The sequence below is a fragment of the Salmo salar genome, chromosome ssa04, assembly GCF_905237065.1.
Source record: "Salmo salar chromosome ssa04, Ssal_v3.1, whole genome shotgun sequence".
Classification (NCBI taxonomy): Eukaryota; Metazoa; Chordata; class Actinopteri; order Salmoniformes; family Salmonidae; genus Salmo; species Salmo salar.
Genome location: NC_059445.1, coordinates 8245364 through 8389542, shown reverse-complemented (window position 1 = coordinate 8389542; position 144179 = coordinate 8245364). Strand labels below are relative to the sequence as shown.

The 144179-nt window shown below is 42.3% G+C and overlaps 3 protein-coding genes, 1 long non-coding RNA gene, 1 other non-coding gene and 2 pseudogenes across 6 annotated transcripts; 2 read left to right on the top strand and 5 right to left on the bottom strand.

The window, feature by feature from the left end:
* The first annotated feature begins 16361 nt into the window (after nucleotides 1-16361).
* Nucleotides 16362-18895, top strand: LOC106602213 (GTPase IMAP family member 9-like; annotated as a pseudogene).
* A 33249-nt stretch (nucleotides 18896-52144) lies between these two features.
* On the bottom strand, nucleotides 52145-54018 carry LOC106602224 (uncharacterized). The gene is made up of 3 exons (XR_001328185.2): nucleotides 53886-54018; nucleotides 53677-53744; nucleotides 52145-53384 (listed from the first exon to the last, which is right to left on the bottom strand). It is a non-coding gene; the product is annotated as an uncharacterized lncRNA (long non-coding RNA).
* Nucleotides 54019-56287: 2269 nt separating this feature from the next.
* LOC106602168 (GTPase IMAP family member 9-like) lies at nucleotides 56288-68649 on the top strand (annotated as a pseudogene).
* A 3481-nt stretch (nucleotides 68650-72130) lies between these two features.
* Nucleotides 72131-72213, bottom strand: trnal-cag (transfer RNA leucine (anticodon CAG)). The gene has a single exon. It is a non-coding gene; the product is annotated as a tRNA-Leu (tRNA).
* Nucleotides 72214-73483: 1270 nt separating this feature from the next.
* LOC106602206 (sterile alpha motif domain-containing protein 9) lies at nucleotides 73484-83258 on the bottom strand. The gene is made up of 6 exons (XM_014194705.2): nucleotides 82983-83258; nucleotides 81542-81828; nucleotides 80617-80718; nucleotides 79922-79993; nucleotides 79690-79744; nucleotides 73484-79475 (listed from the first exon to the last, which is right to left on the bottom strand). The coding sequence occupies exons 2-6, from the start codon at nucleotides 81799-81801 to the stop codon at nucleotides 74550-74552; spliced, it is 5415 nt and encodes a 1804-aa protein (XP_014050180.1). The 5' UTR covers nucleotides 81802-81828; nucleotides 82983-83258; the 3' UTR covers nucleotides 73484-74549.
* A 496-nt stretch (nucleotides 83259-83754) lies between these two features.
* LOC106602222 (UPF0687 protein C20orf27 homolog) lies at nucleotides 83755-94965 on the bottom strand. The gene is made up of 6 exons (XM_014194738.2): nucleotides 94754-94965; nucleotides 89937-90024; nucleotides 89388-89524; nucleotides 88925-89078; nucleotides 85365-85490; nucleotides 83755-84979 (listed from the first exon to the last, which is right to left on the bottom strand). Exons 2-6 carry the CDS (start codon nucleotides 89953-89955, stop codon nucleotides 84906-84908), a joined length of 510 nt encoding a protein of 169 aa, XP_014050213.1. The 5' UTR covers nucleotides 89956-90024; nucleotides 94754-94965; the 3' UTR covers nucleotides 83755-84905.
* A 283-nt stretch (nucleotides 94966-95248) lies between these two features.
* Nucleotides 95249-115167, bottom strand: LOC106602208 (E3 ubiquitin-protein ligase TRIM58). Of its 2 annotated transcripts, XM_014194711.2 has the most exons (16): nucleotides 114954-115167; nucleotides 107303-107531; nucleotides 103099-103682; nucleotides 102506-102601; nucleotides 101666-101821; nucleotides 100975-101052; nucleotides 100624-100762; nucleotides 99675-99725; nucleotides 99518-99568; nucleotides 99362-99406; nucleotides 99214-99258; nucleotides 99061-99111; nucleotides 97995-98048; nucleotides 97845-97871; nucleotides 97434-97609; nucleotides 95249-97182 (listed from the first exon to the last, which is right to left on the bottom strand). In XM_014194711.2, the coding sequence occupies exons 2-16, from the start codon at nucleotides 107439-107441 to the stop codon at nucleotides 96808-96810; spliced, it is 2067 nt and encodes a 688-aa protein (XP_014050186.2). In that variant the 5' UTR covers nucleotides 107442-107531; nucleotides 114954-115167; the 3' UTR covers nucleotides 95249-96807. The 2 variants fall into 2 exon arrangements, with proteins under 2 accessions (XP_014050186.2, XP_014050187.2); XM_014194712.2 differs by lacking the exon at nucleotides 99061-99111.
* Nucleotides 115168-144179: the final 29012 nt, after the last annotated feature.

Below are 144179 nucleotides of genomic sequence, written 5' to 3'. Positions count from 1 at the left end.
CAAGCTCTGAATTCATTAGATTATTGCTGACTGTTTTAAATACAGTGGATTTGACCTTTAATTGTACAACAAAGCTTAATTAGAGAACATTTAAAACACCCAAAAGTAAAAAATAAATAATATCTAAGTATGAGTTTTAAGCCATTTCGTCCACACCTGCCCTCATTGCTGAATCATATCCTCATGAAATCATGTGATATTACATCTCCCGTCCTTGCCACCTCCCCTCGTATCACCCTTCCCCCTGTCCCTCCTTTCTCTGCTGTCACCCTTCCTGTGTCTCCCATCACCCTTTTGAGTGCTCCCGAGTGACGCAGCAGTCTAAGCCACTGCATCTCAGTACAAGATGTGTCACTGTACTTCCTGGTTCGGATCCAGGGTGTATCACATCCGGCCGTGATTGGGAGTCCCATAGGGAAGCGCACAATTGGCCCAGTGTTGTCCAGGTTCGGCCAGGGTAGGCCGTCATTGTAAATAAGAATTTGTTCTTCAAAAAGAAAGGAGGACCAAGGCACTCTTCATATAATTGATTAAACTGCCTTTATTAGTATGGCATGTTCAATAGAAACAATGTTTATAAAAATCCGACGCGTTTCGGCTGCATGGCCTTCGTCAGGGAGTACAAAGAAATAATACAATGTTCTCTTTTTAACAGCTTTTCCAATTAACCCTAATTTGAAGAGGGAGTGGTTAAAATTGATTGGACACACCTAGTAAGCAATAGTATACACACTTTAAAGTGAAATACTGTAGCTATGTTATCATAAAAATTTAACTCCAAGCTAGAAGTATCAGAACAGTTAGAAAGGTAGTTCTAACCTTAAATATGTCTGGGAGAAGTGTCAAGAATAAGAAAGCAATATATTCCATAGTACACTAGAACACAGCAAAACATGAACAACAAGAGTCTAAACATAGCTGAGGGCAATTGAGCAAAATATCCACTAGATGACAGCAAATGTACCCATCACAACCCTACAGGAAGGGTGAGAAATCCATATCTTCATTTAAACCCGGGTATTTAGTGGCCTGTAGTTTGTAAATCCAAAAACTTTCCATTTGGTTTAACTGTTTAAGACGGTCCCCTTTTCTAATAGAGGCCGGGATATGATCAATACCCATAGCTTGTAGGGAGGCAGGGTTGCCATGGTGTAAGGACTTGTAGTGCCTTGCCATGGGGTAGTCTTCATTGCCTACCCGTATGGCATACTTGTGTTCCACTAGGCGATCTTGAAGGCGTCTCTTTGTCCGTCCAATGTAGAACACCTTGCACTGTGGACATACCAATCTATAGATGACATGAGTGGTTTTGCAGTTAATGAAATGCTTGACGTAATACTCCATTTTGGAAGCTGTATCAACAAAATACTTTTTCTGTGCAATATTTCTGCAATGGTTGCACTGGTTACATTTAAAAGAGCCCTTGAGTTTGTGGCCAAGCCAAGTTTTTTTCAGAGTCACCCGGAAGATAACTGTGGACTAATTTGTCCCTAAGGGTAGGACATCTCTTAAAGCGTATGACTGGTGGCTCAGGAAAGACTTGGTGTAGTAGCGTATCACTTTGGATGATTCCCCAAGTATTTTTTATGATTCTTTTAATGTTCTCTGCTTCAGTGCTGTATTTTGTAACAAAATACACTCTCTCTGATGCATCACGAGGCACTCCCCTTCGCAACAAGTTCTCTCTGTCAAGTAATCCAGCCCTTATACCTGCATCTTTCAGGACCTGGACGCTGTAGCCCCGATTCAAGAAACGATTCTCCAATTCAGCAGATTTGACACTATAGTCTGTTTCCTGATCGCAAATTCTGCAGACTCTTTGTAATTGGATTTATGGAAAATTCTCTTTTAGCCTTTTGGGGTGAAAGCTGTCTGCCCTCAGAATGGTATTCCCATCTGTAGGCTTCCTAAAGATTGATGTGTGCAAACAACCTTTGTCATTTTTACTGATGTCGAGGTCCAAAAAATGAATGTTATCCTTGCTGTACTCCATAGTTAGTTTGATGTTAGGGTTAATGCTGTTAAGGTATTGGTGGAAGGAAATAAGTCCATCTTCTGAGCCGGACCAAAAAAGGCAAACATCATCAATATAGCGTCCCCACCATATAATCCGGTCAAAGAAATGGTTATTAGAAGGATCCAAAATGAAGTCATTTTCCCATTTACCCAAGTACAAACCAGCGTAGGAAGGGCTGTAGCAAGCTCCCATGGCACATCCTTTGACCTGTTTAAAAATACGGTCCTGAAAGATAAAGATCTTATGATTAAGAGTCCATTCAGTCAGTGAGACAATGAATTCTGTAGGAGGCATCTCAGTTTCAGGTCGGGTACTCAAGAAATGGTGCATAGCTGCCAAACCTTGTTCATGTTCAATGGTGGTGTAAAGAGACTCCACATCCATGGTGACTAAAAAGGAAGCTGTACCTATATTATTCAATTCCTTAATTTTGTTCAACACATCTGTGGTATCTTGAAGATAGGCTGGGAGTGACGTCAGAAAAGGCTTAATGAAGTAATCAATGTACTTAGAGATGGGTTCTGTCAGACTTTCATTACCACTAATGACTGGCCTGCCTGGGGGATTTTCAAGATTTTTGTGGACTTTTGGAAGAAGGTAAAAAGAAGCCATACGTGGACTGCCATTGAAAAGAAATTTGAACTCATTGTCTGAAATGTAGCCATTCTCCTTAGCTTCTGTGAGGATCCCTTTCAACTCAATTTTTAGGTCCTCTGTAGGGTTGAAGCTAAGTAGGTAGGCTTCTGTCACATATTTGTCTTTACTCCACACTACTGTAGCGCCACCTTTGTCTGCTTTTTTAACCACAACCCGTTCATTTTTGGTCAATGATTCAACTGCATCCCTCTCTATCTTAGAAAGATTACGTCGTGATTGGTTGGAGTCAATTTTACCCTTAAACAGATTCTCCACATCAAAATTCACCTTCTTGGCAAATGTATTTAGTGTGGCATTCTGGACAATGGGACAAAGGTGGACTTGGGCTTAAAAGGTGTTTTTGAGGGAACAGAAACTGCCTGACCTGAGACATTGGCGTCTGTAGTTGGAGAGATGTTTTGCTTATACCAGGCCTTCAGATGTAGATTCCTGTAGAAACGAAATAGGTCAATCTTTGTATTAAATTCATTAGTTGAGTATGTGGGGGCAAAGGACAGTCCTTTAGACAATACCCTTACGCAATCATCAGAAAGGGGTTCTCCAGAAATGTTGATCACAGCCTTGTTCTGGTCCTGCTCTGTGTGGTTGGATAGTCTTGATTTCTTCCTCCCCCTCCGTGTTGGCCTCTTCCGCGTCCTCTCCCTCCCTTGTTGAGATACCTGCGTGACTCCTCTTCCTGATCTAAAAAATCTTGGGAGGAGCTGGCCTCTGAATGTATGGGGTGATCCTCCTCGTCACTGCTTGTAAGGTTGAAAGAGACAGATCTAGGCTTCCTCCTCTGCAGATGTGATCCTGAATTCTTGCGCGTTGGTTTTCTCCAGGCAAAGACCTTGCCATCTCTATAGTCTACTTCATCTCTTCTAAATTTTCTTAGCTTATCTTGCTTCAATGTCAAAGTGAATGTGTCTACTTTCTCTTTCAAGATCTCATCACATTGTGCTTTGTTGGAATTGTCACTGTGTTCTGTGATTTTCTTTTTTACTTCTTTTATTTCTGTTTGGACTACTTGTCTGTCCTTTTTAGATTCTTCTATTAGAAGTAGCATTAGGTAAAAATAACACTTGTTGAGAATAGCCTCCCATTTATCTCTAAATTCAGTTGTACCTTGTGCTCCAGTAGCTGGAAACTTCATAATACAGAGTCCTCTGGGGATTAGGCCTTTCCTCCAATAGTCAGACAAGGTAATAGAATTGAGGTCAAGTTTGGTATCTTTCTCCATAAGCTGTTGCAAGTCTCTGTAAGCCTTGTTTAAGTCCATTCCAGTATTCTCTGTGGCTGTCATCTCATCTAGCAATGAGGTAGTGGTAATAATCCTTTGGCCCTCTTCATGGGAATAGGAAAATCTTGTAGCCTCTTGGGTAAAATCCATAGTTTGAGTTGAAAAATGTCCCCAAAAACACAGAAAAAATTACTGTGGAGCTGCTTCCTCTAAGCACCACCCAAGTGCTATGCTTAACTAGTAGAAAGAGGAGGGAGGGAAGCGCTACTAAGGTACACAATAGTAAATGTTGGTAGACAGAAGGTGCTCTTTGGTAAAAGGGGTGAGTTGGTCATCAAAAAGAAAGGAGGACCAAGCCACTCTTCATATAATTGATTAAACTGCCTTTATTAGTATGGCATGTTCAATAGAAACAATGTTTTTAAAAATCTGACACGTTTCGGCTGCATGGCCTTCGTCAGGGAGTACAAAGAAATAATAGAATTTGTTCTTAACTGATTTGCCTAGATAAATAAAGGTTAAAAAAATAAAAATACCTTCCTGTCTCTATCAGCCTTCCTGTCTCTCCCATCACCCCTCTTGTCTCTCCTATCACCCCCCTCGTCTATCACCCCTCCTGTCTCTCATACCACATCTCCTACTCCTCCTGTCACTCCAGTCACCCCTCCTGTCTCTCCTACCACATCTCCTACTCCTCCTGTCACTCCAGTCACCCCTCCTGTCTCTCCTATTGCCCTTCCTGTCTCTCCTATCACCCCTCCCTTCTCTCCTATCACCCCTCCCATCTCTCTTATCATCCCACTAATTTCTCCTTCCACCCCTCCTGTCCCTGCCATAGGGGAACATTCCTGAAAACAATAGCAGTTTACCTTGATCAAACCACTGCCAGTTCATGTCCTTAAAGATTGGTGTTCCAATGTGGTTAGCCAAAAAGATTACGAGATAATTCACAGTGTCATCATATGATCAATAGGCTAAACATATCGTAGATCAGCACTTCTACTCTGAGATGTGATGAATACGTGCCCAGACTTTAAGTCTGCTATTGCAGCACATTCTTTAGAATGTAGGTATGTCTGCATATTTATTCTACAACAACAGGGAAAGAGAAAGATGAAAAGAGGAACGTATTGTGAAAGGAAAGGAGAAGTGGAAGAGTGGTCAGGATTATAAGACATCCCCCTAACAGTCCACTGTGGTACCATGTGACTCATTTTAAGTCCTATACCATTTATTGTAAAACTATCTTTCTTGACCTTCAGTAGGCCCTACAAGGCCTTACAATAAACAAGCCATTGACCCTACAATAGGCTAGCTAGCAACTCTACAATAGGCTAGGTATCAACCCTACAACAGACTAGCCATATGGGGGCTTTTTTTCTATCTATGGTCTTTGTCTGTGACAATGTGAATAGTTATTCAGGGTCTTGTGTGGGAAATGTAGGTCTCAATCTTTTTCAATAACTTTCTTCACACCATGTAAACTCTGCCAGTCAACTTTTTTTGGGGGGGTGAACTTCACACGTGTGCTTTTACTTGATCTTTGGTGTCAAGGCCAAGTTACTGTAAAAGCAGCTCATCCTCTAAAAAGGGCTCAGTCTCAATAAGTATTTCTGGGATTACTCGCATCCTATCTCCTCTCCTCCTTCTCAACCCTATTAAATGAGAAGGTCTAAGGTCCCTACCCTTGGACTGTATTCTCCAATGAGTTTTGTGAAGGGGCGAGGAGAGAGGATGTGAGGACTGGAGGAAAGTTGAATTGAGACAGAACCAAGATCTCTACAGTTTCAGAGATTTAAGGGAAAGTAAATTAAAATATAACATGATCGAATATGAAGGGGGAAGAAAAACTTCCACACAGTGTATTATGAAAAGAATATATGTTATCTTTAAAGTCTCTTAGTACAACAGAATATACATATACATGCCAGTATCTATAGTCACTAACTCTCATTATCTTAGTTAGTTATGAGATAGCACAACTGATTGCGCATGACATCAACCTACATGAACTAATATACAACTCTATAGCTCTACTCTATTCCACAGGACGAGAGAAAGCATCACACAGATCCAGGGACAGAGTCAAAGGTGGCCCTCTGGTGGATGAAGTACTAACTACAGGTACAGCTGTAGTGTTGATGACAGAGACCTGGGTGGATGTAGTACTGACTACTGTAGCTCAGTTGGGAGAGCACGGTGCTTGCAACGCCAGGGTTGTGGGTTCGATTCCCACGGGGGGCCAGTATTTAAAAAAAACGTAATAAAATATATGCAGTCTACTGTAAGTCGCTCTGGATAAGAGCGTCTGCTAAATGACTAAAATGTAAAATCATGGTATTTGTAGTTCTTTATGATAGCCACATTAGCAGACAATAGGCATCACATTTTTCAAGGGGTTAATACAGGTGAATATATTGATAAGTCACTTTGTCCTAGAGAGATTTACACAGTTATCAAAATGTCACTCCAGGGTAACATGAAACACATGTTTGTTGTTGTCACAATACACTATTTTGAAGTTTTTCTTCCCCCTTCAAATTCGATCATATTATGTTTTAATTTAATTTCCCTTAAATCTCTGAAACTGTGGAGATCTTAGCTCCGTCTCAATTTCCTCCAGTCCTCGCATCCTCTCACCTCGCCGCCTTCACAAAACTCATTGGAGAATATACTTTTTTTTTATTTAACTAGGCATTCCAAGGGGAGGGAACTTGGACCTTCTCCTCATATAGGGTTGAGAAGGAGAGGAGATAGGATGCAAGGAATCTCAGAAATACAAATTGAGACTGAGCCCTTTTCAGAGGATTGGCTGCACACAGTGCTTTCACAGTAACTTGGCCTTGTCCTGAAAGAACAAGCAAAAGAACACGTGTGAGGTTCCTCCTAAAAAAAAGTTGACTGGCATAGTTTACATGGTGTGAAGAACATTATTGAAAAACCTATTGAGAAAGACTGAGACCTACATTTCCCACACAAGACCCTGAATAACTATTCTCACTAGCTAGCCTATTGTAGGGTTGCTAACTAGCTTATTGTACGTGTTGCTAGCTAGCCTATTGTAGGGATGCTAGTTAACTGTTTTTAGGGTCAATACCTAGCTTATTGTAAGGCCTTGTATGGCCTACTGTAGGTCAAGAAAGATCAGCCTGTTTTACAAGAAATGGTATAGTACTTAAAATAAGTCACATGGTACCACAGTGTAGTGTTAGTGGTATTCCTTATTATCCTGACAGCTCCTCCACTTCTCATTTTTTTCACCATACTTTCCTCTTTTCATCTTTCTCTTCCCCTGTTGTTGTTGTAGAAAATACAGACATATCTAAAGAATGTGCTGCGTTAGCAGACTCAAGTCAGGGCCCGTATTTATCACGTCTCAGAGTAGAAGTGCTGATCTAGGATCTGTTTAGCCTTTTGATCATATGAAGACACTGAATTATCTTGTCATCTTTTTGGCTAACCACATTGGAACACTGATCTTTAAGGACATGAACTGGCAGTGGATTGATCATAGTATACTGCCATTGTTTTCAGGAATGTTCCCCTATGGCAGGGACAGGAGGGTGATGAGAGGTGTGATAGGAGAGACAGGAAGGCTGATTAGCAGTGGCAGGGACGGGAGATGTGAAATCACATGATTTCATGAGAATATGTTTCGGCAGTGAGGGTGTGTAATGCTCCTGAGTGGCGCAGCGGTGTAAGGCACTGCATCTCAGTGCAAGAGGGGTCACTGCAGTCCCTGGTTTGAATCCAGGCTGCATCACATCCGGCCGTGATTGGGAGTCCCATAGGGCAGTGCACAATTGGTCCAGCGTCGTCTAGGTTTGGCCGGGGTAGGCCATCATTGTAAATAAGAATTTGTTCTTAACTGACTTGCATAGCTAAATAAAGGTTAAATAAAATAAACAAAAAAATAAATAATGTGAGGTGTCCTACGATGAATGTCAACAAGATGTATAACCAGCGTTGTTAAAAGACCCACACATCTAACTGAAGTGTCTGTAGGCTGAGAGACAGTGATGGCCTAAACAATGGGGTGACTGACTATTGGCTCTTTGCCACCTGGAACACAACAATGGTTTCTGTTCCGCACCCTCCTCATAATCCCCATGAAACAATGTTTTGATTAAATCTGAACATACCAGTTCATGCCTTTGAGAAACAATAAAAAAAAAGCACTCGCCACGCTTGTTTTGGTAAAGAGAAACGGGCCTGGAGAAATATAACCACTCTCAAATTCATAGACAGAGCTATGGCTGCAAGGACTGTAGTTTAACCATGTCTTAAGGCTTTACAGAGTTAGTTACATTGAAATAAATACTATTTTATTTGTCACATGCGCTGAATACAACAGCGTGAAAGGCTTACTTACAAGACCTTAACCAACAATGCAGTCCAATAAATAAATAATCTAAAGTAAAACATTAAATAAAAAGTAACACAATAAAATAACAATAATGAGGCTATATATAGGGGTTGGTACCAAGTCAATGTGCAGGCGTACAGGTTAGTCGAGGTAATTTGCACACGTAGGTAGGGGTGACTATGCATTTATAATAAACAGCGAGTAGCAGCAGTGTAAAAACAAAGGGGGGGTTCAATGTAAAATGTCCGGGTGGCCATTGATTTATTGTTCAGCAGTCTTATGGCTTGGGTGTAGAAGCTGTTAAGGGGCTTTTTGGACCTAGACTTGGCGCTCCGGTATGTAGCAGAGAGAACATTCTATGACTTGGGTGACTGGAGTCTTTGACAATGTTTTGGGCCTTCCTCTGACACCGTCTAATACAGTGGGGGAAAAAAGTATTTGATCCCCTGTTGATTTTATACGTTTGCCCACTGACAAAGAAATTATCAGTCTATAATTTTAAGTGTAGGTTTATTTGAACAGTGAGAGACAGAATAACAACAAAGGAATCCAGAAAAACGCATGTCAAAAATGTTATAAAATGATTTACATTTTCATGAGGGAAATAAGCATTTGACCCCCCTGCAAAACATGACTTAGTACTTGGTGGCAAAACCCTTGTTGGCAATCACAGAGGTCAGACGTTTCTTGTAGTTGGCCACCAGGTTTGCACACATCTCAGGAGGGATTTTGTCCCACTCCTCTTTGCAGATCTTCTCCAAGTCATTAAGGTTTCGAGGCTGACGTTTGGCAACTCGAACCTTCAGCTCCCTCCACAGATGTTCTATGGGATTAAGGTCTGGAGACTGGCTAGGCCACTCCAGGACCTTAATGTGCTTCTTCTTGAGCCACTCCTTTGTTGCCTTGGCCGTGTGTTTTGGGTCATTGTCATGCTGGAATTCCCATCCACGACCCATTTTCAATGCCCTGGCTGAGGGAAGGAGGTTCTCACCCAAGATTTGACGGTACATGGCCCTGTCCATCGTCCCTTTGATGCGGTGAAGTTGTCCTGTCCCCTTAGCAGAAAAACACCCCCAAAGCATAATGTTTCCATCTCCATGTTTGACGGTGGAGATGGTGTTCTTGGGGTCATTGGCAGCATTCCTCCTCCTCCAAACACGGCGAGTTGAGTTGATGTCAAAGAGCTCCATTTTGGTCTCATCTGACCACAACACTTTCACCAGTTGTCCTCTGAGTCATTCAGATGTGCATTGGCAAACTTCAGACGGGCAGGTATATGTATTCTTGAGCAGGGGGACCTTGCGGGTGCTGCTGGATTTCAGTCCTTCACGGCGTAGTGTGTTACCAATTGTTTTCTTGGTGACTATGGTCCCATCTGCCTTGAGATCATTGACAAGATCCTCCCGTGTAGTTCTGGGCTGATTCCTCACCGTTCTCATGATCATTGCAACTCCACGAGGTGAGATCTTGCATGGAGCCCCAGGCCGAGGGACATTGACAGTTCTTTTGTGTTTCTTCTATTTGCGAATAATCGCACCAAATGTTGTCACCTTCTCACCAAGCTGCTTGGCGATGGTCTTGTAGCCCATTCCAGCCTTGTGTAGGTCTTTAATCTTGTCCCTGACATCCTTGGAGAGCTCTTTGGTCTTGGCCATGGTGGAGAGTTTGTAATCTGATTGATTGCTTCTGTGGACAGGTGTCTTTTTTTACAGGTAACAAGCTGCGGTTAGGAGCACTCCCTTTAAGATTGTGCTCCTAATCTCAGCTCGTTACCTGTATAAAAGACACCTGGGAGCCAGAAATCTTTCTGATTGAGAGGGGGTCAAATACTTATTTCCCTCATTAAAATGCAAATCAATTTATAACATTTCTGGCATGCGTTTTTCTGGATTTATTTGTTGTTATTCTGTCTCTCACTGTTCAAATAAACCTACCATTAAAATTATAGACTGATCCTTTCTTTGTCAGTGGGCAAACGTACAAAATCAGCAGGGGATCAAATCCTTTTTTCCCCCACTGTATATAGGTCCTGAATGGCAGGAAGCTTGGCCCCCTGGTGATGTACTGGGCCGTACGCACTACCCTCTGTAGTGCCTTACGGTCTGATGCCGAGCAGTTGCCATACCAGGCGGTGATGCAACCGGTCGGGATGCTCTCGGTGGTGCAGCTGTAGGACTATTTGAGGATCTGAGGACCCATGCAAAATCTTTTCAGTCTTTAGAGGGGGAAAAGGTGTTGTCGTGCCCTCCTCATGACTGTCTTTGTGTGTTTGGACCATGATAGTTTGTTGGTGATGTGGACACCAAGGAACATGAAACTCTTGATCCGCTCCACTACAGCCCATCGATCTTAATGGGGGCCTGTTTGTTTGTTGTCATGGTACCACACTGCCAAGTCCTTGACCTCCTCCCTATAGGCTGTCTCATCGTTGTCGGTGATCAGGCCTACCACTGTTGTGTCATCAGCAAACGTAATGATGGTGTTGGAGTCGTGCTTAGCCACGCAGTTGTGGGTGAACAGGGAGTACAGGAGTGGGCTGAGATGTGTTGTTGCCTACCCTTACTACCTGGGGGCGGCCGTCAGGAAGTCCAGGATCCAGTTGCAGAGGGAGGTGTTTATTCCCAGGGTCCTTAGCTTAGTAATGAGCTTTGAGGGCACTATGGTGTTGAATGCTGAGCTGTAGTCAGTGAACAGCATTCTCACATAGGTGTTCCTTTTGTCCAGGTGGAAAAGGGCAGTGTAGAGTGTGATTGTACCATATGTGGATCTGTTGGGGTGGTATATACGAATTGGAGTGGGTCTATGGATTCCGGGATGATAGTGTTGATGTGAGTCATGGCCAGCCTTTCAAAGCACTTCATGGCTACCAACGTGAGTGCTACGGGGATGTAGTCATTTAGGCAGGTTACCTTCGCTTTCTTGGGCACAGGGACTATGGTGGTCTGCTTGAAACATGTAGGTATCACATACTCGGTCAGGGAGAGGTTGAATATGTCAGCAAAGACACCTGACAGTTGGTCCACACATGCTCTGAGTACACGTCCTGGAAATCCATCTGGCCCTGCGGCTTTGTGAATGTTGACCTGTTTAAAGGTCTTGCTCACATTGGCTACAGAGAGCGTGATCACACAGTCGTCCGGAACAGCTGGTGCTCTCATGCATGCTTCAATGTTGCTTGTGTTGCATGTGTTACATGTGTGTTAGTTTACATTTACATGTGTGATGTGCATGTCTTAATTAACCCAGGTGTATGTATCTGTCTCCAGGTGCAACTCATTGCAATTAGGGACGGTGCTTGGCTGATTTAAATCTTGCGTTTGGGTCAGTCTCATGCATGCTTCGATGTTGCTTGTGTTACATGTGTGGTTCAGTCTACAGATCCCCATGATGTATGAAGGTTGGTGTACCCTGGGAGGATAGAAGCTGAGATGGTGTCGTTTTTTTATTAAATTCCAGTGTGGCTGACTGGAGTTTGATGTGTAGCGGTGTGAGGGTACAATCACTGGGGAAGCAATAACAATAAGAAGACACAGTGGCAGAATAAATTAAACCACACCGCTGTTTCATCACAAAACCGGATAATAACCTCTGTCCAGTGAAGTCCACAAACCATATTGCATGTAACAAACAGTTTCATGACCTACAGCATGGTCAAGCAAGTTAATGTTTTCAACATTTTTGGACCACTCAACATCTATTGATTTAGAACCACAGAGAGTTACTGCTTGTCACCAAGAAAACAGGAGCTGCCTCCACTATTCCGGCACCATTTCAACTTCAACATTTAAACATAATCAAATCACCTCTGCTTAGTCTAGTGACAACTAAAAGATACCAAAAACTATTTAGTCCAATCAACATAAGCTAAAAATTATGTGGCTGTCCACGGTTCTGATTTCTGTGTGCGTGTGTGTGTGTGCGTTCGTGCAAGTAGAAAAACATGTTGACTCACCCTACTTGTAGAAAAATGCCAATGCCGTCTTCCTCTCTTTCATGTGAACGAAACGGTCAATCACTCTGTTATACAGTACACGCTTTTTATTTTTTGTTGTCTTAGGCTACCTGGTTAAAATGCTTGCTCGCAAGCCTAACTTCCATTAATGGACAACATTAGCTAGTTAACATTAGCCTTCTACATCTAGCTACATATTGAACTTCCATCCTCCTAGGCCAGGGGCACAATGGTTGGATCAGAATCGCCATTATAATCATTGGCCAGTAAGGAGAACTAAGTAAAAAAAAAAGTCAAAATCCCGATCTCCATCCATGGCTAATTTAGGAACGGGAAAACTAGACACTGGAGGACAACAACACAACGAGATGCAACAATTCAAGTTTGTCTGTCACGGACACATGCTCTCAATAGGATTTGATAGGAGTGACGCCAAATCCAAGCTGGCTTCCCCCTTCCCCTTCCCTTGAATGTGCACCATAATTTACAGAAATACTCATCATAAACGTTGACAAAAATATAACAATTAATTAAAGAAGTATAGATTAACTATTCCTTTATGCAACCGCTTTGTCAGATTTCAAAATAACTTTACGGAGAAAGCACATTGTTCAATATTCTGAGTACTGAACACCATGCTATTCAGTTAGCCGTCCAGCCACGGCATCCCCAAAACGCTGAAATATGGTAAAAATATTATCGTACCTTTGCTGATCTTTGGCTGAATGCACTCAGAAGGTCTCCCACTTCCACAAGAAATGTTAATTTGTTCGATAAAGTCCATCATTTATGTCGAAATAAATCCGTTTTGATGGCGCGTCCAGATCACCATTCCAAAATGCATCTTTCCACAGTCGACGAAAAGTTATAAAGTTCCCTCAGCGTTTGTAGTAACATGTCAAACCATGTTCACAATCAATCTTTAGGGTGTTTTAATGGTAGAATTGCGATAATATTCCAACCGGACAATAGCAGATTCATTACAAAAGAAAAAGAAAAATGGCTAATCCTTCGTGAGCGCGCACGAGGTAAAGCAATGACACCAGGTCGAATACTTACTGTTCCGAGTCTTATTCAATCAAATTGTATTGTAGAAACCTCAAACGAGGTTCTAATGAGTGTTGACATCTAGTGGAAGCCTTAGGAAGTGCAAAATGACATCACAGACACTGTAGTTTAGATAGAACATCATTTGAAATGACCACAGCCATCTGAGGTCAAACTTCCCGTTTGGATTTTTCTCAGGTTTTTGCCTGCCATATGAGTTCTGTTATACTCACATACATCATTCAAACAGTTTTAGAAACTTCTGAGTGTTTCTATCCAAATCTACTAATAATATGCATATGCACCCTACCTTCTGAGTCTGAGGCCATTTAATTTGGGTACGTTTTTCATCCGGCCGTGAAAATAATGCCCCCTAGCCCAAACAGGTTAATGGTCGATTATTCTGTCACATTGGTATAAAGGGATCGGGAGACAGGCGCAGGAATGCGTAATAGGGGTTTTATTTACCCAAATTACAGCATGTCATGTAAAGGTACAGGGACGAAGACCAAACAAACACGTATTCAAAACGCAGGGTTGAAACCCAAACAAAAGAGCAAGTTGCATGGCTTTGGAACATTGTCAGCACATTTTAAGGAACTTGACAAAAAAAAACATTGTTTTCTTCGTATTTCATTACATTAACAGAACGTTTCCTAAAAGTTCAAACTTGGTTATATTTAATTTCAATTTTGGTTATGTTCTAGGAATGTTCTCCAACTGGTTTGACATTGGTAATGTTCTCACATTGTTCAGGGAACATTAAGAAACAACGTTCTTCTGTGCGAATTTGGTGCTTCTCCATAATGTTTCCTACAGGTTATTTTCTCTCTCTCAGTCTTGTGCGTCCATGTTGACAGTGTTGTGTGGCATCAGTTTCTAGGAAATGTCATAAATTGCCTCCGCAGTCTAATCTTGCTTCGTCTTTAAAAAAATGACAAAAGTGAATGACATTTTGGAGAGATGGAACAAAGATACCCTGGGAGCAGACTGGGGAATTCTTTCATTTCACCTTTGGTTTCAGTTGGCCCCAAGCTAATAAAATACCACACCTGACCAACGGAAACCTACAGACACTATTTTGAGTCAACACAAACATGTCTAGAGGCTACGGAGTTCTAATGCAGACACATTTTCTATGAAATCATGTGACTTAGGCTGCTACACACTCAAAGAGATGGCAGCATAATGCAAAGTATAGGTCTAAAAGGGAGGTAACATTGTTGCAGAAGAGGTATATGGTGTATAAACTGTAATTTCCTCTTCTAGTTTCTGTGCTTTGAGTTGTAGTTTTCTCTTCACCCTTTCACATTAGCAATTGTGGGCCTCTCATGATGACAGGGGCAGGGAGTTGAAATGTGAAATCATGTGAGTTAAGCTGCACTTATGGTGGCATGTCATATTATCAAAATATATTGTTAGTGTTCACCCACATTTTGGATTCAATTGTTTAACCAACCAAACAATCAATAAACCACTGACTGCTGTAAACAGGCAACACGATCCTGACCCAAACTGATCAACACAATACCCATTTACTGTACTGTACACAACTCAATCAGCTTGAGTTGAGTTGACACACGTGGACACAGTCAATACAGAATAACGGTGAATGAGACCTTACTCTTTGAAGTCTTCTTAATAGCGCTAAAACCTCAAATAAAGAGAGATCTTCTCTGAGGATGAGCCAGGAACAGCATAACTGCTGTTTGCAGGTAAAAATAACAACATCACAGATATTGATGCTAAGTTGTATGTTCCATGTTTGTATTGTGATTATTGTTACATTTAGAAAAATACTAAATAAATATTGTTGCACGGTGTAATAAAGTGGTTATGAGTATTTTCCATTTAGAAAAGGAAGATAATATCAAGGTGTGGGTGTGTCTTTGGGGCTGAGCACCAGAGTGATACAATACAACTAGCAGTTCTCTAGACAGACCACAGCTGACAGCACACCAAACATGACTGGTGAGTAGTCTTCACTTCACTCTATGTACAAGACACTTTTACATTTTTATAGATCAGTTTTCTTGATATTTGTTTATTTATTACTATTATTATTATTATTATTATATTACTATTATTTAATTTCAATGTAGACCTACATGTAGGTAGCTTAATAATTGATATACAGTATAATGTATTTGTTAATTACTTACAGTTTATATGCTATAGATCATTGGACGAATTCACATAGTTCTGAGCAATAGTTCGAATCAGAGTTTGATTATTTGTTACATTGTATTTTTTTAAATAATTTGCTCCGGTTGGTTTTACATTGCCAAATTAACTAAAATGCTTAAACAAAGCCATGTGTTCATGCAAGTCATTTGTTTATTGGAGAAAAATGCTGAAGTTAAATTCATCTATGATTATCAAGAAGCATAACTTGTGTGTACCAAACTTTATATTACTTACACTTTTACACTTTTGGTACAACAACAAATCAAATGTTATTAGTCACATGCACCGAAATGCTTACTTATGAGCCCCTAACCAACAATGAAGTTTAAAAAAAAATAGAGATAAGAATAAGAAAGTGAGGAAACAGCGCAATAGATGCAATAGATGCTCCAACTGCGATGGAAATAGGCTATAGCCTATTCAGTGTCTATATCCCCAGTATAGCCCCAGTCTCCCCTAATCTGCATCGGATGAGATACTACTAACACAATGTTTCAGAGATATCACGTTATGGTACTGCTTGCATTTGATCAAATTCTCACAGTAAAATACCTAATAATACTGCGTGCCTCTGGTTCTTTTCCTGTGCTTGGTCCGGACTGCGTTCTCACCGGCAACCAACCGCAGCACGATACGAATTGAATCAGACCAAGACCACCCTTTGAGCGAATCACGTGAATTGTTTAATGCGCTCCCGAGTGCGGGTAGAATGTTCACACTAGTCCAAACAAACGAAAATAATGGGGAAAGGTGCCAGATTTCAGAAAAACCAAATCCAAATCAATTTGGTGTGAAAGCCCCCTAAGAAACAATGCGAGGCTGAAAATATAGCTGTTCTGCAAGATGCCCCCCAGAAAAAGAATGTCAACATCAGACTTCTCTCTACAGTAACACATATCCTTTTTATCCAACAGAGACACACAATAATGAGGCCCGGATGGTTCTGGTGGGGAAGACTGGAGCTGGGAAAAGTGCAGCAGGAAACACCATTGTTGGGAAAAAAAACTTTCTCATCAAAGTTTTCCTCCAATTCTCTGACAAAAGACTGTGATAAGGCCAGAGGGGAGGTGACTGGGCAAAGTGTAGCTGTTATCGACACCCCAGGTTTGTTTGATACTACAATGTCCAATGAGGAGGCACTGAAAAAGATCGCTCTGTGCATCTCTCTCTCTGCTCCTGGTCCCCATGTGTTCCTGATTGTGATCAAGCTGGGAAAATTCACTGAAGAGGAGCAGAACACTGTGGAGTTGATTCATAGATTCTTTGGTGATGAAGCATTGAAATACACCATGGTTCTCTTCACACATGGAGACCTTCTTGATGATGATGATGATGATGATGATGTAAGAATTGAAGACTTCCTGCTTGAAAATCCAGGTCTGCAAAGTTTAGTTGACCAATGCAAGGGGGGATATCATGTCTTCAACAACAAAGATAAGAATCGCTCCCAGGTCACTGAGCTGCTTGAGAAGATAAACAAGATGGTCATGAGGAATGGAGGAAACTATTACACATCTGAGATGTTCCAGAAGGTTGAGAGAGCGATTGAAGAGGAGAAGAACAGGATCCTGAGAGAGAATAAAGAGAAGATATGCAGAGAGATGGAGGAACTGAATAAAATATGGGAAGGAGAACATCTATATGAAGAGCAAGAGAAGCTGAGGAAAATGCATGAACGAAAAGCTAGAGAGGAAGCTGAAAGATCGAACAGCTTTGTAAGGGAAGTTGCGGTTGCAGTAACGATCGGTGTTGGAATCGGGTCGGTTTTGGGAATAGTTGGAGGCCCAGTTGGTGTGTTATTGGGGGCAGCAGTGGGGGCAGCAATAGGTAATGCAGTAGGAACTGCTAAAGGTTGTGAGAGAATAGGGATACCACTAGGAACACAATTTGAGAGGAGGTTGGCAGAGAATAAGTGCTGTATACAATGAAAATCTGAAACGATGCTGTTCCATCTAACAATGCTGTGCCATCTAACAATGCTGTACCATCTAACAATGCTGTACCATCTAACAATGCTGTGCCATCTAACAATGCTGTGCCATCTAACAATGCTGTACCATCTAACAATGCTGTACCATCTAACAATGCTGTGCCATCTAACAATGCTGTGCCATCTAACAATGCTGTGCCATCTAACAATGCTGTACCATCTAACAATGCTGTGCCATCTAACAATGCTGTACCATCTAACAATGCTGTGCCATCTAACAATGCTGTGCCATCTAACAATGCTGTGCCATCTAACAATGCTGTACCATCTAACAATGCTGTTCCATGTAAATACGAAAGGGAGGCCAGAGAGGAAGCTGAAGGAGAAAACGGCTTTATAGATATATTTTTTTTAAAGGAGTGATGAAAGCAGTGGGGAAAGCAGTGGGTGAAGGAGCGGTGACAGTGGGGAATGGAGTGGTGAAAGCAGTGGGGAAAGCAGTGGGTGAAGGAGCGGTGACAGTGGGGAATGGAGTGGTGAAAGCATTGGGGAAAGCAGTGGGTGAAGGAGCGGTGACAGTGGGGAAAACAGTGAAACCTTGAATAATACTACAGTACACAATGACAATCTGAAACAATGCTGTTCTAGAGTCCAAAGCTTAGTCATATTGAATTTAATTGTAATTACAACTGAATTGCATTGCATTGAATACTGGCATATACAGCTTACACTGTTGTCATTCTAATGTTATAGTCTAACTGTGGACCCATTGACTTCTATAGATGTATATTATATAGCTTACATAAAGCTCTAAGACATTTAACCTGGCTCTGTTTATGTCACCAGTAAACATGATGGAATGATCAATTAACACAAATGCCAGATAAAAACATTTAATGACTATGTTATTTGTATTCAATGAGGACGTTTTCTTTAAATAACATGAATAATTATTATGTCTGTTTATTAAAACTGGTAATTCCCAATGATGATACTTACAGTAACAATGCCAATCAGAAGTGAAAAATTGGCTAATCGGGAGCCTGTAGGTCAGGCTGAATACGTGTAGTGTCTGCCCGGCTTTAGTTTCACAAAGTCACACCTCAAGTGACCCCATTTGCTATAGTCTATAGTTTGGGTATTGAAAGCCCTATAATGTGAATAATAATAGTTATAATGACAATACTGAAAATAACGCATTTATTTGTAAGGCAATTGTCCTACACTTCAATATGCAACGCACAAAGCAAAGAATAACAAAATGAAAGATAAGTAGGTCTAAATCTATGCCACCATTAGTGTAATGAAACTACAGCAGCATGGTCTGAATTGGCTGCTTCCTCTAAGTCACGTGATTGTATAGAAAACGTGTCTTTGCATTACAACTTCCTGATCCCTGACACAAAGCGTTTGAATTGAGTCGTACTAAATTATCTTTACTGATGAGGTCTACTGATATACCCTCCACTATATGTTTTTGTACAGTGACGCTAAAATAAAGAATGTGGCTCTATACTTTAGCATTTTGGATTAGAGTTCAAATGTTTCATATGAGGTGACAGTACAGAATGTCACCTTTTATTTAAAAGGTACACTGTACATTATTTATTTTAAAAAAAAATTGTAGGGGTGGATCAGCTTTAATATTGCAGATAGATTGTAACTTCCATCAATGTAATTGTCTGTATCATTTCCAATCCCTCATATATGTTTTTGCAAATAAATAAATAATATATATATATATATATATATATATATATATATATATATATATATATATATATATATATTCCAATTAAGGGAGGGGAGGTAGGGTAAGAAAGAAATAAAGAAAACATAATTTAAAAAAGGATATGTATATTTTTTGTATGAATATGTATGTATGTATGTATGTATGTATGTATGTATGTATGTATGTATGTATGTATGTATGTACAGTTGAAGTCGGATTTTTACATACACCTTAGCCAAATACATTTAAACTCAGTTTTTCACAATTCCTGACATTTAACCCTAGGCAAATTCCCTGTTTTAGGTCAGTTAGGATCACCACTTTATTTTAAGAATGTGAAATGTCAGAATAATAGTAGAGAGAATGATTTATTTCATATTTTACTACTTTCATCACATTCCCAGTGGGTCAGAAGTTTACATACACTCAATTATTATTTGGTAGCATTGCCTTTAAATTGGTTAACTTGGGTCAAACGTTTTGGGTAGCCTTCCACAAACTTCCCACAATAAGTTAGGTGAATTTTGGCCCATTCCTCCTGACAGAGCTGGTGTAACTGAGTCAGGTTTGTAGACCTTGCTCGCACACGCCTTTTCAGTTCTGCCCACAAATGTTCTATCGGATTGAGGTCAGGGATTGCAAACTATTACAGACAACAAAGGGAAGCACAGCCGCGAGCTGCCAAGTGACACAAGCCTACCAGACAAGCTAAATCACTTCTATGCTCGCTTCGAGGTAAGCAACACTGAGGCATGCATGAGAGCATCAGCTGTTCCGGACGACTGTGTGATCACGCTCTCCGTAGCCGACGTGAGTAAGACCTTTAAACAGGTCAACATACACAAGGGTGCAGGGCCAGACGGATTACCAGGACGTGTGCTCCGGGCATGTGCTGACCAACTGGCAGGTGTCTTCACTGACATTTTCAACATGTCCCTGATTGTGTCTGTAATACCAACATGTTTCAAGCAGACCACCAAAGTCCCTGTGCCCAAGAGCACAAAGGCAACCTGCCTAAATGACTACAGACCCATAGCACTCATGTCTGTAGCCATGAAGTGCTTTGAAAGGCTGGTAATGGCTCACATCAACACCATTATCTCAGAAACCCTAGACCCACTCCAATTTGCATACCGCCCAAACAGATACACAGATGATGCAATCTCTATTGCACTTCACACTGCCCTTTCCCAACTGGACAAAAGGAACACCTATGTGAGAATGCTATTCATTGACTACAGCTCAGCGTTCAACACCATAGTACCCTCAAAGCTCATCATTAAGCTAAGGAACCTGGGACTAAACACCTCCCTCTGCAACTGGATCCTGGACTTTCTGACGGGCCGCTCCCAGGTGATAAGGGTAGGTAGCAACATATCTGCCACGCTGATCCTCAACACTGGAGCTCCCCAGGGGTGCGTGCTCAGTCCCCTCCTGTACTCCATGTTCACCCACGACTGCATGGCCAGGCACGACTCCACAATCATTAAGTTTGGAGACGACACAACAGTGGTAGTCCTGATCACCTACAACGACGAGACAGCCTATAGGGAGGAGGTCAGAGACCTGGCCGGGTGGTGCCAGAATAACAACCTATCCCTCAACGTAACCTAGACTAAGGAGATGATTGTGGACTACAGGAAAAGGAGCACCGAGCATGCCCCATTCTCATCGACGGGGCTGTAGTGGAGCAGGTTGAGAGCTTCAAGTTCCTTGGTGTTCACATCAACAACAAACTAGAATGGTCCAAACACACCAAGGCAGTCGTGAAGAGGGCACGACAAAGCCTATTCCCCCTCAGGAAACTAAAAAGATTTGTCATGGGTCCTGAGATCCTGAAAAGGTTCTACAGCTGCAACATCGCGAGCATCCTGACCGGTTGCATCACTGCCTGGTACGGCAATTGCTCGACCTCCGATCGCAAGGCACTTCAGAGGGTAGTGCGTACGGCCCAGTACATCACTGGGGCAAAGCTGCCTGCCATCCAGGACCTCTACACCAGGTGGTGTCAGAGGAAGGCCCTAAAAATTGGCAAAGACCCCAGCAACCCCAGTCATAGACTTATCTCTACTACCGCATGGCAAATGGTACCGTAGTGCCAAGTCTAGGACAAAAAGGCTTCTCAACAGTTTCTACCCCCAAGCCATAAGACTTCTGAGCAGGTATCCAAATGGTTACCCGGACTATTTGCATCGTGTGCACCCCTCCCCCAACCCCTCTTTTACGCTGCTGCTACTCTGTTTATCATATATGCATAGTCACTTTAACTATACATTCATGTACATACAACCTCAATTTTGCACCCCAGTATCTCTACTTGCACATCTACCTTTCCAGTGTTTAATTGCTATATTGTAATTACTTCGCCACCATGGCCTATTTATTGCCTTAACTTACCTCATTTGCACTCACTGTATATAGACTTTGTTTTCTTTTGTTCTACTGTATTATTGACTGTATGTTTTGTTTATTCCATGTCTAACTCTATGTTGTTGTATGTGTCGAATTGCTATGCTTTATCTTGGCAAGGTCGCAGTTGCAAATGAGAACTTGTTCTCAACTAGCCTACCTGGTTAAATAAAGGTGAAATAAAATAGAAAATGTAAAAATTGGCCCGACCAACCAGTGCTCCTGCACATTGGCTAACCGGGCTATCTGCATTGTGTCCCAGCACCCGCCAACCCCTCTTTTTACGCTACTGCTACTCTCTGTTCATCATATATGCATAGTCACTTTAACCATACCTACATGTACATACTACCTTAATAAACCTGACTAACCAGTGTCTGTATATAGCCTTGCTACTGTTATTTTTCAAATGTCTTTTTACTGTTGTTTTATTTCTTTACTTACCTACACACACACACACACACACACACACACACACACACACCTTTTTTTCGCACTATTGGTTAGAGCCTGTAAGTAAGCATTTCACTGTAAGTTCTACACCTGTTGTATTCGGCGCACGTGACAAATAAACTTTGATTTGATTTATGTATGTATACATATATTTCTTTCTAACCCTACGTCCCCTCCCTTAATTGGAGTAAACAACATCGCTTAGGCCTATATTCCTAGCTTATACATACTATATACATTTTATGGACTCAATTTTACAATAGTTTGTTAATAATTTTGTTTGTTTTTACTCCTGTATTTGAAGGTATTTTGATACATATCTGATTTACCGTTTGGAAAATGAATGCACCTTAGAGATCTAGTCCCCCCATTTGAAGATGTCATAAGTATTTCGACACATTTCACTTACAGTGCACCAAAATAGTAATGGTCCAATATTCCTAGCACGCAATGACTACATCAAGCTTGTGACTCTACAAACTCGTTGGATGCATTTACAGTTTGTTTTAGTTGTGTTTGGGTTAAGTTTTTGCCAAATAGGAACATAATGGCAAAAATGCAACATTGGGCTTCAGGAAAAATGTGTATTAAGAAAATTGTGAAATTCTACAAAAATCTGATCAAAATGGATCAAAAGCATTTACATGTGATGGAAGATATTGTCTAATGGTATAAAAATCTGAAATGAAGTTGTATTTTGTCTGAAATATACATATCGATCAACTCGATCCAATATTTTGTATTTCACTATCAAAAACATATATTTTTGTAAGAGTAAACCATTTTGTGGGTTTTATTTTGTTGTCCTTTCTGGCTTAATTTGGAGATAGCCTCCTGTCATACTTCTTCACCATACCATTAATGGTCGGCAATGGCCGAATTCCGACCTCAAAAAGCACACATATGTTGTTTTTATGTGTTGAGGGAACATCAAAGTACTCTTGAAGAATGTGGTTGTCCATATTTGCTGAATTTGGAAGGGAAACAGTCTCTCTAGCTTGTCTATCAATATGTGAATGTGGCCTTCTGTCTCAGTTTGGGAACCCTTTCAGCCTAATTGTGTTTTTTGCAACACTTACAAAACTAGCTATTGCTCAGAGTTTTTGTTTCTCAATTTCCTTTTTTTATACACAATTAATACATATTAGAGAAGACAGGAACAAATATTTCAAGTAATGTTCTTGCATGGAAGGACTACAACATATGCGTGTGTAGGGGGACCCGTGTCGTGTCAGATGAGTAGACAGGCTTTTAATGTTTCAGTGACTACGATTCCACAATAATCATACTTGCACAACACCTTTTCCAGAATGACAGGGAAGGCAAGGCCAACTTTCACTCTTATTCTTTGTCATTCAGGCTTGGGGTCAATTCCATTTCCATTCAATTCAGGAAGTACACTGAAATCCAATTCCAATTATCTTCAATGCTTTTCAATTAGGAAAATTTGGAATTTGGTGTACTTTCTGTATCAACTGGAATTGAATTGGAAGTAATCCCAACCATGCTATCAGTACTTCAAAACCTCAAGAAAGATTCAAAACACCATGATCGTGTAATGAAACCATACTTTTCATTGGAACTTTACACACTGAACCACACAGGCACACTGTAAAAAATGATTCTGTAGTGAATTTCACAAATAAAAAAAACATACTTACTTAGCAGCATGAAGAAGGGGTGCAGAAAAAGAAAATCAGAATAAAACATTTTTTCTCCACAAAAGTAGTGCACTGGGCCTTTAAAACTTCTTCCGGATTGATGGGTCCCCTGCGGGATGATGAGCTAACATATGCTAATTGCATTAGCCTGAGGTTGTATGTAACAAGAAAATTTCCCAGGACATAGACATATATGATATTGGCAGATAGCTTAAATTCTTGTTAATTGTGTTGTATTAGCGGACAGATAATGTGTCTGTTGTGCAGGCAAAATATATTTTCAGCACCCCCACCCCCCACTACTTCCTGTGGCTATATATACACACACTTGAAAATACCCCCTTGAAAATAATTATACCAAATAATACAAAAGAAAAACGCAGCACCACCAATGTTCTTCCTATATACTTAATAACAATGAATACAAGTAGTTTCAATGATTTACCCCAAACATGTCAGGATAAATCCAACTTAATATGTTGCTCAAAATATAAGTATATTTTATGAGGATAACCAAATATAGAGAAAATGTAGTGATTGAACTAATTGGAATTCTGGTTTTAATCTGTCAGTGTTATCTGGAATCCTTGGGACATCTCTATCCTAAATCCTAGCCCCTACCTCTCCCTAACCTTAACCATAGCCATTTCATAACCCTAACCTTAACCATTTTCAATGTAAACTTCAGTGGGGTAGGGAAGTCTCAAAGATTATTGATAGCACAGACCGTTTAATCTTCTTGCACTTCCTATCTTGCCACAATGGCTTTTTTTCAAAGAATTGTGGGAAATTCAAAATATTTAGACTTACTTATTTTAAACAATGTATGCATGCTTGAAGAATGAAAATTATAATATCTATTAGTATTAAGCAGTGTGTTGTGCCATGAGGTGTAGGCCTAATGTATGATGAACAGATATCGAAACCGTCTGATAAAATGACATTCAATGATGAGACGACCCATTCCCACATCTCTGACGTTTAATGGTAGAGGCAAATGCAGCGTCATACAACAATTGCTGTAAAACCTGCAGTCACTGGTGGGTTAAGCACTATGCCTGCAAAAATGGGTTAAACTGGTAAATGATCAGATACATTAACCAATGTTTAACCTTAAAATACTCCAGAAGAAGTGGTCTAGTTTTATGTTTTATGTGAATAAATTGACTGTGGTGCATAGTGGACAATGAGGCTTTCTTGCAATTATGAGAACCATCGTTCTGAGAGGTCCTAAGAATAACACAATACAGAATTATTACATGGATGAAGTAATTAATTACATTTTGTCCCTTAGGGAAATTTACTTGACAAATGCTTGATGGCTGAAATGTGTCCATTGTGAGTATTAATAATAAATCTAAGTAATACTTTATTTGTGAGTTTCTCCCATATTTTTCAGGAGTCTGTTACTCCTGATAAAATGTAACTCAATACAACAACCTTTTCCAGTGATCACCAAAAAATAATAACAAAAACAGCTGAATATTTGTTAATCAACACCCTAAGTATCATTCTTAATGTAGGATACAATAACAGTAGACTATATTTATTTGTATTTATTACGTTTATTTGAACAGGGACAATGTACAACAAAACATAAGTCTCAGAAGTCCCTTTACATTTGTTCTGTGTAGATTATGTATGTGTTTGATGTATTCCCAGCAAGACTAAAGAACACACAACTTTTAATATTTAGAGAGGTGAGTTATTCTTGTAGATATTATTAAGCACAATCATGGAGAAAATATATTTTTCACTACCACAAGGATAAAAAGTCATATATTGTACATGTGGAAATCAGTAACACAATTATGTATAGAAATATTCCGGTTTCTATACAACTTTGAATGTGAGTGAATCACTGATTGTATATGTTATAGGAATCCATTGCCCGACAGCACAGTCGTGGCAGGCAACCATTGGTTGATGCATGTAACATCTGAGAAGGGGAAAGTGACCTAATTCTGCATTCATAACCAAGTTGGAAGGTGGTAATTACCAGTTGTGATGTCGTGAATACCAGATGGATACATTCACATGCTTTGAACTCGTTGAGAAACGCTGATTGACTAATAGCCAACAAGCTGCATCGACTGTAAACAAAAAGTACAGCTATCAATTTTATAAACAAATTATTAATAGATTTATTTGTATAAATAATGTGTTGTTGTTGCATGTAACTGCCAAATGCTAAAGTAAGTGTTGTTGAGGTAAATTTCTTAGTAGGTGATGTCAGAGGTCAGCTACTACTGCACAGTCGATAAAGTGGCACGCAATGTTAGTTGATTCATGCATCATCTGAGCAGGGGAACAACTTCCTGCCCCTGTCACCATTAGACACCCACAATTACTACCGTTAGGGGGTGGAGAAAGACTAAGACTCAAAGCACAGAGACCAGAAGAGGAAATTACTGTTTATCTCCCCACTTCCTCCTGTTGAAGCCAGCCATCATTGTGGAAAAGTCCCATGATTTTATCAAACATGTGTCTTTGCGTTATAACTCCCTGCCCTCTAGACACACAACTTCATTTTTTAACTCATAATACATACATGATAGCATTCACTGTGCAACAATGTTACTTCCCCTTTAGGTCTATCCTTCCTATTATGCTGCCCTCTCTTTCAGTGTGTAGCAGCCTAAGTCACATGATTTCATAGAAAATCTGTCTTTGCATTAGAACTCCCTGCCCTCTAGACACGTTTGTGTTGACTTCCAAGTGTCCATAATGTATCAAGTTTCTACACTGATACAACATGAGGGAATAAATTAACTGGGGTGCATAGTGGTTAATGAAGCTTTCTTTCAATTATGAGAATCATGGTTCTGTGAGGTCCTAAAAATAAGACAATACAGAATTAGCACATGGATGAAGTCATTCATTACATTATGTCCCTTGACAAATTGCTTGACATATGCATGATGGCTGAAATGTGTATAGTGAAAATGCTTACTTACAAGCCCTTAACCAACAATGCAGTTGTATGAAAAAAATCAGTGTTATGTAAAAAATTTAAATAACAAATAATTAAAGAGCAGCAGTAAAATAGTCAATGTGAGGGGGCACCGGTTAGTCGAGGTAATATGTATGTGTAGGTAGAGTTAAAGTGACTATGCATAGATAATAAACAGAGAGTAGCAGCAGCGTTAAGGGGGGGGGGGACGACGACGACGACAACGCAAATAATCTTGGTAGCCATCTGATTAGCTGTTCAGGAGTCTTATGACTTGGGGGTAGAAGCTGTTAAGAAGGCTTTTGGACCAAGATTTGGCGCACCAGCACCGCTTGCCGTGTAATAGCAGAGAGCACAATCTATGACTAGGGTGGATGGAGTCTTTGACAATTTTTAGGGCCTTCCTCTGACAGAGATGGCAAGAAGCTTAACCCTAACCCTGTCTTGGTGTGTTTGGACCATGATAGTTTGTTGGTGATGTGGACACCACAGCCCCGTCGATGAGAATGGGGGCGTGCTCGGTCCTCCTTTTCCTGTCGTCCACAATCATCTCCTTTGTCTTGATCACATTGAGGGAGAGGTTGTTATCCTGCCACCACACGGCCAGGTCTCTGACTTCCTCCTTATAGGCTGTCTCGTCATTGTTGGTGATCAGGCCTACCACTGTTGTGTCGTCGGCAAACTTCATGATGGTGTTGGAGTCTTGCCTGGCCATACAGTCATGGGTGAACAGGGAGTACAGGAAGGGACTGAGCATGCAGCCCTGAGGGGCCCCGTGTTGAGGATCAGCATAGCAGATGTGTTGTTACCTACCCTTACCATGTGGGGGCGGCCCATCAGGAAGTCCAGGACCCACTCGCTGAGGGAGGTGTATAGTCCCAGGGTCATTATCTTAGTAATGAGCTTTGAGGGCACTATGGTGTTGAACGCTGAGCTTTAGCCAATAAATAGCATTCTCACATAGGTGTTGCTTTTGTCCAGGTGGGAAAGGGCAGTGTGGAGTGCAATAGAGATCGCATCATCTGTGGATCTGTTGGGGCGGTATGCACTTTGGAGTGTGTCTAGGGTTTCTGGGATAATGGTGTTGATGTTGTCACAGTATCTAACGAAGGTGGCGCCCCTCCTCGGTCGGGCGGCGCTCGGCGGTCGTCGTCGCCGGCCTATTAGCTGCCACCGATCGTTGTTTCTGTGTCTTTTGGTTTTGTCTGTCTGTCTATCTCGCACCTGTTTTGTGTTTGTCATTAGTGGGGGGTTATTTAGTGTGTATTTTCAGTTGGGGTTCTCGTGCGGGATTGTTTATTGTCCACTCAGGACAGTTGTGATTGTAAATTGTTATTGTCGATTATTATTGCCGGGCTGCGCCCCGTGCGCTTTTTGTTTCCAGTGCGCTTATTTTGGGAAGGTGTTTTTCCCCTGGCAGACTTCGCCACGCGCCTGGTGCCCTACGGCTATTGCGTGTTACTAATATTATTAAAACACAGTTGCTCCGGCCCTCTGTCTCCTGCTCCTGATTCCACATCTCCACTGGTCCTAGACAGCCGTGACAGATGTGAGCCATGACCAGCCTTTCAAAGCAATTCATGGCTACAGACATTATTGCGATGGGTCGGAGGTCATTTAGGCAGGTTTCTATATTGTTCTTGGGCACAAGGACTATGGTGGTCTGCTTGAAACATGTTGGTATTACAGACTCAGTCAGGAACATGTTGAAAATGTCAGTGAAAACACTTGCCAGTTGGTCAGCGCATGCTCGGAGTACATGTCCTGGTAATGAGTCTGGCCCTGCGGCCTTGTGAATGTTGACCTGTTTAAAGCTCTTACTTACATCGGTTACAGAGAGCGCGATCACACAGTCATCTGGAACAGCTGATGCTCTCATGCATGCTTCAGTGTTGCTGGCCTCGAAGCGAGCATAGAAGTCATTTAGCTCGTCTGGCAGGCTTGTGTCACTGGGCATCTCGCGGCTGTGCTTCCCTTTGTTGTCTGTAATAGTTTGCAAGCCCTGCCACATCCGACCAGCGTCGGAGCCGGTGTAGTACGAGTCAATCTTTGTCCTGCATTGACACTTTGCCTGTTTGATGGTTCGTCGGATGGTATAGAGGGTTAGAGTCCCGCTCCTAGAAAGCGGCAGCTCTACCCTTTAGCTCAGTGCGGATGTTGCCTGTAATCCATGGCTTCTGGTTGGGGTATGTACGCGCGGTCACTGTGAGGATGACGTCATCAATGCACTTATTTATGAAGCCAGTGACTGTTGTGGTGTACTCCTCAATGCCATCGGAAGAATCCCGGGAACATATTCCAGTCTGTGCTAGCAAAACAGTCTTGTAGCTTAGCATCTGCGTCGTCTGACCACTTCTGTATTGAGCGAGTCACAGGTGCTTCCTGCTTTAGTTTTTGCTTGTAAGCAGGAATCAGGAGGATAGAATTATGGTGAGATTTGCCAAATGGAGGGTGAGGGAGAACTTTGTACGCATCTCTGTGGAGTAAAGGTGGTCTAGAGTTTTTTTTTCTTTTGGTTGCACATTTAACATGCTGGTAGAAATGAGGTAAAACGGATTTAAGTTTCCCTGCATTAAAGTCCCCGGCCACTAGGAGTGCCCCTTCTGGATGAGCATTTTCCTGTTTGCTTTTGGCCTTATACAGCTCATTGAGTGTGGTCTTAGTACCAGCATCGGTTTGTGGTGGTAAATAGACAGCTACGAAAAATATAGATGAAAACTCTCTTGGTAAATAGTGTGGTTTACAGCTTATCATGAGATACTCTACCTCAGGTGAGCAAAACCTCGAGACTTCCTTAATTTTAGATTTTGTGCACCAGGAGTTGTTTACAAATATACACAGACCGCCACCCCTTGTCTTACCGGAGGCAGCTGTTCTGTCTTGCTGATGCAGCGTAAACCCCGCTAGCTGTATGTTATCCATGTCATCGCTCAGGCACGACTCGGTGAAATATAAGATAATACAGTTAATGTCCCTTTGTTAGGATATTTGTGATCGTAGCTCTTCTATTTTATTATCCAATGATTGTACGTTGGCTAATAGTACTAATGGTAGAGGCAGATTATCCACTCGCAGTCAGATCCTTACAAGGCACCCCGACCTACGTCCCCGATATCTCTGTCTCATGTGAATGACAGGGATTTGGGCCTTGTCAGGTGTCTGAAGTAAATCCTTTGCGTCCGACTAGTTTAAGAAAAAAATCTTCGTCCAGTCTGAGGTGAGTAATCGCTGTCCTGATATCCAGAAGCTCTTTTCAATCATAAGAGACAGTGGCAGAAATATTATGTACAAAATAAGTAACAAATAACGCAAAAAAAACACACACAATAGCACAATTGGTTAGGTGCCCATAAAACAGCAGCCATCTCCTCTGGCGCCATGAGTTAGTAGTCCATTGTGAGTGTTAATAATACATCTAAGTAATACTTTATTAGCGAGTGTTAATAATACATCTAAGTAATACTTTATTAGTGAGTGTTAATACATCTAAGTAATACTTTATTAGCGAGTGTTAATAATACATCTAAGTAATACTTTATTAGTGATTGTTAATAATACATCTAAGTAATACTTTATTAGTGAGTGCTTCCCATCTTTTTCAGGAGTCTGTTACACCTGATAAAATGTAACTCAATATAACCACCTTTTCCAGTGATTACTACAACATAATAACAAAAACAGCTAAATATTTCCTAATAAACTCCAAGTGTCATACTTATTGTAGGCTACAATAACAGTATAATATATTTATTAAGTTTATTTGAGCAGGAACAATGTACAGTATGGCTAAGCATGAGTCTCAGAAGTGAGAAGTGTAACATCTACTTTACATCTGCAGTCTTCCTGTAAACGTGCCTTGTGGTAACCACATTACTTTCCATCTCTCATTACTTGTCTCTACAGTAAGACGACCATTTAGATGTCTTTCTCCAAGTGTTCAGTGTAGATAATCCAGTGAGGTTCTATCCAGCAAAATACGGTCTATTGTCCAATGTTCCCTTTGCATACCTTATATCTCCATCTCCCTATACTGTCACGTCCTGACCGGTAATAGGGGTTATTTGTTATTGTAGTTTGGTCAGGACGTGGCAGAGGGTATTTGTTTTATGTGGTTCGGGGTGGTTGGTTGTTTAGAAGGGTGTTTGATTTATTATTTCCGGGTTTTTGGCTATGTTCATTCTAGTATTAGTATTTCTTTGTTTAGGTCATTGGGTGTTGGACTCTCAATTGGAGGCAGGTGTTTCCTAGTTGCCTCTGATTGAGAGTCCTATATATAGGTATGTGTTTGTGTTGGTAGTTTGTGGGAGATTGTGCTAGGTATAGCCTTTATGCCTTACCGGCCTGTTATTCGTCATTGTGTTTTGTGTACGTGTTTATTTTGTTTTTTCCTTCTTTGCCAATTTAATAAAAGAAGATGAGTGCATATAACCCCGCTGCGTTTTGGTCCGACAATGATTTTTCTTTATCATCTGACGAAGAAGAATGTGACATATACCCTGTACTAGTTAGATGATAGCACGGAAAGGAAGAAGTTAAGGAGATAGTCCTTTGCTTTTTTATTTCGGAATTGGCAATAAAAACAATGGGTATAAAAATAGGGAGGTATTTTCAGTGGACCTTGATTTTATAGTGCCATGAAATAACTATGAAATGAATAGTAATGGTTTGTGCTTAAATATTGAATCTCCATTCATCATGATTCTGAGGCAGCAATGGGAGCTGTGACTGTGACTGCAACTGTAAATTCATTTTACAGTAGCATATAGCTTATACCACCTGACAGGCAGAAAAACGTTTAACTTTCACCTTTACTCAGGGGGAAATAAAATTCTGCGCTGTCAAATGTGCAATACCCAGATCTATCTTTATGTTCATCCTCTAAGTACTGATGACAGACATTTCCAAGGATTCTATCCTGTAAACGATGAGAGTTAATGTCTGGTGTTCTCTGTCTTGGCTGAAGAGCTTGGCTGCCCTGACGTGTTCCAGTTAAAATGTCTTTAGGCCTGTTTCCAGGCTGATAGGAAGGGCAAGGCCCACTTTCACTCTCTTAATCGCTATCAGTTCTTCAAGAAGTCCACCTAGGTTTTTTTCTGCCGCTTTCTAGTGCCCTCTAGTGGCTATGCTAGTTACATTTGTTCCGTGTAGATTGTATGTGTCTGATCCCTTCACACACATACCTCCCCTTAAACAATTTTACCACAGTATTACTATGGTGCTTTCATTCATACCATGGTATAGTCTTAATCATGGAAATGTAGCATGGTTTTAACCTTGAAGTATGATAATACTACAATAGTACTAACATTATACCTAAATATGACCATGGTCTTGCATCATTTATACCATGGTATAGATCTGAATGACCCTGAAGAAGGAACAGTGATGCCAAAACATTGGTGGTGTTTTACCGAATAAATTACTGGGAGGTTATACATATGGAGTGAGCGACTCTTTGTTTTTATAGCTTACAGTCAATCAATTGTATTTATAAAGCCCTTCTTACATCAGCTGATGTCACAAAGTGCTGTACAGAAACTCAGCCTAAAACCCCAAATAGCAAGCAATGCAGGTGTAGAAGCACAGTTTATTCTCCGTTAGTCAGCACCTTTACACTAAATACTTTTCTCTGGGTGTGCGCCAGCTCATGCTTTTTAATAGATGATTTTAGCTTTGAAGTATGATGGAACTGCCATGCACCTAAATAATACCATGGTATTGCCTCATTTATACCATAGTATAGATATGGAAATAACATGGTTTGAAATTAGCAATGTGGGTCGACACAAGTTAACTTGACAATCTATGAATACACAGACAAGCTTTCATGTTTAATTGAAGTGACGTTTATTGTACTTATCAATGTTATGGATGAGCGCCATGTTTGTTTCTGTAAATGTGTTATATTGTTCTATATTGTATTACGATAAACCGATTGCAAAGGTTCAATTAATATAATTCCTGAGATGTTTAGCTGAGTGGCTTTGATGTTTGCAATGGCTTAAATAATGAAGGAGTTTGGTATGTTCTGATGGGAGGGGCTTCCCCTAGAAAATGAGCCTCTCTTTCAGTTCAAGGGAGGGACCGTTTTGATTGAGCTGTTGATGGGGCAGCACTGTTTTAGCTGTCCCACAATGTATACTTTAATGGCAGTACTGTTTTTCTTCCAGAATCACATACTTTTGCGGCTCTGCCATCGTTTTATTTGATAGAGGTTAGGTTCTTCAGTTTAGCCTTCTGGCCTACTCTACGCGACAATGATAAATGGTACCAAAAATTATCATATGGTACCATCTTTTGGAATTGTGCATTACCATAGTACAATGGCAGTATAATGCATTAAATAAATAAACCCCAAGGTCAAGAGGTTGGTTTGTAGTATACTGATGAATTTATATACCAGTATGGACAAGTTTCTGATCAAGTCTGAGGCAGGCTACTATTGTTGGTCCTAGTTTGTCTGTAACATCAAATAAAAAGAGTCAGTTGCTGTGAGAAAAGGGTACTACTTTATGTATTAGTAGTTTTTTGCTCATGTTTGGGCGCGTGCTTTGAGTGGGTGTTGCTATGGTGACCAGTGAGCTGAGAAAAGGCGAAGCTTTACCTAGCAAAGACTTATAGATGACCTGGAGCCAGTGGGTTTGGCAACAAATATGTAGTGAGGACCAGCCAATGAGAGCATACAGGTCGCAGTGGTGGGTAGTATATGGGGCTTTGGTTACAAAACGGATGTCACTGTGATAGACTGCATACAATTTGCTGAGTAGACTGTTGGAGGCTATTTTGTAAATGACATCGCCGAAGTCAAGGATCGGTAGGATAGTCAGTTTTACGACAGTATGTTTGGCAGTGTGAGTGAAGGAGGCTGTGTTGCGAAATAGGAAGCCGATTCTAGATTTAAATTTGGATTTGAGATGCTTAATATGAGTCTGGAAGGAGAGTTGACAATCTAACCAGACACCTAGGTATTTGTAGTTGTCCACATATTCTAAGTCAGAACCATCCAGAGTAGTGATGCTAGTCGGGCGTGCAGGTGCGGGCAGCGATCGGTTGAAGAGCATGCATTTCATTTTACTAGCATTTAAGAGCAGTTGGAGGCCACGAAAGGAGTGTTGTATGGCATTGAAACTCATTTGGAGGTTTGTTAACACAGTGTCCAAAGAAGGGACCGATGTATACCGAATGGTGTAGTCTGCGTAGAGGTGGATCAAAGAATCACCTGCAGCAAGAGCGACATCATTGATGTATACAGAGAAAAGCGTCGGCCCGAGAATTGAACCCTGTGGCACCCCCATAGAGACTGGCAGAGGTCCAGACAACAGGCCCTCCGACTTGATACACTGAACTCTGTCTGAGAAGTAGTTGGTGAACCAGGCGAGGCAGTCACTTGAGAAACCAAGGCTGTTGAATCTGCCAATAAGAATGTGGTGATTGACAGAGTCGAAAGCCTTGGCCAGGTCGATGAGTACAGCTGCACAGTATTGTCTTTTATCGATGGCGGTTATGATATCGTTTAGGACCTTGAGCGTGGCTGAGGTGCACCCATGACCAGCTCGGAAACCAGATTGCATAGTGGAGAAGGTACGGTGGGATTCGAAATGGTCGGTGATCTGTTTGTTAACTTGGCTTTCGAAGATCTTCGAAAGTCAGGGTAGGATAGATATAGGTCTGTAACAGTTTGGGTCTAGTGTGTCTCCCCTTTGATGATTGTAGATCTTTGGGGATCTCAGACGATACGAAAGAGGTTGAACAGGCTTGTAATAGAGGTTGCAACAATTGCGGCGGATAATTTTTGAAAAAGAGGGTCCAGATTGAAGCTTGTCATCGTCACTGACCTTTATTGCCACATGGGTCCCATCCACAGCACCACGGACATTGGGGAAGTTAGCCACCTCAAACTTTTGTTTAGCGCTTATTTGTTCAGCTGATGGGAACTTGGTGAATCTTTGCACATGACGACACAGTGCATCACACACTGCACTAACAACCCGACTCACAGAGGACTGACTAACTCCCACTGTCCCTGCAAGCAAGGCTTTAAAGGATCCCGATGCTAGGAATCTCAGGGCTATCATTATTTGTAGAATGATTGGAAGAGGGCATGATCTCATGGTCTTTCTTTTTATGTTTTAATTTATAAGGTCAGCCAAGTACATGATAGAGTGTCGTGGTAGTCGATATTGCCTCAGTAGAACATGGTCAGGGACATGTAGGAAATCCATCCGATTTCTGAGAGGCCGCTGTGGGTTCTCCCTCTCTCTAGCAGCTACCCAAAGAACTTCCATCTTTTAATGTACAGTATCATAGTAAGCTTTGAATCACTAAATATTCCTGGTTGATTTTTCAGTCTTTGGACTATTGTTTTTTTAATAACTTTTCTAATCAATACAGTTATAATGTATTTTTAAAATGCTCACCTCCTGGGCCCAGTCTGCACAATCTAAGGGTTTAGCTGTCCTAAAGTTAAGGACATTTCCAAGAAGAAATCCTAAAGCTTTTTTTTCAAGAATCCCATTTCTTCTTAACTTTTTTCTTAGGAAGAAACTTAAACCTTAAGAACATTTCCAATAACTTTATTAAGGAATAGCAACTTTGCTTAACTTTCATCTTAAGTCTGTAGTTAAGGAAAAAAATGGCAGTTAAGACATTTCTTCTTAAGAAGGTTTTGTGAATCTGGCCCCAGGTCCTTGCTGTTACTATAGTATGCTTCACCACTACTACTGCTCCTTCTGTTGCTGTCCCTACAGCGACTGCCGTGAGAATAGCTATTGCATAGACTGTCTCCTGTTCCTGATCTCCTATTGCTTTTGTGGTTCACTGATAGATCTAGGACTGAATCTTTCACATACTCCCTACCTGTCTGCCATGGTTTTCTAGCCACCAACATCTCCAATGACATCCTATGTTCTGCTACAGTCGGTATCTGTGGATAAAACTTCCCTGTGCTCAGGTTAGATACACTACTCTCATTTGTCATGACTGTCCTGTGAGGATCCAAATAGGTCAGATCAGGTTTGCAAGAATAACTTCAACCAGACCCCCTCTCACCCGCAGAGGGGGGAGGAGGGAACTGGTGGGGGTTAACAACTCACACCCTGTTGTAAATCAAGGAGAAAATGTTCACCAGAGGAATGGGTCTTTGTTTCACAGACTTTTCCCAACTAAACTCTAACACATTCTAAAGTGAACTACTGGAACAATATTTCTAACATAGAATGTGAGGAACAGTCAACGGCGAGCTAAAGAACACTAATGACATTTTGTTGGTTTTTTTTTTTATTGAACCTTTATTTTAACAGGTAAGCGGCAGGTAGCCTAGTGGTTAGAGCGTTGGGTCAGTAACCGAAAGGTTGGTGGATCGAATCCCTGAGCTGACAAAGTAAAAATCTGTCCTTTTGCCCATGAAGAAGGCAGTTAACCCACTGTTCCTAGGCTGTCATTGTAAATAAGAATGTGTTCTTAACTGACTTGCCTAGTTAAATAGAAAAATAAAATAAAAAAGTTGACTGAGAACACATTCTAATTTACAGCAATGACCTGGGGAATAGTTACAGGGGAGAGGAGGGGGGATGAATGAGCCAATTGTAAGCTGGGGATGATTAGGTGACTGTGATGGTATGAGGGCCAGATTGGGAATTTAGCCAGGACACTGGGTTAACACCGCTACACTTATGATGATGAGTGCCATGGTATATCAAATCAAAGTTTATTTGTCACGTGCGCCGAATACAACAGGTGTAGACCTTAGAGTGAAATGCTTACTTACAGGCTCTAACCAACAGTGGAGTTAAGTAAAATAATAGATAAGTAAAGGAAAACAATAGATAAGTAAATAGGTAAACAATAGATAAGTAAAGAAAAAAAAGTGTAAAATGACAGAGTCAATGTACAGAGTCAATGTGCGAGGGAATCGGTTAGTCAGTCTAATTGAGGTAATATGTACATGTAGGTATATTTAAAGTGACTATGCATAGATGGTAAACAGAGAGTAGCAGCAGCGTAAAAGAGGGGTTAGCGGGAAACACAATGCAAATAGTCCGGGTAGCCATTTTATTACCTGTTTGGGAGTCTTATGGCTTGGGGTTACAAGCTGTTGAGAAGCCTTTAGGTCCTAGACTTGGCACTCTGGTACCGCTTGCCATGAGGTAGCAGAGAGAACAGTCTATGACTGGGGTGGCTGGGGTCTTTGACAATTTTTAGGGCTTTCCTATGACACCTCCTGGTATAGAGGTCCTGGATGGCAGGAAGCTTGGCCCCAATGATGTACTGGGCCGTGCGCGCGCACTACCCTCTGTAGTGCCTTGCGGTGTTGGGCCGAGCAGTTCCGTACCAGGCAGTGATGCAACCAGTCAGGATGCTCTCGATGTTGCAGCTATACTATGGGGCTCTCTGTGTTCACCGTTCGTGGTGAATTACTCTGCCTCGATTTGTTTTGTCTGAATGTCTGCCTGGCAACAGCGTGAACAGTATCAACGTCGGTGCGTGGGGTTTCGATTTCCATTGCTCTCATTCTCATGTCAGTGACTTCAGCATTGCGGCACATTTCAATGGCAGTTGCTAATGTTAACCTTCTCTCTCATAGTAGACGCAGGCGCGTATCCTCATTTGCAATTCCCAGTACTATTTTGTCACAAATCAATTCATCTTTCAATCCCCCGTATTCACAAGTAGCGGATTTTTCTCTCAAAACGAGTTACAAAGTTGTGTACTGACTCACCCTCTTCCTGTTTGCAGTTTCCGAAAACTGAACCGCTCGAAAATTAAGTTCCTGACAGGTTTGAAGTAATTCTCCAATGCGTCCAATATAGCCTTTGCATCACACTGTTGTCGTGCTGTGAGGTTGAAATTGTGCCGGTAGATATGCCTGCATTCGCTGCCCATTAAACTCCTCAGTTGCCCCTTGGATCTCGTTGGGTTTCTCATGTAGACCAGTCGCCAGTGTATAGTCCTCAAATTCATCCCTGAAGTTGTCCCAATTAGCATTCCAGTGCGCTGTGAGAACCATGGGATTTGGTGGCGGAATGTTTGCTGCCATAGCGATGGAATAAGAGATCTCTTTGCCTTCAGCCATCGAGGTAAGAGGTGATGCCAGCTAACAACGAGTTGATCAGTGTTGTGAGTAGGAAATGGCGTGTGTTCGCATATGGAACGTAACTGCGCCTATACTGTACTTAGCTACAAAAATAACAAACTTGTGGTTTTCGAGCCACTGTACTGTTATTTTGGGTTGCACTATCAAAAACTTAGCCTGTGTGTGTACTGTTATTCATCTGTGTGATGTGATCAATCAGTTTTTTCGGGTTAAAAAAAAAGGATGTCTTGTATTTAACAGCAACAGTTACAACCTAGACAGATGTGTGTTTTTAATGTGGAAAAATAAACATTAATAGCTATTTATATGGGTATTTAATTGTTATTTTGTTTATATTGTATTTGTTTTAGGCATAAGGGCTATGAAATATACCAATATTTACACATAGTTGTATATTTTCATAACCTTGGGTCCAAAATAACAGAATTTCTAATTTGGGTCCCAGGCTGAAACAGTTTTAAGAACCCATACTTAGATAGGGGGACAGAGTCAAAGATGGCCGTCTGGTGGATGTAGTACTAACTACAGGTACAGCTGTAGTGTTGGTGACAGAGACCTGGGTGGATGTAGTACTAACTACAGGTACAGCTGTAGTGTTGGTGACAGAGACCTGGGTGGATGTAGTACTAAATACAGGTACAGCTGTAGTGTTGGTGACAGAGACCTGGGTGGATGTAGTACTAACTACAGGTACAGCTGTAGTGTTGGTGACAGAGACCTGGGTGGATGTAGTACTAACTACAGGTACAGCTGTAGTGTTGGTGACAGAGACCTGGGTGGATGTAGTACTAACTACAGGTACAGCTGTAGTGTTTGTGACAGAGACCTGGGTGGATGTAGTACTAACTACAGGTACAGCTATAGTGTTGGTGTCAGAGACCTGGGTGGATGTAGTATAGACTACAGGTAAAGCTGTTTTGAACAGATAATTATCACACTCAACTTACAAATGCTGGTAAACACTAAAATACATTCAAATACAGTCAGCTACTACTTGGGCTACAATACCTATTTTTGCCAACTGGCTTGGACCCCCGCTGACTCATCACGACTGGACCACCGACGTGATCTGTCCGATGGGATTTTTCTCAACTGGCTCCGCTGTCGCTTCATCCCCTGAAATCCCATCCGCTAGCATGCTAGCTGCGGCCTGCTAGCTGTCCAGAGCACATCGGACTGTTAGCTTAAGAGGCCCACCGGACAAATTATTTGGCCACTATACCTATTCTGCCAATTGGCCTGGTTTACCACACGGAGCCCTGCTGATCCATCTGCCGATGTAATAGCACGAGGGGGCCACAACAGACTTTCTTCCGTCGCGACATCCCTCCAAGGCCCTTCTGTTAGCTTGCTAGCCCCGGCACGCAAGCTGCCTGAAGCCACTCACTGGACTCCTATGATCACTCGGCTACGCATGCCTCTCGCTAACGTCAATATGCCTTGTCCATCGCTGTTTTGGTTAGTATTTATTGCCTTATTTCACTGTAGAGCATCTAGCCCTGCTCAATACGCCTTATTTAACACTTTAGTTCCACCTACCACACATGCGGTGACATCACCTGGTTTAAATTATATTTCTAGGGACAAGATCTCTTTCATCGTCACTCTAGGCACAGGTTTACCCTCACTGTATCCACATTCTACCATACCTTTGTCTGTACATTATGCCTTGAATCTATTCTACCGTGCCCAGAAATCTGCTCCTTTTACTCAGAAATCCTACCTCATACTAAACGACCAGTTATTTTTGCCTTTAGCAGTACCCTTAACCTACTCCTCCTATGTTCCTCTGGTGATGTGGAGGTTAATCCAGGCCCTGCAGTGCCTAGCTCCACTCCCATTCTCCAGGCGCTACCATCTTAAATAAGTATGCCCCTTTCAAAAAATGTAGAACCAGGAACAGATATAGCCCTTGGTTCTCTCCAGACCTGACTGCCCTTGACCAGCACAAAAACATCCTGTGGCGTTCATCATTAGCATCGAATAGCCCCCGTGATATGCAACTTTTCAGGGAAGTCAGGAACAAATATACACAGGCAGTTAGGAAAGCTAGGGCTAGCTTTTTCAAGTAGAAATTTGCATCCTGTAGCACAAGCTCAAAAGGTTCTGGGACACTGTAAAGTCCATGGAGAATAAGAGCACCTCCTCCCAGCTGCCCACTGCAATGAGGCTAGGAAACACTGTCACCACCGATAAATCCTCTATAATTGAGAATTTCAATAAGCATTTTTCTACTGCTGGCCATGCTTTCCACCTGGCAACCCCTTCCCCGGTCAACAGCCCTGCACTCCCCACATCAACTCGCCCAAGCCTCCCCTATTTCTCCTTCACCCAAATCCAGATAGCTGATGTTCTTAAAGAACTGCAAAACCTGGATCCCTACAAATCAGCCGGGCTAGACAATCTGGACCCTCTCTTTTTAAAATTATCTGCTGAAATTGTTGCAACCCCTATTACTATCCTGTTCAAACTCTCTTTCGTATCATCTGAGATTCCCAAAGATTGGAAAGCTGCTGCGGTCATCCCCCTCTTCAAAGGGGGAGACACTCTAGACCTAAATTGCTAAAGACCTATATCTATCCTATCCTGCCTTTCTAAGGTCTTCGAAAGCCAAGTCAACAAACAGATTACCGACCACTTCGAATCCCACCGTACCTTTTCCGCTATGCAATCTGGTTTCAGAGCTGGTCATAGGTGCACCTCAGCCACACTCAAGGTCCTAAACGATATCATAACCACCATTGATAAGAGACATTACTGTGCAGCCGTATTCATCGACGTGGCCAAGGCTATCGACTCTATCACCACATTCTTATTGGCAGACTCATTAGACTTGGTTTTTCAAATGATTGCCTCGCCTGGTTCACCAACTACTTCTCTGATAGAGTTCAGTGTGTCAAATCGGAGGGCCTGTTGTCCAGACCTCTTGCAGTCTCTATTGGGGTGCCACAGGGTTCAATTCTCGGGCCGACTCTCTTCTCTGTATACATCAATGATGTCGCTCTCGCTGCTGGTGATTCTCTGATCCACCTCTACGCAGACGACACCATTCTGTATACTTCTGGCCCTTCCTTGGACACTGTGTTAACTAACCTCCAAACGAGCTTCAATGCCATACAACTCTCCTTCCGTGGCCTCCAACTGCTCTTAAATGCAAGTAAAACTAAGTGCATGCTCTTCAACCGATCACTGCCTGCAACTGCTCGCCCGTCCAGCATCACTACTCTGGACGGTTCTGACTTAGAATATGTTGACAACTACAAATACCTAGGTGTCTGGCTAGACTGTAAACTCTCCTTCCAGAGCATCTCCAATCCCAAATTAAATCTAGAATCGGCTTCCTATTTCGCAACAAAGCATCCAACAAAGCCAAACAAACGCTCGTAAAACTCACCATCCTACCGATCCTCGACTTCGGCGATGTCATCTATGAAATAGCCTCCAACACTCTACTCAACAAATTGGATGCAGTCTATCACAGTGCCATCCGTTTTGTCACCAAAGCCCCATTTATTACCCACCACCACGACCTGTACGTTCTCAGTGGCTGGCCATCGCTTCATACTCGTCGCCAAACCCACTGGCTCCTGGTCATCTACAAGTCTCTGCTAGGTAAAGCCCTGCCTTATCTCAGCTCACTGGTCACCATAGCAGCACCCACCCGTAGCACGCGCTCCAGCAGGTATACCTCACTGGTCACCCCCAAAGCCAATTCCTCCTTTGGCCGCCTCTCCTTCCAGTTCTCTGCTGCCAATGACTGGAACGAACTGCAAAAATCTCTGAAGCTGGAGACTCTTACCTCCCTCACTAGCTTTAAGCACCAGCTGTCAGAGCAGCTCACAGATCACTGCACCTGTACATAGCTCATCTGTAATTAGCCCATCCAATCTACCTCATCCCCATACTGTATGTATGTATTTATCTTGCTCCTTTGCACCCCAGTATCTCTACTTCCACATTCATCTTCTGTACATCCTACCATTCCAGTGTTTAATTGCTATATTGTAATTACTTCGCCACCATGGCCTATTTATTGCTTTACCTCTCTTATCCTACCCCATTTGCGCATGCTGTATGTGGATTTTTCTACTGTTTTGTTGATTGTATGTTTGTTTATCCCATGTGTAACTCTGTGTTATTGTATGTGTCGAACTGCTTTGCTTTATCTTGGCCAGGTCGGAGTTGCAAATGAGAACTTGTTCTCAACTAGCCTACCTGATTAAATAAAGGTGAAAAAAAATCTATAGGATTGAGGTCAGGGCTTTGTGATGGCCACTCCAATACTTTAATTTTGTTGTCCTTAAGACATTTGCCACAACTTTGGAAGTACAGTATGCTTGGGGTCATTGTCCATTTGGAAGACCCATTTGCGACCAAGCTTTAACTTCCTGACCGATGTCTTGAGATGTTGCTTCAATATATCCACATACTTTTCTTTCCTTGTGATGCCATCTATTTTGTGAAGTACACCAGTCCCTCTTGCAGCAAATCACCCCCACTACATGATGCTGCCACCCCCGTGCTTCACGGTTGGGATGGTGTTCTTCGGCTTGCAAGCCTCCCCCTTTTTCCTCCAAACATAATGATGGTCATTATGGCCAAACAGTTCAATTTTTGTTCCATCAGACCAGAGGACATTTCTCCAAAAAGTATAATCTTTGTCCCCATGTGCAGTTGCAAACCGTAGTCTGGCTTTTTTATGGAGGTTTTGGAGCAGTGGCTTCTTCCTTGCTGAGCGGGCTTTCAGGTTATGTCGATATAGGACTTGTTTTACTGTGGATATAGATACTTTTGTTCCTGTTTCCTCCAGCATCTTCACATGGTCCTTTGCTGTTGTTCTGGGATTGATTTGCAGTTTTCGCACCAAAGTAAGTTCATCTCCAGGGGACAGAACGCATCTCCTTGTGGAGGTCTACTATTTTTTTTCAGAGGTCTTGGCTGATTTCTTTTGATTTTCCCATGATGTCAAGCAAAGAGGCACTGAGTTTGAAGGTAGGCCTTGAAATACATCCACAGGTACACCTCCAATTGACTCAAACAATGTCAATTAGCCTATCAGTAGCTTCTAAAGCCATGACATCATTTTCTGGAATTTTCCAAGCTGTTTAAAGGCACAGTCAACTTAGTGTATGTAAACTTCTGACCCACTGGAATTGTGATACCGTGAATCATGAGTGAAATAATCTATCTGTAAACAATTGTTGGAAAAAATACTTGTGTCACATAGTATATGTCCTAACCAACTTGCCAAAACTCTTGTTTGTTAAGTGTATGTAACTTACTTAACTTAAGTGTATGTAAACTTCCGACTTCAACTGTATATATAATATATATATTATATTTTTTCCTTTTGTTATTTTCCCCTAACCCTTCCACCCCTCCCCTAATTGGAGTAAACTAATGGACAACAACACTTAGGCTTCTACTTACAACACTTAGGCTTCCAAGCTTATACATACTATATACATTTTATGGACACAGTATATTTGACAATCTTGTTATTTTTAGACCCACCCTTTAGCTCCACTCAACCCCTCCCATCTATCTCTGAACATCATCCAGCTTTGATTTCTATTTGCATATATTTTTCAACTGTGCTCTGATGTTTCACAAAAGTTCAGAATCATTCTATTCCCATAGTTTTTACAGATTGTAAATGAAAGATACATGTTTAGATTTAGTTAAAGCCTTAGTTTCATGGTGGATAAGAGGGGGGTGTGGTACTGAAACCATTGTTGGGTTCCAGGTGGCAAAGAGCCAAAAGTCATTCACCCAATGTTTGTTTAGGTATGTGTGTTTATTTTACAACGTCGGTCATGCATCTTGTTGACATTCATCCAAGGACATCTCGACTTGCATTACACACCCTCACTATAGAAACCTTATCTAAAAAAAATAATGTGACTTATAGTTAGAGAGAACATTCCTTTAAACGCGTCCTGCTACAAGCAGGAAACAAGTTGTGGTCGAACCTGAAACATTTTAAGACGTATCACCTTCCTCACTTTCCCCTCCTCTCATCTCTCCCATCCTTGTTATTGTCTCACAAATCCCTCCTCTCTCTCCTATCACCCCTCTTGTCTCTCGTATCACCCCTCTTTTCTCTCTCCTATCACCCTTCCAGTCCCTCCTATCACCCCTCCTGTCTCTCTTATCTCTGAACATCAAACAGTCCATTGTCCAATGTTCCCTTTGCATACCTTATATCTCCATCTCCCTATACACTGTAGTAGTTAGACTATAGCAAGGAAAGGAAGCAGTTAAGGAGATAGAGAGGACTTTTCAGTGGACCTTTATTTTATAGTATGATGAAATAACTATGACATTAATAGTAATGGTTAAATAGTAAATCTCCATTCATTATGCTTCTTAGGCAGCAATGTGAGCTGTGACTGCAACTGTAAATTAATCTTATAGTAGCATGTAGCTTTTTAGCTTGACAGGCTGAAATACACTTAACTTTCATCCTTACTTAGGGAAATTCTGCGCTTTCAAATGTGCAAATGTTTTTCTCCACGGCATGTAGGTCCAGGTTGCAGACTTTACTGTTTTCTATACTGAGTATTGTATTTCCTGAGACATTGTAACATATATTAATGTATTGTTTAGTGTTATGTTGAAAACTGGTTGAGTTTGCCCCACCAAGATGTACATGCTAAAATCACCACTTCAAAGCTTGCAGAACATTCCTGATGATTGGCTGCAAAAGTGAACCCCGCTGTTCTCTGAAGTATCGATGCCAGGATGCTGGATTGTCATGCACTCAGGGTCGGGGTTATCGGCAGGCCTTAGGGGTCTGACCCACCCTACCTCCTTGACCATCCAAAGGAAATATTTAAATATTGGTAATTTATTTGACTGAGACACATGGCAACATAATGATGCATCACACTCAGATAAATCACCCGAGCAAGCAAAACAGCGCCCCTCTGTCTCAGTATGTACGTATAGTCCATGTATCTGACACTGGCATGCCATACATACTCTTTTAGGCCAGACAGCATCAGATACAAGTACATTGGCTATATATAGTAAAACAAAGGGGGGTACTGGTTCACTCGCTCTAATGCTTTCTCAGGTGAGCCAGTTTCAGCCACTTGTGAATTGAAAAGTTGGCAGTTTACAGTTTACTGTTCGGATGGAACTATTTTGGACGAACGTGTGAAGGTAACCTACTTTTGAAGTGATTTGTTTGACAATCAGATGAAAACATGTCTGGTTATACTCATGCCACATTAAAAAGGTAATACATTTTAAAGTTAAATTACATGTCTTTACTATGTCGTTCTGCCCTTGAGCAAGACAGTTAACCCACTGTTCCCTGGGCGCCGAAGACATGAATGTCGATTAAGGCAACCCTCCACACCTCTCTGATTCAGAGGGGTTGGGTTAAATACGGAAGACACATAATTAATCAGAGATGTGTTGCACCGCTTCATTTTCAACCTGGATGAGATAATCTAAGGTTAAATAACTAAACTATGATTAGTCACGTGTCATAATTGATTCACCATTGCAATATGTTCAAATTCTATTTCGATTAAAATAAACCAGCACCAGTCATAATTGCTAGCTTATTAGCAAAAGGCTAAATTATTAAATTAATTAACTTTTTGGTGAAATTTGTTAGCTGGCTAGTTGACATTGCATGAGGCCACATGAGCAAAAAAAAATATTGCACCAAAAATACAACACTTACACTGAGATTTGATTAACTTCAACCTCCTCCAGTAGCAGTTTAGATTTAATCCCTAAACTAAATTTTAATTTGATTTTTTTTTTTAAATGGAGCAACAAGACTAAATGTGATCTTAGTTTAAAGTAAACATTAAACTTAGTTTAGAAGAAGGATTACATTTGGGATAAATTTAAAACTAGGTTTAAAGTTTGGTGCAACAAGATTAATAGATAAACCTTGATTTAACTCAGTTTAAGAGTTAATCCATGTTGATGCAACCCACCCTAAGTCTATCAGTCCATCCATAGCTCTGTCCATGAATTTGAGAGTGCTTACATTTCTCCAGCCCCAGCCCCAGCCCTTAGCTTTTTAGCGTAATGGGAGGGGAGGACGCTTTGTTATTGTTTCAAATAAGGATTCTAGCTTTAAAAGGGTAAGAGAGCTTTTATAGTGCATGCTGCAAAATTATAGAATCAATTGCCAGAAATCACTAGAAGTGCAGAATGTGTAATATACATTAGTCCCGTTTTAGGAATGTGCATAACGTCTACATCATAACGCCTACATCATAACGCCTACATCATAACGTCTACATCATAACGTCTACATCATAACGCCTACATCATAACGCCTACATCATAACGCCTACATCATAATGCATTTATTTACAAATGAGATTTACATTTACATTACATTTAAGTCATTTAGCAGACGCTCTTATCCAGAGCGACTTACAAAATGGTGCATTCACCTTATGATATCCAGTGGAACAACCACTTTACAATGTGCATCTAAATATTTTAAGGGGGGGGCGTTAGAAGGATTACTTTATCCTATCCTAGGTATTCCTTAAAGAGGTGGGGTTTCAGGTGTCTCCGGAAGGTGGTGATTGACTCTGCTGTCCTGGCGTCGTGAGGGAGCTTGTTCCACCATTGGGGTGCCAGAGCAGCGAACAGTTTTGACTGGGCTGAGCGGGAACTGTGCTTCCTCAGAGGTAGGGGGGCCAGCAGGCCAGTGGTGGATGAACGCAGTGCCCTTGTTTGGGTGTAGGGCCTGATCAGAGCCTGAAGGTATGGAGGTGCCGTTCCCTTCACAGCTCCGTAGGCAATCACCATGGTCTTGTAGCGGATGCGAGCTTCAACTGGAAGCCAGTGGAGAGAGCGGAGGAGCGGGGTGACGTGAGAGAACTTGGGAAGGTTGAACACCAGACGGGCTGCGGCGTTCTGGATGAGTTGTAGGGGTTTAATGGCACAGGCAGGGAGCCCAGCCAACAGCGAGTTGCAGTAATCCAGACGGGAGATGACAAGTGCCTGGATTAGGACCTGCGCCGCTTCCTGTGTGAGGTAGGGTCGTACTCTGCGAATGTTGTAGAGCATGAACCTACAGGATCGGGTCACCGCCTTGATGTTAGTGGAGAACGACAGGGTGTTGTCCAGGATCACGCCAAGGTTCTTAGCACTCTGGGAGGAGGACACAAGGGAGTTGTCAACCGTGATGGCGAGATCATGGAACGGGCAGTCCTTCCCCGGGAGGAAGAGCAGCTCCGTCTTGCCGAGGTTCAGCTTGAGCTGGTGATCCGTCATCCACACTGATATGTCTGACAGACATGCAGAGATGCGATTCGCCGCCTGGTTATCAGAAGGGGGAAAGGAGAAGATTAATTGTGTGTCGTCTGCATAGCAATGATAGGAGAGACCATGTGAGGATATGACAGAGCCAAGTGACTTGGTGTATAGCGAGAATAGGAGAGGGCCTAGAACAGAGCCCTGGGGGACACCAGTGGTGAGAGCGCATGGTGCGGAGACAGATTCTCGCCACGCCACCTGGTAGGAGCGACCTGTCAGGTAGGACGCAATCCAAGCGTGGGCCGCGCCGGAGATGCCCAACTCGGAGAGGGTGGAGAGGAGGATCTGATGGTTCACAGTATCAAAGGCAGCAGATAGGTCTAGAAGTATGAGAGCAGAGGAGAGAGAGTTAGCTTTAGCAGTGCGGAGAGCCTCCGTGACACAGAGAAGAGCAGTCTCAGTTGAATGCCCAGTCTTGAAACCTGACTGATTAGGATCAAGAAGGTCATTCTGAGAGAGATAGCAGGAGAGCTGGCCAAGGACGGCACGTTCAAGAGTTTTGGAGAGAAAAGAAAGAAGGGATACTGGTCTGTAGTTGTTGACATCGGAGGGATCCAGTGTAGGTTTTTTCAGAAGGGGTGCAACTCTCGCTCTCTTGAAGACGGAAGGGACGTATGATGTTTTCATTACATTTACATTTACATTTAAGTCATTTAGCAGACGCTCTTATCCAGAGCGACTTACAAATTGGTGCATTCACCTTATGATATCCAGTGGAACAACCACTTTACAATAGTGCATCTAAATCTTTTTTCATTAGTTACTCTCCTTACAATAAACATATTATAGAAGACTTTGTATAAAATAAATTGCATATGCTTACTGACAGTTGTGGCTGCTTTGGGTGATGTATTGTTGTCTCTACCTTCTTGCCCTTTGTGCTGTTGTCTGTGCCCAATAATGTTTGTACCATGTTTTGTTTGTACCATGTTGTGTTGCTACCATGCAGCCCAACCTCACATTTAATTTGTGCATATATGTACATAATGTATTTTAGCAGATTTTGTGCGTTTTTGTGCATTTTGTGTGGTTTAATTTGTGAGAAAAGACACAAATTTATGTGATACTTAATTTGTGCGAAAGACACATTTAACCAGTAGTCTTTGCAACAACAATAGACGCGATAGCCTATATTTGTTTTGTTTATTTTATACGTTATGAATATGTAAGTTAGATATTTTGTCTTTATTTAATCCCTATTAAAACACTGTAGTTGTATGCGTATATGTACTGTTTTCTATTTTTCTGAACAGACCTTTCTGAACAGAATGAATTTAAGCAATGCATGATGGCTAATGGTGGGTAGGTCCATGTATTTCTTACAAAAAAACAAAAGTGTAAACCATTTTATTGACCAGAATGTAACTGAAAATACAATAGCAGCCTTGCCATTGTCCATCAATACCACTTTCTTTTTTTTTGTATAACATTCTAGGAAATGTATGCAGTCATTGCAGTCTTATAATATTGTTGGCCAACCAAAATGACCAAAACGTTAACCAGTAATAAAGCTAGGGTGAAATTGTAGTTTGAGCTGGCTGAGTGTCAATACATGTCTCTGAGTGTAAGCACCTTTTAACTAGAAACGTTCACTCCAATATATTGGTATCACTCCGCGGCGGAGGGATACATCCGAGGTGAGGATTTACAGTTTTACTCCCATGTACTGTCACGGCTGGGGTCCGCCCCTATATATAGACCCCATGGCCGCGACACAGGTTCTCTTTCATTTTCTCGGCAGATGTCCATATGGTTTGAGGTACAAACTTTCTGAAGTTCGCTTAGTAAGTCACTTGTAAGTGTAATATCTTGCTTAGAAGTATTTTCACTGGCTGTTTGCACCCTGGAGCAGCTGTCCACATGACCAGCCCATCCTCGTGAGTGCTCCACTCGCTACGCGCGGTTGATCTGTATCTTCCGCCAGGGTTTGTCGTGCTTGTGTTTCGTTAGCGTTACACTATGACTCTGTGTGCATCCATTAATATATTGGTGGCTCTTGCTGCCACAAACTGTATATACCTTACACAACTTGCCAACTGGTTTTATGTGTGTTGTGAATTGCTTGTCCCCACGCCATATTTTTTTATTTTACCTTTATTTAACTAGGCAAGTCAATTAAGAACAAATTCTTATTTTCAATGACAGCCTAGGAACAGTGGGTTAACTGCCTTGTTCAGGGGCAGAACGACATATTTTTACCTTGTCAGCTCGGGGATTCAATCTTGCAACATTTCGGTGACTAGTCCAACGCTCTAACCACTAGGCTACCTGCGCGGGTTCTCTGCTAATTCCCATACAGGGTTTTCTTGTTCTTTCTCCTGCAGAATGTAAAAGTATGGTGGTGGGCTGCCACTAAGTTGAGACATTAACTTTGGAGTTCCTTAACGGAGTTACTCCATCATACGGTGCTGTTTTTTGTTTTCTGCTTGGATATTAAACCCGCTAGGTAATATCGCAGTTGGCATAAAACAACAAAACACATAAATCAAATCCATTACCTGGTTGTTGTTATTTTTTTGTCTGCCTGTTATTCCCACAGGGTTCTTCCCCTGTGTTTGAAGAGGTACTGGGTAATTTGTCCCTCACCGGGTTCCTATTTCTCCAAGTGGGTCACGACATGGCTCTCCCAGGACGTCGGACCCCTGCTCCATGGCCTTGATGCCTTGGCTGAGCTTATGGCTTCCCTTTGTGACAAGTGTGATGATGGCATCCCCTGGGGATTCGCATACCTTGTGTATGCACTGCCTGGGTTTGAGCCAGGCGGAGAGGAGCCACTGCAGCTAGAGCCCATCTGCTGGATGGGGGCATGAGTCGGACCACTGAGACCACCTTGAATGGAGGGCACATGCCCTGCGTCAGGAGGTTGATAGCTTCGATGGCAAGGACAGCTGTTCCCAGTTGGCCAGTGAGAGGCTGTTCCTGGGGGATAATGCTGGCACTGTTCACCACGTGAGCGGGGCTACCAGGCGGACAGGCCATCAGCGGGGCTTCATCGCCCCAGCGGCTCGAGAGGCTATGAGAGGCCTACTCACTTGGGTAGCCACTGCACTGGACATCAACTGGTGGACAGTGAGGACTCTCCATCTGTCGCCATCTCTGCTGAGTTCCGTGAGGCCTTACAGGAGAGCTGAACCTCTGCCAGGGCGGAACCCGTGACTGAAGACGGGACCCCCGCAGAGTCTTTGATGCGGACTTGGGAGCCACATATGGGTCCCTCTGCTCTCTTGGCCATCTTACCAGCTCAGCCACGCTGCTGCAGGCCAACCTGCAGACTCTGTTTTCCTGGCTACAGGAGGGCACATAGGAGCTCCTCCGGGAAGTGATGGCGGTGTCTCGCCTGCTTCCCCTGCTCCAGAGGGATGTGGCTCGTGCCAATGGACGGGCCATGGTGCAGGTGGTTATCTTCTGGCACATTTGCCCCTCAACTCATCACCCCAGGGCTGAAGTTGGCCCAGGGGTTGATGACATTCTAGAGCAGACTGATAAGGTTCGTAGGGACCGGGGGACCCTGAGACGGTTCATGCCGCCACCTCAGGCCTCCGGGTCCAAGGCAGACAGACTGTTGCCACCCACCTGCACCCGAACGACGGTGGGGTCCCTCTCCTGCCCCATTGCCTCGTGCTAAGGGATGACAGCGGGGAGGGGCACAGTGTGAGGTGAAGCAACAGCCTGTTTTTCCCACATGGGTCTTCCCTGGTTTTTGCAGAGGTACTGGTTAATTTATCCCTCACCGGGTTCCTATTCCTCCAAGCGGGTCACGACATAAGCTCTACCAGGGCTTCGGACCCCTGAACTGTGGCCTTGTTGGCTTGGCTGAGCTTATGGCTTCCCTTTGTGACAGGTGTGATGGTTTCAACCGTCACCGTCATAGGGACGTGCTTGGGGGACCCATGCGCTCGAGGTGCCAGAGGAGAGGCGGGCCCCGGCAGGTCTCCTGACACACCCTTCCCCGGCCTCGGCCGCTTCTCTCAATCTCAAAGGGCCTCCCCGATCTCAAAGCCCCCCCACCACCCACCCCCTCCCAATGAATTGAGACATCAGAATGGCTAGGTGGGTTCTACTCCACTTATTTTGTAGTCCCAAATAGAGACGGAGAGTTTCGACCGATTCTGGACCTGCACAACCTCAATGGGTACTTGAAGGTACTGAGGTTCCACATGCTGTCCCCAGCCCGCGTGTTGCAGGCCGTGTCCAGGGACCTGATGGATGCGTACTTCCATGTTTCTGTTCACCCAGCTCATTGGCAGTACCTCCGATTTGCTTTCGAAGGGAGGGCTTACGAATTCATGGTTCTTCCCTTCGGCCTCTCCTTGGCATCCCGCACTTTCACAAAGTGCATGGATGCTATCCTGGCACCTCTCACATCCCGAGGATTGTTGATCCTCAATTACCTGGACGATTGGCTGATTTGTGCCCCAACCAGGACCCAGGTCCTGTCAGACAGAGACATGCTCCTGACCCACACCGGTAGGCTGGGCATTACTGTAAACGACAAGAAGAGTCATCTGACACCCACCCAGAGGGTGGCCTTCATTGGCATGAAACTGGACTCAGTCCTCATGAGAGCACGCCTGCCCACCACATTCGGCAGGGGCGGGGTGGTATCCGCCCTAACCTGCCAACACCTGTTGGGCTTTCTGACGGTGGCCTCGTTGTTGATTCCCCTGGGCCTGCTCCATCTCCAGCCTCTTCAACAGTGGTTCAACTCCCACTGGCCGCACCCAAAGCGCCACCGTCACCACCAGCTGCGGGTGACTGTACAGAGCCCCAGGGCATTGAGGTGGCACTGTCACTCCTTTCTCGCAGATGGGGTGGAGATGCTGAGGATGTGCCGCCGTGACCTGGTCAGCACAGACGCCTCCCAGATCGGCTGGGGGCAGGTCGGCCAGTGGTTCTTGGCTACCCCCTTGGAGCTGCAGGCATGTAAATACACTACAGCTCTTGGGCAGTCATTTTACTGTAACTGACTAAACATGGACTCCGCAAGTCCAACAGCAGCAAAAAATAAATAAATTGACACCAGCTTTTTAATTTTGTTTGTAGTTCTTTTAGTTGGGGGATTACAGGTCAGGTACAGTATTCAGACGCAAAATAAATACAGGTTTATTCATATAATAATCATATTTGTGAAGTATGGTATGAAAAATATGAAACTAAATGCAGGTATATTCATATTATTTGGTCAGCTTTAATGACACTTTACATTGTACAGTCTACAATACAGCAAGCTTAAAATATGTAAATATGGAAGTCCTGCTTAGAGATGAAAGTCTGTTTCAGTGTGGTTTAGATATAAATCAAACCTAAAGCAGTCAAACGTTGAGTTCTCTCCATCATCAGAACTCCTGTAAAACTATCTACATTGCTATTTGATTGTCTGACCCTGGTATTGTTGTATCAGGTTCCTACCACAGAGTGACAGTGTTTTCATTCGTAACCAACTAAATGCATATCTCCAGTATGATCTCATATGCTCTGCTTTTAGTAAAATAACAAAACACCCACCAATAGTAGTCACACTGCTTCTCTAGTCACAAAACCAGCCAATATTGGTCCATTATTTAATGATACAGTATGTTTTGTTTCTTTCTTGTATCTTACAACCCAACACCCATTATCTAAAACAAGAGAGAAAGAGAAAAAGAATAACATCCTATGTGTATAATTATAACATTACTCCAATGTTTGTAAACAATGTGAACATAAACAAACACTGCATAGCCTCAAAACATGGTTAAAACTATAATGTTGATATCATGGATGGTCAGTCCTTGTAGGCATAGATCTATGAATCTGAGAATGGTTATCTTTCTTCAGGCCCGTTTCCCAGCTCTTTACCTAAACAGAGGGGTGACGGCTTTGTTATTGTTTCGATTAAGGATTCTATCCTTAAGGCATGAACTGATATGTTCAGATTTCATTAAAACATAGTTAAATGTGAGTTATGAGGAGGATGTAAAACTGAAACCATTGTGTTCCAGGTGGCAAAGAGCCAAAAGTCATACACTCAATGTTTGTAAAGGCATGGACTCACTGTCTCTCAGCATACAGACACTTCAGTTAGATTGAACCAATACAAAGAATTACAGAAACATTTATAATACATAGTATTTATGCAATAACAAATCAAGGTAGAAGCCATATAAAGGTTATCTGGTATGATAGTTTAACAACTGATTCATTCATTCTGGACATTTATTTTTCTCATAGTAAGATTGGCGGTATGCAGAATCAACTGCAGATCCCACAGCTCCTCCTACTATTCCTCCCAATACTCCTCCAACTGTTCGTCCTGCGATCGCGCCAACAGTAGAGCCGACACCCGAAAAGGGACCGATAGGTTCCAGTGGCTTCTCAGCGAGACAGGTGATGCCTCCTGCTGCACTCTTCCCAACTCCATTCTGCCCTGGTAGAGAATTTCACAAGCACACTATGGTTAGTTTTGAAAGGTCTCATGTTGATGTGGACAATTCTCCTAATTGCTTTTTTTCCGGATTCACTCTGCTCTTGAAAAGAGAGCGCAATTTTATGGTGTCTAGAAAAGAAACCCCAAACGGCAATGATTTGTAACATAAATAACAAAACATGAAAATGTCAATTTTGGGGAGGACCTAAGACACACAATGGCTTAAATCAAATACTTAAAATTAGTTCTAATGTCTGTCTTGTCCCTACAGTGTATAGCCTATGCTACTCACCAGGCTGAGAAGCGTTGTTGTTCATGTTTGGAGTGTAGATCTGTCAAGATTTGTAAGGTTAGAGAAATCTGTGTGAGAGTTTCCAGAAAGAGGGAAGAACATAGCAATAACATTTTTCAGTGCACATAGAATTAATAAAATCATGGTTGCAGTCCATTTTGAGTACAAATACCCTATTCCTACAGAAACTGTTGGTAGTGCATACATACCCTGTATCTAGTAGAACGGACCTAGTAGTTCCTGTTTCTATGTTCCTGTGTGACTAGGACAAATTATAGCGTTGTGCGAGAGTAATGCTGCCTTACCACCTTTCCCCTTGGTTATGAAAGCAGCACATCTTTCTGGTTTTATAGGATCTCACTGGACCCACCCACAGATAGACCTATAGGCATTATCTTGGCAATCTATCAGTAAAAAAACATCCTTATCTACCACTCAATTGCTGATTTTCCATTTCATCATGCAGTGATAATAACTATACAACCTTTTCATGTGTTTTATGCAAGTTAATTATTTCTTAGCCAGCTTAAAGGAGGTAGACACAAAAGTGCTTTTCAATATAGAATATGGTAGAGGGAAGAATATGTTATATTTGTGGAGAACATAAAAATAAAAAAGAGAATAGACTCTACCTACATGTGTATTTATCCTACTGTTTTTACAAAAAAAATGTCAATTTAGCATTTTTCAAACACCTGAAACAGTTTTTTCCTGCAATCTACAGCCATAATCATTATGCTTAATTCTACATGTATGTCACAAATATATACTGTACATATATACATACATATATATATTTGCATTTATAAGCATTCATCTTGAGATGTCTGTGTCCTCCTGACTGGTGGTTATTTTTTAAGAAACTAAATATACTTCTCTGCTAAAATCTGTGTAAAAGATTGAAAGGAATGTGTCTTATTCAGTACATTTAGTTATTGCTTCCCTTTCTAAAGTCTAGCAACCTTGCAAGCAGGCATGCCAGCTAAGATAGTTAAACTAGCTAGGTTCTCTAACTTGACTGATATCCTGGAAAGGCTTGATATCCTGAAAACTTCATAAAACTGCTAAGTGGCTAATAGTATTAGAAAGAGGAGGAGACAGAGAAGCCGTGAAAGTGGGACAGAAGAAAGCGGGAATTGAACCGCTGTGTTCTGGGGCAGTATGATGGTACTTTTCTTTGGAATTTTACAACTCAACCACACAGCCACACTGTAAAAAATTATGCTGTAGTGAATTTGACCACCAAAAAAACATATACTTACATAGCCGTGGGAAGTAGGGTGCAGCATCCCCTGAAAAAATCTGAATACATTAATTTTTCTCCACAAAAGTAGTGCACTGGGCATTTAATAGTGCTGTATTAGCGGACAGGTAATGTGTTTTATGCAAGTGAATTATTTCTTAACCAGCTTAGAGATAGACACAAATGTGCTTTTCAATATAGAGTATGGAAGAGGGAAGAATATGTTATAGTCCTTTTCTATTTGTGGAGAACAGAAGTGTTTTTTTTTTTGCTTAAAAATCCAAACCCCTTAGACACACACACACACACACACACACACACACACACACCTACTCACTTAAAAAACATGAATATAGCTGTCAGGGCACTGAAAAAAAAACATTGGTTACATTATGATCTTTGTGTACACAGCATGCCATTCCATTGTATGTTAAGAGCAGGAAGATGTTTAGAAGAATCTTGTACTATAACTGTAAGTCACATGACTTCATGAGAAATTGTTTCTGCAGTGTAATGCACGTCAAGGGTTGAGTTCCTGCCCAACTACATTGCTGATGCATGCCAATGCCTGGATAGGTATTTAACACATGCTAAAAATCCCTCAATAATGGCATGACATTCTTATTATACACATAAGAACATTCATTGTTGACTGAATCGTTCAAACAAAGGTAGACACTAGTTCAACCAGTTTTCCGTTGATTTCAATCATGCACCATGTAAAATCAGTCTTCAGAGGTAACCTTGTGAAATAGGCACCATTTTTTAAAGATTCACAGCCATCCTGTTATTGGTTTTATTATGTACTTTGTTTTTACTATTACTTACTGTTTGTTGGGTTTGCACAGAAAGGAACTGAGCAGTAGAAATTATAGAAAGTGTATTAAATATATAATATTAAATAAACATTTGTTCACATTTGATAAAGGAAAGAGGAAAAAATGTACAAATTAAATATTTTTAAAGCATCAATTAGCCTATGTTTTAATCACCACTGTCAGATTGATCCACAAGGAAACACTGAAACGTTCAAGCCATTAGATAGATTAGAAGCCATCACCCTTCCCGTCTCTCCTATCACCCTTCCCGTCTCTCATATCACCCATCCCGTCTCTCCTATCACCCTTCCCGTCTCTCATATCACCCATCCCGTCTCTCCTATCACCCTTCCTGTCTCTCCTATCGTCCTTACCATCCCTGCCATAGGTAACCCTTCCTGAAAACAATGGCACTACACTTTGCTTAAACCTCTGCCAGTTCATGTCCTTCAAGATTAGAATGTTCCAATGTGGTTAGCCACAAAGATCACTTTCCTGATACAGGGTGCATTTAATGGACTTATTTTATCTTACTGTATGCAGGGGCATCATGCACCCCCATAATCTGAGGGACCACAAAGTATGCGAGTACGGCTGGGGGGTATTCTGGAGGGGGGCAAATATTGAGAAGCTAATGCGAGTCTCAGGCAATGATGGAAAAAAAAAACAGCGCAAATTAAGTCAATCAAAATCTTGACACACAGGTCCATGTATGCAAATGACCATGAGCACAGACACACACACACACACACACACACACACACACACACACACACACAAACACACACTCTTTAGGAGCTTTGTCCATTGTGTGTCGAGATTTTGATTGTATGACTTAATTGTGCTTTGTTCTTTTTAAAAACGAAATCATTAAGAAGTTTCCAAATACTTTCCCCTCACTCAATCTTCCATTATGAGTCATGACACATACATCAAACACATTCAACTGATGATAAAACACCTGAAAACCGTACAGCAGTTCAATAATAATAAAAAAAGAGCGAGAATAGACTACCTACATGTATTTATCCTAGTGTTTTTACCAAACAAATGTCAATTTAGCATTTTTCAAACACCTGAAACAGTTTTTTCTTGCAATCTACAGCCATAATCATTATGCTTAATTCTACATGTATGTCACAAATATATACTGTACATATATACACTGCTCCAAAAAATAAAGGGAACACTAAAATAACACATCCTAGATCTGAATAAATGAAATAATCTTATTAAATACTTTTTCCTTTACATAGTTGAATGTGCTGACAACACAATCACACAAAAATTATCAATGGAAATCCAATTGATCAACCCATGGAGGTCTGGATTTGGAGTCACACTCAAAATTAAAGTGGAAAACCACACTACAGGCTGATCCAACTTTGATGTAATGTCCTTAAAACAAGTCAAAATGAGGCTCAGTAGTGTGTGTGGCCTCCACGTGCCTGTATGACCTCCCTACAACGCCTGGGCATGCTCCTGATGAGGTGCGGATGGTCTCCTGAGGGATCTCCTCCCAGACCTGGACTAAAGCATCCGCCAACTCCTGGACAGTCTGTGGTGCAACGTGGCGTTGGCGGATGGAGCGAGACATGATGTCCCAGATGTGCTCAATTGGATTCAGGTCTGGGGAACGGGCGGGCCAGTCCATAGCATCAATGCCTTCCTCTTGCAGGAACTGCTGACACACTCCAGCCACATGATGTCTAGCATTGTCGTGCATTAGGAGGAACCCAGGGCCAACCGCACCAGCATATGGTCTCACAAGGGGTCTGAGGATCTCATCTCGGTACCTAATGACAGTCAGGCTACCTCTGGCGAGCACATGGAGGGCTGTGCGGCCCCCCAAAGAAATGCCACCCCACACCATGACTGACCCACCGCCAAACCGGTCATGCTGGAGGATGTTGCAGGCAGCAGAACGTTCTCCATGGCGTCTCCAGACTCTGTCACGTCTTTCACGTGCTCAGTGTGAACCTGCTTTCATCTGTGAAGAGCACAGGGCGCCAGTGGCGAATTTGCCAATCTTGGTGTTCTCTGGCAAATGCCAAACGTCCTGCACGGTGTTGGGCTGCAAGCACAACCCCCACCTGTGGACGTCGGGCCCTCATACCACCCTCATGGAGTCTGTTTCTGACCGTTTGAGCAGACACATGCACATTTGTGGCCTGCTGGAGGTCATTTTGCATGGCTCTGGCAGTGCTCCTCCTGCTCCTCCTTGCACAAAGGCGGAGGTAGCGGTCCTGCTGCTGGGTTGTTGCCCTCCTACGGCCTCCTCCACATCTCCTGATGTACTGGCCTGTCTCCTGGTAGCGCCTCCATGCTCTGGACACTACGCTGACAGACACAGCAAACCATCTTGCCACAGCTCGCATTGATGTGCCATCCTGGATGAGCTGCACTACCTGAGCCACTTGTGTGGGTTGTAGACTCCGTCTCATGCTACCACTAGAGTGAAAGCACCGCCAGCATTCAAAAGTGACCAAAACATCAGCTAGGAAGCATAGGAACTGAGAAGTGGTCTGTGGTCCCCACCTGCAGAACCACTCCTTTATTGGGGGTGTCTTGCTAATTGCCTATAATTTCCACCTGTTGTCTATTCCATTTGCACAACAGCATGTGAAATGTATTGTCAATCAGTGTTGCTTCCTAAGTGGATAGTTTGATTTCACAGAAGTGTGATTGACTTGGAGTTACATTGTGTTGTTTAAGTGTTCCCTTTATTTTTTTGAGCAGTGTATATATCATATATATTTTTAACCTCAGTTTCAACATACTCTCCTGCAACCCACCTCACCCAATGTGGTATGGATCTGCTATTTTCTATACCTTATAACCGGAACCCCCAACAGAAGCTAGCCAGCTAACTAGCTACTAGCTAATAGTCAGTTAGCCACTGCTAGCGGTCATCAGCTTACCTTAGCCTGGTCAACTCCTGCCCGTCTACACAGCGCGTTTCATCCCATAGCATACCGGACTGCTCTTTCTCCACATCTCTGGTTACCTACCGCAAGCTCTGAACATTTTCACCTGGATCATCGCAGCTAGCTAGCTGCTATCCGAGTGGCTACCCCCTAGCTAACATCTCGATCCTGAAGCAAGCACCAGTGAGCCTGGAACTAGCCTCGTGCTAGGCCCATCTCCCGGCTAGCTGAAGAGGATGGCCACTCCTTGGGCTACAATACCTATTTTGCCAATTGGCCTGGACCCCTTTTACTGCCGACACGGAGCCCCGCCGATTCCACCTCGACTGGTGTACCGACGTAATCCGCCTGAGGGGTTTCAACAGGTTCCTCCGTCGCAACGTCCCCTGAAGGCCCATCCACTAGCCTGCTAGCTGTCTAGAGCATATCGGACTGATAGCTGAAGAGAACCATGAGCCATTCTCTTGGGCTACAATACCTATTTTGCCAATTGGCCTGGACCCTTTTACTGCCTACACAGAGCCCTGCCAACCCAACCCAACACGACTGGTCTGCCGACGTAATCCGTCCGAGGGGGCTACAACAGACTTCTTCCGTCATGACATCCCCCCTAAGGCCCATCTGCTAGCCTGCTATCCCCGGCCCGCTAGCTGTCTGAATCGCCGTGTCTCCAGCTCGCCTTGCATCCCACTGGTCCCTATGATCACTTGGCTACGCATGCCTCTCTCTAATGTTAATATGTCTTTTCCATTGCTGTTTTGGTTAGTGTTTATTGTCTTATTTCACTGTAGAGACTCCAGCCCTGCTCAATATGCCTTAGCTAGCCCGTTTGTTTCACCTCCCACACATGCAGTGACCTCACCTTGTCTAATTGATGTCTCTAGAGACAAAACCTCTCTCATCGTCACTCAATGCCTAGGTTTACCTCCACTGTATTCACATCCTACCATACCCTTGTCTGTACATTATGCCTTGAATATATTATTCCACGCCCAAAAACCTGTTCCTTTTACTCTCTGCTCCGAAAGCACTAGACGAACAGTTCTTATAGCCTTTAGCCGTACCCTTATCCTACTCCTCCTCTGTTCCTCTGGTGATGTAGAGGTTAATCAAGGCCCTGCAGTGCCTAGCTCCCACTCCCATTCCCCAGGCACTCTCATTTGTTGACTTCTGTAACCGTAAAAGCCTTGGTTTCATGCATGTTAACATTAGAAGCCTCCTCCCTAAGTTTGTTTTACTCACTGCTTTAGCACACTCTGCCAACCCGAATGTCCTAGCCATGTCTGAATCCTGGCTTAGGAAGGCCACCAAAAATCCCGAATCTCCATCCCTAACTATAACATTTTCCGACAAGATAGAACTGCCAAAGGGGGCGGAGTTGCAATCTACGGCAGAGACAACCTGCAGAGCTCTGTCATACTATCCAGGTCTGTGCCCAAAGAACTCGAGCTTCTACTTCTAAAAATCTACCTTTCAAGAAACAAGTCTCTCACCATTGCCGCTTGTTATAGACCACCTTCTGCCCCCAGCTTTGCCCTGGACACCATATGTGAATTGATTGCACCCCATCTATCTTCAGAGTTCATGCTGTTAGGTGACCTAAACTGGGACATGCTTAACACTCCGGCCGCCTACAATCTAAGCTAGATGCCCTCAATCTCACACAAATGATCAATGAACCTACCAGATACAACCCCAAATCTGTAAACACGGGCACCCTCATAGATTTCATCCTGACCAACCTGCCCTCTAAATACACCTCTGCTGTCTTCAACCAGGATCTCAGTGATCACTGCTTCATTGCCTGCGTCCGTAATGGGTCTGCGGTCAAACGACCACCCCTCATCACTGTCAAACGCTTCCTAATACACTTCAGCGAGCAGGCCTTTCTAAATGACCTGGCCCGGGTATCCTGAAAGGATATTGACCTCATTCCGTCAGTAGAGGACGCCTGGTTTCTTTAAAAGTGCTTTCCTCACCGTCCAAAATAAGCATGCCCCATTCAAAAAAAATGGAACCAGGAACAGATATAGCCCTTGGTTCACTCCAGACCTGACTGCCCTTGACCAGTACAAAAACATCCTGTGGCGTACTGCATTAGCATCGAATAGCCCCCACAATATGCACCTTTTCAGAGAAGTTAGGAACCAATATACATAGGCAGTTAGGAAAACAAAGGCTAGCTTTTTCAAACAGAAATGTGCATCCTGTAGCACAAACTCCAAAAAGTTCTGGGACAGTGTAAAGTCCATGGAGAATAAGAGCACCTCCTCCCAGCTGCCCACTGCACTGAGGCTAAGAAACACTGTCACCACCGATAAATCCACGATAATTGAGAATTTCAATAAGCATTTTTCTAGGGCTGGCCATACTTTCCACCTGATTACCCCTACCCCGGTCAACAGCCCTGCACCCCCCACAGAAACTTGCCCAAACCTCCCCCATTTTTCCTTCACCCAAATCCAGATACCTGATGTTCTGAAAGCGTTGCAAAATCTGGACCCCTACAAATCAGCTGGGCTAGACAATCTGGACCCCCTCTTTCTAAAATGATCCGCCGCAATTGTTGCAAGCTCTATTACTAGCCTGTTCAAACTCTCTTTCGTATCGTCTGAGATCCCCAGAAATTGGAAAGCTGCCGCAGTCATCCCCCTCTTCAAAGGGGGTGACACTCTAGACCCAAACTGTTACAGACCTATATCTATCCTACCCTGCCGTTCTAAGGTCTTCGAAAGCCAAGTCAACAAACAGATCACCGACCATTTCGAATCCCACCGTACCTTCTCCGCTATGCAATCTAGTTTCCGAGTTGGTCATGGGTGCACCTCAGCCACGCTCAAGGTCCTAAACGATATCATAACTGCCATCGATAAAAGACAATACTGTGCAGCCGTATTCATCGACCTGGCCAAGGCTTTCGACTCTGTCAATCACCACATTCTTATCGGCAGACTCAACAGCCTTGGTTTCTCAAAAGACTGCCTCCCCTGGTTCACCAACTACTTCTCAGACAGAGTTCAGTGTGTCAAATCGCTTGTTTATCTCATGTGTAACTCTGTGTTGTTGTTTTGTCGCACTGCTTTGCTTTATCTCGGGCAGGTCGCAGTAGTCAATGAGATCTTGTTCTCAACTGGCCTACCTGGTTAACCTGTTGGGGATAGGGGGCAGTATTTGCACGGCCGGATAAAGAACGTACCCGATTTAATCTGGTTACTACTCCTGCCCAGTAACTACAATATGCATATAATTGTTTGATTTGGATAGAAAACACCCTAAAGTTTCTAAAACTGTTTGAATGGTGTCTGTGAGTATAACAGAACTCATTTGGCAGGCCAAAACCTGAGAAGATTCCAAACAGGAAGCGCTCTCTCTGACTTTCTTGGCCTTCTTGATCATCTCTAACCAAAACAGGGGATCTCTGGCATAACGTGACATTTTCTAACGCTCCCATAGGCTCTCAGAAGGCGCCAGAACGATGAATGGTGACTTTGCAGGCCATGGCTGAAAAACAGTAGCGCATTTGGATAGTGGTCGATCTGAGAACAATGAGACTGAGGCGCGTGCACGAGCCGACACCATGTTTTTATTTTTTAGTCTTTGAACGGAAACAGGGTTTCCCGGTCGGAATATTATCGCTTTTTTACGAGAAAAATCGCATAAAAATTGATTTTAAACAGCGTTTGACATGCTTCGAAGTACGGTAATGGAATATTTTGTCATTTTTTGTCACGAAACGCGTCGGGCGCGTCACCCTTCTTTACCCTTCGGATAGTGTCTTGAACGCACGAACAAAACGCCGCTATTTGGATATAACTATGGATTATTTGGAACCAAACCAACATTTGTTATTGAAGTAGAAGTCCTGGGAATGCATTCTGACGAAGAACAGCAAAGGTAATCCAATTTTTCTTATAGTAAATCTTAGTTTGGTGAGTGACACACTTGGTGGGTGTCAAAATAGCTAGCCTGTGATGGCCGGGCTATCTACTCAGAATATTGCAAAATGTGCTTTCACCGAAAAGCTATTTTAAAATCGGACATAGCGATTGCATAAAGGAGTTCTGTATCTATAATTCTTAAAATATTTGTTATGTTTTTTGTGAACGTTTATTGTGAGTAATTTAGTAAATTCACCGGAAGTGTTCGGTGGGAATGCTAGTCACATGCTAATGTAAAAAGCTGTTTTTTGATAGAAATATGAACTTGATTGAACAAAACATGCATGTATTGTTTAACATAATGTCCTAGGGGTGTCATCTGATGAAGATCATCAAAGGTTAGTGCTGCATTTAGCTGTGGTTTTGTTTTTTGTGACATTATATGCTAGCTTGAAAAATGGGTGTCTGATTATTTCTGGCTGGGTACTCTGCTGACATAATCTAATGTTTTGCTTTCGTTGTAAAGCCTTTTTGAAATCGGACAGTGTGGTTAGATTAACGAGAGTCTTGTCTTTAAAATGGTGTAAAATAGTCATATGTTTGAGAAATTGAAGTAATAGCATTTCTAAGGTATTTTAATATCGCGCCACGGGATTACACTGGCTGTTGAGTAGGTGGGACGCAGCCCATAGAGGTCAAATAAAGGTGAAATAAAAAAATAAAAAAAATATGTGGGGGTGCTTTTCTGGTGACACTGTCAGTGATTTATTAAGAATCCAAGGCACACTTAACACGCATTTGTTTTTCAACAGACAATGACCCAACACACCTCCAGGCTGTGTAAGGGCTATTTGACCTCAACCCACTTGTGAGATGGTTTGGGATGAGTTGGACCGCAGAGTGAAGGAAAAGCAGCCAACAAGTGCTCAGCATATGTGGGAACTCCTTCTAGACTGTTGGAAAAGCATTCCAGCTGAAGCTGGTTGTGAGAATGCCAAGAGTGTGCAAAGCAGTCATCAAGGCAAAGGGTTGGTACTTTGAAGAATCTAAAATCTAAAATATATTTTGATTTGTTTAACACTTTTTGGTTATTACATGATTCCATGTGTGTTATTTCATAGTTTTGATGTCTTTATTATTTATCTACAATGTAGCAAATAGTAAAAATAAAGAAAGATCTTGGAATGAGTAGGTGTGTCCAAACTTTTGACTGGTACTGTACATTTTCTAATTATAGATATTTTAGACTAAAGTCTTGTCGTAACTAAAAGTACATTATAATGCACAATCAGACAAGTGTCAACTTTCACCAGCAGGTGGTGGTACACTACAATAAATGATGGGGTCGGTGACTCAGAGAATCAACATGTTCTAGAGTGAGCTGTTCATCTCTGTTGTACTGTGTAGCTCAAGTGTTTCACCTGCAGGTTGCGCTATTTTGCATCATTGTGCCTAGGAATAAGCTTCACCAATAAATCACAGTTCAAACTTGTAGTGTCTGTTATAGTAGTTTTTACCTGTCTGTAGAATGCTAGACATTTTCAAGTAACCACCAACATATGACCCTAATCTGCAATTGGCCTAAAAGGTATTCACATGACATGAAGCAATATAGGCCTATTTCAGCACAAGATGGACAGAGGAACATCAGTCCGTCCAGAGTATCAACTTGGTTATAGGCGTAAACAAAATTTGGAGGTGTGATCAGTTTGTTGTCAGAAACTCTATTCTGAATATTGCCTTAGTTCAATCCTTGGTCCCAGATACACTATATATACACAACAGTATGCGGACACCCCTTCAAATTAGTGTATTCGGCTATTTCAGCCAGACCCGTTGCTGACAGGTGTATAAAATCGAACACACAGCCATGCAATCTCCATAGACAAACATTGGCATTAGAATGGCCTTACTGAAGTGCTCAGTGATTTTCACTTTCGTCAAATTTCTGCCCTGCTAATGCTGCCCCGTTCCACTGTAAGTGTTGTTATTGTGAAGTGGAAACGTTTAGGAGCAACAACAGCTCAACCACGAAGTGGTACACCACACAAGCTCACAGAAGGGGACCGCCGAGTGCTGAAGCACGTAGAGAGTAAAAAATAGTCTGTCCTATTTATTATTCATCAATTTACCACTAAACTATTTTGTTGAAATATCTCCAAAATGTGTGATGACACAGAGGACATTTTTTTGTTGAGCAAGAGCAGGGAAAATAATTTGGTGATATTTTGTGGTCTTTATTTGAATTACAGGGGGTGGGGAAAGTACCCCAGGGGGCTAGTTACCCCCAAGTACCCTACAACTAAGAATAAGCCCCACATTGCTATAAAACTTCAGCTACTGTACATCTCCACTTGTAGACATATGACTCCAGATACCCAACTCAACAGGCAGGCAAAGGTAAGGACGTCTATAACGTTACTATTATAAGACACAAGCCTGAACAAAATTCTTGTTGCATGTGTTGATATTACAAATGGGTGTTCTTTCCAAATTGACATTCAAAAAGGATGACAAAGTTTAATATCTGTGAAACTTTTGGAAAGACTGCATATGCAATTTTTTTATACGCTCTATGTAATACGTTTATTGTAATGAGAGTAACTAATGAATACAAACAGTACCAGTAAAAAAGTTTGGACACACCTACTCATTCAAGCGTTTTTCTTAATTTTTTACTATTTTCTACATTGTGGAGTAATAGTGAAGACATCAAAACTATGAAATAACACATGGAATAATGTAGTTACCAAAAACATGTTAAACAAATCAAAATATATTTTATATTTGAGATTCTTATAAGTAAGCACCCTTTGCCTTGATGACAGCTTTGCATACTCTTGGCATTCTCTCAACCAGCTTCATGAGGTAGTCACCTGGAATGCATTTAAATTAACAAGTGTGCATTGTTAAAAGTTAATTTGTGCAATTTCTTTCCTTCTTAATGCGTTTGAGTCAATTAGTTGTGTTGTGACAAGGTAGGTGTGGTATACAGAAGATAGCCCTATTTGGTAAAAGACCAAGTCCATATTATGTCAAGAACAGCTCAAATAAGCAAACAGAAACGAAAGTCCGCCATTACTTTAAGACATGACGGTCAGTCAATCCGGAAAATTTCAAGAACTTTGAAAGTTTCTTCAAGTGCAGTCGCAAAAGCCATCAAGCGCTATGATGAAACTGGCTCTCATGAGGACCGCCACAGGAATGGAAGACCCAGAGTTACCTCTGCTGCAGAGGATAAGTTCATTAGAGTTACCAGCCTCAGAAATTGCAGCCCAAGGCTGGTTTGCGCTTGGTGGGACTATCATTTGATTCCAAATATGTTATTTCATTGTTTTGATGTCTTCACTATTATTCTACAATGTAGAAAGTAGTAAAAATAAAGAAGCACAGTACAGTGAGTAGAGTACAATACAGCAGTACAATGCAGTAGGCCAATACAGTACAGTAAAATGTAGAGTACAGCATATTGTACGGAACGATAGAATTGTACTCTACTGCACTGTACTGTACTCTGCCCTACTCGGCTCTTCTGTACTGCACTGTAATTTACTTTACTTTACTATGGCCTACTTTACTCTCCTGTGTTGTGCTGTGATGTCCAAACTTGTGAAACATGAGAATGACATTCATGTCCATAATTATGCATTTCTGTGTAGTACAGATCAGGGACCAATTATGTAATTCTGTTACTGGGTGTAAATCAACTTCACTTACTGAAGTTTAACAACCCAAATAGATTTTTTTTCAAACTCATAGTGTCATGTCATAGCTGACACCATATTCTTTCTGCAGACATTTTTGAAACATAATCCGGAGCAGATATTTAAGTATTTAGAAAATGTTGGCATAAAAACCTGAGGCAGATTTTGAGGTAATTCCGTTACCAAAGTTTCTATCTGCATAGTTCTTCCACTAAACATGTTTTTGTACATTTTTCAGTGGAAATTGTTTAAAGTAGCCCTTGTTCAGCGAGTTATGTGGTTTGTTAAAATTTGATTTCAATGGTTTTTATTTGGCATACATTTTCTAAGTGAAAAAAACTGAGTCAAAGCGTAGTTCTGTTAACGTGGAATTGCCCCTCTGGAAATGACTTTTTCTCTTCCCATGAAACTGTGAGGTTGTATTGTAACCTGTAAATGAATGGAAGCCTGACAAAGCCAAATTCTAGCGCATTCCAAGCTTCTCGTAGATGGTGTTGATTCAAATCTGGTAGTTTTTCCCCATACTAAAAGCGAACCCACGGCTTTATGGTTGGATTATCCTTGGTAAGATAGAAGAGCAGACAAGCAAGGAGGACAATGATGTCTGTATCCAGTTTCCAAGAAAGTCAGAGAACTTACATGGAAGTTGGTTCTCTCCCCAACATTCTTTCAGATGCCTTTTCCTTGCTTCTCTCTCGTTTAGTTTTTTTTTGTTGACATTTTCTCTCTATGTGTCCCACACAATATCGATTATATTAGACTTTTTCAACTGGTGCTCTACCCAAGGCAGTAAGACACTGCTGCCATATTTGCCTAATGTGGAAACTTAGTGGGTAGGCAAGGAATGGACAATGACAGCTCTGTCAATGGTGTTTCCTTTATTTAGGCAGTTACCTGTAGATAGTGTCATTGTTAATTTGCTTAGAGTTTGTATTTTTTAGACCAATAATGTAAGTCTAAGAAGCAATGTGAGACTGAAAATGTAGCATTAGTAGCTGTTCTATACGATGCCCAAACAGAAAGAACATCAACATCACACTTCTCTCTACAGTAACAACATTTCCCTCTTATCCAACAGAGACCCGGATTGCTCTGGTTGGGAACACTAGACCTGGTAATAGCTTGACAGTATTCCAAAACCTAAACATGACTGGTGATTACTTAGTCTTCATTTCACTGTACAATAATGACTGTTCTACCTTTTTTTATTCGATTTTTGTTACGGGTTACCACAATTATCAATCCAGTCAAGGAATGGGCTAAATTACAGCGTAATATGTGTGCTTGTCAGAACACTACTGTTAATCTCCATACTTCTTATATTTCTCCACTTCCCAGTTTTGTCGGTGCAACAACCATAAGTCTGATATGCCTAGTTGTGTCTTTGAAAATAAATAAATGTGATGAAGCATTTACATGTAAGCTATGTCCTCTGCAGTGTTGATTGGTTGCTGAATACAACTGACTTGTGGTGTTTTAATTCCACCCTGTTCATGGGCCTCCCAAACAGTATACAGTAACAACTTTTCCTTGTTATCCAAGAGAGAACCGGATTGTGCTGGTAGGGAAGACTGGAGCTGGGAAGAGTGCAGCAGGAAACACCATCCTGGGGAAGAAAGTGTTCAAATTACATTCACATTCCAACTCTGTGACTAACGACTGTGATAAGGAAAGAGAGATGGTGTGTGGGCAAAGTGTGGCTGTTATTGACACCCTAGGGTTGTTTGACACAAAGTTTACACAGGAGGAAGCAATAGAAAATATCACAATGTGCATCAACCTCTCTTCTCCTGGTCCCCATGTGTTCCTGGTTGTGATCAAGCTGGGAAGATTCACTAAAGAAGAGCAGAAAACAGTGCAAATGATTCAGAAACTCTTCGGTGCCGAAGCATCAAAATATACCATTGTTCTCTTCACACATGGAGACCTTCTTGAGGACGTAACAATTGAAGAATTTGTGTCTGGAAACGCAAATCTAGTAAGCTTAGTTGACCAATGCAAGGGGGGATATCACGTCTTCAACAACAAAGATAAGAATCTCTCCCAGGTCACTGAGCTGCTTGAGAAGATAAACAACATGGTGAAGATGAATGGAGGAAGCTACTACACCACTGAGATGTTCCAGGAGGCTGAGAGAGCGATTGAAGAGGAGAAGAACAGAATCCTCGGCGAGAACAAAGAGAAGAGAAACAGAGAGGAGGAGAAACTGAAGAAAAAATTTGAAGGAAAGAGAAAGCAAGAAAGGAGCTGAGAGAAAAACATGAAAGAGAGGCTCGAGAGAAAGCTGAAAGAAACACAGCTGGGCGTTATCTTGCTGTTGTAGGTTCAGCTGCTGCAAGTGGAGCTACTATTGGAGCTGCTATTGGAGGACCAGTTGGTGCAGCAGTGGGTGCATTACCATGATACAGTTTATTAAAGCTGGTAATTCCCAAATGATGATACTTACAGTAACAACACTAATCAGAAGTGCCTTGCATGTAGAAGAAGGGTCCCTGTTCAAAAACAACCCCTAACTAGCCCCTTCCTGTAGGCCAGGGGAAGGCAACCCTGTTCCTGGAGTGTCTCAGGTCCAGCGGGATTTTGTTCTAGGCACCATACCAGCTAATTGATCAGTTCAGTGATTGCCTAAATTCAACACACCTGGTCTTCCATGAAAAACATGAAGTACCTGCGGCATTCCCCTAAGCTAAATATGATATGACGGTCTACAGCACACGCACAGGTAGAACAATGAGCTAGACGGTTCACCAGATGTATAAATCTAAAGCATCCATTTGGCATTTTCACTCACCACCAAATACTGTATGTTGATGAGAAGAAGCCCAGTGTCCGGCAGTGGGAGAAGATGGAGCGAGATCGATTTTGGTCGATTTCTGCTCATTTTCTCATCGATGAAACATTCGATCTCAATGCAGTTCTCTGTTCCCAAAACTAAAATCTCTTACGAACAGAGTACACAAAGTTTTGTAGACCGCCCTTTGCCAAAGTTTCAAAAAATTGCATTGTTTAGAAGGAGTGCAAGGGCGAATTGAGTTATTGCACATACACACTTCACAGTAGGAGTTCCCTAGAGGAATATGTATATATTTGGCTAAAATGCTTGCTTGCTAGCCTAAATTCCTTTCATGGGCAACGATGCGCCAGGCCTGCTAGTTAACATTAGCCTACTACATCTAGCTACATATTGAACTTCAATCCCCTCAGGCCAGGGGGACAATATATGAATTTATGGTTGGATCAGAATCGCTGTTATAATCATTGTCCAGTATGGAGAATTAAGTAAAATCACAAGTCCAAATCCCTATTTCCATCCATTGCTATTTTAAGAAATTGACAATTTTAGCTAGCTAGCCACTGGAGGTCAAAGATACAAAGAGATGCAATCTTTTTTTTAATGTAAATTCTGTTTTGCTTGTGATGTGATTGATGTGAAGCCAAATCCAAACTGGCTTCCTTTGACATTTTTTTTTGTGTGCCAGAGCCAATCACAGTTGAGCTCACTCAGTTTAGCTCAATGATGATTGGTTATCATTTATTTATTTATTTTTAATCAGGGGAGGCCAAATGCTCGCTGGCTTCCCTTGCATGCAATGCTACGGGTGGCAACAATGTCATACTCTTTTTGTCAAGATAGCATCCGATAGCCGGGCTACACATACTGAGAAAGATGGCCTTTGTTTCGCTCGCTCTGATGCTTTCTCCGGTGAGATACATTCAGCCTCTTGAAAATTGAAGGAAAAGTATGAAAAACAGAGAGACGAAGGATAAATCATTCTATGTTTTTTGGGGGGGAAGCCTGGCTTCCCTTGGCATCCATGAATACACACCGATGGTAGAATCTAAACTGTGGGCAAAGTTACCATCACTTTTAATTTCATTTATCAATTGAACTAGCTATGTATGTGTACATGCAATGTAAAATGTGTATGCATGGCTTCAAATCATCATAATAGCCCAGATAATTTTATTTAAATAGGCAAGTCAGTTAAGAACAAATACTTCCTTTACAATGATGGCCTTCCCCAGCCAAACCCTCCCCTAACCCGGATGATGCTGAGCCAATTGTGCACCGCCCTATGGGAGTCCCGATCACAGCCGGGTTGTGATACAGCCTGGGATCAAATCAGGGTCTGTAGTGACACCTCTAGCACTGAGATACAGTGCCTTAGACTGTTGCACCACTCGGGAGAAGACACTCTTAGTCTGAAGAATCACAATCCATTTCCTGACACTACGAAAATTCTAAAAACAGCCCTCACAATGACCAAAGATTCCCCTAAATAGCCCTCATTGCTGCGTTCAACATTCTATTTCCCTTTCACGTAGCAGAATGCTGACTGCAGTGATCAGGCTGGTTCCACCAGGCTACTCACAATTTGTAAAGTTTGGAATGTTGCAGCTTGGGCAATTGCAGACATTGAGCTCAGTGCTGACATAATATTTTGACATAACCACACCTGTCACCAATGAATTGAAGTATGTTTTAAAATATTAGCAAAACTCTAACAGCACTATTTTCAAAAAACAAAAAGTAAAAACTATGCATTGCAGAACTATGCAGAATATATAAGAAAACAACATGTACCAGATACACATTTGGACTTGCAAATAATAAAGAAGTAGGCTAGGCAGGTTACTTAGAGTTTGCTGTTCAATTCTAGGTTTTGGAGTGTAGATCTGTCAGGTACTTAATGAGAGTCTGTCCAGAGAACACCTACCTCAGTTGCCTTTATACTGTCAGGCTATGTGGTGTCTGTCACAAACTCAGCCCCAGGCACAACCAATGATATACAGTATATAAACCCTGGATTGCTGATGCTGCATTTCAATAGTCTATTGAGAGGCTTTGAAGCCACCGGTCGGTCATATTGGCACTCCCCAGTAGGAGCAGTGCTCCATAGGAATGAATGGAATTCTACAGTATTTCACTTAAAGGTACACTATGCAGAAATCTCTCTGCCATATCCTGGTTGCTAAAATTCTAATAGTTTGCCTAATATAAGTTTGTGACAAAACAAGCGAGTATAGTGTAGAGTCATTGTACCATCGAAACCGCTGTGAAATATATTTTCAGCTGTTTGAAGCTGGTGAACAAAACCTAAAGTTAAAGATGCAAAAACGAAAGTTAAGAATTGGAAGAATAGAAATAGAGCACATAGAATAGATCTACAGCTTCTTAGACTTGATTTCAATGACAATGACAGATCTATAACTTATATTATATTCTATCTGAATTTGGTGGGGTCACCCAAAAAGTGACCTATTGCAGCTTTAAATGTTTCAAGGACAAAATTACATGTATTTAAGTATTGTTTTGTTGTAGTGGGGATAGTAACATTAGTAATATAAAAAATATATACTTGAAAAAAAAAAATATATATATCTTAATTTTTTATTTGTATGTTTACCTCACATAATATAATTGTAAAGTATGCATTTAGGTGTCTGTAATAGAATACATGTGGCAAAAACAAATGTAGACATTAATAAAAGCATTTCTATAGCTTCCAAAATATGTTTTACAAATTGTGGGGGAGTGCCAAGATGGAGGCACGGTGGCTTCAACACAGCGCCCCCTATTTTTCATCTAGTGTATTTATAAATGATTGCCACAACCCCATGCTTGACTATTCTCTTTGCATTTATACATGTTGCAAAATCAGTGCAGTGGTTAGTTTACCAGACCATAGAGTGTATTGCAGTGACTCATTCACAGTCATAGACTGTTTTCAATGTAAGGAAAAAAATATCTTAAATAAGTAAAATGGTTGAACTGTACCTTTAGGTTCAAAGTGTCTTAACACTGAACAACATTTTCTGACATACATTTCTTGTTGAATATAAAAATGTTACAAAGAAAAAAGCATCTACGTTACAAAAACAATGTCAGAAGTGGGATTCGAACCCACGCCTCCAGGGGAGACTGCGACCTGAACGCAGCGCCTTAGACCGCTCGGCCATCCTGACATACAAAATCAACTCAAAATACAAGTAGATGAACGTGACCATCCACTCGAGGTGATTTTACCATGAGTCTTTTAGACAATACTGAAATTATAATACATTGTAAAAATGAAGAACTTTATCCGCGCTTTTACGCTACCATTGCATAAAGCCACGCCAAACGTGTGCTATTCATTATGTTTTACAAAGACATGCCTTCATAATAGCGAACCTCGCGTTGGTTTGCTTTCATTTAGATATCCGGTAAATAGCCTACTTTTTTAGCTATCTATCTCTGACTTTATAATACATGTTTCTTGCTGTCTTGCGGCTATAAAGGAGTAGCAGTCTGTTAGGCTATAGTTTTGGCAACACTAACCCTTACTCGACTTTGGTTTTGGAAGTTTATTACGTCGTAATGTGAGAAAATGGCAGTCAGACAGATTCAGTAAGTACACAAGCTTACGGACACTACATGTTGTCTACCTGTTTTCGAACAAAATATAGTATTTATTTATTTATGTATTTTTTTTACAACAACCATTATTGTATTGGACATCTTGACTGAGAGAAAGTCTACATTCTCACGATCACCACCTCACACACGTCTTTGGTAGACCCTTTTGTTTAAACAAATAATAACAAGAATACCTAGTTGACACGTAATCGGTGTGTTGGTCCAGTAGAGGGTGCTGTCAGACCAGTTATTTTGAAAAATGGTATTTCAGTGACTGTAAAACAGAGCAAAATACTTATTTTTTTTGCAAATTAATAAAATCATGAAATATAGTCACTATCTGCCTGCTGTGTTTGCATTTGAAAAATAACATTCCTACTGATCAGGACCAGTACATTCCAGGGATGGCCATTTTGTATAGTTTTCCAGCTGAACAGTGGCAAATAGTAAGATGTAGAAAAGCCAGTGGCACATGAAAATTTTTCTGGTAAATAAAACACAACAACAACATAATCAAACAGTGCTTTACTGTAGGTTAGGAATATTAATTTGGCTCAATACCAGGGTCAAAAGTGTATATTGGCCGAGGTATATTGGTCATATACCACACCCCCTCGTGCCTTATTGCTTAATTCTATATTTTTCTACTGTATCTTAGTCCATGACGCTCTGACATCGCTCGTCCATATATGTATATATTCTTAATTCCATTCCTTACTTAGATTTGTGTGTTTTGGGTATATGTTATGAAATTGTTAGATATTACTTGTTAGATATTACTGTAAAGTCTGAGCTAAAGCATTTCGCTACACCTGCAATAACTCTGCTAAACATGTGTATGTGACCAATACAATTTTATTTGAAAGGTGTAACAAATTAAAATATTAAAATATTTTCAGTAGGGTGCAAGACATGCAGGTAACATTTTTTATATAATCATAATTGTTTTACAGAACATTCAGAGAAAAATACCCTTAAATATATATATTCATAGTAATGCAATCCTTTATTCCATGAACAAACATTGACAATAGGTTTTCTCCTAATTTCTTGTCTCTAATTTCAAATAACCACGCAATTGAATGTATTTAGACAAACAACTGAAGAAGCTACATAACGTGCAGAAAGTCAATATGCCTTGTAACATAATAATCATTCCATACTTTCAACAAACACAATGCAAAACCATAATACATGTTTTAAGCATTAAATAGTTGCACATGGTTTATAGGTCTACAATCCTTGTTCGTTGGTCTGCTACTGTATGTTACAATTAGAGGGACTTAGAGACAGAATTAGAGGTATTTAGAGACAAAATTACAGGGACTTACAGAAAAATTACAAGGACTTAGAAACAAAATTACAGAGACTTAGATATAAAATTACAGGGACTTTGAGACAAAATTACAGGGACTTTGAGACAAAATTACAGGAACTTTGAGACAAAATTACAGGGACTTTGAGACAAAATTACAGGGACTTTGAGACAAAATTACAGGAACTTTGAGACAAAATTACAGGGACTTTGAGACAAAATTACAGGGACTTTGAGACAAAATTACAGGAACTTTGAGACACAATTACAGGGATTTAGAGACATTGCAATCCATTCTGATGCAAGATTGATTATCATTGTTTCACCTCTAAAAGCATGAATGATTCATTGCTGCATGTCACCCGACACCTGTTCTCTCTGCTTTGATTATATCCAGGTGGTTGAGATTGGGTTTCCTCACACAGTGACAAGAGCACACTGGTATCTTACTTAATGTGATTCTGTCCTGGTTCACAGACATTCACCCCAGTCAAAACCTCTAGGCCTATATAACTTCAATGGAAGCCTTTCCTTTCCCTAAGTGCGAACGCTTGCGTCCCTTTCTCAGTCTACCTGATGGTAAGCTGTTTACTGGTCATTTTCATACTTTATGTCATAAGCTACGGGTCCCTCCATGGTGAATCCAAGGTAAAAGGAGACCTCCTCCGTGCTGCAGCCACTCCGGACTCCACCAAGGTATACTGGACGCACTGAGATTTTCAGATTGCCCCCGTAGTAAACATAAATGTCACCGTTTTCAGTTTTCCCTTTGACCCGTAGTAACAGGTTTTGTATCTCAGGATCCCTCCATATTGCTCCACTTTGCCAAAGTTGATGCGGGTTTGGTGGTCTATCTTTGGATGAGGCCTTCTTGTGTGAGGTTTTGGGTCCCTCTTTGTACAGGAACTGATCAAGCCTGCCTTTGTGAATTATTCTTCTCAGTCCTCTTGATTTTCCGAGGTAGAAATGTGCAATGCAACTCTTCGACGGAAACATGTGGGAGAAGCGACGATGGAAAGATTTTTTCGATGAAGTGACATACGTGCCAATGTTTTTGAACGTTGTGGTGCTCTCAAGCAGGTTGTCCTTTCTTGGCCACATCAGCAACATTGAGAGGTAGTACAGCTCTGTGCAGTTTGAATGGGTTCCCTCTTCTTGCAGTGCCTCGTTGAGAAGGGAGACCAGCTCCTCATACCTCTTCAGCAATGTTGAGCTTGGCTTAATGCAGTGAAGAACAATGTTTGCAAGGATGAAATTGATCCGGTCAGCCATGAGTTTCCGTGTAGAATTTTGAACAATGAACTGCCATTTCTTCAGAATTAATTCAATTTGATTCCCATTCTTCTCATTCAGACACTGGAGAAGACCAGCAAATGAATCTGCTCGCTTTTGCTCCAAATAGTTTCGCTGCTCCTCTGTCTCCTGCCGGAGACTCAGTTTTGGTTTACTGGCCCTTTCAGAGGCCCTCTCTTCTCCCGAGGAACAGAAGATGTGAATGTACTTCTTGAAGTGCTCTGATACTTTTCGTTTGTTTCTGTCCTCTGCTGTCTCCTTCTCAATTGACCTTGGCTTCAGGTATGTGAAGTAGTTCTCAAAAAAACTGAACATCTCCTTCAGCCGTGGCTTCAAAGAGACCAGGAATTTCTCGTGGTCTGCCAGAACAGCAATGAATTGATCATTTGTACTGTTTGTTATTTCATGAAAATCACTCACTGGCAAGTGGTTTTTGAGGAACTGCAGCATTTTGTCTCGCTGGAGTGCGTCACTTTTGTTGAAAAAAGGAATATCTTTGATGATATCAAAAAGAATAATTGAAACTTCCATTTCACCGACATACCCAGATGTGTTGTAGGTTCCTTGCCTCTTTCTGTTGGGCAAATCAAGGGAACCCATTGGCTCATCCTTCTTTGCGAGTTCCTGTGAATCTCTGAATGCTTTGGTGGCCTGAAATGCTAATTTTAGGCATTTGTCTAACCCTTCTGGAGTGAGCTCCTCAGCATGTTCAATTTCATATTTTAGGTGGCTTTTGTACACCTGTCCTAATGTGTCAGCAATGTAAGAATTGTACATTTTCTGCTGTGCATCCTTGGCCCATTGCAGAGCAGATATATAATCCTTCTCTTTCAGATAGAAATGCCTTGCCAAAGCTTGTGGCAGAGTTGCATTTTTGTCAAATCTCTTTGTTGCTCTTACAAGAACTTCTTTGATTTGGCTGATTCCCTCATCCGTCTGTATGTCTTCAATCAAAGGAGAGAACAGTGTATCTTTGTCATGTCCAAGTTCCTTTCTTTGCCGCGTGATCAGCATACTTTGGATGTTTTGAACCAGGATGTCCTTACCCATGCCAGATTTGTACAGCAAGTCACAGTGTAACAGATTGGTTGTTATTTCCCCCAGTTGAAGCTTGTGCTTTCCGGTGAGGACTTTGAGGCAATTACTTGCAATCATTTGGTGTAGAAACCGAACTCCCTTATAGGTGCCGTGCTCTTCAATGTTGAAATGGATCAGAAGCGTGGAGTATGGGTTCATTTTGTCCTCAAGTGTTTCTTTTCCCCACAGAGCATTCCTAATCTCAACAAACTCCTCACAGAGGGACAGGGCCATGTAGGAGCCGTTCACATATGTATTTAGCAAAGCTAAGAGTGAAAATAGCTGTCCTTCTTTTCTGGAGGTGTCAAGGTCTTTCAGGGTATTGCGCACCAGATTCTCTATGTACTTCTCACTGAAATTGTTTGTCATGATCATGAAGGCGTAGAATGTTTCAGGTTTTTCATGGTGACCTTTGAGCTCTTTCAGTTTCACCTCAAAGAAGCTCTGCTCTTTGGTGGAGAGTTTGTTGATCATGAAGACGTTGTCAAGTCGGCTGTTTCTGGAGCTCACTGCAGGAATCTGTGATCTCTCACAGTTCAGTATGATGACCATCAGAGTCTCCGGTTTTTTCTTCTCGTTGGCTGCACTTAGTATGCATCTCTGTAGGTCTTCAACGTCCTCCCAGTTGTCCACCAAGAGTAGAACAGGAGTATAACTCAACTGCTTCTCTTTGCCACAGGTCAGCAGGTGTGTGACTTGGACTGCGATCTCACTGTTCTGTACTGTGGTGTTTTTCAGAACGGCACATCTGAATTTACATCTCAAGTTCCACAACACATGCATGGCCAGTGTTGTTCCACCACAGCCTGGATGATGGAAGAGGTTTATTATTATGCATGGCGATGTGTACCCCTCTGTAGGTGTGATCAGGTTGTGAAGATCCTCATACTTGTCACGTTTGATGAATGGCAGACAACCTGGCCTCTCGGACAAGTAGAAGTTCCACCAAGTCACTTGTCCGCCTCTGTAAAAGTCCTCCTCCGTGTTGGTCTTGAATTCCTCAAAATTGTCATTGGTTTCAATTTCAGTGTTCTCACATTCATTTTCACTCAGTATATCAAGTACGGTCAACAGCTCTTCATCTTTTTGTGTCAGGAGGACCGAACTGGAGCCAGAAGATGGCAGATATCTCCTAGAGGACCGTGTCTGGGGTTCTTTGATTTTCCTGATGGTGCAGTCAATTTCATTCAGGCTCAATTCATAGATACATTTACTGGTGATATCCACTTTGCAGCGAGTGTTTATCATGTCTCTCCATTGACTGAATACATTTGAATCTTTGCATATGCAGAGCATATTATCCTCACCCTCAAGAGTGCGATAGATCGCACAAAAGGCCTCAAGTATAGGGCTTGAGATGTCAGTGACTCCTGAGTGAAGCATGAACACCACAAGTAATCTGTCTTTCGACAAGACATCTGGATTGCAGAGAAATGAAACCATATCGCTGATTTCTCCAGCACGTTTCTTCAGCCATTCACTGGTAGTGAAAGGTCTGTCTACTTCACTGACCTCATTTGCTTGACCATTACAAAAGACCCAGCTTGTCTGCTTAAACAAGTTCAGCTTTCCGATAACAGTGGAGACACTGTCATTGGTATTGTACATTCGAGGGTAGTGAAGATTAGCTATGCGATCTGTTCTGTAGAAACTGCATGTCCCGTTCGTGTCAGATTCTGGGTCAAACTCGAGCACTGCAAACAACTTCATCTCTTTCAAAAAACCCAAATGTTCAAGTTGACTGGGGTGGCACTTGTTTGTGACAACTATAATTTGCAATGAGTTTTCAAGTGTGTCTCTCCCATGAGTTATCAATTGTTTTAGCCTCTGCCCTTGGTAGTTTTGGTTGGGCTGCTGACAGTTGCTCTCCTCTTTTGATTTGCGTGCTGATGACCAATATTTGACTTCCTCTGTCAAACCTCTCATCTTCTCCTGAAGACTTCTGGGATTATTGTCTGCAAGAATGTTGATGCTCTTTGGGCCTTGTCGAATAAATAGACATTCAGTTTTGTATTCTTCTCCATTTTGTTCAGATATTATTGAGGTATAGAAAAGCTTCTCTTGAGTCTGTGAATAACTTGGGGCAACATCAACTTCTATCACCCACTTGTCTGAAGTCGCGCCATCTAGACGTTGAACCTGAAAGAATTTTGGAGGCCTGATGCATGCTCTTGCGATGTTTGTTTCTTCTCCAAAGTGTTCCTTGAGACGCAAGTCAAACTTGTCTGTATACATATTGAATGATGTCAGGTTTTGCCCAATCACCTGTCCATGCATGTGTCCGGGCCCGCCTGTCACCCCAAAATGAATGGTCCCATTGGTGCGAGAGTTCATGCAGGCTGCGGAAAAACTAAACACTTCGTTGCTGAACTTTTCCAGGATATCTATCTCACTGGCTTCCTCTGTGCTTGGCAGGATCTTGTACTCATGTACCGGGTCAATGAGATTGCTTGGACCGGATTCAGGGGGGAGGGTATCATTTTGTATGTATGTAAACGATGGGTCGTTTTTGTCAAAGGGACGTGGGGGACATATTCTCTTCTCCAGATTTGGAGCAGTTTCTCTCGAGTGGTCAAATGATGAGATGGAAGTCTCACTTTGTCTCGTATTGTCCTCGATATTTCCATAAGATGGAATGGATTCCAACTCTCCCATTGGCAGTTGAATGGGGGATGCAACATCTGAATCGGAATGTCTCATTTCTTCCACTGATGTCCATGAAGAGCTTAGACTTGGAGCCACCGACTCCGATTTCACACTGTCAGAATCCAGAGTTTCCTCATGTGACCCCATCCTAGCTTCTGGTATGGCTCTAAATCTAAATCTCTCTTGTCTTCTGAAGGGGTCACTCTCAGGGGATCTCATGCTTCTCCCTACACTCTCCAAGTAGTTTCTCAGTATCTCTACATTTTTTATGATTTGAATCGCAGGCCCAAACTTAACACCTAAACCAGTCAAGTCCTGTTTCTCAATGCAAACCAGGCTAGCTCCTGACACATCCTGTTCATAAAGTTTTGTTGCAACCTCAGGGAGTTTGAGGCTACTAGTTAGCCACTCTTTCACATGCTCCTTAGTCCAGTCTTCGATTCTCTGTGGGAATTCTCTGAGGTCACTGACTCTGTTCATGCCATGATGTTCTGTAAGCTGTGAACCCAAGAAATAAAAACGATCATCAACATAGGCAGTTGTATTTCTTTTTAAACCAATTAACAGTTACTGTACCTGCACATATAGTTTTATTTTTTATTTGCCAAATCACCAATGCCTATTGTTTGTTATTATTGAAACTAAGAACAATCCACTGAATATACATTTACTATGAATACATAGAGTTTCAGCTTAAAACTTGCAAACATACCATTGTTGCATGCACTCCACCAATGGACAGTTGTGTTGTGTCTGATGTTATCATCCTACAATAGGTGGAAATACATTCATTTGAAATTAAACAAATTGATGTTTTGGATCACCTCAAATGTGTTTTTTTTATACATACATGCATGGTATTGTGTATTTTCATTTTGTAGATTTTTTTATGGTAATGAATTCCCACATGACACACTTTAGATACAATTAAAATCATAAATTACCTTGAAGATGGACCCATTGACTGGTCACTCTTCATTGACAGATAGCTGGGTGTAGGTGAGTCTGCTCCCTCCCTGCAAAATTTTTTATTGAGGTGTGTTTTTAATCAATCCTATGCTCATGATGTACCGCTTTTACCGATCTGCAAGATGTCTATTAGAAATCACATACTCAAAGTGTCTCCGAGTAGGAGTGCTGTTCTAGGACCAAGTCCCCCTTGTCCAATCATTATGATCTAATAGATAATAGGCAGAATCTACCACACACCCAAACCAATTTAGTGAAGGTGCTGGAGTCAAAATGCTAAACTGGAGAAACAGGAAAAAGTCGCTGCACATTTCCAGTCAGATGCAAATGTATTTATTTAATTGTGGCTGAGCTTTTGGTCAGTCAACCGTCATCAGACCATATGCAAAATAATATTCAAAAGTGATGCTAATCAAAACTGATGCTAATCAAAACTGATGCTAATCAAAACTGATGCTAATCAAAACTGATAATAATCATTGCTGATGCTAATCAAAACTGATGCTAATCCAAACTGATGCTAATCAAAACTGATACTAATCAGTACTCCTACTCTGAGACTGTGAAAACGGGCCCAGACCTTTTGTCTATTATGCCGTGACCTCGTGGAAGTCAATTGCCTGACATATTGACACATTGCAACATACTCATTGTGAAAATCATAAATTACCTGCGATTGGGAATAAACTCTCTCTTGTAGTTTATCGGTGGATCCATTGAGCGGTCACTCCTCATTGACACACAGCTGGATGTAGGTGACTCTGCACCCTCCCTGTGAAAAATACAGTCAGTACCCTAACCCTATAACATAGCTTGTAAAGACAGCTGGAAATCAAGACCTATATTCACCCATATGCAGAGTTCACACTGCACGAGTCTCCTTATCCCAGGGTTTATGGAGATTTTAGCCTGGGGCTATGCAAGTGTTCACACTTGCACATTCTAGCACCAACCTTAGCCCAGGGCTAGCTGGCCTTGCTCCGGAGCAGGGTTAGGTCCAACTTTGTAGGACTAGCCCCAGAAACCCGGTGCCAAAATAGCCAGTGTGAAACGGGGGTCAAGAAAAATGCATAGAATATTTCACTGCTCCGGAGGAAGGCCAGCTAGCCCTGGGCTAAGGGCTGCATTTTCACTTAATTTGCTGCATAGCTGCATTTTCACTTAATTTGCATATGCTTGTGATGAGTTCTGCACGCTATTTTAATAAGTATATTTATACTATTTCATCCTTCCATCTGAGGACAAAAACCTGACAAAAAACTAATACTTTCATCAGTGAGAAAACATTGGTTGCTATGGCTAACAAAAACGGTTGCTATGCAGGCAGGCTAACGTCTGTTCCCCACTGTCCCCAGGATATTTTAGCCCAGGATTAACAAATGTTAGTGTGAACACAGGATAAGCTAGCCCAGGGTCAGTCTTAGCCCAGGGCTAAGAACATTGCAGTGCGAAAAGGCCTAAAGTGTCTCAGAGTAGTAGTGTTGATCTTGGATCAGTTCCCCTCTGTCCATATAATATTATTAATTATGATCTAAAAGGCAAAGCTGATCCTGTAGCAGCACTCCTACTCAGAGACTGTGAATACAGGCCCAAACCTTTTGTCTCTTGTGCCATATCCTCGGTGGAAGTTGATTGGCTGACCCATTGAGTGATCACTCTTCATTGACAAACAGCTAGGTGACTCTGCTCTCTCCTCCTGGGCCACCAAGCCCTGTTTACCAGGGCAGAGCAGACTTGACCCTGCAACGTCCTCATTATACTCCTGTGGGGCAGTGGGACTACTATGTAGCCAGCGGCGGACATGTTCATTCTTCCCACTCTCTGCACCCTCAGGCGATACAGTGTTGTCACTCATCCTGTCTCGACACCAGCATTCAGGTTCCTGACAAAGAAAACAAAGCGAGAGGGGTGAGAGGAAAGATACGAAAAACTGCTCTTCAGCAGTAACTTCTTTATTGAGGAAAAATGTATTTACTATGACTGTGATATGTGGTTGTCTCACCTAGCTGTCTTAATAAGATGAATGCACTAACTGACTGTAAGTCACTCTACATAAGAGCATCTGATAAATGACTAAAATGTAAAATGCTCTTTAGCCATGTATCAAAATCTCCCGCTAACTTCATCCCCTTTCTGAAACTGTCAGCATCGAAACAAGAGGAAGCAATGTACCGGATTTCTTGTCCAAATCATAGAGAAACAGGTCTAGTAAACACACATTCCCTTATGACCACAACAAACGAATACCTCTCCTCTGTATATAAACCACGTGGGATACTCTTGTAGAAAATGTATTGTTTCCCAAACATGGTAGTTATGTTGTTTGTAGAAAAGGTGTATCATATTGTGTCACCTTCAATAGGCAGACTGTGCATTCCCATGCAGTAGAAAGCTACAGTTGAAACAATAGCCAAAGTGGATAAAGGTAATCTGGTTACTCTCTCCTATGGTCCAGGGATACAAGATCAGACACCTCCCCTCGATGACTCAGCAGTGGTTGCACATGCAGTAAATTTCATTTGACAGTCATACTAACCCGGAACTTCAGCTTCTCATATGAACTTGTGATTTGAACAGTGTTATGGTTATTTGACAACGGCTTACTTCCCAAACATTACTATGAAAAGAAAAACCTATTCATTGCCTATCTCTTCATCAAACAAGGAGTAGACTGAATGAAAGCTTGTCTTTCTGTATTCCAGAGACACATAATATACCAGGGAGTGTACTGTGACTGTGTACTGTAGACTTGCTACGTCAAATAAGATTTTCCCTCAGGAGCCATTTGATTTCAGTACGCTATTGAGTATACTTGGAACTTCATCACCCACGGATTATGTCTGATTTAGACATTCAGAATCTCAGTTATTGCATGAGAAATAATCAGTACGATTATTATTATTATTATAACTAGCTAAACGTAATTAGGCTGCATTCATTTGTAATAATTACAATAATTACAGCGATATTTTTAGTTTAGAAAACATTTGTGTAGACAATAACGGAATATATCCAAGACTTTAAACAGAACCTTACCACTCAGAGTCCTAACTTTACTCATATCTGCAGTTTGAAAGGTGTGCTCTTAGATCCTGTACAGCCACAGAAATATCAGTAACCGTTTCCCAGCAGTATTCTTGACAATGAAACACGAACTCGTCACGTATTCCGGGGGGCACCGAGGTGCCGAATTTAACCTCATAAACTACTAATACAGGAGAAATATGGTCTATTTAGTAGCTCACAGCTAGTAGATCCTTAGCCTGCGTCTGAAGAGGTGTGGAGGCTGATATCCGATCATACTTTAGACCTACCCATGATCTCCATATAAGGAAACCAAAGGGCAGAGTTAGGGTGTGTGGGAGGTACCTTTGGATATATATTTCAGATACTTGTGTCTTGGATTAAAATACGTTAGAAAGTAGAATGCAAAACCTATTGACTCCGGTAAGATAAAATAAGAAAGAAAAAAAGGTTTGAGGAGCTTCTTCTATGCAGGATCGTTTGTGTTTTCTACCCGTCTTCAACTCTCGGCTCGACTGTCTTGTTTTTTTATGAAGGCAAAGATTCTGGGAATTGAGCCAGTGGACCAGTTTTGTGCTGGCTCAATGCCAGTGTTTCTGTCCTGACCTGCCATCTCCATTACATTATCTTTGTGGCTGTCGTCTATACTTGAACACCACCGGTAGTCTTCAACAACCACAATGTATATATATAATACCCGATCATGAGTCAAAGAAAATAATATGGATCCTGTAGGACACAATGAACTGTAGCACACTGGAAAATAATAGTGTACATCCACAGGTTAACAGTTGACATGATATTTTATTTACTGACAGAGATATAGGAGAATCTAGTACAGAACAGACAGTTTTGCAGGACACATAGACTAAAAGGCATACTCTTACATAGTTGGTGAAAGATGGCGCTCACACAGAACACATACTGTACAATGAGTTGACAAAACATTAGGAACACTTGCATTAGGAAGACTGACCAGGTGAATCCAAGTGAAAGCTATGATCCCTTATTGATGTCACCTGTTAAATCCACTTCAAATCGGTGTACATGAAGGGGAGTAGACAGGCTAAAGAAGGATTTTTAAGCCTTGAGAGGATTGAGACATGGATTGTGTATGTGTGACATTCAGAGGGTGAATGGGGGGTGCAAATCAATATTAGGAAGGTGTTCTTACTGTTTTGTCCACTCAATGTTTATCATAATACAACGACAGGTTATTTTGACGTGCCTAATTAAAATGTTAAATCATATTTCTGTTCGTTTAAGGCAGGTTAACGCTTGGCTCTTGTTGCAGAACGACAGAAGGGACGAGAAGCAAAGAGCTGCAGTGCCTGGTTATATAATGGACCTACAGTGTATGTTAGAAACACATTGGCTCCCTCACTGAGGAATGTGTCATTTTAGATTTGTGGAACTTTAAGTAATCATGGACACCTTGGTCTTCATTACAGGGCTAATCACAAAAAATTCAGTGTGTGTGTGTGTGTGTGTGTTTGTGTGTCAGAGGAGGCTGGTGGGAGGAGCTATAGGAGGATGGGCTCATTGTAATGGCTGGAATGGAATTCATGGAACGGAGTCAAACGTGGTTTCCATATGTTTGATACCGTTCCACATTCCATTCCAGTCTTTACAATAAGCCGTCCCTATAGCACCTCCCATCAGCTTCCTCAGGTGTGTGTGTGTGTGCCACTACGGGTGCATGCCTGTGTGCGGCTAAGTGCAGGTAAGTGCTGGTTTTGCTCCACTACGACAGCTGGTCTCTACAGGAGGGTGTGGGAAGATATAAAGGGACGGACGATGGCTGGTCTCTACAGGAGGGGTTGGGAAGATATAAAGGGACGGACGATGGCTGGTCTCTACAGGAGGGGGAAGATATAAAGGGACGGACGATGGCTGGTCTCTACAGGAGGGGGAAGATATAAAGGGACGGACGGCTCATTTCCTTTTTTCTTTCTCCGCCCCCAGACACCGCACCCCCTCCAGCAGCATAGGAGTACCATGATGACGATCTACAGAGAGAGAGAGGGGGAGGGAGGGAGAGAGAGAGAAAGAGGGAGGGAGATTGAGAAAGAGAGCAGAGTCACTGTTATTTTGCTGAGTAAAAGGATCATATTGACTGTGTGATGTAGAGGAAGTTGCAGAGACCTCTTAGTCCACCAGAGGGTGCTGTCCACCCTTTAACACTGACAGGCCATATGGTACATCTGTTGCATAATAGCATTTAACTCAGCAGGATGCCTTACTGTAAATACCATAAGTAAGTGGTAACTAACTGCAGATATTTCCCCTATTAACACAGGGTTACTGCCCAGATGATCAGTATGTGTGTCACTGTGTATGTTTATTTGTGTATGACTGTGTCCATACATGACCAGGCACACAGGAGTAACTCACCCATGACCCGGGCCTGTAGTCTGACCTGCAGACGTTGGTCCCTCTTTCCCCGGCTGACCAGGGTCAGCTCCTCCTGCAGCACCCCCTCCTGGTGGGTGGTGTACTCACACGTCACCTTCACCCCACCTAGAGGGAGGGAGGGAGGGAGGGAGCAGGAGATGGCATATGGACCAAGAGAAACAAGGAATGGAGGGAGAGAGGGAGAGAGACAGGGAATGGATAGAGAGAGGGAGAGAGACAAGGAATGGATGGAGAGAGGGAGAGAGACAGGGGGTGGACGGAGAGAGGGAGAGAGACAGGGAATGGATGGAGAGAGGGAGAGAGACAGGGAATGGATGGAGAGAGAGAGAGAGACAGGGAATGGATGGAGAGAGGGAGAGAGACAGGGAATGGATGGAGAGAGGGAGAGAAACAGGGAATGGATGGAGAGAGGGAGAGAGGGAGACAGGGAATGGATGGAGAGAGGGAGAGAGAGAGACAGGGAATGGATGGAGAGAGGGAGAGAGAGAGACAGGGAATGGATGGAGAGAGGGAGAGAGAGAGACAGGGAATGGATGGAGAGAGGGAGAGAGAGAGACAGGGAATGGATGGAGAGAGGGAGAGAGAGAGACAGGGAATGGATGGAGAGAGGGAGAGAGAGAGACAGGGAATGGATGGAGAGAGGGAGAGAGACAGGGAATGGATGGAGAGAGGGAGAGAGACAGGGAATGGATGGAGAGAGACAGGGAATGGATGGAGAGAGGGAGGGAGGGAGACAGAGAGAGGTAGAAAAAGAAAGGGAGAGAAAGAAAGAAAGACAGAAAGAAAGAAGGAGAGAAAGATGGAGACAGTCAATAATAAAAGGACAGGAATGATCGGGGAAAGAGTGACATGCAAACAGAGACAAAAAGGCGTCAGACAGACAGAAGTAACGTTAGACTGAGAGACAGAAGTCTATTGAGTATTTATAACCAGTATTTACTTCAATGTAATTGGCCATATCTTCCCCACATACCATAAAATCTGTGTCCAAGATGCCACCATGTTCCCTAGACATTACACTAATTTGATCAGGGCTTATAGGGAACATTCAATGTTTCAAGTTATCCGGGACACAACCCAGAGTTTTCTTACAGGAAGCCACTCTGAAAGCCCAGAGGGGAGCTCAGATTCTTTCCCCCTAAAATTCAAATGGCGCCCTATTCCCTACATTGTGTTCTACCTTTGACCAGAGGTCTATGGGCCCGCCGTATGGGCCCTGGTCGAAAGCAGTGCACTGTATAAGGAATAGGGTGCAGGGGAACATTTGGGACGAAGCCAGGGAATCAAATCAAATTTTATTGGTCACATGTGTCGAATACAACAGGTGAAATGCTTACTTACGAGCCCATAACTAACAATGCAGTTGGAATAAGAATAAGAAATAAAATAACAAGTAATTAAAGAGCAGCAGTAAAATAACAATAGTGAGACTATATACAGGCGGGTACCGGTACAGAGTCAATGTGCGGGAGCACCGGTTAGTCAAGGTAATTGAGGTAATATGTACATGTAGGTAGAGTTATTAAAGTGACTATGCATAGATGATAACAACAGAGAATAGCAGCGGTGTAAAAGGGGGGGGTGGGGGCAATGCAAAAGCATCTCTTCTTCTGGTCTCCTCTCTCTGAATCGATTCAGGGCTGAAATGGGAGCTGATGGATTGATCTCTTTGGTCTTTGTTCCCCTCTGGTAATAACTGTCTGGTGGTGGTTATATTCCTCTGGTAATAACTGTCTGGTGGTGGTTATATTCCTCTGGTAATGACTGTCTGGTGGTGGTTATATTCCTCTGGTAATAACTGTCTGGTGGTGGTTATATTCCTCTGGTAATAACTGTCAGGTGGTGGCTATATTCCTCTGGTAATGACTGTCTGGTGGTGGTTATATTCCTCTGGTAATGACTGTCTGGTGGTGGTTATATTCCTCTGGTAATGACTGTCTGGTGGTGGTTATATTCCTCTGGTAATAACTGTCTGGTGGTGGTTATATTCCTCTGGTAATAACTGTCTGATGGTGGTTATATTCCTCTGGTAATAACTGTCTGGTGGTGGTTATATTCCTCTGGTAATGACTGTCTGGTGGTGGTTATATTCCTCTGGTAATGACTGTCTGGTGGTGGTTATATTCCTCTGGTAATAACTGTCTGGTGGTGGTTATATTCCTCTGGTAATGACTGTCTGGTGGTGGTTATATTCCTCTGGTAATGACTGTCTGATAGTGGTTATATTCCTCTGGTAATAACTGTCTGGTGGTGGTTACATTCCTCTGGTAATGACTGTCTGGTGGTGGTTATATTCCTCTTGTAATAACTGTCTGGTGGTGGTTATATTCCTCTGGTAATAACTGTCTGGTGGTGGTTATATTCCTCTGGTAATAACTGTCTGGTGGTGGTTATATTCCTCTGGTAATAACTGTCTGGTGGTGGTTATATTCCTCTGGTAATAACTGTCTGGTGGTGGTTATATTCCTCTGGTAATGACTGTCTGGTGGTGGTTATATTCCCCTGGTAATGACTGTCTGGTGGTGGTTATATTCCTCTGGTAATAACTGTCTGGTGGTGGTTATATTCCTCTGGTAATGACTGTCTGGTGGTGGTTATATTCCTCTGGTAATGACTGTCTGGTGGTGGTTATATTCCTCTGGTAATGACTGTCTGGTGGTGGTTATATTCCTCTGGTAATAACTGTCTGGTGGTGGTTATATTCCTCTGGTAATGACTGTCTGGTGGTGGTTATATTCCTCTGGTAATGACTGTCTGGTGGTGGTTATATTCCTCTGGTAATGACTGTCTGGTGGTGGTTATATTCCTCTGGTAATGACTGTCTGGTGGTGGTTATATTCCTCTGGTAATGACTGTCTGGTGGTGGTTATATTCCTCTGGTAATGACTGTCTGGTGGTGGTTATATTCCTCTGGTAATGACTGTCTGGTGGTGGTTATATTCCTCTGGTAATTCCGATCAGATCCTCACCCTCCATGGGTAGGATGGCATTGGTGGGGAACGGGATGGAGAGCGGATCCAAAGAAGGGAAAATAGATGATAAAAGGGTACGAGGTAGGGAAATTGTCGCCTTTGCGCCAGACAAGTATTCATTGGGGACAGAGGATGGAGGGGGAGAGTGGAGTGGGAGAAAAGGTAGAAGAAGGAGGGAGACCTTCGCCAGTGATCCAGACAGACATTCAAGTTTCCCAGGTTTGATAACATACCGGTTACTGTAATAGTAGGTTACAGTAATGACAGAAATCTGGTTACTGTAATAGTAGGTTACAGTAATGACAGAAACAGTGTCTTGTTATGGTGCTAATATGTTTGTTGGCAGAGACATGAGTTTTCTGCCACTTTCAGGTCTACACTGCACCCATCTTTACCAGTATTCAATAGGTCGCATTCAATAGGCTTCGAACAGTATAAAAACTGACTGAAACAGGAAGGGACTACCTGGACTCCAATAACAAACACTCATTTTCATTTTCCATTGCAAAACGGTTTAACGTTTTCTTTGGCATGCCCTAATGAATACGGCCCTGGTCTCCCACGTACCCTCTGGTGTGGGTGTGACACGGTTGACTTTGAGGAGGGGTCTGGGCGTCGGTGATGAAGAGGAAGGGAGGGAGCACACATCTTTCCCCAGCACAGGCACCTCTGGGAGGGTGAAGACGATCTCATAACGATGCAGACTCCTCAGGAACCCTACCTGGACAGAGAGAGAGTGAGAGTGAGAGAGAGAGAGAAAACACAGTACAAATTACATAAACATTTATTAAATACTCACACACTTATGAAATGCGTTAAGTAGTTATATGTAGGTACCCATCAGGGATGCATTCAGCAGGGCATAACGTTGTAGAAATATGTTATGAAGAACAAACATGGCTCTATGACCTGTAGAATGAGGAATCGTGTCTGCTCTATTCATAACATTTCAATCTGAAATGTTCAACAATGTTTGCCTACTGAACTTGGCACAAGCAATTTGAGCATTTGTATTCCAAACCCCGCCCACCTTAACCAGGAAGTTCCCATCAGGCTCTGGGAGAGCAGGGATGGCCGAATCCTTGGCTTTGTCCTCACGGTGAACAGGGGAGCCCATGGCATCCTCGTCGTCAGGGAAATGCACGCTTCCTCCCTTCGAGGTCGACCCTGGGGAAGAGGCAGTAAGAGCGTGACTCAGTCAGGGACAGAAATACACACACAGGCACATACTGTACACACGCACACACATATAATTCATGCATGCCTAAGCAGCTGTATACGACTGCAAATTTTTATTGCGCTTTTATGAGAGAGAGAGAGACAGAGAGTGAGAGAGAGAGAGCGAGGGAGAGAGTTAGTGTTTTGGTCCATCAGTATAACTGAGGTCTGACATGGCATTAAGGCTGTACAATCAGCGGGAAGGCAATTGAAAATCCATGCACTTAGAGATAATCGCTGGCAGATTATTTAATTAAAGTTTGGGCGATATCAGTTGCATTCACACAGACAGAGGGGCAGATGGACAGACAGACAGACAGAAACAGACACACAAACACACACATAGAAGTCAAGGACTCACCCTTCCTGCCTGTTGCCATGTCAATGTCAGGCCAGGAATGATGGATCACACTGTATCAGTCTGAATTTGTGATGTCATCATTACCCTCCTTCAGAGAAAATGACAAGGAACAATGTAAGGAGATATAGAGAGAGAGAGGGAGAGAGAGAGAGAGAGAGGGAGAACAAGAGAGATGGAGAGAGAGAAAGGGGGAGCGAGATGAGGAATGAAAGAGGGGAAGAGTGAGGTGAGAGAGGGAGAGAAAGAGAGACCAAGTCACAATTTCATTGTAAAGGCGACAGCTCCTCAACAACAGTTTCTTCTGGCTTCTGTGATTTTCTGCCAAAAAGTTCCCTCAGACTCAACACCCTCTTAGAACTAGAAGTAGGACAAAGTAGACCCTAGGCCTAGACACTAATCTAAGGTCAGTTAAACACTTTCCCCTCTAATTACGATTTGGGTATAAGCGATGGCTGATCCTAGACCTGTGAATCAAAATAGGAAAAGCACTCACACATCTGAGGTTGCTTGTCACATGGTGTTTGGCAATAATTCTATGATATCTTCACGTAAAAGTCGAATAAACTAAAGTGTCACTGGCAAAGTCATAATGGTAAAGGGGTTTATTTTCTTTAGCTCTGTGCCAGGTGGCAACTTCTACCCAAAAGTACTCTGGTACTGTAGCATATCAATCCGCTGGATAGAGCCCTAGACTGAGTTCCAAATGGTACCCTAGTGCATTTCTTTTAACAAGGGCCCATAGGGGAATAGGGTGCCTGCCATCTGTTACGCACGTCTACAATAACCTTTGACCTTTATTTTAATCCTACTGCGGCTTTATCAATATCATTAGAAGCGCTCAGCTGTGAGTCCAGTCCAGTGTTGCAGACAAAGGCACGGCTAAACGACTCACTGACCTGCTCACTAAAGAAGCTTAACTTAGCCCCCAAAGTTTAGCCGGTGGGATTAGAGGAAGAAACTGGAAAGAGTAATTTCTTACAGTTTTACCATGGGGAGTTGGGTACCTAGCCTAATTCACACAATCCTCCCTAATACAGAAACACTGGAGGGGGAATAGCCTTGAGTGTTATGTAACCTAAACTAGAATGGGGAGAAAATAGAACACAGAACAGAGAAAAGCTCATTCCAATCCTCATTCAAACTCAATCCCCTCTATTTATGACAGATTTAATGTACCATCGACAGTTATCCAGTGGTGGAAAAAGTATCCAATTGTCATCCTTGAGTTAAAGTAAAGACCCTAATAGAAAATGACTGAAGTGGAAGTCACCCGGTAGAATACTACTTGAGTAAAAATCTAAAACTATCTGGTTTTAAATACAGTGAAGGAAAAAAGTATTGATCCCCTGCTGATTTTGTACGTTTGCCCACTGACAAAGAAAGGATCAGTCTATAATTTTAATGGTAGGTTTATTTGAACAGTGAGAGACAGAATAACAACTAAAATATCCAGAAAAACGCATGTCCCTCTCAATCAGAAAGATTTCTGGCTCCCAGGTGTCTTTTATACAGGTAACGAGCTGAGATTAGGAGCACACTCTTAAAGGGAGTCAGCCTCGAAACCTTAATGACTTGGAGAAGATCTGCAAAGAGGAGTGGGACAAAATCCCTCCTGAGATGTGTGCAAACCTGGTGGCCAACTACAAGAAACGTCTGACCTCTGTGATTGCCAACAAGGGTTTTGCCACCAAGTACTAAGTCATGTTTTGCAGAGGGGTCAAATACTTATTTCCCTCATTAAAATGCAAATCATTTTATAACATTTTTGACAGGTGTTTTTCTGGATTTTTTGGTTGTTATTCTGTCTCTCACTGTTCAAATAAACCTACTTTTAAAATTATAGACTGATCATTTCTTTGTAAGTGGGCAAACGTACAAAATCAGCAGGGGATCAAATACTTTTTTCCCCCACTGTATACTTAAAGATGCACAATGCAGAAATAGCTAAAATTGTAATAGGTTGCCTAATTTCAGTTATGTGGCAAAACAAGCAAGTAGAGAATCATTGTACCATGAAAACCACTGTGAAATATATTTTCCATAACCAAAAATATTTTATTTTAAGCTGTTTGAAGCTTGTGTACAAAACGGAAAGTAAAAGATGCAAAAATAAAACTTAAGAATGGGAAGCATAGAAATGGAGCACATAGAATAGATACACCACTTCTTAGACTTGCTTTCAATGAGAATGACAGATCTATCACTCACATTTCTATGTGCATTTGGTTGGGGTCAACCAAAAAGTTACATATTGTAGCTTTAAGTATCAAAAGTAGAAGCTATAAATCCTTCCAAATTCCTTATACTAAGCAAACCAGACGGCACGATTTCCTTTTTTTTTATGGATCGCCAGGGGCACACTCCAACTCTGACCACCAGACCATTTACAAACACTCAGACATCATTTACAAACAAAGCATCTGTGTTAAGGGAGTTCACCAGATCAGAGGCAGTATGGATGACCAGGGATGTTCTCTTGATAAGTGTATGAATTGGATCATTCTTCCCTGTCCTGCTAAGCATTCAAATGTTATCGAGTGCCTAGCCTACTGTTGGTGTCAGGGAAAATAAGGCCTAGTAAAAAGTACAGGGCATTCGGAAGGTATTCAGACCCCTTCACTTTTTCCACATTTTGTTACGTTACAGCTTTATTCTATTTTTTTTAAATAATGCCACAACAGGTTTTTAGAAATGTTTGCAAATGTATTTAAAATAAAAAGAATAAATACCTTATTTACATAAGTATTCAGACCCTTAGCTATGAGACTCGAAATTGAGCTCAGGTGTATCCTGTTTTCATTGATCATCCTTAAGATGTTCCTACAACTTCATTGGAGTCCACCTGTGGTAAATTAAATTGATTGGACATGATTTAGAAAGGCACACACCTGTCTATTTAAGGTCCCACAGTTGACAGTGCACGTCAGAGCAAAAACCAAGCCATGAGGTTGAAGGAACTGTCTGTAGAGCTGTGTCAAGGCACAGATCTGGGGAAATGTACCAAAAAGAATTCTGCAGCATTGACGGTCCCCAAGAAAACAGTTGCCTCCATCATTCTTAAATCGAAGAAGTTTGGAACCACCAAGACTCTTCCTAGAGCCGGCCGCCAAGCCAAACTGAGCAATCAAGGGAGAAGGGCCTTGGTCAGGGAGGTGACCAAGAACTCGATGGTCACTATGACAAAGCTCCAGAGATCCTCTGTGGAGATGGGAGAACCTTCCAGAAGGACAACCATCTCTGCAGCACTCCACCAATCAGGTATGTATAGTAGATTGGCCAGACGGAAGCCAATCCTCATTAAAAAGCACATAGCCCACTTGGAGTTTTCCAAAAGGCATCTAAAGGACTCTTAGACCATGAGAAACAAGATTCTCTTGTCTGATTAAACCAATATCGAACTCTTTGGCCTGAATGTCAAAAGTCACGTCTGGAGGAAACTAGGCACCGCTCATCACCTGGCCTATACCATTCCTATGGTGAAGCATAGTGGTAGCAGCATCATGCTGTGGGGATGTCATGATCGAGGGAAAGATGAACTATGCAAAGTACAGAGAGATCCTTGATGAAAACCTGCTCCAGACCTTCCAACAGGACAACGACCCTAAACACACAGCCAAGAAAAGACAGGAGTGGCTTCGGGACAAGTCTCTGAATGTCCTTGAGAGGCCCAGCCAGAGCCCGGATTTGAACCCGATCGAACATCTCTGGAGAGACCTGAAAATAGCTGTGCAAGGACACTCCCCATCCAACCTGACAGAGCTTGAGAGGATCAGCAGAGAAGAATGGGAGAAACTCCCCAAATACAGGTGTGTCAAGCTTGTAGCATCATACCCAAGAAGACTCAAGGCTGTAATCGCTGCCAAAGGTACTTCAGCAAAGTACTGAGTAAAGGGTCTGAATACTTATGTACATGTGATGTTTCATTTTTTTGCAAACCTGTTTTTTCTTTGTCATTATGGAGTATCATGTGTAGATTGATGAGGAAAAATAACAATTTTAAAATAAGGCTGTAACCTAACAAAACGTGGAAAAGGTCAAGGGGTCTGAAAACTTTCAGAATGCACTGTAGTAGGCTTCAAGTAAAGTACAGATATCCCCCCAAAAATGATTAAGTAGTAGTCTACTTCAAAGTATATTTTACGTTGTTACACCACCGCAGTTATCAATGGGACCTGGACGCATTGTGCAAAGGCATCGCGGTTGGTAGACTTCTACCTTATTTGACACTGTCACAGTTCTACATGCAAATGCTGCACTGTTGGGAACGACCCAGCCCCGAGCCGCCACCACCGCATCAACAGGGAGGGACATCGATACGTGCGCCGTCCAGGACATTTTTGACAGGTTTTAGCCTAATTACAAAATACTTGCGAATAGGACGTGTTCCTTAGGCTGCTTGGGTTGTTTATTGAATATATAGCCTATTCAATGTTGTTCCTTTCAATCACATAGCCCACCAGTGTTTTAATTCTAATGTTACAATTTCCATGTTGACGATCACACACACTGCATGCCCATTGGATGGAGAGCGCATCAAAACTGGAACATAGGCACAGAGCTGCATTTTCAGTCGTTTCAACGGAAGGGCAAAACTGCAACGAATAGATTTGGCCAACAACAACATATTCGTTATATTGTCATTGTGGCATAAATGAAATCGAATATATTCAACCTGAGACAGACAGATGGGCAGATAGCCTAGCCTACGCCCATTTATATGTCAATACGATATGAACCTCCGAACTGGATTCCCCCAGGTGCAAGAAAGCGTTTATGAAAACATGTAACGTAATAAAAAAACCTATAGAAGCACTTACCGCTTTGGAGATTTGTTCAGCGCTTAGTGGTGGTGGTATCTGACAGTGGAACGCGAAACCATCCCAAACGGCACGCTGCTTGCTGTGTTTGTCTGATCTCTTATCTCGGAGGCGCTGCTCAGTTTCCTCTCCAGCTCTCCTCCTCCGGACCGACGCAGTGTATAACAGCCATGCGTGGCGCGTCGCTTTCTCGGTGACCTATAGCTGCAGTCATTGGCGGATGCAGGCATCGCGGGGAGGGACATTTTTCAACACCCCTCATGTAAACATCACGTTTACACTGTAATTATTCTGCCTATTAGATATATGTGGTATAAACCCTATACCTGCTTTCAGATTTAATAAAATGCAGCCTATCAATTGGATACATATTTTATTTGTAGCCTTATTGAATATGCTCATTTAATAGGCTCTAATAGGGTATAATATAATAGCCTACAAAATACTGTACTAGAAAGTTCAAGAAGTTAAGTGATGGACATCTCAAGGTCAGGGTTATTTTAGAAAAATTCATGCAATGATTTATTAGATTAGCCTCCAATTGAACTCCTATTACAACATGATTCAAATATATTCTGTCACTAATATAGTTTTCCAAAAAGTATTCAGTCTCATTCACCCCAGGCTATCCAATATGGTAGGTTCAATCCCCAAATTCCATAAATTGTAATTATAGATGTATGTTTGATGTCTATTTACACAATCTGAACAGAAGTCAGTGATCATTGTGCTGTATGTGTAAGATCAGTAATTCTGCATTAGTGATGGCCAACACAACCAAGGGGCCTTCTTTTTAGATGGTGTTAGTTATATACAGTATATACACTGAGTTTAGCAAACATTAAGAACACCTTCCTAATATTGAGTTGCACAGCCCCCTTTTGCCCTCAGAACAGCCTCAATTTTGTCGGGGCATGGACTCTACAAGGTGTTGAAAGCGTTCCGCAGGGATGCAAGCCCATGTTGACTACAATTCTTCCCACAGGTGTGTCAAGTTGGCAGACCATTCATTGAGTGGTGGACCATTCTTGATACACACGGGAAACGGTTGAGCGTGAAAAACCCAGCAGCGTTGCAGTTCTTGACACAAACCGGTGAGCCGGGCACCTACCACCATACCCCGTTCAAAGGCACTTAAATCTTTAGTCTTGCCCATTCACCCTCTGAATGGCACACATACACAATCAATGTCTCAATTGTAACAAGGCTTAAAAATCCATATTTGTCCTGTCTCCTCCCCTTCATCTACACTGATTTAAGTGGATTTAACAAGTAACATCAGTAAGGGCTCATAGCTTCCACCTGGATTCACCTGGTCAGTCTATGTCATGGAAAGAGCAGGTGTTATTAAAGTTTTGTCCACTCTGTGTAGAATACGATGACTAAATTGACTGGCTCATAAAGGATTCTTTGTGTTTGTCTCTGGGTATTACTCGGTGGCTCCCAGTCCACATAGTTTACATTTGGTTTATTGTGGACATCCTTCAAAAACTGGATTGTAATATACAAGTAATATGTTTTATTTGTATGACTGTGGTTATGTCCCAAATAAGACACTATTCCCTATAGTAATGCAATACATAGGGCCCATAGGGCTCTGGTCAAAGAAGCAGACTATATGGGAATAGGGTGCTATTTGAGATACATATGACCCAATATAGACAGATTAATCCATCGTGTGATAAGGACAGATGGTGAAATCCTTAATTCTCAGACTGATGGACTATAGTCGGTTGTATTGGTCAAAACTATCAGTCCAATCCAGACTCAGTATCCAGATTATCCATTGGTCAGCTCCATAGAACACAGGAGGTCATTATGAATAGTTCTAAGAGACTGTATTTCATTCCAGAAAATTGTTCCCTCTCCTCTGGCCTTGTTCACTTCCTTATGTTGACATGAGACATCTGGGTATATTGGGCGCATCAACTATAGCTTCCACCATATTGCTTTGACCTATCCAGTCCCGTCCTATTGGCTCAGTGAAGAACATTGAACAAGGACAGACTGAAGGAAACTACCTTTAGGAATGAACAAAAAATCTAAAACCCATCTCAGTCCACCAGAGGCATCGAGACAGGACAAATGATGAGCGGCGCCTCGTTCCTGCCAGACTTATTGGTGCAAGGGCTGAAGAAGGGATGAATGGCATCCGAGAAGCTGTCGGTGAATGTATAGATGAGCATCTTAGCGTCCACGTTATAGAACGACACCTGTCCCTTATCACAGTCTACGTAGATCCCTATACGGTTGGGTTTGTGGTTGAGGCCCAGCGCTGTCGACGGTTCCGTTCGGAAGGCGTAGTCGTTCTTATCCCGGAGACTCAGGAACCAGTAGCCGTGGGCGGGGCTTACTGTGATCTTCCCTTTCCTGCTGATGGAGTGACTAGCCACGCCCAGGTCCCAGTCCGTCTTCCCACCCACCTCCACCTACGATACAATGCGATACCTTTATTGTCCATTTACGTTCATTTTGTGAGGTAAGAATACAAATCACCCAAAATCTATAATCAATACACTACAATATACTACAATACAATATCATGCAATACAACAACACTGGAAAGTGAGCACATATATAGTCACATAATCCCTTGCATACAGTCCCGCCATCTATCGGGCCCCATTGTTCAACAGCCTAATGGCTGTTGGAATGAATCTAGCCCTGCTTCTGTTCTCACCTCCCAGTAATGGCGTCCTGAAGAGAAGGCCTGGCGCCCAAGGACGCAGACCACACGGTCAAAGCGCTCGGGGCCGTCCGGCACGGGCTGGTAGCGGTCCCAGCAGCGCACCTGCTTGCCGTCGTCAGAGATGAGCAGGCGGGGGTGGGCGGTGAGAGGGTCCAGGGTTACATCCACTGAGAAGGAGAGGAGGGGAGAGGGTGAGATAGAAGGGGAGGGGGGCAGAGAGAGAGAGACATACAGAGGGAGAGAATGAGTGGGGGAGAGAAAGAGAGAACAGAGGCAGAGAAAAAGAGGGAGAAAAAGTCATCAATCACCAATCAAGAGTTCAATCAGCAGTTTTGTGTCTATATCTAGCAATGATGACACATGAACACAGAGAACATGATACAGGAAGAAGGAAGTACATACCTGCATATTCCTGCACTCTCCTCACCTCTGGAGTGTAAGAGAGAGAGAGAGAGAGAGAGAGAGGTGTTAAACCATCTAACCCCTGATCAAATACTGTATGTATTATCACATGACTGGGACTTTGAGTTAATAAATGAATCAAAGCCATACTTGGTTTTGGATTTCTTCCCACTAACTGGTCTGGTTGAGGTTGAGAAAGCCAATCTGGCCAAACAAAAGAGAATATATGTAATTATGCAACGGGTGGGTCTAATCCTAAATGCTGATTGGTTAAAATCGCATTCCAGCCAGTGTCTATTCCACAAATTACCACCGGCTAAATCTATCACGTTAAAATACCTATTTACTCTGTTCCATCTGACTGCGCAATCCACTGTCTCATCATCCCAGGCAGGGCAGTTATGAACTTGATCTCCACTATAAAAATCATCTAGACATGATCTCACATTTCTTTTAGACTAACATTTAGTTTTCAAAAGCGGAGATTTGTATAAACCTTGCTGTCTGTATCTCCGACATTTGCAACATTGTTTCTGTCCCATGGTGTCCCATGGTAATGAACGTGTCGGGAGTCGGGACGAGTGTTTCTCAGCCAGTCGAAATCATGAATCAGCTGGCATTGGGTATACAGTATTGCAAGAAATGTCAATTGAAAAAAGGTAAAACGAGATGAAGTGCAGCTAGTTTGCAGTCTTTCCAGTTTCAGTTTGAAGATATTGTGTTAGCTGTGTTGTTGGCTAGCTCCTCTGAACAACAGTGTCCTGATGAGATAGAAAATGTTCTATGCCAGCAAAATCGCGCCTCATTAGCTCATTGTTGTGGATGTATCCAAATAAATGTCACTAGAAAAAGCTGGGTCGAACCGATAGAATGAACAACCAGCCGGCTTGGGTAGCAACCCTAGATCTGTGTCGGGCCTATATCTTGTGGAAGGATGAAATAATTTGAATAAATTAATCAAGATAACATTTTTAATGAAAACATGTCACTCATTATTTGAATATGTTGGTAACCCGTTGTATAAAAGTGACAATGCCCTCGAAGCCGGTGTTTGGAGGATATATTCGTCTCGGGCCTAACAACACCTGTGCCAATTTATTCTCCAAACACCGCCTTCTCGCTCATTATCACTTAATTAGACACTGTATGTATCATTGGTAACTGACACATATGGAACGGGCCTGTGCGTGTGACAGAAACATGAATGAATCCAAACCTGGACTATCTCTTCCTACAGATTGTTCTGGTGGAGGTGGAGAACGCAAACCTGGCAAAACAACATCATGTAATCAACTACAGTATTATTATTAGAAACAAATGGAAAGGGATGAGTGTGACAGAATCAGCCGTGAATTATTTTAAATCTTACTTGGACTACTTCTTCCCAGGGACTGGTCTGGTTGAGAAGGTAAATCTGGCCAAACAAAATAGAATACAGGAAATGAATTACTGTATGAATTATTAGACATATGTTGGGTCTGTGAGTGTGACAGACATGAATGTTATGTTGGACTTACTTGGACTATTTCTTCCTACAGCATGGTTTGGTTGAGAAAGCAAATCTGGCCAAACAAAAGAGAATACATCAAATCAATACCGTATAGATTATTAGACACACAGAATGGGAGGAGCTGGGACTTTGAGTGTGACACAGGCATGAATGAAAATCATACTTGGACTATATCTTCCCACAGATTGGTCTGGTTGAGGTTGAGGACGCAACCCTGGCCAAACATAAGAGAATGCATTAATCAATATCAGACACATATTAGATCATAATTAAAATAAAAAGATACAGATGGGATGGTACTTTGAGCGTGTAAACCTTACTTGGAATATATCTCTCCACGGATTGGTCTGTTTGAGGTTGAGGACGCAGACCTGGCCAACAAAAGACAATACAGCGTATGGGTCTATGGGTTCTCAACTGGTTTTGCCTTGGGACCCAAAATTAACCAGGTTGTCTCAGTCACGACACAATATTTGCATTGGGAAAAATAATTGGCAAAATATAATCTGAAAAAAATGTTTAATGCTATTAAATATAGGAATTATATGAAAAGGGAACAACATTCCCACCTCTTTCATTGTCAATAAATACATTTTGCCCATGTTCTTGATGAAGATTGTTAATAAACTCACTGGTTTTAGACAACAAAAATAGTACTGCTAATAGCTTTATATTGAAAATACTGTGATTGAAGAAAAATTGTTCAGAGATTAAGTTCATTATCATTTATACACACTTTCTACCTGGTTTATGTCGTTTAAGTTCAGACTGGAGTATTTTTTTATTATGTTTTTTATTTATTTTCCTGACACACACACGACCCATTCAAAACCGCTTGCGACCTAAATTTGGGTCACGACCCACCAGTTGAGAATCGCTGGTCTACATCATCCTCTACATACTGTATTGTAGCCTAGTCGTGTTCATAAAGTAAAGTTAGACCGTCACAACACTACAGTATTGTAGTAGTGTTCTTAAAGTAAAGTTAGACCATCTCAACACTACAGTATTGTAGCCTAGTAGTGTTAATAAAGTAAAGTTAGACTGCCACAACACCACAGTATCGTAGCCTAGTAGTGCTCATAAGGTAAAGTTAGACTGTCTCAACACTACAGTATTGGTGATATTCTCTGTGTGTCACTTGCAACAACCCAGCGAGCAAAAGTGGTGAAATCTTGATGTAATTTCAACCAGTTTTGCCCACTGGGAAACTGATAGTACTCATAGATAGAATGTATAGGAGTTCTACAACGGTCAGCCATAACTCACAGATCTCCGGCAGTCTCTTGAGCTCCTCCCGAAACCGCTCCACCATTTGATTGACAGTCAGAAGCACTGCCCCTGAGGTGAGGTCAGAGGTCACGACAGCATCCGACCAATCCCTGGTCTGAGGCGGGGTGGAGAATGTCTGAGAAGAGGAATAAAGAGAATGGAGGAATAAATTAATTAGAAAAAAAACAAGTAGCAAGATAATTTTAAATGAAGAGAATGGAAAGGAAAAGTACCTCTTACCTTGTAACTAAGATAACTGAAGGAAAAAACTGTTTAAAAAAAGGTAGAAATTGTTGAAAAGGATCAATAAAGAAAAAAAAGATGTGATGAACAGAAAGAGTCTCTAACCTTGAAGAAAAGTACGTAGTCATCAGACTGGGCTAGCTGGGTGAGGGTGGCGCTTCTCTTCCTCAGCTCAGAGATCTCCTATGATAGGAAAGAAAAGAGAATAAATACTTTATTTTTAATAATCCCAGAGGGAAATTGGTTTGTCAACCATTGCAGCAACACAGTCACAAAGACAACAATCACCAATATCAGTAGCAAAAAAAAAAATAGCAGCATGAATTTATTTTATTGATCACCTACTGAAGATGTAAATGAGCTGTTTAGCCAAATCTAGTACAATGCATCACATTTTGTGAGATTTAAGTTTTAATAATATTGTGTCGATGTCTAGTTCTTGGATTGTAAATTGTAAAAAAATAACTCCGCCTTCGCTGCGATTGATATCATTGTCCTCTTGATGAAATAAACCATTCTCTCTGAAATAAACCATTCTCTCTGAAATAAACCATTCTCTCTGAAATAAACCATTCTCTCTGAAATAAACCATTCTCTCTGAAATAAACCATTCACTCTGAAATAAACCATTCACTCTGAAATAAACCATTCTCTCTGAAATAAACCATTCTCTCTGAAATAAACCATTCACTCTGAAATAAACCATTCTCTCTGAAATAAACCATTCTCTCTGAAATAAACCATTCTCTCTGAAATAAACCATTCTCTGAAATAAAATGAATGAATAAAAAGAGACCTGCTCTAGGTCTCTGATGAGGGTGTGTCCTCGGTGCTGTGCAGCCCGCTGTGACATCTCTATCATCTCCAGCAGCTCTGCCTGGCTCCTCTCCACAGAGCTCACCAGGGCAGAGAACACATGCATGCTGCCCGCTGTCTCATGCTCCGCACACGCCTGGGAAAAGAGGGAGAGGGGGATGATGAGGTGCAGGGAGAGGGGGAGGAAAGAGAAAGAGGGGAGGGGAGAGAGAGAGAGGAGGAAGGAGAAGAGAGAGAGCAGGGAGAGGGAAAAAAGACAGATACAACAGCTCTGTATCTGCGTGTGTGTTCGTTGTCTGTGTGTGTGTTCTGTGCGTGTGTGTACTGTGTCTGTGTGTTTGTTCTGTGTGTGTTATGTGTGTGTGTACTGTGTCTGTGTGTGTGTTATGTGTGTGTGTACTGTGTCTCTGTGTGTGTGCGCTGTGTGTGTGTGTGCACTGTGTCGGTGTGTGTGTACTGTGTCTGTGTGTGTGTTCTCTGTGTGTGTATTGTGTACTGTGTGTGTGTCTGTGTGTATGTATTGTGTCTGTACTGTGTGTGTGTACTGTGTGTGTGTGTGTGTGCGCTGTGTGTGTGTGTGTGCACTGTGTCGGTGTGTGTGTACTGTGTCTGTGTGTGTGTTCTCTGTGTGTATGTATTGTGTCTGTACTGTGTGTGTGTACTGTGTGTGTGTGTGTGTCCGTGTCTGAGTGTGTGTGTACTGTGTGTGTGTGTTCTGTGTGTGTGTGTATTGTGTGTGTGTGTGTCTGTGTGTGTGTATTGTGTCTGTACTGTGTGTGTGTACTGTGTGTGTCTGTGTGTGTGTGTTCCAGAGACCCACCTGTATGTCCTCCAGTGATGTCCTGATATCCTCCACCTTCTTTTCTCTCTGTGTGATCATGTCCCTCAGCTCCGCCTCTGTGATGTCCAACTGAGACTGCATACAGAAACAGACCAGAGTCAACATACTGCAATGTACTTATTACTTATTCTTAATATGTACATATCTACCTCAATGACCTCGTACCCCTTCACATCGACTCGCTACTGGTACACCGTGTATATAGCCAAGTTATCATTACTCATTGTCTATCTATTATTACTTTATTATTACATGTTTAACTTTTCTATTATTTCTCTATTTGCTTTCACTCTCCGTTGTTTGGAAGAGAGAAGTAAGCATTTCACTGTTAGTCTACACTGGCTGTTTACGAAGCGTGTGATTAATACAATTTGAACAATGTTTCAAACACCCAGGGTCTTTACTGTAGAGTTGATTAAACGGACTCTATAGCTTTGGTTAATACAGTATGTTTTCATTTCACTTCATGAATTTAATCAAATCTACAGTAGTAGCATTGCAATTGGAATATCCTACATCTCCATCAGAATTAGTTCACACACGTGCTCCTCCACCGCTGTCCCTCTCTTTACCTTCTTGATGAGCCACTCTCTCTTGGCTGGTATAACCTGGTGTCCGTGGTGCTCTCCCTCCATGCACACGGCACACCCACACGTCTGGTCGGTCCGGCAGAAGAACTCCAGCACCCTCTGGTGTTCAGGACAGAGAGGCGCATCGGCGGAGGAATCAGCCGGCCCGCTCAGGGTGTATCTGCGTGGGGCGACAGGAGGGTCAGGGGACGAGAGGGCGGTGGTGTTGGAGGAGAAGGGTGAGGTCGGGTGGGGGTGGAGGACAGGCGGAGGGGTTCTGGAGTTCGAAGGTCTCTGGAACCTGGTCTTCATCTCCAACAACAAATCCCCAGGCATCACGCCCATCCCTGGGGGTCTTTGAGGGACCGTAGGACGCTCAACCCCGTTTGACACCCCCTCATTACCACCGCCACCCCAACCTTGACTCCCAATCCCTCCTTCAATCACCATGGGCCACCCGTCCAATCCGTCCGCCATCTTCTTAAACTGCTCGGTGATCTCCTTCAGGGTGCGGTTGATGTGAAGGTCCGGCCTCTTCCTGAAGCTCTCCTTACACAGCGGGCAGACACACGTCTTCCCTCCTCCTCCTTCAACAACAAGTTACACTTCACTTAATTCTTTCACATGGCGGAATACAATTGATCTCTGAATAGGGACGTGATGAAATAGGCTTACTAATAGAAAACAACCAATAAGGTTGCATGGATGTAAGTTGTTGCATGTATAGGGCCTATGTAAACATACAAACAAATTTACATTTATATTTCAGGCAGTGTACAGTATATAGGAATATGAACATTTATATTACAGGTAATTTAAAGTATATAGGCCTATGTAAACATTTACATTTCATGTTGTATACAGTACCGTAAATTCCGGACTATAAGCCGCAACTTTTTTCCCACACTTTGAACTTCGCGGCTTAAACAATGACGCGGCTAATATATGGATTTTTCCCGCTTTCAAATTTGTGGGTCCTGACAGCGTGGAGCATTGTCAAAAAATCCACTATCATCAACGGGTTTCGAAAGGCTGGACTGCTGCGTGTTGAAGAGGGCTCAGCGGGGGATTTACCTCCGGATGAAAGTGACGAGAGTGACAATGAAAACAATACAATTTCGGATGAAGCAATTCTGAGGCTATTCAACTCCGACACCGAAGGAGATGACTTCAGTGGTTTCAGTGCACAGGAGGAGGAAGATAGTGGTAGGCTACTGTTTACTGCTAATTTTGTATTTTTTGTTACAAGCCGTGTTTCGTTAAAGCCTATTTATTTTTGTTACAAGCCGTGTTTCGTTAAAGCCTATTTATTTTTGTTACAAGCCGTGCTTCGTTAAAGCCTATTTATTTTTGTTACAAGCCGTGTTTCGTTAAAGCCGATTTATTTTTGTTACAAGCCGTGCTTCGTTAAAGCCTATTTATTTTTGTTACAAGCCGTGTTTCGTTAAAGCCTGTGTAAAGTTAATTTGTTTCAATGTACCGGTAGGCACCTGCGGCTTATAGACATGTGTGGCTTATTTATGTTCAAAATAATATATATATTTTTTAATTCAGTGGGTGCGGCTTAAATTCATGTGTGCTTAATAGTCCGGAAATTACGGTATATAGGCATATGTAAACATTTATATTTCAGGTAGTGTACAGTATATAGGCCTATGTACATTTATATTACAGGTAGTGTACAGTATATAGGCCTATGTAAACATTTATATTTCTGGTAGTGTACAGTATATAGGCCTATGTACATTTATATTACAGGTAATTTACAGTATATAGGACTACGTAAACATTTATATTTCAAGTTGTTTACAGTATACAGACCTATGTAAACATTTACATTTCAGGTAGTGTACAGTATATAGGCCTATGTACATTTATATTTCAGGTAGTGTACAGTATACAGAGGGAAAAAAGTATTTGATCCCCTGGTGATTTTGTACGTTTGCCCACTGACAAAGAAATTATCATCTATAATTTTAATGGTAGGTTTATTTGAACAGTGAGAGACAGAATAACAACAAAAAAGTCCAGAAAAACGCATGTCAAAAATGTTATAAAATGATTTGCATTTTAATGAGGGAAATAAGTATTTGACCCCTCTGCAAAACATGACTTAGTACTTGGTGGCAAAACCCTTGTTGGCAATCACAGAGGTCAGACGTTTCTTGTAGTTGGCCACCAGGTTTGCACACATCTCAGGAGGGATTTTGTCCCACTCCTCTTTGCAGATCTTCTCCAAGTCATTAAGGTTTCGAGGCTGACGTTTGGCAACTCAAACCTTCAGCTCCCTCCACAGACTTTCTATGGGATTAAGGTCTGGAGACTGGCTAGGCCACTCCAGGACCTTAATGTGCTTCTTCTTGAGCCACTCCTTTGTTGCCTTGGCCGTGTGTTTTGGGACATTGTCATGCTGGAATACCCATCCACGACTCATTTTCATTGCCCTGGCTGAGGGAAGGAGGTTCTCACCCAAGATTTGACGGTACATGGCCCCGTCCATCGTCCCTTTGATGCGGTGGAGTTGTCCTGTCCCCTTAGCAGAAAAACACCCCCAAAGCATAATGTTTCCACCTCCATGGTTGATGGTGGGGATGGTGTTCTTGGGGTCATAGGCAGCATTCCTCCTCCTCCAAACACGGCGAGTTGAGTTGATGCCAAAGGGCTCCATTTTGGTCTCATCTGACCACAACACTTTCACCCAGTTGTCCTCTGAATCATTCAGATGTTCATTGGCAAACTTCAGACGGGCATGTATATGTGCTTTCTTGAGCAGGGAGACCTTGCGGGCGCTGCAGGATTTCAGTCCTTCACAGCGTAGTGTGTTACCAATTGTTTTCTTGGTCACTATCGTCCCAGCTGCCTTGAGATCATTGACAAGATCCTCCCATGTAGTTCTGTGCTGATTCCTCACCGTTCTCATGATCATTGCAACTCCATGAGGTGAGATCTTGCATGGAGCCCCAGGCCGAGGGAGATTGACAGTTCTTTTGTGTTTCTTCCATTTGCAAATAATCGCACCAACTGTTGTCACCTTCTCACCAAGCTGCTTGGCGATGGTCTTGTAGCCCATTCCAGCCTTGTGTAGGTCTACAATCTTGTCCCTCACATCCTTGGAGAGCTCTTTGGTCTTGGCCATGGTGGAGAGTTTGGAATCTGATTGATTGATTGCTTCTGTGGACAGGTGTCTTTTATACAGGTAACAAACTGAGATTAGGAGCACTCCCTTTAAGAGTGTTCTCCTAATCTCAGTTTGTTACCTGTAAAAGACACCGGGGAGCCAGAAATCTTTCTGATTGAGAGGGGGTCAAATACTTATTTACCTTATTAAAGTGCAAATCAATTTATAACATTTTTGACAGTTTTTCTGGATTTTTTTGTTGTTATTCTGTCTCTCACTGTTCAAATAAACCTGCCATTAAAATGATAGACTGATCGTTTCTTTGTCAGTGGGCAAACGTACAAAATCAGCAGGGGATCAAATACTTTTTCCCCTCACTGTATAGGCCTATGTAAACATACAAACAAACATACATTTATATTTCAGGTAGTGTACAGTATATAGGCCTATGTAAACATTTATATTTCAGGCAATTTACAGTATATAGGCCTATGTACATTTATTTTTCAGATAATATACAGTATATAGGCCTATGTAAACAGTTACATTTCAGGTAGTGTACAGTATATAGGCCTATGTAAACATTTATATTTCAGGTAATTTACAGTATATAGGCCTATGTACATTTATATTTCAGGTAATATACAGTACATAGGCCTATGTAAACATACAAACAAACGTACATTTGTATTTCAGGTAGTGTACAGTATATAGGCCTATGTAAACATACAAACAAACGTACATTTGTATTTCAGGAAGTGTACAGTATATAGGGCTATGTAAACATGTATATTTCAGGTAGTGTACAGTATATAGGCCTATGTAAACATTTATATTTCAGGTAGTGTACAGTATATAGGCCTATGTAAACATGTATATTTCAGGTAGTGTACAGTATATAGGACTATGTACATTTATATTTCAGGTAGTGTACAGTATATAGGCCTATGTAAACATGTATATTTCAGGTAGTGTACAGTATATAGGACTATGTAAACATTTATTTTTCAGGTAGTGTGCAGGATATAGGCCTATGTAAACTTTTATTTTTCAGGTAGTGTACAGTATATACAAAGCCACAATACATACCATCCCAGTAAGTGGAGATGCAGTCCAGACAGTAGCTGTGACCACAGGGTGTGGAGACTGGGTTGGTGAATACATCCAGGCAGATAGAACAGATGAACTGATCCTCAGAGAGGAAGCCACCCGGCCCGGAGAGAGCCATGCTGGGGAAAACGGTAGAGCTAGTGGTCTGGACCTCTGTTGGGGAGACGGTAGGGCTGGTTGGTAGGGCTACTGGTCTCTAGCTCTGCAGCTAGGGGGCAACAGAACACAAGAGTTAGGTGTCATTAAAGAAGAATCTGCCCAGCTCAGTTTGAGAGGAATCTGCCCAGCTCAGATGGAGCCTGGCTGGGGCTGGGGAGACGTTAGGGCTGGCTGGTAGGGCTACTTGTCTGGATCTCTGCAGCTAGGGGGCAGGAGCTCCCAGGTATTAGGTGGATTGAGAGTGTGCAAATGTCCCTTTAGTTTAGGTACTGTCTGTCGGCACTGTATTACAGCACACACACACACACGGACACGCACACGCACACACACACACACACACACACACACACACACACACACACACACACACACACACACACACACACACACACACACACACAGTGTCCTCCACAGAGGAACATTTGTCTCAGTTAAGCATGGCTGCCTGTGAGATAATGTAGAAGAATGTGGTCTGTGCACTCTGAATGATGTTTACTCTAGTTACACACAGTAGGCCTGCACCTGTCACATCAGACAGGGGGTGGAATGAAGTAGGACCGGCAGCACAGAGGCGACCTCACCAGCGCTGATACTGTAGCCTATTGCAACATGGTAAAAACAACCTGGTCTGGTTGGAGAAAACAAGGATCAATAGGCTTTCAGGCTGTTGTTAGGCCACAGGCTCTTCCTGACAGGAAACATCTTTAAACATGCACTATAATTAGGCAATATGTTTAAAACACAAAATAAGACTGCTAGTAATCCTCACTTACTCGTTTGCACTCTGTAAACCTAACCTGCTATTTGGGGCTCACACAATGTCACTTTCACAAATCACTACCTAGGCTATGTCATTACCACACATGCTATGTCAAAACCACCCAGGCTATGTCATCACAACCCAACCTATGTCATGACCACCCAGGATATGTCATGGTCTTAGTACTTATAATTTTATTTCATTTGTTTATGGTTAACGTTAGTAGCCATACTAGGGTGGCCACATGTAAAATATCCATATGCACGCACACACACACACACACACACACACACACACACACACACACACACACACACACACACACACACACACACACACACACACACAGTGTCCTCCACAGAGGAACATTTGTCTCAGTCAAGCATGGCTGCCTGTGAGATAATGTAGAAGAATGTGGTCTGTGCACTCTGAATGATGTTTACTCTAGTTACACACAGTAGGCCTGCACCTGTCACATCAGACAGGGGGTGGAATGAAGTAGGACCGGCAGCACAGAGGCGACCTCAACCAGCGCTGATACTGTAGCCTATTGCAACATGGTAAAAACAACCTGGTCTGGTTGGAGAAAACAAGGATCAATAGGCTTTCAGGCTGTTGTTAGGCCACAGGCTCTTCCTGACAGGAAACATCTTTAAACATGCACTATAATTAGGCAATATGTTTAAAACACAAAATAAGACTGCTAGTAATCCTCACTTACTCGTTTGCACTCTGTAAACCTAAACTGCTATTTGGGGCTCACACAATGTCACTTTCACAAATCACTACCTAGGCTATGTCATGACCACACATGCTATGTCAAAACCACTCAGGCTATGTCATGACCACCCAGCTTATGTCACCACCGCCTAGGCTATGTCACCACCACCCAGGCTATGTTATAACAACCCAGCCTATGTCATGACCATACAGGATATGTGTCATGTCCTGACCAGTATAAAGATTATTTGCTATTGTAGTTTGGTCAGGACGTGGCAGAGGGTATTTTGTTTATGTGTTTCGGGGTGATGGTGTATGTAGTAGGGTGTTTGATTTATTATTTCTGGGTTTTTTGGTCACTGCTCTATGTTTGTATTTCTATGTGTATGTTCTAGGGTAGTTTTTCTATGTGTAGGTTGGGTGCTGGACTCTCAATTGGAGGCAGGTGTTTCTAGTTGCCTCTGATTGGGAGTCCTATAAATAGGTATGTGTTTTGTTTGTCACTTGTGGGTAGTTGTTTGAGAGCACTGCTTTTGTTGAGCCTGCTTCTCTGTTCCTGTCGTTAGTTTGTTTATTGTTTTTCCGTGGTGTTCGCATTTTTTTATAATAAATATGTTGAACACGCAACCCGCTGCGCCTTGGTCCCATTCGCTCTTCCACGACAGCTGTGACAGAACTACACAGCACAACAGGACCAAGCAGCGGAGGAAATCTGGCGAGGACCGGGGAACACGGCTGGTAAGGGAGCCCGAGAGGCAGCCCCAATATTTTTTTTGGGGGGGGCACAAGAGCAGTTTGGCGGGGCGAGGATGGAGCCCCAGGCCAGCTACCCGTACCCTTTTTGGGCAGAGACATACTGGACAGGGCCCGTGCTTTGGGGTGATGTGTGCTGTGGCAAGGCCGGGTATTTTCAGGCCGGTACGCGCAGTACCAGCGCCCCGCATGTGCCAGGGGAAAGTGGGCATCCAGCCAGTAGGGTTGATGCCAGCCCTGCGCTCAAGACCGCCAGTGCGCCTCTACGGTCCAGTGTTTCCCGCTACACGCACTAGCCTTGAGGTGCGTGTCTCCAGGCTGGCACGTCCAGTACCAGCCCCACGCATCAGGCTTCTAGTGCGTCAACCCAGTCCGACTCGGCCTGTTCCCGCTCCCCACACTAGCCCTGAGGTGCGTGTCTCCAGGCTGGCACGTCCAGTACCAGCCCCACGCATCAGGCTTCTAGTGCGTCAACCCAGGCCGACTCGGCCTGTTCCCGCTCCCCGCACTAGCCCTGAGGTGCGTGTGCCCAGACTGGCACATCCTGTACCAGCCCCACGCATCAGGCTTCTAGTGCGTCAGCCCAGCCTCACCAGTCTGGTGCCTCCAGAGCCGCCCGCCAGTCTGGTGCCGCCAGAGCAGCCCGCCAGTCTGGTGCCGCCAGAGCCGCCCGCCAGTCTGGTGCCGCCAGAGCCGCCCGCCAGTCTGGAGCCGCCCGCCAGTCTGGAGCCGCCAGAGCCGCCCGCCAGTCTGGAGCCGCCAGAGCCGCCCGCCAGTCTGGAGCCGCCAGAGCCGCCCGCCAGTCAGGAGCCGCCAGAGCCGCCCGCCAGTCAGGAGCCGCCAGGGTCGTCTGCCAGCCGGGCGCAGCCATCGCCGCCCGTCAGCCGGGCGTAGCCATCGCCGCCCGCCAGCCGGGCGCAGTCATCGCCGCCCGCCAGCCGGGCGCAGCTATCGCCGCCCGCAAGCCGGGCGCAGCAAGGGTCGCCCGTCAGCCGGGCGCAGCCATCGCCGCCCGCCGGCCGGGCGCAGCCATCGCCGCCCGCCAGCCGGGCACAGCCATCGCCGCCTGCCAGCCAGGCGCAGCCAGAGTCACCCGCCAGCCGGGCGCAGCCAGAGTCACCCGCCAGCCGGGCGCAGCAAGAATCGCCCGCCAGCCGGGCGAAGTCAGTGTCGCCCACCAGTCCTCTGACGCGGCCAGGGGCGCCACCTAAGTGGGTGACGCAGAGGGTGGAGCGGGGTCCACGTCCCGCACCTGAGCCGCCTCCGATATAGGTGGGTTGGGGAGGGGGGGTGTAACACAGGTGCCGTCGTTGACGGCAGCCACCCTCCCTTCCCTCCCTTTAGTTTATAGGGGAATTTTTCTTTTTGTATTTTTTTTTTTTTGGTTTGTTTATTTATGAGGTGCATCTGGGGTATGCACCTTTAGGGGGAGGGGGTACTGTCACGTCCTGACCAGTATAAAGATTATTTGCTATTGTAGTTTGGTCATGACGTGGCAGAGGGTATTTTGTTTATGTGTTTCGGGGTGATGGTTTATGTAGTAGGGTGTTTGATTTATTATTTCCGGGTTTTTTGGTCACTGCTCTGTTAGTCTATTTCTATGTTCTTTCTAGTTAGTCTGTTTCTATGTTTAGTTCATTGGGGTGTGGACTCTCAATTGGAGGCAGGGGTTGTCTAGTTGCCTTTGATTGAGAGTCCTATATATTAGGATGTGTTTGTTTGTGATTTGTGGGAGGTTGTGCTTGTTTAGCTGTCTATGCCTGATAAGACTGTATTTCGTCGTTCATCATTTTTTGTGATTTTTTTTGTATACGTGTTTGTTTGCTTTTCCTTCTTTCTCCTATTAAAAGAAGATGAGTATACAACCCGCTGCGTTTTGGTCCTTTCCAGACGACAATCATGACACTATGTTATGGTCTTAGTACTTATAATTATCTTTAATTTGTTTATGGTTAATGTCAGTAGCCATACTAGGGTGGCCACATGTAAAATATCCATATGCACACACACACACAGAGAGAGCTCATGGGGAAGTGCACACGTTTAAGATGCCAGAGAGCAATACAAATTTAAATTACGTCATAATTTCTCAACGTTTGTACGGACAGATGTAGCCTATTGAATAACATTATAGAATATGCACAAAATGCATCCTCCAATTGCAACATCTGCCTATGCCCACACATATTGTCTCAAGAAAAACATCTATATTTTGAATGAAGAGCCTCAAAAGTTTGATGAAATTACTTTCTATATTTCCGCCTAATACAGCTAGTTACTTACTTTTGCAGCTCTTTCTCGGAAGCACACTTGTAAGTAGTAAGGCTTAACTGTCCTCTCCAAGGTTAGAATGAATTTTGCCTTAAGGATTTGAAAAATATGATTAGTTAACCATAGGCCTATGACATTGGCCTATGTCATGTCTTGTGATGCACTGCTCTGCATAGCATATCAGATCTTTAAAATGATTGAAGAACACGTGTTTAACATCACCAGTAGGTTTAGGCTACCACATCTTTACGATATTATATATATTTTCATAAGCGCAACGTGACTGCAAGTGACAGGTCGGAATATTTGATTGAAATATGGGACAAATCAGCCTTTTTTTATATAAGTTAGTAGTATTTGAATTTGTTGATAAAATGCATGACATGCATGACACGATTGGCTTTGGTCACCCAAAGCCATAACGGTTTAAATAGAATGCACTTGTTCACTTCCTTCACTGTGTTATCTCATACTAATGTTTTCTTGCAGGAAAATCCACAGGTACTTGCCATCTCTCTCATCATGCATCTGTACCTTGAGTTCTTCTACTACTTATCATCAACTATCAGGTGACAAGGCAATGTGAAATCAATGACATAATACTTCCATTTCCATCATCTATTGGATGCAGATAAATGTACAGAGGTAGGCTATCAAAGACACATATTTTGTGGGACAAGACTCTCAGTCACACAGGACTTAAAGTTGATAGAACTCAAAGTGTGGTAGACTACGATATAGTCCAACACACAAGGGACCAGGGCCAGATTAATGCAGGAGATTACCAGGGCAGAAGCCCCTGGAGGGCCCATGCCCGTGGTGGGGCTAGGCCGTGGTTGGCCCAAGAGAAAGCAAAATAAATTATATACTTTTTATAAAAACAAATAATAATAATAAAGGAAATATATTATGTTTCTATTATATACTGTATCTTAATATTACATACCAGAGGTACTTAGCTCTTACCCTACGAGGTCCGGAGCCTGCTGGTTTTCTGTTCTACCTAATTAATTGTGCCTACCTGGTGTCCCAGGTCTAAATCAGTACCTGATTAGTGGGGAACAATGAACAAATGCAGTGGAACTGGCTTTGAGATCCAGAGTTGAGTTTAAGGGTTATATATTATATATACATTATACTGTATGTAGTATATATTTTGTATTTTTTTTACTGCAACCGCCAACCACAGGAAGACTCAGGAGCCCGCTCTCAATGAGTGTAGACAGCCTGCTGCCTGCTGCCACTCTGATAATCATCAGATGGGGGAGGAGAGGAGGTAGGGGGCTGGCCCTGCCTTGATTGGGTAACTGATTATTAATGTTCAAATAAACTGCATAATAAATGAATGTGATTGATCAATTGTGAGCCTATAGGGGGCCAAGAGGCACATTTAAAAAAATGATGTTATTTTTTAATTTATTATTATTATTTGTTTTTATCTGACCACAGGAGCCCGCGCTCAATGTCGGAACTCATTTGAAAGCACTGAAGTCGGAATTCGTTGACAATTCAAAACCCGCGTACAATGTCTGAAAACTAGCCCTTTTTTTCCGCAGCAAGAGTGGAGTTAACACATTTATCCAATAGACGTCTCTCCTTAATGACAATCTAAATAGGCTACAACTGCTAAAATGTATTTACCTTGTTCTCTGCATTTCCCCCTTTGTTATTGGTTCATCACACCGAATTATTTAATCTGAACTATAGAAGTGATTGACAGTCAATGGTTAAAACAGATGTTTTTTTTTTCAAAAAACATTCTTGTGACATGGTGTTAATAGAAGTCACACTGCGCTAAAATAATCGTATTTTCAACGGGAGAATAAACATCTATTAATGTGTGGCTGCAGGCTGTAAAATGGAAATGGAAAGAGAAAGAGGAGATCCATCATGAGTTCAGTATATCAAGACAGTTTTATTCTACTAGTAATCAATCACTACTAGCCTATTATAATTAGACAGTCAGTAATGGAGTAAATCGGTTGATTTCACCTTTCTGGCCAATGAGACTAACCGTTTTTATCACCATCCCAGAATCATCCCTAAGTGCAATTTAAATCTCCCCAAAATGAAGATGAAAAATTCCAAATTAAAATAGCCTACATATTTTTATTTATGTTTTGATATGCCAACATGGGTCTACTCGAGAACCCAGGTCATTCACAGTGATTTAATTCGCTAATAAGAGTAGCCTACTACTGAAATAGATAAATGGGGCTGAGCCAGAAATTCACCCCAAAAAATGGCCTCTTAAAAAGTCAACATTGGAATACTAGTGTATGTAAATCTATTTTGTGTAGCCTGACTGTAGCTCTTTAGAACGGTGTGTTCCCATGAATTGCATTTTGGAACATTGGCACATAGCCTACTGCTGAGTGCGCATTGCTGCGCTTAAAATGTGCATAAATAATGGCTTATCAACGGTTTAAGCTAAACGTTCTAATCTCTTGCATCAGCTTTAACAGAGTATTATTATTATATGTTTTTTTTATGTACAGTAGTTGTAAGAATTTGGATCTATCCTCCCAGAACTGTTCCAGAGTCTGTTTGAATCTTCCCAGACATTCCAGACATTTTATCATCACCGGGACAACAGGACACCCTTCATTTCGGAGCCCTGCAGTTAGCTACCTACGGGAGAAATAGCTAGCTGGTTAGAAGGAGCTAGGCCTACTGTGGAATAGTACTAGGGAAATAGTCAGTGTTTTTGAGTCCATTCTACTGCTAGCTATTGTTAGCTAGATATTTAAATGACATCTATGTTGAGGCCTAATGTAGTTCGATATTGAAGGAGACACATGCAAAATAGCTAAGCATTCCTAGTCTCAGTACTTCTACATTTTTCAGGACTTAGTTTGGGTCTCCACCTGAGACTTTCCACACATTTACATATGCTTAGGCTTTAAAATATATGCAAAACACTTGCTTATTAGTTAGGACTTTATCATTTTGAGATGGACCTAGTACCTGTTCTGTGGTCCTTGAGACTTCCAAGTGGATAATGTCCAGTGTCCTGTCTTCTGTCAGTCTTCCCCTCCTCTATCTCTCTATAGTTGTTCCTTGTTACACACTTTTTCCCTTTTCTCACTTTCTGTCTTTTCCTCACTGCTTTCAACAGGTATCCAGAGATAGACTGAGGTTTTTTTCATCATGATGGAGTAACTGCAGACTTTACAGTCAGTCCCTCCCTCCCTCCCTCCCTCCCTCCCTCCCTCCCTCCCTCCCTCCCTCCCTCCCTCCCTCAGCCAATCCAACCAGCCAGACAGGTGTGCCGACCAGGTTCAGGTATGCATTTAATTCTCTCTCTCTCTCTCTCTCTCTCTCTCGCTCTCTCGCTCTCTCTCTCTCTCTCTTGCTCTCTCTCTCCCTCTCTTGCTCTCTCTCTCTGCCTCTCTCTCTCTCTTTTTCCACACCTGTCTGACATCCTTTAAAGGATTTGTAAGGATTAACTCATGGCACTGTTCAAGCATTACCCCTCTTTACTCTCTAGCCTAAACTCCCATAACTAAGGTAGCATTTTCCCAGAGATGGAGGCCCTTTGACGCACACAACCGTATTACATGTGTTTACTCTTGAGTGAGAGAGTGTCGGGCGGTGTAGGCCTAATAACATATCATTAGGCACGCCAGACACAGGCTACACCTGTTACAGTTTTTCTCAATTGCTAAAACACAATTTCTGAAACCTTGCTCCATTTCCTGAAAACATTAAACACAAAACCTCATCTTCAAGCGCTATTTACATAACCTCTGACTCCTCCCGCAAAATGAAACATTTGCCTCAAAACAGTTTTACCTGTGTTCAAAATCAAACACTGCTCTCAAATCATAAACAAAGTGATCAAAATGATATACACTCTCAAGCAGTCAGTAAACAATACACGGAAAAATAGAAAACACATTGTTCAAAACATACAATTCTCAGGAAGAAGTACATTTTTAATCTAAAAAAATATTCATATTTTTCCGTCACTGTCCTTTGATGAATGAAAACATGTTCTATCTTAGTAGCTCAAAATTGATCAGAAATTACTACTCTGCTTTGCTCTTTGCAATTTTGTTTTTTGTTCTTCCGCCTCCTTGTACCCCTATTGTTACAGTACTGTACCCTGCATCTCACAAACTTGTCCTTTGTCTCTGTGATACTGTAATTCTTGTTCTTTGTTGATATGAACCTGCAACCAGTCAAAATCTATTGAGCAGTCAGTACTGTTAATAAATGGAAAGCACAATGTTCAGGGCCATACAATTTGTCCATTGTACAGTATACAGCCTACAATGCACTGTACTACAGTATACAATACTAAAAGGGACAAAAATCAAAGGAGTAAACATGTGATCAATGTGCTTCTTCTTGTCTTTGGGCTGGGTCAGGCCAGAGCACTTCGTCAACATCACAAGCAATATTGTGCCTCCTGATGCAACGGGGGAAGAAGCCTCTTGTGTGCCGTATCCAGCCCTGACATGATTCCTCACCTATATCACCACAGGCTAAATCCATGGCTTGCAGCAGATTTACTCTGGTGTAGGGTTGTCTATCATACACTTTCCATCTCCAAGAGGAGAAATCTCCTCAATCGGATTCAGGAAAGGCGAGTATGGAGGGAGGTACAAGTTCATAAACTGCCCATTGATGTTAAACCATTCCCTTACCTGAGCAGCTCGGTGGAAACTGACATTGTCCCACACTATCACATAGGTGGGAATGGGATTCTCATTTAGCTCTTGACCCTGCTGCGCCTGAACCTGCTGCTCAAATAAAATATCTCTTAGATTGGCAATAAATGTTAGAAGGTGCTGGGTGTTATATGGCCCGAGTGTAACATGGTGATGTAGAACACCATGGTTGCTGATAGCAGCACAGATTGTGACATTGCACCTCGTTGACCAGGGACTTCAACAATGGCCCGCTGTCCAATCATGTTTCGGCCTCTCCTTCTCCTCTTTGTTAGATTGAAGCCTGCTTCATCGACAAAGATGAACTCATGGGGTCTGTCCAAGGATTCCACGTCAAATATTGTGTGGGTAGAAATTCAATATACTGTATGTAGGATTTTGTAAGTCGTACAGAGACCGTGCTATACTGTAGAATACAATTAGGCCTACTGTATGCACTTCTGATTCACATACATTGTATGTACTGAAGAGTAATGTCATTCACATAGTATGTGTTAGTACTGTAGACAATCTGGATTACAGTAAATGTTTCTGAATGTACACTTACTTGCACATACTGAGCTCGCAGTTCTTTCACCCTTGGTGAGTTGAGCTCAAAAGGTACTCTGTATACTTGTTTCATTCGCATCCTGTTACGATGGAGGACACGGTCAATTGTGGAAATGCTCACACTGTCGATTCCCTGGAAGTGTGTGTTGTCTTGTATCACTCGTTCCTGGATTTCTCTGAGTCGTATTGCATTATCTTGAAGGACCATGCCAACTATAACGGTCTCTTGCTCCCGAGTGAATATAGCTGTCCTTCCACCTGCATGTGGCAGCCTTGCAATTCTACAAAAAGTAGTTGTGCAGTTACAAAACATATTCATGCAGTACAATACATACAGTGATTAACTTTACAAATGTCTATTGAAACAGCTGCATATAATGTAGTACAGTAAATTACAAAAATACAGTAGTATACTGTACCTGTTCTCTTCTCTGAATGTCCTTACTATGGTGGACACAGAAAATCGGCTCAAATTGGGTTGCACTCTAAGTCCTGCTTCCCTCATTGTCAGTCCATGGACAAGAACATGGTCTTTAACTGTTGCTCGAATTTCATCAGATATTTCCACTCTTTGTCTTCCTCTTCCTCTTCGTCCTCCTCTTCCTCTTTCTTGCCCTCCTCCTCCTCGTCGCCCACCTCGCATACGCACTCGTCCTCGTCCTCTCACATTGTTTCTTCTATCCATTCTCAGACTTTCTCCTTCCCACCTTCAACAACCTGTTTGCTCTCTGAATTGGCTTATATTGGTTGTGTCGCTGTAAGGGCTGTCTTCAGGAATGGACCAAAATGCAGTGGAGTTAGTATTCATCTTTCAATTTAATTAGAAAGAACACTATACAAAACAAAAACAAGGAAACTGACAGCCAATAGTCCTGTCAGGTGCAACCACACTAAACAAGAAACAATTACCCAACAAACCCCAGTGACAAACAACTCCTACATATGTGACTCCCAATCAGGAACAACGATTCCCAGCTGTTCCTGATCAGGAGTCACAAGACACACACCAGACTGCCACGTCCTGACCCCCAAACTACTACACCAGCTCCATCTGCTGGTCAGGACGTGACAGTACCCCCCCCTCAAGGTGCAGACCCCAGAATGCACCTAACCACAACAACAAAAAACCACCAACAAACAAAATCCCCAACAAAACCCTAAAACAGTAACCCTAAACAATAAGGGAGGGAAGGGAGGGTGGCTGCCGTCAACGACGGCACTGTGCTACACCCTCCCTCCCCAACCCACCTATCCTGGAGGCGGCTCAGGCTCTGGCCGTTCCAGGCAGTCTGGGCAGTCTGGCAGCTCGGGGCAGTCTGGGTAGTCTGGGTAGTCTGGGCAGTCTGGCAGCGCGGGACAGTCTGGGCAGTCTGGCAGCTCGGGACAGTCTGGGCAGTCTGGCAGCTCGGGACAGTCTGGGCAGTCTGGCAGCTCGGGACAGTCTGGGCAGTCTGGCCGCTCCGGCAGTTCAGGGCAGTCTGGCCACTCCGGCAGTTCAGGGCAGTCTGGCCACTCCGGCAGTTCAGGGCAGTCTGGCCACTCCGGCAGTTCAGGGCAGTCTGGCCACTCCGGCAGTTCAGGGCAGTCTGGCCACTCCGGCAGTTCAGCGCAGTCTGGCCACTCCGGCAGTTCAGGGCAGTCTGGCCACTCCGGCAGTTCAGCGCAGTCTGGCCACTCCGGCAGTTCAGCGCAGTCTGGCCACTCCGGCAGTTCAGCGCAGTCTGACCTCTCTGGCGACTGTTGACTGGCGGGCAGCTCTGACGACTGTTGACTGGCGGGCAGCTCTGACGACTGTTGACTGGCGGGCAGCTCTGACGACGACTGTTGACTGGCGGGCAGCTCTGACGACGACTGTTGACTGGCGGGCAGCTCTGACGACGACTGTTGACTGGCGGGCAGCTCTGACGACGACTGTTGACTGGCGGGCAGCTCTGACGACGACTGTTGACTGGCGGGCAGCTCTGACGACGACTGTTGACTGGCGGGCAGCTCTGACGACGACTGTTGATTGGCGGGCAGCTCTGACGACGACTGTTGACTGGCGGGCAGCTCTGACGACGACTGTTGACTGGCGGGCAGCTCTGATGACGACTGTTGACTGGCGGGCAGCTCTGATGACGACTGTTGACTGGCGAGGCTGGGTTGACACACTAGACTCCTGGTGCGTGGTGCTGGTACTGGGCGTACCAGATTGCGAACACGCACCTCCATGCTAGTGCGGAGAGCTGGCCTGGGGCTCCATTCTTGCCCCGCAAAACTCCCCTTGTGCCCCCCCCTAAAAATTTCTTGGGGGTGCCTCCCGGTTTCCCTTACCTCGCCAGCCTTCTTCCGCTACTTGGTCCTTTGTTGGTGGGTAATTCTGTAAGGGCTGTCTTCAGGAATGGACCAAAATGCAGTGGAGTTAGTATTCATCTTTCAATTTAATTAGAAAGAACACTATACAAAACAAAAACAAGGAAACTGACAGCCAATAGTCCTGTCAGGTGCAACCACACTAAACAAGAAACAATTACCCAACAAACCCCAGTGACAAACAACTCCTACATATGTGACTCCCAATCAGGAACAACGATTCCCAGCTGTTCCTGATCAGGAGTCACAAGACACACACCAGACTGCCACGTCCTGACCCCCAAACTACTACACCAGCTCCATCTGCTGGTCAGGACGTGACAGTCGCATCATTTGAAACAGGTTAAATCAATTTTGAGTGGTTGTGTTCAATCAATGACATGTGTTCTCTATTTGTATTTGATTGTTGCCACTTGTGTTTACCAGTATGGATGACATGTGCATTAGAGTGCAGAATGTGTTTTGAGAATGTGAATGTGTTTAGAGTTTTGCTGAAAAGTCTAAGTGAGATCTGCAAATTGTGTTTTACCATGTGAAATGGTTTAAGGTATTGACAACAGACTGCATAATTAGCTAAATGAGTCCAGGCAACTGAGAACTTTGTTCAGCCAATGGGTTTTAGTGTTTTAGCAATTGAGAAAAACTGTAAATGTTATCATGAGAGGTAAGGCTTTTGTGGTTCTGAGCACATTCAACTACAACGGTGTCCTGTCTTGGAGGAAAACTACACAGAGCTTAAAAAATCAAATCAAATTGTATTTGTCACATGCGCCGAAAACAACAGGTGTAGACCTTACAGTGAAATGCTTACTTACGAGCCCTTAACCAACAATGCAGTTTTAAGAAAATACCCCCCAAAAAGTAAGAGATAAGAATAACAAATGATTAAAGAGCAGCAGTAAATTAACAATAGCGGGGCTATATACAGGGGGTACCGGTACAGAGTCAATGTGCGGGGACACCTGTTAGTCAAGGTAATTGAGGTAATACGTACATGTAGTTAGACAGATCTTACCACCCGTCTTACTGGTTCTCCTATTCAAGTCCCCTTCAGATCCGCCTCAAGGTTATGCTATTAAACATAAAGTCTAAGTGCTCTAACTGTATACTATTCCTTGAGTGTGCAAATAAAGAGTTAATGATTTGTAAGTCTTTGAAGAATTTTAGTAGCCAAACAGACACCATACAGACACAGTTAGAAGGAGAGGATTGTTAGCTCAGCAGCTGTGAGTGATGTGAGTGATGTGAGTGACGTGAGTGATGTGCGTTGTGTGTGAATGTGGTGCAGCAGATCAACTGACATTGACTGACAATTTCAAGTGTGTTATTTGAAAGTGGGCTAGATTCGTTTTAATGTGGAATACGGCAACATTTGTGGTTTTATTCATACACATTGTCTACGTAAGAAACCTGGTTGACACAGCAAGTAGGCCTACAGCATGTCCCATGGGTGTGTTACACTCTTACACTGTCACCTGTTTTTAAGCTGCTATGATATTATGACAATAGCTAGAAGGTGCTGAATCTAACTAGACCTGAATAACCCAAATATGCACTTAAAAAACGTTTGGGTTGATCGACAAGAGCACAGGTAAGTGGAAACATCACGCAACTTTACATTTTTTTGGAGAACATGAAACTGCATGAACTTAATTCCAAAAATGTGAAGTCATTTAGAGAATGGTGTGTGTTTGTTCATGGCTTTCCGGGAGGACTGACTCATTAGGCAAAAGGAAGACTGACTCATTAGGCAAAGGCAGGACTGACCCATTAGGCAAAGGGAGGACTGACCCATTAGGCAAAGGGAGGACTGACTCATTAGGCAAAGGGAGGACTGACCCATTAGGCAAAGGGAGGACTGACTCATTAGGCAAAGGGAGGACTAACCCATTAGGCAAAGGCAGGACTGACCCATTAGGCAAAGGCAGGACTAACCCATTAGGCAAAGGGAGGACTGACTCATTAGGCAAAGGGAGGACCAACCCATTAGGCAAAGGCAGGACTGACCCATTAGGCAAAGGCAGGACTAACCCATTAGGCAAAGGGAGGACTGACCCATTAGGCAAAGGGAGGACTGACCCATTAGGCAAAGGGAGGACTGACCCATTAGGCAAAGGGAGGACTGACCCATTAGGCAAAGGCAGGACTAACCCATTAGGCAAAGGGAGGACTGACCCATTAGGCAAAGGGAGGACTGACCCATTAGGCAAAGGCAGGACTAACCCATTAGGCAAAGGCAGGACTGACCCATTAGGCAAAGGCAGGACTGACCCATTAGGCAAAGGCAGGACTAACCCATTAGGCAAAGGGAGGACTGACCCATTAGGCAAAGGGAGGAACTACCCCATTAGGCAAAAGGACTAAAGCACACTCAGCATTTTGGCCTACTCGGCAGAGAGCACTGTGTAATCGATCCCATGCAAATATTTTTTTTTCCCTTCTGCCAACCTGTCAGGCTGATATTATTAGGCTAATGTGTGGTGACTAAAGGGCTGCCATCACTCCCTGACTGCATCTGCGAAAAGGGCTTGTCGTGTACCAAACCCAATGGAATTAGACAATATAGGCCTACAGTCAGGAGTTTTCAGTTGTTTTTACTTTGAGGGTTGAGGTACAACTTGCTGTTTTGGTGTGTGATGTTAGGCGCCATCTACCTGGGATTCTTAGTACTACTACTACAATACTTTGAATAGAGAAGGATAACAGCAGGAATAGTTCTGGGGCTCATCCAGACTGATATAGACAGATATTGAGGCTGATCTTTGTCTTCACACGTTCATTCATAAAACCATCATGTTGCATACATGTTTACGGTTTTAACCAATCAGCATTCAGGATCGTTGTGTATAGACAGATATAGTAATGATGTCACAGGAGGATGCTGAGGGGAAGACGGCTCATAATAATGGCTGGAACGGAGCCAATGGAAACCATGTGTTTGATGTGTTTGATACCATTCCACCTTGAGCCATTACTATGAGCCCGTTCTCCCCAATTAAGGCACCACCAACCTGCTGTGAATGATATGTATGGAGGTATAAAAAAAACACACATGAAGACCTAACCTTTTCCATTTGGCTGTTCAGTAACCCACAATATTACTACGCGAGAGCTTTCAAATTTGACCAGTCACTGATTTCCTCATAAAACATTCAAATAATTGCAATATTTTCGCATAAATCAAATCACCGCAATCCAAAGACGGCTCCCAATTTCAACCAATAACCGCACGTCTAACGCATAATACTGTTCAATCAAGCCACACTTCAACTATCTTTTCCCATCTCCTCTGAGTGAGAGGTGTAGATTTTGCATCTCTCTGACAGAGTAAAGATAAGCAAACCACTGCTAGAAAAAACTCCTGTGTGTGTGTGTTCGTAAAGATACAGTATCCTCATGCAATAGATTCAAGTGAAGTACTTAAACAAGTGTGTAAATAGACGTATTAGTAGATAATTCATGCTATATTAACCCTGGAATACATGTGTCATCATTCAGCATTGTTAGTAATCATATACTGTAGCCTAAAGGGCAGTGATATTTAACACAGTATTATTATATTATACTGTGCTTGACATTATTACTACAATAACATACAAGAAACTTGAGGAAGAAAGGCTCCAAAAAGGGAATATAAAAGAGACAGATTCTCGATACACAATTGAATTGAATTGAATCATCAAACATACACCAAACATCACAATGGCATGAGTAGTTCAAACATGAATAATGAGACTACACAATATAAAGGAGACATTATGTAGTGAGGAAATTATTCATTTAGATTGTATAGACTTAAACTGTCAAATCATTTAACATATAACTATAAAACAACGAGTATAGCCATCTTATCAAACATCAATATCACTACATATAATCAAGTGATTATTATAATGTTCTACATTCATAATGAATTACATAACTTCACATATAATCATGTTATTCCCCTGTAGTTATCCCCAGAAAAATGTTACTGTTAATGTTAAATCTGTTTCCTGCTGTTTACGTTAAGTAGACTCAGTGATATGAGCAGCAGGGGGAACCATAGATATTACAGAGTTGGCACGATATAAGAGGCAGCACCGAGTACCCACTCAGAACGCATGCACGTTTGCTTCACTCAATGTGATAGTTGCGTGACAAGTGCTGAGAAGATTAGCCTCTCGATTGGGTCATTATGTGGAAGTTGGCCAAATATGCTAAGTCTACCTTTATACAATCCTAGTTGTTCTCCCCGCTACCCCTGCCTGCACAGAGACATGGCACCTTCCCAGCCCTGTGGAGGAAGAGGAGGGCCTGGACAGAACTGCCCATAATGGAGAAGAAGACAAGGGGTGGCGCTATTTCACACAGGTTTTTCTTCTCTGAAAACAGATGCACCATTGATGCCATGATGATCGTTGGCACATAGTTGACCAGCAGCATCACCAGTATGATGGAGACGATCCTGAAAGCTCTCTTCTTCTGCAGGTTTCCCCCCTCTTTCTCCTTCCCTCCATCTCCCGGGCCGGGCTTCTTAAGAACCCTGAGGATGGAGAGGCTGCAGAACAAGTCCACTGACAGTATGGGGAGGAATATGCCAAGGTTATTGTATACAGATAATATTATGTAGTTGATTACACCGAACACAATAACTAAGAGCCAGACTACACCACAACGCCCCACCCTGTATCTCAGGGGTTTGTACTTCAGGAAGACCACAGGGTGGACCACCGCCAGGTAGCGCTCTACACAGATACAGCACTGGAACAGGGGCCGGGCTGCAAAGACCACACCATACATGAAATTAAAAGCCAATTCCAAGGACAGGTTACGCAGTGTGAAAATGTTGAGTACCGACAACATGAAGAAGAGAGTGCTGGCCATCTCCACGGAGACAAGATTCAGAGTGTAGATTTCGGACTCGATGAGACTCCACCCACCGCTAGAGATGAGCCAGAGAAACCAGCCATTGGCTGGCACACCGAAGGTGAAGTCTATCATCATGACAACAACGCTAGCTGTAAAGCTGGGGGAGCCTAGACAATAGAACCGTTATGTGCTGATCTCGGTGGAGTTCATTTTCTTATCATTCTGTTTGTAGCTGTTTTGAGGGAAGAGGGAAAATTACTGTTTACTCTTTTGAAGTGGATGATATGATTATTATTATTATTTTCAGCTGGGCAGGATATCTTCACAACTGCCACGTACTTGTAATGTACATTAATCACATGTAAACACTGTCTTCTCATACTAGAGATGATTTACTGAGATACATTCTCACTGGGCTAATGACCCAAGTATCCCTGATTCAAATTGCTAAGAGTGTAACGGTTGTCGTCTGTAGAAGAAGGGGACCAAAGCGCAGCGTGGTGAGTGTTCATATTAATGATTTAATAATAAAAAACACTTCAAACAAAACAAGAAAATTAATGACAGCCAACAGTTCTGTCAGGTCACAAAATGTACAAAACAGAAAATAACTACCCACAAACCCCAAAGGAAAACAGGCTGCCTAAGTATGACTCCCAATCAGCGACAACGATGTACAGCTGTCCCTGATTGAGAGCCATACCAGGCCAAAACAAAGAAATACAAAGCATAGAAAAAAGGACATAGAATGCCCACCCAAATCACACCCTGACCAAACCTAAATAGACATAAAAAAAGGCTCTCTCAGGTCAGGGCGTGGCAAAGAGCCAACAGCACCCCTCGATCTGTGATCTTTCTCATTCTCTGTGACCTCAACTGAAATGTACAACATTATGACAAAATATAAAAATATTGCCTTTGTTTGACAACTCCTTTCAATGAATATTCTTACAACTTTTCAACTACAAACAAACTGTATATATGTTGCAAAAACATACAGTTTTGTATACTAGACACAATCCACACATGAGAATAGGTCATCTTTAGCAGTTTGTAACAATAGTAATGTAATAATATTAAAAGTATTTTATATAACCGCTATCAGCACAAAATGGTACATTATAAACGTAGCATCATACAGTAAGCTTATGTAGATATTGTACAAAAAACTGTCTACGTACGCAAGACGAGTACAGGGTGTACTAAATCACAAGTCATGTACAACAAAAACTTTTCATATTACAGCATATAGCCTAATATCATGATATTAACAAGACCAAAATGTGTCATACATGTGTTGTGGAAACCTGTCTCTCCTGTGAGGTGTGTCACATTTACTTTACATCTTTCTGACGGAGAGGAATCACATGTCTATTAGGCAAATCCATCAACAGCCTGAACACCTGTGTGTGGGTGTTTATTTATCCCTCTGTGATGATATGTGGATTTGTGATTTTAGTGACTAGAAGGGAGATGGAGGGGGGGGGGCAGACTAATGAAGTAGTCCATAGAATGCTAATTATCTTTCAGTATGAAAACAAATAGTTACGGGACGTAGTTTACTGCCGTAGACGTCATAAAAATTAGAGAGACAAAATTATTCGGAATGTCCCCTCCCTCTCCCTGTCCCCTTCCCCCGTCTCGGGCCAATTCAGAGCTCTGAGAACTGAGGCAGCGAACAACAATACTATACAGAAGTTTAGGGGAGATCCCACCAACCACGGAAGCAACCCTAACTACAAGCCAGGCTAAACCACAACACCACACCCTGGATCTGAAGACCAGAGGTTGGACCACCACCAGGTAGATCTCCACAGAGATATAGCACTGGAACACTGGACCGGCAATCCAGAGGAATACAAAAAAGGACACCAGCAACTCCAAGTGGCACCTCAGGGACGTTAAATTTCACAATCATAGGGATATTCAGATAGTAGAGGATCTCAGTCATAGCCAGTCATGGTCAGGTTGAGGATGAAGATCTCTGCAGCCAACAACCCCCCCCCCCCCCCCCGACCCAGTCTATATCAATCACACTACCCAACCATTAACAGGGAAGCCAACCACAAAGTTGGCATCATGGCTAACAATATACATATAATTTGTTTCAGGGAAATTCCAATCCAGTTGTGTTGCTATAGGATAGTTTACAGATTGCAGTGTGTTCATTCTCAGTGGTTTTTCTCTTTGGTTGTAGCCTGGGCTGTCCTGGGAGTATCTGTGGAGATTAAATAAAAATGGTGGCCAGGAGTTTCTAGTCTGGGGCTTGAATTCAATGTTGACAGCAGTGGAGGCTGCTGAGGGGAGAAATAATAATCATAATAATCATAATAATGTCTGGAACTGAGTGAATGGTATGGCATCAAACCATGCATTTGATGTATTTGATACCATTCCTCCTATTCCGCTCCAGCCATTACCATGAGCACGTCCTCCTCAATTAAGGTGCCAGCAGCCTCCTGTGCTGCATAGTTTCCGAAATGTGATTTAAATTGATACAGTAAGTGTGTTAACCCCGCCTGCCCCCAAACACAAATCTGAAGTAGTTACGAAAACGAATGTGATGGTGTCTGAAGGACCCTTATTGGGCAATCTGAAGTAGTAATGAAAGCTAATGTGATGGTGTCTGAAGGACCCTTATTGGGCATTCTGAAGTAGTAATGAAAACTAATGTGGTGGTGTCTGAAGGACCCTTATTGAGCATTCTGAAGTAGTAATGAAAACTAATGTGGTGGTGTCTGAAGGACCCTTATTGGGTAATCTGAAGTAGTAATGAAAACTAATGTGGTGGTGTCTGAAGGACCCTTATTGGGCATTCTGAAGTAGTAATGAAAACTAATGTGGTGGTGTCTGAAGGACCGTTATTGGGTAATCTGAAGTAGTAATGAAAACTAATGTGGTGGTGTCTGAAGGACCGTTATTGGGTAATCTGAAGTAGTAATGAAAACTAATGTGGTGGTGTCTGAAGGACCGTTATTGGGTAATCTGAAGTAGTAATGAAAACTAATGTGGTGGTGTCTGAAGGACCGTTATTGGGCAATCTGAAATGAGCTTAGTTCAACTGTTGTACCCACAACAATATTTACCAACAAATGCAACCTCTTCAGCGTCTCATCCCGTCAGCGGGATCAAAATCCAGCGAAAAATCATATCGCCAATTAGCATTAAAAAAAAATCATAATTAAAAAAAAATATATATATATATATATATTTTTTTTTATAGATACACCTCTCCTGAATCGACCCACGTCGTCCGATTTCAAAAAGGTTTTACAGGAAAAGCAAATCATTAGATTATGTTAGATGAGTCCATCGTAAAAAGCAGCAACAGAGCCATTTTCCGACCAACCACTTGCATCACATATAACCAAAAAACAGCTAAATGCAGCACTAACCTTTTACAAACTTCATCAGATGACACACCTAGGACATCATGTTATACAATGCATGCATTCTTTTGTTCAATAAAGGTCATATTTATATATAAAAACAGCATTTTACATCGGCGTCTGACGTTGACTAAATAATTTCCCCTCAAATGCGTCCCGGTAAACAATGCTACAATTCCCTAAATTACTATCCGATAACGATTTTTTAAATTTATATTGTCAATCTAACATTTATAGATGAATATCTCTTGAGAACACCTGTCATACCAGATTTTAAATTAACTTTACTGGGTAATCACACTTTGCGATAAAAGGAGATGCGATACTCAGAAAATGAGCTAATATACAGAGATTTCATTGCCTTTAAAACCGTTTCCAAAGGTGGGGGTAGACATGGCCGCCGGCGTCATAATGGTGATGGCCCATCCCCTGTGACCAATTTCCAATGACTCTCATTCACTGAGTTTCGACTGTATAAGGCTCAAACCACTGTGAAAAGACTGGCGACATCTAGTGGAAGCAATAGGAAGTGCTCACTGAACCATGCTTAACGGTGTGATTTATAGGGAAAGATGAGAAGTCGAGTCCACAATTCTGAATTCCACTTCCTGTTTCAATCGGTCTCGGGGTTTTGACTGCCATTTCAGTTCTGTCATACTCACAGACACCATTCAAACAGTTTTAGAAACTTTAGGGTGTTTTCTATCCATATATAATAAGTATATGCATGCCCTAGCTTCTGAGTTTGATTAGTAGGCCGTTGAAAATGGGAACAATTTCTTTTCAAAATGCGCTGTGGCGCCCCCTATCCTAGGGTATCAAAGGAGGTCCAAAATCATATTTGAAGAAATGCTATTGACAAACCTGAAAGGAGTGACTTGTCTGGCTCAATCTATCTTGTTGTTCAACTCCAGTAGTTCTGTATTTCTTTGCTTGATACTAGCTGCCCCTCCCTGGATTGAACCTAGGTCTGTAGTGACACCTTAGACCACTGCACCACTCGGGAAGCCCAGGGTTCAGATGTTTTGACATGATACTCTGTCTCAAAGTACCTTAGGTGTGAAAATGTCATAAATGTCATGCAATAAAACATGAACACTGGACAACAGAGCTAAGGCTTTTATATGACGCCACTGTACTGTCACTTCACTAAGTTTAACTAATGGTATACAGTGAGGGAAAAAGTATTTGATCCCCTGCTGATTTTGTACGTTTGCCCACTGACAAAGAAATGATCAGTCTATAATTTTAATGGCAGGTTTATTTGAACAGTGAGAGACAGAATAACAACAAAAAAATCCAGAAAAACGCATGTCAAAAATGTTATAAATTGATTTGCATTTTAATGAGGGAAATAAGTATTTGACCCCTCTGCAAAACATGACTTAGTACTTGGTGGCAAAACCCTTGTTGGCAATCACAGAGGTCAGACGTTTCTTGTAGTTGGTCACCAGGTTTGCACACATCTCAGGAGGGATTTTGTCCCACTCCTCTTTGCAGATCTTCTCCAAGTCATTAAGGTTTCAAGGCTGACATTTGGCAACTTGAACCTTCAGCTCCCTCCACAGATTTTCTATTGGATTAAGGTCTGGAGACTGGCTAGGCCACTCCAGGACCTTAATGTGCTTCTTCTTGAGCCACTCCTTTGTTGCCTTGGCCATGTGTTTTGGATCATTGTCATGCTGGAATACCCACCACGACCCATTTTCAATGCCCTGGCTTTGGGAAGGAGGTTCTCACCCAAGATTTGACGGTACATGGCCCTGTCCATCGTCCCTTTGATGCGGTGAAGTTCTCCTGTCCCCTTAGCAGAAAAACACCCCCAAAGCAAAACATTGAAAAGAAAATCCACTTTTATATATATATTTTTGAGGACCCCCTACAGTACCTCCGCTGTTTAATTGAATGCCCCTGCTCTAGAGCCTACCCACTACCCCTTCAAAGTAGGACGATACAAGATAACTGGTCATTGGTCAGAATAATCAGATCAGATTGTGATGTCATGCTGTTGCCCAAAAACAGGCTGAACAGGCTGAAATTCCAAATGAACTTCCACTAAAATGCCATTATCATACATTTCAAAATTTCATATTGTTAGTTTAACCTCATTATGTGGACATATTTTTTTAAATACAGAAAAATCAAGTTTTTGACTGCACTGTCTCTTAACAATCAATGATAGATATGCTATAATGTAGCAAAACTAAAAGATGGAAGTTTCAATATACAGTTGAAGTCGGAAATTTACATACACTTAAGTTGGAGTCATTAAAACTCATTTTTCAACCAGTCCACAAATTTCTTCTTAACAAACTATAGTTTTGGCAAGTCGGTTAGGACATCTACTTTGTGCATGACACAAGTAATTTTTCCAACAATTGTTTACAGACAGATTACTTCACTTATAATTCACTGTATCACAATTCCAGTGGGTCAGAAGTTTACATACACTAACTTGACTGTGCCTTTAAACAGCTTGGAAAATTCCAGAAAATGATGTCATGGCTTTAGAAGATTCTGATAGGCTAATTGACATAAGTTGAGTCAATTGGAGGTGTACCTGTAGATGTATTTCAAGGCCTACCTTCAAACTCAGTGCCTCTTTGCTTGACATCATGGGAAAATCAAAAGAAATCAGCCAAGACATCAGAAAAAAATTGTAGACCTCCACAAGTGTGGTTCATCCTTGGGAGCAAGTTCCAAACGCCTGAAGTTACCATGTTCATCTGTACAAACAATAGTACGCAAGTATAAACACCATGGGACCACACAGCCATCAAACCGCTCAGGAAGGAGACAAATTCTGTCTCCTAGAGATGAACGTACTTTGGTGCGAAAAGTGCAAATCATCCCAGAACAACAGCAAAGGACCTTGTGAAGATGCTGGAGGAAACAGGTGCAAAGTATCTATATCCAGAGTAAAATGAGTCCTATATCGATATAACCTGAAAGGCCTCTCAGCAAGGAAGAAGCCACTGCTCCAAAACCGCCATAAAAAAGCCAGACTGCAGTTTGCATCTGCACATGGGGAGAAAGATCGTACTTTTTGGAGAAATGTCCTCTGGTCTGATGAAACAAATATAGAACGGTTTTGCCATAATGACCATTGTTATGTTTGGAGGAAAAAAGGGGGAGGCTTGCATGCTGAAGAACACCATACCAACCGTGATGCACGGGGGTGGCAGCATCATGTTGGTGGTGCTTTGCTGCAGGAGGGACTGGTGCACTTCACAAAATTGATGGCATCATGAAGTAGGAAAATTATGTGGATATATTGAAGCATCATCTCAAGACATCAGTCAGGAAGTTAAAGCTTGGTCGCAAATGGATCTTCCAAATGGACAATGACCCCAAGCATACTTCCAAACTTGTGGCAAAATGGCTTAAGGACAACAGAGTCAAGGTATTGGAGTGGCCATCACAAAGCCCTGACCTCAATCCCAAAGAAAAATTATGGCAGAACTGAAAAAGCGTGTGTGAGCAAGGACGCCTACAAACCTGACTCAGTTACACCTAACTGACCTAAGACAGGGAATTTTTTATAAGGATTAAGTGTCAGGAATTGTATAAAACTGAGTTTAAAAGTATTTGGCTAAGGTGTATGTAAACTTCTGACTTCAACTGTAGCTGTTTAAGTGGACAAAACCTGCTGCTACTACATACATTTTTTAAATTATTATTATAATTGTTTTATTTCAGAGACCTTTGATAAAATGGCAGTTTACCAGCCCTGTGAAGATAAATGAGGGGCTGCACCAACCCTAAGAGCACAATCCCAGACAGGGAAATGGACAAACATATTGAATGTTAAATGACTATACTGGGAAACACAGAAATCATTGGGAAGTAGCTCACCGCCATGCACACGAGAACGCTCAGAATGATCTTGAAAGCCCTCATCTTTAAGCCCTTTGCCCCCTCCTTCTCCCTCTCCCCTTCACCTGGCCTGGGACGCTTCACAACCCAGAGCACAGAGAGGCAACAGAACAACAGTAATGACCTACAAAGGCATTAAAGGGGACGGGAGGAAACAGAACACAGGCTACACCGAAGCCAAACACCACTAGCCTGGCGATGGACAAGCACAGCTCCCTGTATCTCAGGGGTTTGTACTTCAGTAAGACCACAGGTTGGACCACCGCCAGGTAGCGATCTACACAACACAATACAGGAACAGGGTTCGACCGGTGCAGATAAAACCTGTGAAGAACTGGACAAAGGTAAGGAGGTAGAACCCTAACAGACTGAATGGAGCGTTGAGGCAGTAGAGGAGCTCAGACAGGTTGTTACACCCGATGTGATTCTTTTAATTTTTAAAGTGAACGAAAGTGTATGGGCTAGATTAAAGTGTATGGGCTAGATTAAAGTGTATGGGCTAGATTAAAGTGTATGGGCTAGATTTGTAAACCTAATGAAGCAACAAAGATTTAGAGCATTACATTTTGAAATACTAAATAGACGAAAGTGAGACAGACCTGCTGTGAAGAAAATTGTCTCTCCTCTGAGTGAAAGGTGTGGAGTTTGCATCTCTCTGACTCAGTGAAGATTGATACGTCAAATAAGCAAATCACTGCTAGAATTATCACCTTTGTGTGTGTGTGTGTGTGTGTGTGAGTGCATGCTCATAAATATTAATAATGAATGCTATAATAAGAAAAAAAACACGTCATCATTCAGTATTGTTAGTGATCCTATTACTAGGGCAGTGATAATGGTATTATTATAAAACAGTATTAATATATTATGCTGTGCTTGACATTATTACTACAATAACATACAAGAAACTTGAGGAAGAAAGGCTCCAAAAAGGGATTATAAAAGTGACAGATTCTAGATATTTCTCTTGCTCACAATTTAATTGAATCATTTTGAAACAAACAGACACCATTATGACATGAGGAGTTCAAACATTAATAATGAGATAAGACTATATAAAGAAGACATTACTTAGTGATTAAATTATTACATTTTTAAGAACTACACTTAATAGCATAATGAATAACATAACTTCACATATAATCACGTTATTCCCACGTAGTTATCCCCATAGTAAGCGATATGAGCAGCAGTGGTAACCACAGGTATTACAGAGTTGGAATGATGTAAGAGGCAGCACCGAGTACCCATACAGATCGTATGCATGTTTGCTTCACTCAACATGATAGTTAGATAAGCATCTCATTTTGTGCATTCTGTTGTTGTGGAATAGTGCCCAATATGCTGCGTCTACCTTTATACAACCCTAGTCATTCTCCCCAATACCCCTGCCTGGCCAGAGACATGGCACCTTCCCAGCCCTGTGGAGGAAGAGGAGGGCCTGGTATAGACTTAAACTATCAAATAATGTAACATAATAACATTATGAAACAGAGAAAAGAAAAAATGTTAATGAAAAATAGCCTTCTTATCAAACACAGACGTACATATAATCAATTGGTTATTATAATGTTGTAAGTACAAAATAGCCACACTTAATACCAAAACGAATCCACACATAATCATGTTATTCCCCTGTAGTTATCCCCAAAGTAATGCTACTGTTAAATTTAAAAGTGTTGCAGCGGTTTTCATTAAACAGAAACTCGGCGATATATGAGCAGCAGTGGGAACCACAGATAACAGAGTTGCTTCACTCAATGTGAAAGCTGCGTGACAACAATTGCGGAAGAGATTAGCCTCTCGGTTCATGCGCTTGGCTGCAGAAGTCATATGCCCTATATGCCTTGTACTGCTAAGTCTACCTTTATAAACGCCTACTTGTTCTCTCCACTACCCCTGCCTGGCCAGAGACATGGCAGCTTCCCAGCCCTGCGGAGGAAGAGGACGGCCTGGACAGGACTGCCAAAAAGTGAGAAGGAGACAAGAGGTGGTATTACATCACACATGTATACGTTCAATGAAAACAGATGCACCATTGGTGCCATGATGATCGTTGGCACATAGTTGACCAGCAGCATCACCAGTATGATGGAGACGATCCTGAAAGCTCTCTTCTTCTGCAGGTTTCCCCCTTCTTTCTCCTTCCTTCCATCTCCCGGGCAGGGCTTCTTAAGAACCCTGAGGATGGAGAGACTGCAGAAAAAGTCCACTGACAGTATAGGGAGGAATATGCCCAGGTTATTATATATGGATAATTCTATATAGTTGATTGCACCGAACCCAAGGACTAAGAACCAGACTAAACCACAACACCCAACCCTGTATCTCAGGGGTTTGTACTTCAGGAAGACTACAGGGTGGACCACTGCCAGGTAGCGCTCCACACAGACACAGCACTGGAACAGGGGCCGGGCTGCAATGATCATACCATACAGGAAATCAGTAGCCAATTGAAAGGACACGCTACGCAGTTTGAAAATGTTGAGTATCGACAACATGAAGAAGAGAGTGCTGGCCATCTCCATGGAGACAAGATTCAGAGTGAAGATTTCAGACTCGATGAGACTCCAACCGCCGCTAGAGATGAGCCAGAGAGACCAACCATTGGCTGGCACACCGAAGGTGAAGTCTATCATCATGACAACAACGCTAGCTGTAAAGCTGGGGGAGCCTAGACAATAGAACGAGCTGAACCTTTGAGTGCCGTTGGTTGGCTGGAGATGGTCAGAACTCATCTTGGTGGAGTTCATTTTCTTATTATTCTGTTTGCAGCTGTTTTGAGGGAAGAGAAAAACCTGTTAATCTCTGACCCCAATGACTTTACCTTGTTTGAAGTGGATAATATATATATATATATATAGTGGGAGAAAAAAGTATTTGCTCCCCTGCTGATTTTCTACGTTTGCCCACTTACAAAGAAATGATCAGTCTATAATTTTAATAGTAGGTTTATTTGAACAGTGAGAGACAGAATAACAACAAAACAATCCAGAAAAACGCATGTCAAAAATGTTATAAAATGATTTGCATTTTAATGAGAGAAATAAGTATTTGACCCCTCTGCAAAACATGACTTAGTACTTGATGGCAAAACCCTCGTTGGCAATCACAGAGGTCAGACGTTTCTTGTAGTTGGCCACCAGGTTTGCACACATCTCAGGAGGGATTTTGTCCCACTTCTCTTTGCAGATCTTCTCCAAGTCATTAAGGTTTCGAGGCTGACGTTTGGCAACTCGAACCTTCAGCTCCCTCCACAGATTTTCTATGGGATTAAGGTCTGGAGACTGGCTAGGCCACTCCAGGACCTTAATGTGCTTCTTCTTAAGCCACTCCTTTGTTGCCTTGGCCGTGTGTTTTGGGTCATTGTCATGCTGGAATACCCATCCACTTTCCATTTTCAATGCCCTGGCTTTGGGAAGGAGGTTCTCACCCAAGATTTGACGGTACATGGCCCCGTCCATCGTCCCTTTGATGCAGTGAAGTTGTCCTGTCCCCTTAGCAGAAAAACACCCCCAAAGCATAATGGTTCCACCTCCATGTTTGACGGTGGAGATGGTGTTCTTGGGGTCATAGGCAGCATTCCTCCTCCTCCAAACACGGCGAGATGAGTTGATGTCAAAGAGCTCCATTTTGGTCTCATCTGACCACAACACTTTCACCAGTTGTCCTCTGAGTCATTCAGATGTTCATTGGCAAACTTCAGACGGGCATGTATATGTATTCTTGAGCAGGGGGACCTTGCTGGCACTGCAGGATTTCAGTCCTTCACGGCGTAGTGTGTTACCAATTGTTTTCTTGGTGACTATGGTCCCAGCTGCCTTGAGATCGTTGACAAGATCCTCCTGTGTAGTTCTGGGCTGATTCCTCACCGTTCTCATGATCATTGCAACTCCACGAGGTGAGATCTTGCATGGAGCCCCAGGCCGAGGGATATTGACAGTTATTTTGTGTTTCTTCCATTTGCGAATAATCACACCAAATGTTGTCACCTTCTCACCAAGCTGCTTGGCGATGGTCTTGTAGCCCATTCCAGCCTTGTGTAGGTCTACAATCTTGTCCCTGACATCCTTGGAGAGCTCTTTGGTCTTGGCCATGGTGGAGAGTTTGAAATCTGATTGATTGCTTCTGTGGACAGTTGTCTTTTTTACAGGTATCAAGCTGCGGTTAGGAGCACTCCCTATAAGAGTGTGCTCCTAATCTCAGCTTGTTACCTGTATAAAAGACACCTGGGAGCCAGAAATATTTCTGTTTGAGAGGGGGTCAAATACTTATTTCCCTCATTAAAATGCAAATCAATTTATAACATTTCTGACATGCGTTTTTCTGGATATTTTTGTTGTTATTCTGTCTCTCACTGTTCAAATAAACCTACCATTAAAATTATAGACTGATCATTTCTTTGTCAGTGGGCAAATGTAGAAAATCAGCAGGGGATCAAATACTTTTTTCCCCCACTGTATATATATATATATATATATATATATATATTTTTTTTTTATTATTTTTTTAATTTTTTTATTATTATAATTTTTTTTGCAGGACAGAGGATCCTTGCAATTGACAAAGGGATTCTGGTTTCTCACATGTACTCGTTTATGAACCATATGTAGACCAATGTCTGTCCTCAATGACTGAGATCCATTCTTTCTGGGCTGATGACCCATGTATCCCTGATTCAAATTGCTAAGAGTCAACAGCAACCCTTTCTCTATCTGTAATCTTTCTAAAATGTACAACATTATGCTAAAATTACTACTATAGTTTGACCCATCATATTAATTAATGGTTTCAGAACTTTTCAACTACAAACAATATGTACATACACTGAGAATACCAAAAATGAGGAACACATTCCTAAAATATATGTTTTGCACACTTGTATGTTGTAAAGACATATAGTAGACACAATCCACACATGAGAATAGTTATTCTTTAGCAGTTTGTAACAATAGTAATGTAATAATATTAAAACTATTGTATATAACCGCTATCAGTACAAAATGTTACATTATAAACTTAGCGTCATACAATAAGCTTATGTAGATATTGTACAAAAAACAGTCTACGTTCGCAAGAGGAGTTTCTCTTCAACAGGGTGTACTAAATCACAAGTCGTTTACAACAAATAAACGATTCACAATACAACATATAGCCTAATATCATGATATTAACAAGACCAAAATGTGTCGCACCTGTGTTGTGGAAACCTGTCTCTCCTGCGAGGTGTGTCACATTTACTTTACATCTTTCTGACGGAGAGGAATCACATGTCTATTAGGCAAATCCATCAACAGCCTGAACACGTGGGTCAGGGTACAGTATGTGTTTGTTCATCCCTCTGTGATAATATGTGGATTTGTGATTTTAGTAACTGGAATGGAGACAGAGAGAAGGATAGGGAGGGGGTGTTCTATATCAGTTAGCATCTCTTTGACCCCTTAGGCAGCCGGGTAGTTTCCCAGGTCTGTGGAGGTAGGTGAGGGGCTGCACCAACCCACAGATCATAGTTATGTTGATGCTAACGAACAGACATACTGATGTCCAAAGAAGGCAAATTATCTTTCAGGAGGAAAACCAATGGTAATGGGATATAGTTTACTGCCATAAACAGCATGAGTGTAATGGTTGTCCAAAGGAGTAGACCAAGGTGCAGCGTGGTATGTGTTCATCTTGATATTTATTTTTAACTCTGAACACTTAAACAAAATAATAAACACGTCGTGCAGGATTTACAAAGCAGTACAAAAATAAGATCCCACAACTCAAGGAGGGAAAAAGGTCTGCCAAAGTATGGTTCCCAATCAGAGACAACGATAGACAGCTGCCTCTGATTTGAAACCATACCTGGCCAAAACATAGAAATAAAATACATAGAATGCCCACCCCACACCCTGACCTAACAAAATAGAGAAATAAACCGTCTCTCTCAGGTCAGGTTTGTGACAATGAGAGCCAAAATGATTCTGAATTCCTTTCGCCTTGTTATTTGAACCCTCCATGGGTTCTACTAATCACCCAAAACAAGCCCAAACAACCTAAAAGTACCAAAAACAACCACAAACAAACACAAATAGGTACCCAAAACAACCCAAAAGTACCTGAAAAAAAACCCAAACAGGTACCCAAAACAACCCCAAAGAACCCCCCCAAAAAACACAAGGAAGTACCCAAAACAACCCAAAAGTACTCAGAAGAAAAACAAACTGACTGCCAAAACAACACAAAACCAACCACATTATTAGTTCAGGTTCCTGTTTCAGACACGTGAATAACGGTTTAGTCGATTGGGCTAGTTTTCCTCTACGCGCTAGAGCAGTGATATTCAAAGTCCCTAAAGTTTTTTGGGGTGAACAAAAATAGTAAAGATTATTTTAATAGACAATATACAAACCTTTTTCAGAAAGACAGCACCCCCAGCCAGACCACAGACGTGCCCCCCACCCTGTACCTCAGAGGTTTGTACTTCAAGAAGACCACAGGGTGGACCACCGCCAGGTAGCGCTCCCCACAGATACAGCACTAGAACAGGGTCTGGCCCGACATAGATAATCCTATGAAAAAAGCCACATGTTTGGTGAGAGTAACCACGTTCAAGTAATACAGTGAGCTCCAAAAGTATTGGAACGTTGACACATTGTTTGTTGTTTTGGCTCTGTACTTCAGAACTTTGGATTTGAAATTATACAGTGGTTAAATATATATGGTTAAAGTGCAGACTGTCAGCTATAATTTTAGGGCAATTTCATCCATATTGTTTAGAAATTACAGCTTCTTGATATGCCACATCTGTCAGGTGGAAGGATTATCTTGGCAAAGAAGAAATGCTCACTACCAGGGATGTAAACACATTTTTGCACAAAATTTGAGAGAAATAAGCTTTTTGTGCATATGGAACATTTCTGGGATCTTTTATTTCATCTCATGTTGTGTATATATTTTTGTTCAGTATAATAAACAACAACAACATAACAACCGTCAAAAGGACATGACACAAGAGTGAATACAATAGGAATAATAAGATCAGAAATACTCAAAGAAATGCTACGATATACAGGGTGGAAAATAGCGAATGTCAAAATTGCTGATTATGTGGAGAAAATATAGTGTGCATAGGGTTGCAAAATTCCTGTAACTTTCCACCAATTCACTGGATTTCCTGAATTCTTAATTGGAAGATTCCCGGAATAAGGAGAGAATAAGCAGGAATTCCGTAATCCTCCAAACAGGAATTTTGGAAAACCTGGGAATTTTGGGAAATTTACTGGAATTTTAAATGGCAATACCAGTCAAACACAGTGATCATTGAGAAGTACTGTAGCTCAACAACAGAATGACCAGGATGACCTTGAAAGCCATCATCATTTTCCCACTCCTTTTCCATCTCCCTATTTCCTGGCCTGGGACACTTCAAAACCCAGAGCACAGAGAGGCAACAGTACAGCGTCTCTGCCAGCAAGAGCAGGAATGACCCTATAAAAGCATTAACCTCTCTTGGGCAGGTGGGACGCTACCGTCCCACCCACGGTTCACAGTATTCAACAGCCAGTGAAAAATCAGAGCGCCAAATTCAAAACCACAAAATGTCATAATTCAAAGTTCTCAAACATATGACTATTTTACACCATTTTAAAGATACACGTCTCCTTAATGTAACCACATTGTCCGATTTCAAAAAGGCTTTACGGCGAAAGCATAAAGTTAGATTATGTCAGCACAGTTCCAACACAAGAAAAACCACACAGCCATTTTCCTAGCAAGGACAGGCGTCACAAAAACCAGAAAACCAGCTAAAATTATGCACTAAACTTTGACGATCTTCATCAGATGACACTCCTAGGACATCATGTTACACAATACATGCATTTTTTGTTCGATGAAGTTGATATTTGTATCCAAAAACAGCATTTTACATTGGCGCGTGATGTTCAGAAAATATTTGGCCTCCAATACTGCCGGTGAATCAGCACAAACATTTACAAAAATACTCATCATAAACGTTGATAAAATATTAAACTGTTATTCAAAGAATTTTAGATGAACATCTCCTTTATGCAACCGCTGTGACAGATTTCAAAAAAACTTTACGGGGAAAGCACACTTTGCAATAATCTGAGTACTGCGCTCAGAAAAAGACATCAAGCAATACAGATACTCGCCATTTTGGAGTCATCTAAAATCATAAATAGCATTACAAATATTAACTTACCTTTGATGATCTTCATCAGAAGGCACTTCCAGGAATCCCAGGTCCACAATAAATGTTGTTTTGTTCGATAAAGTCCATAATTTATGTCCAAATACCTCCTTGTTGTTTGCGTGTTCAGTAAGCTACTCCAAGTGTAGGAAGCGCAGCCAAAATGTCACGACGAAAAGTCAAAAAAAGTTATATTTACGTTCGTTCAAACATGTCAAAAGTTGTACAGCATCAATCTTTAGGGCCTTTTTAACTTAGAACTTCAATAATATTCCAACCGGACGATTCCAATGTCTTGAAAAACGTTATGGAACACAGCTACCACTCACATGAATGCGTGCCAATGAAGTCATGTCCTTTCCTGAGTCAACAACTTCCAACTTCCTTTATTCGCTCTCTGTTCACCATAGAAGCCTCAAACAACTTTATAAAGACTGTTGACATCTAGTGGATGCCTTAGGAAGTGCAAAATGAACCCTAAGTCACTGTGTGTTAGATAGGCAATAACTTGAAAAGAATACAACCATCACATTTTCCACTTCCTGGTTGGATTCTTCTCATGTTTTTGCCTGCCATATGTGTTCTGTTATACTCACAGACATCATTCAAATAGTTTTAGAAACTTCAGAGTGTTTTCTATCCACATCTACTACTAATATGCATATCCTACATTCTGAGCCCGAGTAGCAGGTAGTTTAATTTGGGCACGCTTTTCATCCAGAATTCCGAATGCTGCCCCCTACCCTAGAGAGGGGGCTGGAGGAAACAGAACACAGCTCACATCAGAGCCAAGCGCCACCAGCCAAGCGATGGCCGAACACACCACCCTGTATCTCAGGGGCTAGTACTTCAGGAAGACCACAGGGTGGACCACCGCCAGTCAGAGCTCCACACAAAAACAACACTGGAACAGGGGTCGACTGGTGCAGATAAAACCTGTGAAGACTGGACAAAGGTAAGGAGGCAGCGGTCTTCGAGGTAGAGCCCTATCAGACTGTGTCCTCACCAGTAAAATGGGTTATTTGTCATCATAGTATGGTCAGGGCGTGGCAGGGGGTGTTTGTTTTGTGTGTGTTTGTGGTTTTTGGTTTCTATCTATTTTTTCTATTTCTATGTTTATATTCTATGTTGATTATTTCTATGTTAGAATTGTTTGGGGTTGGTCTCTAATTGGAGGCAGCTGAATCTCATTGCCTCTGATTAGAGGCATATTTAAGTAGGGTTTTTTTCATTGTGGTTTGTGGGTGGTTAATTCCTGTTTAGTCTATGTACCTGATGGGACTGTTTCGTCGTTTGTTTGTTTATTTTGTTTAAGTGTTTTCTTTAATAAATTTGTGACAGACTGACTGGTGTGTTAAGACAGCAGAGGGTCTCAGACATGGCCAGGTTGAGGGAGAAGAACTTAGAGGCCAACCCTCCCCCAATTACGTGTATCTGGCAGAACACACTGTACGGAATTAAATACACTTTCTACTGTAAAATGACAACCACAGGTTCACCTCCATCACTACCTGGATAATCAACATGGTGATGAAGGCTCTCTTCTTCCACCGTTCACCCCTTTATTTAAATTCTCTCCTCCTCCCCTCTCCCTCCATCCCCTTGACAGGGCCGTATCAGAAGGACGTAGGACGTAACATTATACGAAATGCATGACGTTGCACACAATTGTGCACAATTTTCAGAGACCCGTTTAAGCTTGTGAACGCTACTTTCAAAACTACTGACTGTAATGATAAAAAAACATTTTAGCATCACTTGTTTGACTCACTCCAATATCACATGAATACACATTAGGTATGGCAAAATGAGTAAAATTGCAGGAAATGTTTTAAACCTGCAAAATGTTGTCTCCGCCAACAAGAGGTGTGTGAACAGTTTATGTCATGAACAGTACCCATAGAAATAGACGTGACACATGCAGGGGGGGTGAAAAAGCTTGAAAACCCCTGCTCTAGCATTACATACGCTACCCTATCAATGTTAAACATTACCTGATTAATAACTTCATTATTACAATTAAACAATATTATCCCTGAATTACAGTAGGGCTTTCATGATTGATAGAAACATTTGCATTATGGTGTAGGCTACTTAACTCACAACACAGAAAACATTGGAGCTCTAAAACACATCTCATCAAACCTTAACACGTATGCTGTATAAATATATATTTTTTAAACTGACCTAAAGGAGCTTTATAACATAGATATGGTTGGGACAGTATAGAGATTAATTCATTTGACAGGTCTTGACTAGCAAAACAACCCTCTATATGTTTTCTCTTTTCAGGCACCCCTGATCCACTGCAGTTTCCCGGCCCTGCGGAAGTAGAGGAGGGGCTGCACAAACCCACCGATCACAATGACATCAACACAAAATAAGTAGGTGTTGCAGAAGACATTGGGTGAAACACATGTATACAGAAAAGGCAATTTTACGATAGGAAGATTACCCATCACCACAGTGGTGTTGAAGGCTCTCTTCTTTGTTGGGTTCATCCCTTCCTTCTCCTTCTCTCCCTCTCCTCTCTCCCTTCCTCCATCCCCGGGGCCGGGCTTTATCAGAACCCTGCGTATGGACAGGCAGCAGAAGGAGTTGATTGTAAACATAGCGAATTGCAGATAGCCGAAAACAACATTGAGGGCAGGGGAGGTGGATGTGCATAACTACAGAAACAGTTCCCGATGGCCACCAGCCACACCAGAGTTGCTATGGTTCTTTCTGAACTTGATCGGGTGGACCACCGCCAGGTACAGTGAGGGAAAAAAGTATTTGATCCCCTGCTGATTTTGTAAGTTTGCCCACTGACAAAGATATTATCAGTCTGTAATTTTAATGGTAGATTTATTTGAACAGTGAGAGACAGAATAACAAGAATAAAATCCAGAAAAACACATGTCAAAAATGTAATAAATTGATTTGCATTTTAATGAGGGAAATAAGTATTTGACCCCTCTGCAAAACATGACTTAGTACTTGGTGGCAAAACCCTTGTTGGCAATCACAGAGGTCAGACGTTTCTTGTAGTTGGCCACCAGGTTTGCAGACATTTCAGGAGGGATTTTGTCCCACTCCTCTTTGCAGATCTTCTCCAAGTCATTAAGGTTTCGAGGCTGACGTTTGGCAACTCGAACCTTCAGCTCCCTCCACAGATTTTCTATGGGATTAAGGTCTGGAGACTGGCTAGGCCACTCCAGGACCTTAATGTGCTTCTTCTTGAGCCACCCCTTTGTTGCCTTGGCTGTGTGTTTTGGGTCATTGTCATGCTGGAACACCCATCCACGACCCATTTTCAATGCCCTGGCTAAGGGAAGGAGGTTCTCACCCAAGATTTGATGGTACATGGCCCCGTCCCTTTGATGCGGTGAAGTTGTCCTGTCCCCTTAGCAGAAAAACACCCCCAAAGCATAATGTTTCCACCTCCATGTTTGACGGTGTTCTTGGGGTCATAGGCAGCATTCCTCCTCCTCCAAACACGGCGAGTTGAGTTGATGCCAAAGAGCTCCATTTTGGTCTCATCTGACCACAACACTTCCACCAGTTGTCCTCTGAATCATTCAGATGTTCATTGGCAAACTTCAGACGGGCATGTATATGTGCTTTCTTGAGCAGGGGGACCTTGCGGGCACTGCAGGATTTCAGTCCTTCACGGCGTAGTGTGTTACCAATTGTTTTCTTGGTGACTATGGTCCCAGCTGCCTTGAGATCATTGACAAGATCCTCCCGTGTAGTTCTGGGCAGATTCCTCACTGTTCTCATGATCATTGCAACTCCACGAGGTGAGATCTTGCATGGAGCCCCAGGCCGAGGGAGATTGACAGTTCTTTTGTGTTTCTTCCATTTGCGAATAATCGCACCAACTGTTGTCACCTTCTCACCAAGCTGCTTGGCGATGGTCTTGTAGCCCATTCCAGCCTTGTGTAGGTCTACAATCTTGTCCCTCACATCCTTGGAGAGCTCTTTGGTCTTGGCCATGGTGGAGAGTTTGGAATCTGATTGATTGATTGCTTCTGTGGACAGGTGTCTTTTATACAGCTAACAAACTGAGATTAGGAGCACTCCCTTTAAGAGTGTGCTCCTAATCTCAGCTCGTTACCTGTATAAAAGACACCTGGGAGCCAGAAATCTTTCTGATTGAAAGGGGGTCAAATACTAATTTCCCTCATTAAAATGCAAATCAATTAACATTTTTGACATGCGTTTTTCTGGATTTTTTTGTTGTTATTCTGTCTCTCACTGTTGAAATAAACCTACCATTAAAATTATAGCCTGATCATTTCTTTGTCAGTGGACAAACGTA

What these genes read in the sequence shown, in the direction of transcription:
- LOC106602208 (XM_014194711.2), bottom strand. Translation starts at nt 107,441, where the DNA reads ATGGCTCTCTCCGGGCCGGGTGGCTTCCTCTCTGAGGATCAGTTCATC. An exon ending in CGTGGAGAGATATATTCCAA is followed by an intron (nt 99,569 to 99,674) that starts GTAAGGTTTACA and finishes ATGTTTGGCCAG; the next exon opens with GGTTGCGTCCTCAACCTCAA. An exon ending in CAGGACGCCATTACTGGGAG is followed by an intron (nt 97,183 to 97,433) that starts GTGAGAACAGAA and finishes ATTGTATCGTAG; the next exon opens with GTGGAGGTGGGTGGGAAGAC.
- LOC106602206 (XM_014194705.2), bottom strand. Translation starts at nt 81,801, where the DNA reads ATGAGTGACAACACTGTATCGCCTGAGGGTGCAGAGAGTGGGAAGAAT. An exon ending in GAGTTTATTCCCAATCGCAG is followed by an intron (nt 79,994 to 80,616) that starts GTAATTTATGAT and finishes AAAATTTTGCAG; the next exon opens with GGAGGGAGCAGACTCACCTA. An exon ending in TCAATGGGTCCATCTTCAAG is followed by an intron (nt 79,745 to 79,921) that starts GTAATTTATGAT and finishes CACCTATTGTAG; the next exon opens with GATGATAACATCAGACACAA.
- LOC106602222 (XM_014194738.2), bottom strand. An exon ending in ATGGGAACTTCCTGGTTAAG is followed by an intron (nt 89,079 to 89,387) that starts GTGGGCGGGGTT and finishes CTCTCTGTCCAG; the next exon opens with GTAGGGTTCCTGAGGAGTCT. An exon ending in ACTACAGGCCCGGGTCATGG is followed by an intron (nt 84,980 to 85,364) that starts GTGAGTTACTCC and finishes CTCTCTCTGTAG; the next exon opens with ATCGTCATCATGGTACTCCT.